Source organism: Heterodontus francisci, chromosome 8 (genome assembly GCF_036365525.1).
Source record: "Heterodontus francisci isolate sHetFra1 chromosome 8, sHetFra1.hap1, whole genome shotgun sequence".
Classification (NCBI taxonomy): Eukaryota; Metazoa; Chordata; class Chondrichthyes; order Heterodontiformes; family Heterodontidae; genus Heterodontus; species Heterodontus francisci.
In genome coordinates this window covers 23,380,527-23,524,705 of record NC_090378.1, presented here as the reverse complement: position 1 = coordinate 23,524,705, position 144,179 = coordinate 23,380,527, and the positions used below count along the sequence as shown (strand labels likewise).

Sequence of the window (144,179 nt, the reverse complement as noted above, 5' to 3'; positions counted from 1 at the left end):
TTTTGGGTTTTTGTGTCTTGAAGGAATGTATATTTGCTGTAAACTATGTAATATTTCTTTAAAGAAATTTGCCTATTTCTTATGCCTATTTGCCATTGCCTATGTACTGTCATACCTTTTAATGTATTTTCCCAATCCACCTCAGCCAATTTGCCCCTCATACCGTCATAATTTCGTTAGTTCAAATTTAACACCCTGGCTTCAGATTGAACTACCTCACTTTCAAACATAATGTAAAATTCTATCATATTATGATCACTCATACCTAAAGGTTCTTTTCCAACAAGATTATCAATTAGCCCTTTCTCACTACATAAAACTAGATCTAAAATAGCCTATTCTCTAGTCGGTTCCTCAACGTACTGCTCTAGAAAACCATCCCTAACACACTCCAGAAACTCGTCCTCCACAGCATTAGTGCTCATTAGGTTTACCCAGTCTATATGCAGATTGAATTCATCCATGATTATTGTATTACCCATGGCACATGCTTCTCTAATCTCCTGATTAATAGCATGCCCCACACTATCACTACTGTTTGGTGGCCTTTCAACAACTCCTGCCAATGTTTGCTGCCCCTGTCTGTTTCTCAGCTCCACCCAAACAGGTTCCACATTTTGTTCTTCCGATCTGAGATCCTCCCTTACTAATATACTGATCCCATCCCTTATTATCAGTGCAACACCTCCTCCTTTTCCTTTTTGCCTGTCCTTCCTAAACGTCGAATATCCTTGAATATTCAGTTCCCAGTCTTGGTCACCATGTAGTCACGTTTCCGTTATGGCAATTAGATCATACACATTTACTTCTATTTGGGCCTTTAAATCATCTACCTTGTTGTGAAAGCTGCATTCAGGTAAAGTGCCCTTACCCTTGTCTTCTTGACATTATTCTACATGCTGAATATAGGGAGTTAGGACGAAAATTAAAAAGTAGGACCTCAAAGGTAATAATTTCAGAATTACTACCAGTGCCACGTGCTAGCGAGAGCAGAAATAGCAGGATATATCAGATGAATGCGTGGCTGGAGAAATGGTGTAGGGGGGAGGGATTCTAATTCCTGGGCCATTGGGACCGGTTCGAGGGAAGGTGGGACCAGTACAAGCTGGATGGGTTGCATCTGGGCAGGACCAGGACCAATTTCTTTGGGGAGCTGTTTGCTATTGATGTCGGGGAGGGTTTAAACCAGAATGGCAGGGGGATGGGAATCTGAGCAGGGAGACAGAGGAGAGGGAAACAAGGATAAAAATGAAAGACAGGTAAGAAGCAAAAGTGAAGGCAGTGAAAACAAGGATGAGAAACAAATGGGGTCATTGTGCAAAATAAAGCTAAGATGATTAACAATGTCAAAAAGACAAGTCTAAAGGCATTGTGTCTTAATGCGCGGAGCAATCGCAATAAGGTAGATGAATTAACAGCGCAAATAGATATAAACGGTTATGATTTAGTAGCGATTACGGAGACATGGCTGTAAGGTGACCAAGGATGGGAACTGAACATCCAGGGGTATTCAGTATTTAGGAAGGACAGGCAAAAAGGGAAAGGAGGAGGGGTAGCGTTGTTAGTAAAGGAGAGAATCAATGCAATAGTGAGGAGGGATATTGGCTCGGAAAATCATGATGTGGAATCTGTATGGATGGAGCTAAGAAACACCAAGGGGCAGAAAACGTTGGTGGGGGTTGTATATAGACCCCCAAACAGTAGTGGAGATGTAAGGGATGGCATTAAACAGGAAATTAGAGACGCATGCAATAAGGGTACAACTATAATCATGGGTGACTTTAATCTACATATAGATAGGTCAAACCAAATTAGCAATAATACTGTGGAGGAGGATTTCCTGGAGTGTGTGCGTGACGGTTTTTTGGACCAATACATTGAGGAACCAACTAGAGAACAGGCTATCCTAGACTGGATATTGTGCAATGAAAAAGAATTCATTAACAATCTTGTGTGGGGTCCCTTGGGGAGGAGCGACCATAACATGATGGAATTCTTCATTAAGATGGAGAGTGAAGTAGTTGAATCTGAAACTAGAGTCTTGAATATAAATAAAGGAAACTATGAAGGTATGAAGCGCATGTTGGGGAACTTTACGAAAAGGGTTGACGGTAGATAGGCAATGGATAATATTTAAAGAATGTGTGCATGAATTACAACAATCATTTATTCCTGTCTGGCACAAAAATAAAACTGGAAATGTGGCTCAACCGTGGTTTACAAAAGAAATTAGGGATAGTATTAGATCCAAAGATGAGGCATATAAAATTTCCAGAAAAAGCGGCAAGTATGAGGATTGGGAGCAGTTTAGAATTCAGCAAAGGAGGACAAAGAAGTTGATTAAGCAGGGGAAAATACAGTATGAGAGTAAACTTGCAGGGAACATAAAAACTGACTGTAAAACCTTCTATAAATATGTGAAGAGGAAATGAAGACAAATGTAGGACCCTTACAGTCAGAAATGGGAGAAATTATAATGGGGAACAAAGAAATGGCAGAACAATTAAACACATACGTTGGTTCTGTCTTCACAAAGGAGGACACAAATAACCGCCCATAAATGTTAGGGAACCAAGGGTCTAATGAGAGGGAGGAAATCAGTATTTGTAAAAAAAATAGTGCTAAGGAAATTAATGGGGTTAAAGGCTGACAAATCCCCAGGGCCTGATAATCTACATCCCAGAGTACTAAAGGAAGAGGCTCTGGAAATAGTGGATGCATTAGTGGTCATCTTCCAAAATTCTATAGACTCTGGAGCTGTTCCAACAGATTGGAGGGCAGCAAATGTAACCCCACTATTTAAAAAAGGAGGGAGAGAAAAATCAGAACTACAGACCAGTGAGCCTTACATCAGTAGTGGGGAAAATGCTAGAATCTATTATAAAGGATGTGATAGCAGAGCACCTGGAAAGCATCTCCGGGATTGGGCAAAGTCAACATGGGTTTACGAAAGGGAAATCATGCTTCACAAATCTGGAGTTTTTTGAGGATATAACTAGTAGAACAGATATGGGAGAACCAGTGGATGTGGTGTATTTGAATTTTGAGAAAGCTTTTGATAAGGTCCCACATAAGAGGTTTGTGTGCAAAATTAAAGCACATGGGTTTGGGGGTAATATACTGGCATGGATTGAGAATTGGTTGACAGACAGGAAACAGACAGTAGGAATAAACAGGTCTGTTTCCGGGTGGCAGGCAGTGACTAGTGGGGTACCGCAGGGATCAGTGCTTGGGCCCCAGCTATTCACAATATATATTAATGACTTGGGTGAGGGAACTAAATGTAATATTTCCAAGTTTGCAGACGACACAAAGCTGGGGGGGAAAGTGAGCTGTGAGAAGGATGCAAAGAGGCTCCAATGTGATTTGGACAAGTTGGGTGAGTGGGCAAATGCATGGCAGATGCAGTATAACATGAATAAATGTGAGGTTATTCACTTTGGTTGTAAAAACAGAAAGGCAAATTATTATCTGAATGGTGATAGATTGGGAAAGGGGGAGGTGCAACGAGACCAGGGTGTCCTTGTACACCAGTCGTTGAAAGCAAGCATTCAGGTGCAGCAAGCAGTTAGGAAGGCGAATGGTATGTTGGCCTTCATTGCAAGAGGATTTGAGTACAGAAGCAAGGATGTCTTACTGCAGTTATACAGGGCCTTGGTGAGACCACATCTGGAGTATTGTGTGCAATTTTGGTCTCCTTATCTGAGGAAGGATGTTCTTGCCATGGAGGGAGTGCAAAGAAGATTTACTAGGCTGATCCCTGGGATGGCAGGATTGATGTATGAGGAGATATTGGGTCAACTAGACCTATATTCACTAGAGTTTAGAAGAATGATAGGGGATCTCATTGAAACCTATAGAATTCTAACAGGACTAGACAGGCTAGATGCAGGGAGGATGTTCCTGATGGCCGGAGAGTCCAGAACCAGAGTTCACAGTCTCAGGATATGGGGTATGCCATTTAGAACCGAGATGAGGAGAAATTTCTTCACTCAGAGGGTGGTGAACCTGTGGAATTCTCTACTGCAGAAGGCAGTGGAGGCCAAATCATTAAATATATTCAAGAAGGAGATAGATATATTTCTTAATGCCAAAGGGTTCAAGGGATATGGGGAAAATTAGACAATCAGCCATGATCTTTTTTGAATGGCGGAGCAGGCTCGAAGGGCCAAATGGCCTACTCCTGCTCCTATTTTCTATGTTTCTATTCTGAGCCTAATTGATACTGTTGACCTCAGGTTGCTGTTTCTTGATTTGTCTACTATTTTGCTTCCGATTCTTTCTCCATAACTTTTTTGTTATAGTTTTGATGTCAGCTGTGGCTCAGTGGTAGCTTGCTCACTTCTGAGTTACAAGGTCGTTGGTTCAAACCTCATTTCAGAGATTTGAGCATATAATCTAGCCTGACACTTCGGTACAGTTCTAATGGAATTCTCTGCTGTCTCTCAGATGAGTTTTTAAACTGAGGTGCCATCGGCCCTCTCAGTTAGATGTAAAAGATCCCACTGTGCTTTTCAAAGAAGAGCAGTGGACCGCTTCTGGTGTCCTGTCCAACATGTATCCCTCAGCGAAAACAGATCCTCTGCTCTTTGCTGTTTCTTGCACCTTGCTCTAAGCAAATTGGTTGCCGCATTTCCTACATTACAAAAGCAACTACACTTTGAAAACTACTTCATTGGCTGTAAGGCGCTTTAGGACATCCTGAAGTTGTGAAAGCTGCATTATAAGTGCAATTCTTTCTTACTTTCTTGTTTGTCTTTCTTTTTATTCCTTTTTTTGTTTCTGGTGGGTGGTGGGTGGCGGGAGGCATATTGTGGTGTGGCAGTGAAAGGTGCCATCAATTGCTGCTGCAGCTGCATTTTTAGTGGAGGTTGCAAGTAAAGTGTGGTTTTCAGTGGTTGTCTTACCATCCTTTCCACCCCTGAAATGTACTTTACCATTCCCCAACTGTCACTGCCATAGCATCTCCTACACATTTTCCTTCACATAACCCTTGTCCCTACCTAACGGTCTCTCTTTTTTTCACGACTTGCATCTTCTCCTGCCTTTGCCCTTATCCTTCCCTCTCTTCTATGTCATTACAGCTTTAATTCTCCATGCACCCTAACTTGCTCCCTCAGGATTGATGCTCAGTCCCTCACTCTGTTTCCTTTTTATCTTCTATCTTAAACATTTTCATCAAATAGGTTTTGGTTGCTTTCAAAATTACCTTTTTTTAAATAAAATTCAATAAGATATATACAAAGACTCTGCTTCTGCCAGTCTCCTTCTCTTACGGATAAACACACAGACAGGTGTCAGCAATTTGAATATTTCCATTTTCTAACAGTCAATAAAATCCAGGTAAGATGTTGTACTTGAAACATGTATTAAAATTAGGATAAGAAAAGACTCTCAGTTTAATACAGTGAAGTTTATAGAACACAAAACAAAAGCTACAATAGACGTGATCAGTATAACTCATATTTTTCACTCTCACATACAATCTGTTATAAATTGTGTTGTGTCCACTACCACCGTACTAAATGGGATAGATTTTGAACAAATCTAGCAACACAAAACTGGGCATCCATGAGACACTGTGGGACATCAGCAGCAGCAGAATTGTACTCAACCACAATCTGTAACCTCATGGCCTGGCATATCCCCCACTCTACCATTACCATCAATCTGGGGGATCAACCCTGGTTCAATGAAGTGTGCAGGAGGCATGCCAGGAGCAGCACCAGGTATACCTCAAAATGAGGTGTCAACCTGGTGAAGCTACTACCCAGGACTACTTGCATGCCAAACAGTGTAAACAACATGCAATAGACAGAGCTAAGTGATCCCATAACCAAAGGATCAGATCTAAGCTCTGCAGTCCTGCCACATCCATTCGTGAATGGTAGTGGACAATTAAACAACTAACTGGAGGAGGTGTCTCCACAAATATCCCCATCCTCAATGTTGGGGGAGCCCAGCACATCGGTACAAAAGATAAGGCTAAAGCACTCGCAACAATCGTCAGCATCACAGATGCCAATCTTCAGCCAATTTGATCCACTCCATGAGATATCAAGAAACGACTAAATGCAAAGGCTATGGATCTGACAACATTCCGGCAATAGTACTGAACACCTGTGCTGCAGAACTTACCGTGCCCCTAGCCAAGCTGATCCAGTACAGCTACAACACTAGCATCTATCTGGCAATGTGGAAAATTGCCCAGGTACATCCTGTACACAAAAAGTAGGACAAATCCAACTCAGCCAATTACCACCCCATCAGTCTACTCTTGATCATTAGCAAAGTGATGGAAGGTGTCATTGACAGTGCTATCAAGCTTAGTAATAACCTGCTCAGTGATGCTCAGTTTGGGTTCCGCCTGGGCCACTCAGCTCCTGTCTTGGTTCAAACATGGACAAGAGAGCTGAACTCAAGAGGAGAGATGACAGTGACTGCCCTTGACATCAAGGCAGCATTTGGCTGAGTATAGCATCAAGGAGCCCTAGCAAAACTGGAGTCAATGGGAATCAGGGGGAAAAACTCTCCGCTGGTTGGTGTCATACCTAGCGCAAAGGAAGATGGTTGTGGTCGTTGGAGGTCAATCATTTCAGTTCCAGGACATCACTGCAGAAGCTCCTCAGCGTAGTGTCCTAGGCCCAACCATCTTCAGCTGCTTCATCAATGACCTTCCTTCAATCATAAGGTCAGAAGTGGGGATGTTCCCTGATGATTGCACAATATTCAGCACCATTTACCACTCCTCAGATACTGAAGCAGTCCATGTAGAAATGCAGCAAGACCTGGACAATAACCAGGCTTGGGCTGATAAGTGCCAAGTAACAATCGTGCCATGTAAGTGCCAGGCAATGACCATCTCAAACAACTGAGAATCTAACCATCTCTCCTTGACATTCAATGCCATTATGATTGCTGAATCCGCCACTATCAACATCTTGAGGGTTACCATTGATCAGAAACGGAACTGGAGTAGCCATATAAATACCATGGCTACAAAAACAGGTCAGAGGCTAGGAATCCTGCGGCGAGTAACTCACCTCCTGACTCCACCTGTCAACAGCCTGTCCACCATCTACCAGGCACAAGTTAGGAGAGTGATGGAATACTCTCCACTTGCCTGGATGGGTGAAGCTCCAACAACACTCAAGAAGCTCAACAGCATCCAGGACATGTTTCTATGTTTCTAGGACTTGATTGGTACACATTTCACAAATATTCACTTCCTCCATCACCGACGCACAGTGCAGCAGTGTGTACCATCTACAAGATGCACTGCAGCAATTCATCAAGGCTCCTTAGACAGCACCTTCCAAACCCACAACCTCTACCACTTAGAAGGACAAGGACAGCAGATGCTTGGGAACATCACCACCTCTGCATGTTCCCCTCCAAGCCACACACCATCCTGACTGGGAACTATATCGCCGTTCCTTCACTGTCACTGGGTCAAAATCCTGGAACTTCCTTCCTAACAGCACTGTGGGTGTATGTACCCCACATGGACTGCAGCAGTTCAAGTAGGCAGGTCACCACCACCTTCTCAAGGGCAATTAGGGATGGGCAATAAATGCTGGCCGAGCCAGCATCCTATGAATTTTAAAAAATTCTGGATCTGGTTTAGAAGGAAATCTGCCATTCTTACCCAGTCTGGTCCATATGTGAATCCAGTTCCACACCCAAGTGTTTGATTCTTAACTACGCTCTGAAATGGCCGAGCTTGCCATTCAGTAGCATTAAGCTGCTACAAAGTCTAACTGCAGCCTACCACTACCTTCTCAGGGCCTGGTCTTGCCAGTGAAGCTCAAATCCAAAGACTTCTTTTACACTTTGCATGAAAACAATGTTAATAACCAAAATGTTCTGGGGAGGGGAGATTTCTGTGTACTTCAGCATTTCCCCATCATAAGCTGAGAGAATATAGGGTATAGGTACAGTTTAAGTTATGCCAAGCTCATGTCCCACTGCATTTCCATTAATAACTATTTATTTTCTTATCTGACATGATATACAATTCACAGCAATGGTAGACCTTCAAAGACAAGATAGTTTGGTTACAGACTAGATATATTCCCTTGTGGGGGGAATGAATGGCATCCAAAGCTACAGATCCTGGATGACTAAAGATATAGAGATTAAAATGAAACAGGAAAAAGAGTCTTATAATAAATATCAGGTTCATAATACAGTAGAGGAGCGAGCTGAATACAGAAAGTACAGAGAGTGAAAAAGAAAATGAGGAGCACGGGCAAAGAGAGTGTAAAAGAATAGATTACCTGTTATATTAAAAAGGAACCCAAAAGTATTTTATAAATATATGAATAGTAAAAGGGTATGCAAAGGAATGATGGGACCAATTGTGGATCAAAAGAAAATATTGTAGACTCAAAAGGCATGGCTGAGGTACTAAATGTATACTTTGCATTTCTCCTCACTAGAGAAGGAAATTCTGCCAATGTCACAGTAAAGGAGGTGCCAGTAAAGAAATTGGACAGGATAAGAATTGATAAAGAGGAGCTACTGAATAGGTTCGCAGCATTCAAAATGGAAAAGTCACCTGGTCCCAGTAGGATGTAGGTTACTGAGGACGTAAGGGTGGAGATCGATGGGGCTCTGACCATAATCTGCCAATCTTCCAATGTGGGAGCAGTGCAAGAGCACTGGAGGATCACAAATATTACGCTGAATTTCAGAGGTGAGGTGAGAGTGACTGCCCTTGACATCAAGGCTGTATTTGACTGAGTGTGACATCAAGGAGCCTTAACAAAATTGAAGTCAATGGGAATTGGAGGAGGGAAAACTCTGCACTGGTTGGAGTCAAACCTAGCACAAAGGAAAATGGTTGTGGTTGATAGGGGCCAATCATCTTAGCCCCAGGACATTGCTGTAGGAGTTCATCAGGACAATGTCATAGGCCCAACCATCTTCAGGTGCTTCATCAATGACCTTCCCTTCAACAGAAGGTCAGAAGTGGGGATATTCATCAATACCATTCGTAACTCCTCAGATATTGACGCAGCCTGTGCTTGAATGCAGCAGGACAACATTCAGGCTTGGGCTGATAAGTGGCAAATAACATTCGCACCACACAAGTGCGAGTGTCATGCTAGGCCCCCATCTGCCAAGAATGAGGCACATTAATTTTGGAATGAACATTGATTTTAAACTGTTACTGGAGCGAAGAAAGGACTTGTTAAACAGATCAGCCGTGGCTGGAAAAGATATTTGCATATTAACAGACGGTGATTGGAAGAAGAAAGGACCATTCCCTGACACATTCAACCCACAATGGACTTTGATCACCAGGGATTGTGTGTAAGAGGAGCATTCCAGAGACTGCTAAGGTGATACAATCCAAGACAAGGTCAGACCAGTTAGTCATATGACTAACCTGCCAGGCAACCTGGGTTTTTCTGAATGGTACAAACAGTTTGAACTGGAGAAATTTTGTTTGCTCCAGAACTGAAAAAATCTCTCCTGTCTGCTCCCATCTCTTTCTCACAAGCCTCTGAATCCACTGAAGACACATGAACCCATAGAGAGAAAAGCCCCCTACAGCCAACAAGGTTTAAGAAGAATATTGGGCCCCAACAAAAATCAAGATCTACCTACAATCAAGGACTTTACAGTGAGCTCGAAGAACCATAACAAAAACTCTTCAGATATTGCCTCAAACTTTTCCACTTTATTTTTCTTCTGCTCTTTTCTGTCTCTACTTGCATGTGTGTATTGCGTATGCATGCTAGTGTGGGTGCGTTGTGAATCCATAGGCATTAACCGAATTAGAGTTTAAGTTTAATCAATTTCAAATTTTCTTCTTTAAAGCTAAGAAAACCTGTTTGTGCTGGTTTCTTTGCCTTACAGTTGGAAAGCGGTAAACAAGATTCACCATGGGGGAGCTAAAAATACGGTGTTTAAAATTAAACCCTCTTATGGTAAGACCAGGTGAAGGCTGAGAGGGACCCCTAGATAGCTTTCTCATCTGGTCGTAACATCGAGACAATGACCATCTCCAACTTGATGTTCAGCAGCATTGCCATCGTTGAATCCCACACCATCAACATCCTCGGGGTTACCATTGACCAGAAACTTAACTTGGCCAACCATATAAATACTGTGGCTACAAGAGCAGGTCAGAGGCTGGAAATTCTGTGGTGAGTAACTCATCTCCTGAATCCCCAAAGCCTGTTCACCACCTACCAGGCACAAGTCAGGAGTGTGATAGAATACTCTCCACTTGCCTGGATGAGTGCAGCTCCAGCAACACTCAAGAAGCTCGACACCATCCAGGACAAAGCAGCCTGCATGACTGACACCTCATTCACCACCTTAAACATTCACTCCCTCCACCACTGGCAGACAAGGAAATATGGCGCATCTACAGATGCACTGCAACAACTCACCAAGGCTCCTTCAACAGCACCTTCCAAACCCAGGACCTCTACCATCAACACGAAGCAGCAGATGCAGGGAACACCACCATCTGCAAGTTCCCCTCCAAGTCACACACTGTCCTAACTTGGAACTATATCCTGACTTCACTGTTGCTAGGTCAAAATCTTGAAACGCCCTTCCTAACTGCTCTGTGAGTGTATCTAGACCACATGGACGGCAGAGGATGAAGAAGGTGGCTTACCACCAGCTTCTCAAGGGTAATTAGGGATGGGTAATAAATGCTGGCCTTGCCAGCAATGCCCACCTCCCATGAAAGAATAAAATAAAGTACCACATATTAGGCTTGTTAGCAAAATTGAAGACCATGGGATTAAGGGGGCAATGGTAGCATGGATACAAAATTGGCTAAGGGACAGAAAACAGAGAATAGTGGTAAACAGTTATTTTTCATATTGAAGGGAAGTACACAGTGGTGAACCCGAGGAGTTGGTATTAGGGCCCCTGCTCTTTTTGATATATCTTAATGACCCAGTCTTGGGTATACAGGGCAGAATTTCAAAGTTATCAGATGACACAAAACTTGGAAATGTAATAAATAGTGAAGATGCTAGTAACAGACTTCAAGAGGACTTAGACAGACTGAGAAAATAGGCAGACAAATAGCAAATGCAATTTAATGCAGCAAAGTGTGAAGTGCTGCATTTTGGTAGGAAGAATGAGGAGAGGCAATATAAACTAAATGGTACAATTTTAAAGGAGGTCAAGAACAGAGAGGCCTGAGGGTATACATACAAAAAATCTTTGAAGGTGGCAGGACAAGTTGAGAAATATGTTACAAAAGCCAATGGCTTTATAAACAGACCCATAGAATACCAAAAGTTATGCTAAATCTTTATAAATCACTGGCTTGGACCCAATTAGAGTATTTTGTCAAATTCTGGGCACCCCACTTTTGGAAGCATATCAAGGCCTTAGAGAGGCAGTAATGCTAACCTCACCATCTCAGAAATTAAGAGACCAACTCTTAAAAAATCAAGAACTTTGGTATAAAAATTATGAGATGCTATCTTTTTTAAACATAAACCAATTAGAAACATAGAAAATAGGAGCAGGAGTAGGCCATTCGGCCCTTCGGGCCTGCTCCGCCATTCAATAAAGATCATGGCTGATCGTCTAATTCAGTACCCTGTTCCCACTTTCTCCCCATATCCCTTGATCCCTTTGGCATTAAGAAATATATTGATCGCCTTCCTGAATATATTTAATGATTTGGCCTCCACTGCCATCTGTGGTAGAGAATGCCACAGGTTCACCACCCTCTGAGTGAAGAAATTTCTCCTCACCTCGGTTCTAAATGGCATACCCCATATCCTGAGATTGTGATCCCTGGTTCTGGACTCACCAGCCATTGGGAACATCCTCCCTGCATCTAGCCTGTCTAGTCCTGTTAGAATTTTATAGGTTTCTATGAGATCACCTCTCATTCTTCTAAACTCTAGTGAATATAGGCTAGTTCACCCAATCTCCCCTCATACATCAATCCTGCCATCCCAGGAATCAGCCTAGTAAATCTTCTTTGCACTCCCTCCAAGGCAAGAACATCCTTCCTCCTGTTCTCAAATCCTCTTGCAATGAAGGCCAACATACCATTCGCCTTCCTAATTGCTTGCTGCACTTGAATGCTTGCTTTCAGTGACTGGTGTACAATGACACCCAGGTCTCGTTGCACCTCCCCCTTTCCCAATCTATCACCATTCAGATAATAATCTGCCTTTCTGTTTTTACAACCAAAGTGAATAACCTCACATTTATTCACTGCATCTGCCATGCATTTGCCCACTCACCCAACTTGTCCAAATCACATTGGAGCCTCTTTACATCCTCCTCACAGCTCACTTCCCCCCCCCACCTCCCCCAGCTTTGTATCATCTGCAAACTTGGAAATGTTACATTTAGTTCCTTCACCCAAGTCACTAATATATATTGTGAATAGCTGGGGCCCAAGCACTGATCCCTGCGGTACCCCACTAGTCACTGCCTGCCACCTGGAAAAAGACCTGTTTATTCCTACTCTCTGTTTCCTGTCTGTCAGCCAATTGTGATGAAATCCATGAATGCAAAGCTTGTTTTTTTCAGACCGTTAACGACCTCAGAGAGATCGTTCGCATGAAAAATACGAAATATGAACCCCAGACCAATTTAATTAATGACATAACAAGATTTCATGTTTTAAGACTTTTATTACAACCACTAAACTAAAACGTATCCCCAATTAATTAAATGGTACTTTGTAAATAGCCGATACCCCAAATTACAAATAAAGGTATTTTTGTTATTTATTCAAACACTTGAAAACCTCACACCACACATATACATTACACAGTCCTTTTTGATGACAAAATTCTTTGCGGTTAAAAGTCCCAAGCTCCTCCCAGTCTCAATGGGTTGGATCTCCCAGACTTTTCAAAAATCAAAATTCTCTGCTCACTTCTGATCTGGACATCATGAATAATGTGATTTCTGATGATCCTGTGGGTCCTTCACTCTTCTGCAAGCTTTGACTCTCAAAATGTTTTCACAGCCTTTCACTGTATATCTTCAGAGAGCAGGCGTTTTCCCGTTCTCTCTCTCTCTCCAGCTGCCACTGCTGGGTGTCTTCTCTTACAGCTTGCCTTGAGGACATGCCCCGATGGGTTCCCTTCTTACAGCCTGTCTTGAGGCCACAACCATTGATTCCTTCTGTTACAGCCTGTTTCCATCAGAAAGTCTGTTGAATTTATCTGGACTGAGAAGTCAATAATTTATTGTTCTCCTCCAAAATGCAGAGAAGGTAAGTCTGGGTTTACGAAGCCACTCGGCCTTTCCATTGTTCCCAGGTGTTAACACCTGCCTGGTTCATTAGCATCTTCCCAATTACTGACTGCTTGTTTTACAACCCAAAAGTCTGCAAGGGCGAAACCTTCAGCTGTTAGTGCTGTAGTGTCTGTTTTTTCAGAAGACAGTCTTTGATCTGTATTCTCTGTTGTCCTGGTAACCTTTCGCAGAGTGGAGGTGAGGACAGCTGACTTTCCAGAGTCCATCATGAACTTTAAAAATTACAATTTTTAAGACAAAATCATTATACAAGGTCCGGCATTCAGAACATAGATCATAACTGCAAAGGGAAACTAGAACTGAAACCGGAACCAGAAATGAAACAGAAACGGAAACCAAAACTGAAGCAGAAGCTGGAAAAACAACTTTAGATTTCCGGGGAACTGACACTGGTGAGAACCAGATAAAAGGAGACAGAGTCCTCCTCAGACCAGGCAGATCAGGCAGACAAAGCAGATCAGGCAGGAGTGGAGCACTGGTAAGCAGAAGAAAATGAAGATTGAATTCAGGAGCTTTTTCAGTTACTTAAAGTAGCCAACAAACCAGACCCGACCATGCAGTGCACAGGTTGTCACTGTAGAGCTCGGATAAAGGGAAGACTGGTAAATCCATGCCATCAAGACTGTCATGAGCAGACCTGAGGAGGTTCTGGAGAAGTGCGCCTTGTGGTGAAGACTGCACTTGTGGAATTTGGTTTGAGAGGGAACTGTTGTCGGAAGAAGAACAGCAGCTAAATCCTTGAAGTAAGGAACTGAAAACCTACCTTAGAAACTTCAGAGTTGTGAAGAACTGTGTGACTGTAATTGTTGCCATTTATGCTGGGTAGATTGCACAGTGAAACTGTGAGACCCATCTCTGTTGTATCTGAGAATTAGGGTGTAATTTGTAATATATATATTGACTGTGATCTTTGTTTAATTTATGTTGATTTTGGTTAGAGTGTTAAAGTAATATTTATAAAAGTGAAATCTTGTCAGTTTGGTTTGGTATCCTAAATTGGGGTCAATCGGTGGATTTGATACTTTTGGTTTGTTGGAGGCCTCCATGGGATTCATAACAAAATTGGGGCCTCACCTGGGATTAGATCGTCCACAATTAGGCATTAAAGCAGGTTCACTGGAATTTTCCAGAGTTTAAACAAACAAGATTTCACATTTACTTTGGCTGTGTACAGTGGAAATCAACTTGGGGACCATCAATGTACAGGAATTTGTTAAGAGGGAAGATTTGACTCTCATTATATTATAACAGTTGAAAAAGGTGGATTTGGTTGTGATATCGGCACATTGTGGGGGTTGGTGTAAGCCCTGGGGCTAGGAAAGCACAGATAATATAAGGATTGGTTCCTCACTTGAAGCTGGAGAAAGAAAAGGATGTTTCTGCTCGTATTCAAATGGAACTAGTCAAAATTGAGTTAGGGAAGATAAGATTGGAAAGAGAAAAAGAGAAATCAAAGACAATTTGAAGTGAGGAAACTTGAATTTGAACTAGAGAGGATAAAACTGGATAGGGAAGAGAAAGAAGAAGAACGAAAACAATAAATGAAAAAATTGGCATTAGAACACGAAGTGAAACTGGAAAGGCTCAAAGCCAGTGGGTGTGCATCAGGGGTGAAAATTGAGGGTGATCCAAATGAATCTCCTCATAACTTTGATTTGGCATGCTTGTGTCATGATCCTGTTGGGTTTTTTTTTCAAGAAATATGCAGTGTACCTTTAAGGCTGTAAGAGATCAGTACTTCTTTAAGGCAGCAAGCTTCAGAAGTTACAGAGTAAAGGTGCATCTTGGTTGCCCTGGATACAACCATTCAGAGACAGAGAACAAGACGTACAACATTGCCGTTTAACTTTGAAACTAGCTGGAAAAAACTGGCGTTGCAGAGACAGTTGAGACACAGACTGTTCTGATGGACAGCTGCATGCCAGCATCTAAAAGGAGATCTCACGGTCAATTTAAACTGAAGGATGCGAATTTAGACTGTTTATTTTTACCTCTCAAAATTCTAAAAGTTAAGCCAGACGGATTCTTTTGAAAGTGGTTGCGAATTGTTGATCTACTGTGGTCATCGTTGGAAAGACAAAGAGTTTGATGCTTCAGATGTTGAACTGAAATACTCAATTCCTATCGTCGGATTCATTGGACCCTGCACGATTGTAAGTGGACTTTGAATCAGAGGACTGTTCATCAGGAAGCGTAAATCTGCAAGGACTTTATTGTTATTTCTAGTTTTCGATATTGGTTTATCTTAGTAGTGTTTAAGATTGTAGTTTTTTCTAATAAACAGTTAATTTGTTAATATCTAAAGATACCTGGTTTGGTTCACCTCATTTGGGTTTACTAGATTGTTTAATTCAGCTGTGGGTTTCTTTGATTTGGAAAGCTTAAAGATATATATTATGTGACCTGTGGGGCGGTGGGACTGAATTGACAGTGATTTGCTCCCACCGCAATCAGAACCATATATTTTGATTGGGGGCTTTGTCTTGAGTGGTTGTGCCACAACTTATAAATTGGGGGCTTGCTTGTGCTCAAATCATATTTTAATTAGGCAGCTCGTGTCTGGGATCAGAATCAGACTAATTTCGAGGGCTCGCATTTGGGATCATATTAATTACTCGTTTCTGGGATAACATATTTAAATTGGGATCTTGCATCTGGCATCACATTAATTTCTCTCCCGTCTGGGATCATATCAATTGGAAACTCAATTGCTGGGATCTAAATCTACGCTAATTACAAAATAATAAAAAGAACCAGGTCTCTTGTATAATAAGGTACAGTCTATACCATTGTAATGGCATTAGCGGTGCAGCAGTGATTTTGGGAAAGCAGAATGTTTCCCTGAGTGACTTGATAACTTTAACTAAGAATAAATTAAAAGAATTGGCAGCAAAATTGGGGTTAGAATTGAAATTAGGTGCCAAAAACGCAGAGGTAATTGACATATTAGCCCAACATCTGGAATTAGAAGAAGAAGGGGAATACGAGGAACAAGAAAGTAGGTCAGAGAGTGATGCAGTGGTATCAGCTAGGATTCAGTTAGAAATGAAAAAACTTGAATTAGAAAAAGAAACAGCAAAAGCAATAAAAAAACTTGAATTGGAAAAAGAGGAAAGGGAGAAAGAGAGAGCATTTCGGAGAAAAGGTGAAAGAGAAGAGAGGGAATTTAAGTTAAAAGAGATGGAGTTAAGATTGGCAGTGGCACGGTGGCACAGTGGTTAGCACTGCAGCCTCACAGCTCCAGCAACCTAGGTTCAGCTCTGGGTACTGCCTGTGTGGAGTCTGCAAGTTCTCCCTGTGACCATGTGGGTTTCCTGTGGGTAGTCCAGTTTCCCCCACATGCCAAAGACTTGTGGGTTGATAGGTAAATTAGCCATTGTAAATTGCCCCTAGTGTAGGTAGGGGAAGGTGGGGATGGGAGAGGGAAATGGAAGTAATGTAGGATTAGTATAAATGGGTGACTGATGGTCAGTGCAGACTCAGTGGGCCGAAGGGCCTGTTTCAGTGCTGTATCTTTCTCTCTATGCCTAAGATAAAGGGGTCATCTTAAATCCAGGGAAAATTTGGGTCAGGAAGAATCTGAATTCAGCTCAGGACCCAACAAAAAGTTGTTTAAATTTATACAGGGTCTTCCTAAGTTCGAGGAAAGAGATATAGAGGCATTTTTCATATCTTTTGAAAAATAGCCAAACAAATGAAATGGCCAAAAGAAAGCTGAACACTGCTTATGCAAAGCAGGTTGGTCGGCAGAGCTCATGAAGTTTAGGCCATGCTTCCTGAAGAGGCTTCTGCAGATTATGACAGGACAAAAAAGGCTATTCTTGTTGTGTGTGAGTTAGTCCCTGAACCTTACTGTCAGAAGTTTAGAAACTTAGAGATTGGCTGGGCAGACATATGTAGAATTTGAGAGGGTGAAGCAAATTACTTTTGACCGTTGGATACGGGCATTAAAGATAGAAACCACATTTGAGAACCTTCGAGAATTGATTCTCTTAGAAGAGTTTAAAAACCCCATTCCTTCAGTAGTGAGAACTCATATAGACAATCTGAAAGTTTTGAAAGCTAGGCAAGCAGCAGAAATTGCTGATGATTTTGAGCTTGTGAATAAGGCAACCTCTTTTGTCCGTCACCCTCATAAACTCGAGAAGGATAGAAAGTGGGAGAGTGAAATGGAAGGCAAGTAGCTGAGGACAATAAGGAACAGCTGGGAATGCCCCAGGATCACCTCCTCAGCTGTGCAGGGAGGGAGAAGAAAGGACAAGAGAGCAATAGTGATAGGGGATTCTATAGTTAGGGGAACAGAAAGGCGTTTCTGTGGTCGCAGACGTGAATCCAGGATGGTATGTTGCCTCCCTGGTGCAAGGGTCATGGATATCACCGAGCGGCATTCTGGAGGGTGGGGGTGCACAGCCAGAGGTCATGGTCCACATTGGTACCAACGATATAGGAAGAAAGAGGGATGAAGTCCTGCAGGCTGAGTTTAGGGAGTTAGGAACATGATTAGCAAGCAGGACCTCAAAGGTAGTAATCTCCGGATTGCTCCCAAGGCCATGTGCTAGTGAGTATAGATATAGGAAAATACACCAGATGAATGTGTGGCTGGAGAGATGGTGCAGGAGGGAGGGCTTCAGATTTCTGGGGCATTGGAACCAGTTCTGGGGAAGGTGGGACCTGCACAAGCTGGACGGTCTGCACCTTGCAGGAAAGTTTGCTAGTGCTGTTGGGGATGGTTTAAACTAGCTTGGCAGGGGATGGGAACCTGAGCCTTAGAGAGGACAATTTCAGGGCAGAGAACAGGAGGCAGAAAATTAATGAGTGACTCTGAAAGACAGAAGAAGCAAAGGTTAATAAGTGTGCAGCACAGGAATTTGGCAGTGTTAAAGGGTATAGTAAATAAAGCCGATGAGCTGAGGGCATAGATAGACACATGGCAACACAATATCGTTGCTAAAACGGAAACTTGGCTTAAGGTGGGGCAAGAATGGCAACGCAACATCCCTGGATATAGGGTTTTCAGGCGGGAGAGAGAGGGAGATAAAAAAGGAGGGGTGTAGCATTATTAGTTAAGGAATCAACAACACCTTTGAGGAGGGATGATATGCGAAATGAATCATCAAATGAGGCCAGATGGGTGGAGCTCAGAAATAAAAAAGGGACAGCCACACTACTAGGAGTGTACTATAGACCCCCAAATAGTGAGAGGGAGGTAGAAGAACATCATCTCCATCTCATCTTTGGCCTCCTTGTCTCGAGAGACAATGGGTAAGCGCCTGGAGGTGGTCAGTGGTTTGTGAAGCAGCGCCTGGAGTGGCTATAAAGGCCAATTCTAGAGTGGCAGACTCTTCCACAGGTGCTGCAGATAAAATTGGTTGACAGGGCTGTTATGCAGTTGGCTCTCTCCTTGCGCTTCTGACTTTTTTCCTGCTAAGTCTCTTCGACTCGCAACGCTTTAGCCCCGCCTTTATGGTTGCCCGCCAGCTCCAGCGATCGCTGGCAACTGACTCCCACGACTTGTGATCAACGTCACAGGACTTCATGTCGCGTTTGCAGACGTCTTTAAAGTGGAGACAAGGATGGCCGGTGGGTCTGATACCAGTGACGAGCTCGCTGTACAATGTGTCCTTGGGGATCCTGCCATCTTCCATGCGGCTCACATGGCCAAGCCATCTCAGGCGCCGGTGATTTAGTAGGGTGTATATGCTGGGGATGTTGGCCGCCTCGAGGACTTCTGTGTTGGAGATACGGTCCTGTCACCTGATTCCAAGTATTCTCCGGAGGCAGCGAAGATGGAATGAATTGAGACATCGCTCTTGGCTGACATACGTTGTCCAGGCCTCGCTGCCATAGAGCAAGGTACTGAGGACACAGGCTTGATACACTCGGACTTTTGTGTTCCGTGTCAGTGCGCCATTTTCCCACACTCTCTTGGCCAGTCTGGACATAACAGTGGAAGCCTTTCCCATGCGCTTGTTGATTTCTGCATTGAGAGACAGTTTACTGGTGATAGTTGAGCCTAGGTATGTGAACTCTTGAACCACTTCCAGAGTGTGGTCGCCGATATTTATGGATGGGGCATTCGTGACGTCCTGTCCCATGATGTTCGTTTTCTTGAGGCTGATGGTTAGGCCAAATTCGGTGCAGGCAACCGCAAACCTGTCGATGAGTCTCTGCAGACACTCTTCAGTGTGAGATGTTAATGCAGCATCATCAGCAAAGAGGAGTTCCCTGATGAGGACTTTCCGTACTTTGGTCTTCGCTCTTAGACGGGCAAGGTTGAGCAACCTGCCACCTGATCTTATGTGGAGGAAAATTCCTTCTTCTGAAGACTTGAATGCATGAGAGAGCAGCAGGGAGAAGAAGATCCCAAACAGTGTAGGTGCGAGAACACAGCTCTGTTTCATGCCACTCAGGATAGGAAAGGGGTCTGATGAGGCGCCGCTATGCTGAATTGTGCCTTTCATATTGTCATGGAATGAGGTGATGCTACTTAGTAGCTTTGATGGGCATCCAATCTTTTCTAGTAGTCTGAAGAGACCACGTCTGCTGACAAGGTCAAAGGCTTTGGTGAGATCAATGAAAGCAACGTGGCTTTGCCTTGAACAGTAATGCCATAACACTTGGTACCTAAATTTAGTGCAAAGGGAGTAGAAATGTACTTTGTCTCATTTGAGAAAATTGCCGTGAGCCTGGAGTTACCTAAATCATCTTGGCCAATACTCCTACTGAGTGTTTTTGCAGGGAAAGCTTTGGAGATATATTCTTCCCTTTCAGATGAACACTCACAAGACTATGACAGAGTAACTGAAGCATCCCATGTCAGACGCAGCAAGACCTGGACAACATCCAAGCTTGGGCTGATAAGTGGCAAATAAAACTCGCAACACACAAGTGCCAGACAATGACCATCTCAAACAAGAGAGAATCCAACCATTTCCCCTTGACATTCAATGGCATTACTATCGCTGAATCCTCCATCAACAATAAATGCTGGTCTAGCCAGTGACACCCACATCCCCCGAACAAATGAGAAGTGAGTTGGTACCAGAGGCCTACAGACAAAAATTTAGGAATTTAAAAAAGGAACAGGGCCAGACATTTTTTGAATTTGCTAGAGTGAAGGAAATGGTGTTTGATAGGTGATATAGATCAATGAAGATTGCACAAGATTTTGAGTACCTTAGGGAAGTAATTATGATGAAAGAATTCAAAAAGAGTGCCCCTTCAGGAATACGGTCTCACCTGGAAAAACATAAAATAAGGGATGCCGCAGTAATGTCAGATGATTAAGAATTAATGCACAAAAGTGATAGTTACAAGCCCCAGTTAGGAAACTTTCTGAGAACTTGGAGAGATAGGAAGTTTCATAATGCAAAGAGATCTGGTTCCATTGAGAAAAATGGCAAAGGTAAAAACACAGACATTCCTCAGGTTAATAAAAGAGAAGGCCAAGAGGAAAAGTTTGGTTCGAGGGGATTGACATTGCATTTCTGTCATAAGGAAGGAGCTGGGAAGGCTGATTATTGGAAGTGGAAAAACAAGCCCGTCCCAAGTGTAGAGTTGAAGGGTGTTTCCACAGGAGATTATGTTCTAGCGGGTGACGTTCATGTCAAGCAAGTAGTTTCTCCCAAGTTCACTTATAGAATCAGATTGCAGAGAACTATAGAAGTTTTCTGTTGGAGGGTGAGGTATTCCCCACTGCCATCTAGTGAAGCAGGAAAGTTGATTGTCATCCTTAGAGATACAGGGGTGGCATAGTTCTTGATGTTGGCAGGTGATATGAATTTTTACCCCGGTAGTTCGCTGAATGTGAAGATGTCAATCCAAGGGATAGATAGAACCTATTTATCCATTCCTTTATATAGGGTTAATTTAAAATGTGACTTAAGTCACTGGTCCTGTTACCGTTGGGGTGGTTCCTAGTTTGCCCATTGAGAGGTTAGATTTTCTGCCAGGAAATGACTTGGCAGGGGATAAGGTAGTGGCGTCTCCAGTAGTTTCAGAAAAGCCAGTTGAGGTTGCTGGAACCGAGGCCTTACAGGAAGAATTTCCCGGAATATTCTCAGACTGTGTTGTGACTCGATCCTAGGCTCATAGGGTTAAACAAGATGAGATGGATTCAGTTGTTGTAGAGGACAATTCAGGTGTTTGGTTGGCTAAGACCTTTTTCAAGGATATAGATGGAGATGTTGGTGATAAAGGCTCCAAGTAGAGAACTTAAAAAAGTGACCACTGCCTCCAGACTGAGGTTTTAACCACCAGAAATCTAAAACACCTCAACATTTAAAAAGCATTTAGATGAGCACTAGAAATGTCATAGCATACAAGGCTACGGGCCAAGTTCTGGAAAATGGGATTAGTTAGGTGCTTGATGGCCAGCACAGACATGATGGGCCGAATGGCCTGTTTCTGTGCTGTATAACTCTATGACTCTATGGATGACATGAGTGGTTCTTTCGTCTCCTGATGATTCATAGCACATGTGATGCATCTTGATATCATCTCTTCAATACCTTTTGATATACCCGGTCACCATACTGAATGTCTTGCCCTGGCACTACTCTTTGTAACACCCGATGACCTTGGTGCAATCTCTCCAAGATGTCTAATCTCAAGTCTCTTGGGATAACTAATCTCTCATCATAGATCGGTAAATCATCAACTGTGCTTAGATGACCCCTCTGTTTGTAATATTGTCTTAGAACAGGGTGATGAGGCTTGTACACTGGCCATCCATTCAAGCAATATTCCCTGATTTTTGCACATACTTCATCTGTTTTCTGCACATTCCTGATCTCACTCAGTTTGTGAGCTGTAGCAGGTAAAGTTGATATCGTCGTCAAAGCAAAAACTTCCACTTCTTCGAGAGGCAAAATATCTCCTTTCTCTGGTCCTGCTGTTGAAATACGTGATTGAAGTATCTGCTGCGATCTGCTGTTTTCCTGGAATGTATTCAGTTTTCGCATCAAATCTCATCAATCTTAACCTACATCTCTGTACTCCTGGAGGTAATTTTGCAAACTCCTTTGAGTTTAATAGAGTAACCAACAGTTTATGATCTAATTCGATTTTGAATTGAACTCGTAGGACATAATCTGAAAATTTTTCACATGCCCAAGTTGCTGTCAAAGCTTCCTTTTCTATTACTGTGTATCTCTGCTCAGTTTCTGAAATAGGTTTGAAACAGGACTGCTCCCAATTCCGTAGATGACGCATCCGAAGCTATGTTGGTGAATAGCTCTGGTTCGTAATGGGCTAACACTTCCGTTGATATTAACATTCTTTTGATTTTCCCGAATGATTCTTGCTGGGCTTCTTTCCGACACCAAACATTGTCATTTTTCAACAACTGACGTAATGGCTCATTGATCATGGCTAAATTGGGTAAAAATTTTCCGACTTGATTCACCATTCCCATAAATCTGTGAAGCTCTGTCACATTTTCAGGCTCTGGGAATTCAGAACAGATGCAGCAGAGATGGAGAAACTGGGAGAATGGGATGGAGTCCTTACAGAAAACAGGGTATGAGGAAGTGTAGTCAAGTTAGCCGTAGGAGTCAGTGGGCTTATGATGAATATTAGTGGATCTGATACATCTGTTCTGATGTTGCAACCTTCTACAATAGTGCTTCTGTCATGTCTTCCTTTTTCCTCAACCGAGGATTCCCCCCCACTGTGGTTGACAGGGTCCTCAACCGGGGAGCGGAGGTAGAGCGGACCCGGAGGGGCAGAGCTGCTTTCACTGCTTCAGTGTTCCAACTGAAACTGAGAAAAATCTGAAAAAAGTGACGTCACAGGAAAACTGGTAGGGAATCTGCACTAAATTTGAAAAATTAATTTGAAAAATTTGAAAAACTAATTAACTAAAGAAAAGTAGAGATGGCAGGGCAGGCGATGTGCCATAGCTGCATGATGTGGGAGCTGGTAGATCTCATTGCAAGCCACAGCGACCACATCTGCAGCAAGTGCTTGCAGCTCGAAGAACTTCGGCTCAGAGTTGATGGGCTGGAGTCCGAGCTTCAGATACTGCGGCACATCAGGGAGGGGGAGAGGTTCCTGGACACTGTGCTTAAGGCAGTCACACCCTGTAGATTAAGTATCTCAAATTCGGCCAGTGGTCAGGGACAGGAGGGTGTGACTGCAAGTGAGGCAGGTAGAGGGATCCTGAATTCAGCAATGGAGGAGCCTCAGCTCTTGACCTTGTCTAACAGGTACGAGGTACTTGCTCCCTGTGTGGATGAGGAAAAGAGCTGGATGGAGGATGAGCAAACTGACCACTGCACTGTGGTACAGGAGGCCATTCAAGCGGGGGGAGCAAAAAGAAAAGTGGTAGTGGTAGGGGATTCCAAAATTAGGGGTACTGATAGCATCCACTGTAAGCAGGACCGAGAGTCCCGCATGGTATGTTGCCTACCCGGTGCCAGGGTAAGGGACATCTCTAACCGGCTTGAAAGGATATTGGAGAGGGAGGGGGAGGATCCAGTTGTTGTGGTCCACGTTGGGACAAACAACATAGGCAAGACTAGGCAAGAGGACCTGTTTGGGGATTATCAGGAACTAGGAACAAAATTAAAAAACAGGCCCTCAAGGGTTTTAATCTCTGGATTATTACCCAAACGACGTGCAAATTGGCATAGGGATAAGAAAATTAGGGAAGTAAGCACGTGGCTAAAGGAATGGTGTGGGAAAGACGGGTTCCACTTCATGGGGCACTGGCATCAGTATTGGGACAGGAGGGAACTGTACCGTTGGGACGGGCTCCACCTGAACCGATCTGGGACCAGTGTCTTAGCGGAGAGGATAAATAGGGTGGTCACAAGGACTTTAAACTAGTAAATGGGAGGGGGGGGAGGGGTTGCTAGGGGAAGGCCTCGGGGGAAGTCATTACAGTTTCAAAAACAAGTAACAGGGCAGACAGTAAAGAAACAGTCAGGAACCCTACTTCATGAACTGCAGGTAATGGCACAACTACAAGAAGTATACTGGTTAAACCAGAAGAAAGAAATAATAAACAGGTGAGTCCCTCAGTGCTGAGGGACAGGTTAGGTGGTATAGTCCAAATAAGAGTTCTCTACACAAATGCACAGAGTGTAAGGAATAAACTAGATGAGCTGCAGGCGCAAATTCAAATGGAAGATTATGATGTGGTGGCCATTGCGGAGACGAGGCTACAGGATGGTTGGGACTGGGAACTAAATATACCTGGTTATAAAGTTTAGAGGAGGGACAGGGAAAATGGCAGAGAGGGTGCAGTAGCCTTACTGATTAGAAATAATATCACCTCCTTGGTGAGGGAGGATATAATGAGGGGAAAGCATCCAGTGGAGACCTTATGGGTGGAATTGAGGAACAGAAGAGATCTAAAACTGTAATAGGTGTTGTGTATAGACCCCCTGGTAGCAGTTCTAAGGTGTTAGATTGTTCTTCTTTGGCCTCCTTATCTCGAGAGACAATGGGTAAGCGCCTGGAGGTGGTCAGTGGTGTGTGGAGCAGCGCCTGGAGTGGCTATAAAGGCCAATTCTAGAGTGACAGGCTCTTCCACAGGTGCTGCAGAAAAATTTGTTTGTCGGGGCTGTTACACAGTTGGCTCTCCCCTTGCGCCTCTGTCTTTTTTCATGCCAACTGCTAAGTCTCTTCGACTCGCCACACTTTAGCCCCGTCTTTATGGCTGCCCGCCAGCTCTGGCGAACGCTGGCAACTGACTCCCATGACTTGTGATCAATGTCACATGATGTAATGTCTCATTTGCAGACGTCTTTAAAGTGGAGACATGGACGGCCAGTGGGTCTGATACCAGTGGCGAGCTCTCTGTACAATGTGTCTTTGGGCATACTGCCATCTTCCATGCGGCTCACATGGCCAAGTCATCTCAAGTGCCGCTGACTCAGTAGTGTGTATAAGCTGGGGATGTTGGCCGCCTCGAGGACTTCTGTGTTGGAGATACGGTCCTGCCACCTGATGCCAAGTATTCTCCAAAGGCAGCGAAGATGGAATGAATTGTATAAATTAGATTGTATAAATGCACAAATTAGGCAAGTGTGTAACAAAGGCAGAGTAGTATTAATGGGGGGTTTTAACTTACACATAGATTGGGAGAGGCAGTGAATTTCTGGAATGTGTTCGGGATTGTTTCCTACAGCAATATGTCCCAGATGTAATAAGGGGACAGGCAATATTAGATTTCATTATGAGTAATGAGCCAAATTTAATTAGTAGCCTAACTGTGCGTGAACATTTATCAAATAGTGATCACAACATGATCGAATTCAAGGTCGCGTTTGAAAGTGAAAAGCACGAAGCATCTACTAGAATTTTAGACTTGGGTCAGGCTCACTTTAACGGGATGAGACAGAGACTGTCCACAGTAAACTGGGAAGATCTGTTAATGGGTCAAACGACTGAAAAACAGTGGAAAATATTTAACGAAATACAGAGCGAGTATATACCTCTGAGAGGAAAAAGCTCCACTTCACAGAAAAAACAGTCATGGATAACTAAAGAGATTAGGGATAGCATAAAACTAAAAGAAAGGCTTACAAAAATGCAAAATGCAGCACAGATCCGGCTGAATGGGATAGATACAAAAAACAGCAAAGGGTCACAAGCTTATAAGAGCTACTAAAAGGGATTATGAAAGGAAACTTGCAAGGGACATCAAAATCAATGAGAAGAAATGTTAATAGTTACATAAAGGGAAAGCGGATGGTCAAGAGCAATGTAGGCCCACTAAAAGCTGAAACTGGAGATATTGTCATTGATAATGGGGAAATGGCAGACATGTTGAACAATTACTTTGCATCAGTATTTACAGCTGAAAAGGAGGATAACTTGCCAGAAGTCCCGAAAAAATTAACAGCCAATGGGGAACAGGGACTTAATACATTAAGGTAAGTAAAACATCAGTAACAAGGAAATTAATGGAACTAAAGAGTGAGAAATCCCCAGGACTTGACGGTTTCCATCCGAGGGTGTTAAAGGACATAGGGGAGCACATTGTAGATGCCCTAACTATAGTCTTTCAGAGCTCCCTAGATTCAGGAGTGATCCCACTGGATTGGAAAGTTGCACATGTCACTCCACATTTTAAGAAGGATGAAAGGGGGAACCAAGGAAATTACAGACCAGTTAGCCTGACATCTGTGGTGGGGAAGTTGCTGGAGTCTATAATCAAGGATAGGGTGACTGAACACCTAGAAAAAATTCAGTTAATCAGGGATAGCCAGCATGGATTCACGACGGGAAGTTTATGCCTGACAAATCTCATTGAATTTTTTGAAGAGGTGACTAAGGTAGTGGACAGGGGAATGTCTATGGATGTTATTTATACGGACTTCCAGAAGGCATTTGATAAAGCCCCACATTAACAGCCCCGACTGTTAACTAAGGTCGAAGCCCATGGAGTTGAGGGCAAGTTATTGACATGGTCAGGAAGTTGGTTGAGTGGTAGGCAACAGAGAGTGGGGATAATGGGTAAGTACTGTACTTGGCAGGATGCGACTAGTGGTGTCCCACAGGGATCTGTGTTGGGGCCTCAATTATTCACATTATTCATTAACAACTTGGATGATGGCATAGTAAGTCACATATCCAAATTTGCTGATGATACAAAGTTAGGCGGCATTGTAGACAGTCTAGATGATAGCATAAAATTGCACGGAGATATTGACAGACTAGGACAAAACTGTGGCAGATGGATTTCAAAGTGGGTAAGTGTGAGGTTATCCATTTTGGACCAAAAAAAGATACAGCAGGACACTTTCTAAATGGGAAGAGGTTTAGTACAGTGGATGTCCAAAGAGACTTGGGGGTTCAGGTGCATAGATCTTTAAAATGCCACGAGCAAATGCAGAAAATAATCAAAAAGGCTAATGGAATGCTAACCTATATATCTAGAGGATTGGAGTATAAAGACACAGAGGTTATGCTGCAGCTGTACAAAACCCTGGTTAGACCCCACTTGGAGTACTGTGTGCAGTTCTGGGCACCACACCTCAGGAAGGATATATTGGCCTGAAAGAGAGTGCAATGTAGGTTTACAAGAATGATACCTGGATGACAGGGGTTAAGTTATGAGGAGAGATTACACAAATTAGGCCTGTTTTTGCTAGAATTTAGAAGGTTAAGGGGTTATCTGATCAAAGTCTTTAAGATATTAATAGAAAAAGACAGGCTAGATAAAGATAAACTATTTCCACTGGCTGCAGATTCTAAAACTAGGGGGCATAGTCTAAAAATTAGGGCCAGACCATTCAGTAGAGATATTAGGAAGCACTTCTTCATGCAAAGGGTGGGAGAGGTTTGGAACTGTCTCCCACAAACAGCATTTGAAGCTAGAACGTTGTTAATTTTAAATCTGAGATAGATAGATTTTTGTTAAGCAAAGATATTAAGGGATATGGGCCAAAGGCAGGTATATGGACTTAGGCCGCGGATCAGCCATGATCTCATTGAATGGTGGGACAAGCTCGAGGGGCTGAATGGCCTACTCCTGTTCCTATCTTCCTATGTTCCTAATTGTCTGACCCATTTCCCAAACTTCTGCCCTCACCTTTCCCTTCCCTCCCAAAACCGCGACAGGGTTCCCCTTGTCCTCACTTTCCACCTCACCAGCCTCCACATCCAAAGGAGCATCCTCCTCCATTTCCGCCACCTCCAGCATGATGCCACCACCAAACACATCTTCCCTTTCCCTGTCAGCATTCCAAAGGGATCGTTCCCTCTGCGACACCCTGGTCCACTCCTCCATCACCCCCGACACCTCATTCCCTTACCATGGCATCTTCCCATGCAATTGCAGGAGGTGTAATACCTGCCTTTTACTTCCTCTCTCCTCACCATCCAAGGCCCCAAACACTCCTTCCAGCTGGAGCAGCGATTTTCTTGTACTTCTTTCAATTTAGTATACTGTATTCGCTGCTCATAAATCAGCCGCCTTTACATTGCGGAGACCAAACGGAGACTGGGTGACTCACTTTGTGGAACACCTCCACTTGGTCCGAAAGAATTAGAATTAGAATTAGAACATTACAGCGCAGTACAGGCCCTTCGGCCCTCGATGTTGCGCCGACCTGTGAAACCATCTGACCTACACTATTCCATTTTCATCCATATGTCTATCCAATGACCACTTAAATGCCCTTAAAGTTGGCGAGTCTACTACTGTTGCAGGCAGGGCGTTCCACGCCCCTACTACTCTCTGTGTAAAGAAACTACCTCTGACATCTGTCCGATATCTTTCACCCCTCAACTGAAAGCTATGTCCCCTCGTGTTTGCCATCATCATCCGAGGAAAAAGATTCTCACTATCCACCCTATCTAACCCTCTGATTATCTTGTATGTCTCTATTAAGTCACCTCTCCTCCTCCTTCTCTCAAACGAAAACAACCCCAAGTCCCTCAGCCTTTCCTCGTAAGACCTTCCCTCCATACCAGGCAACATCCTAGTAAATCTCCTCTGCACCCTTTCCAAAGCTTCCACATCCTTCCTATAATGCGGTGACCAGAACTGCACGCAATACTCAAGGTGTGGCCTCACCAGAGTTTTGTACAGCTGCATCATGACCTCGTGGCTCCGAAACTCGATCCCCCTACTAATAAAAGCTAACACACCATATGCCTTCTTAACAGCCCTATTAACCTGGGTAGCAACTTTCAGGGATTTATGTACCTGGACACCAAGATCTCTCTGCTCATCTACACTACCAAGAATCTTCCCATTAGCCCAGTACTCTGCATTCCTGTTACTCCTTCCAAAGTGAATCACCTCACACTTTTCCGCATTAAACTCCATTTGCCATCTCTCAGCCCAGCTCTGCAGCCTATCTATGTCCCTCTGTACCCTACAACACCCTTCGAAACTATCCACAACTCCACCGACCTTCGTGTCATCCGCAAATTTACTAACCCACCCTTCTACACCCTCTTCCAGGTCATTTATAAAAATGACAAACAGCAGTGGCCCCAAAACAGAACCTTGCGGTACACCACTAGTAACTATACTCCAGGATGAACATTTGCCATCAACCACCACCCTCTGTCTTCTTTCAGCTAGCCAATTTCTGATCCAAAGCTCTAAATCACCTTCAACCCCATACTTCCGTATTTTCTGCAATAGCCTACCGTGGGGAACCTTATCAAAAGCCTTACTGAAATCCATATACACCACATCCACGGCTTTACCCTCATCCACCTGTTTGGTCACCTTCTCGAAAAACTCAATAAGGTTTGTGAGGCACGATCTACCTTTCACAAAACCGTGCTATCGCAAATGAACTTATTCTTTTCAAGATGATTATAAATCCTATCTCTTATAACCTTTTCCAACATTTTACCCACAACCGAAGTAAGGCTCACAGGTCTATAATTACCAGGGCTGTCTCTACTCCCCTTCTTGAACAAGGGGACAACATTTGCTATCCTCCAGTCTTCCGGCACTACTCCTGTCGACAATGACGACATAAAGACCAACAACAACGGCTCTGCAATCTCCTCCCTGGCTTCCTAGAGAATCCTAGGATAAATCCCATCTGGCCCAGGGGACTTATCTATTTTCACACTTTCCAAAATTGCTAACACCTCCTCCTTGTGAATCTCAATCCCATCTAGCCTAGTAGGCTGTATCTCAGTAATCTCCTCGACAACATTTTCTTTCTCTACTGTAAATACTGACGAAAAATATTCATTTAACGCTTCCCCTATCTCCTCTGATTCCACACACAACTTCCCACTACTATCCTTGATTGGCCCTAATCTAACTCTAATCATTCTTTTATTCCTGATATACCTATAGAAAGCCTTAGGGTTTTCTTTGATCCTATCCACCAATGACTTCTCGTGTCCTCTCCTTGCTCTTCTTAGCCCTCCCTTTAGATCCATCCTGGCCAGCTTGTAACTCTCAAGCGCCCTAACTGAGCCTTCACGTCTCATCCTAACATAAGCCGCCTTCTTCCTCTTGACAAGCGCTTCAACTTCTTTCGTAAACCACGGCTCCCTCGCTCGACAACTTCCTCCCTGCCTGACAGGTACATACTTATCAAGGACACGCATTAGCTGCTCCTTGAATAAGCTCCACATTTCGTTTGTGCCCATCCCCTGCAGTTTCCTTCCCCATCCTACACATCCTAAATCTTGCCTAATCGCATCATAATTTCCTTTCCCCCAGCTATAATTCTTGCCCTGCGGTATATACCTGTCCCTGCCCATCGCTAAGGTAAACCTAACCGAATTGTGATCACTATCGCCAAAGTGCTCACCTACATCTAAATCTAACACCTGGCCGGGTTCATTACCCAGTACCAAATCCAATGTGGCATCGCCCCTGGTTGGCCTGTCAACATACTGTGTCAGAAAACCCTCCTGCACACACTGGACAAAAACAGACCCATCTAAAGTACTCGAACTATAGCATTTCCAGTCAATATTTGGAAAGTTGAAGTCCCCCATAACCACTACCCTGTTACTCTCGCTCCTGTCGAGAATCATCTTCGCTATCCTTTCCTCTACATCTCTGGAACTATTCGGAGGTCTATAGAAAACTCCCAACAGGGTGACCTCTCCTCTCCTGTTTCTAACCTCGGCCCATACTACCTCAGTAGACGAGTCCTCAAACGTCCTTTCTGCCGCTGTAATACTTTCCTTGATTAACAATGCCACACCCCCCCCTCTTTTACCCTCTTCTCTGTTCTTACTGAAACATCTAAATCCCGGAACCTGCAACATCCATTCCTGCCCCTGCTCTACCCATGTCTCCGAAATGGCCACAACATCAGGATCCCAGGTACCAACCCATGCTGCAAGCTCACCCACCTTATTCCGGATGCTCCTGGCGTTGAAGTAGACACACTTTAAACCAAGTTCTTGCTTGCCAGTGCCCTCTTGCGTCCCTGTAACCTTATCCCCTACCTCACTACTCTCAACAGCCTGTACACTGGAACTACAGTTTAGGTTCCCATTCCTCTGCTGATTTAGTTTAAACCCCCCGAAGAGCACTAACAAATCTCCCCCCCAGGATATTGGTACCCCTCTGGTTCAGGTGAAGACCATCCTGTTTGTAGAGGTCCCACCTACCCCAGAAAGAGCCCCAATTATCCAGGAAACCAAAACCTTCCCTCCTACACCATCCCTGCAGCCACGTGTTCAACTCCTCTCTCTCCCTATTCCTCTCTTCGCTAGCACGTGGCACGGGCAACAACCCAGAGATAACAACTCTGGTTGTTCTCGCTCTAAGCTTCCACCCTAGCTCCCTGAATTTCTGCCTTAAATCCCCATCTCTCTTCCTACCTATGTCGTTGGTGCCTATGTGGACCACGACTTGGGGCTGCTCCCCCTCCCCCTTAAGGATCCCAAAAACACGATCCGAGACATCACGTACCCTGGCACCTGGGAGGCAACACACCAACCGTGAGTCTCTCTCGTTCCCACAGAACCTCCTATCTGTTCCCCTAACTATGGAGTCCCCAATGACTAATGCTCTGCTCCTCTTCCCCTTTCCCTTCTGAGCAACAGGGACAGACTCTGTGCCAGAGACCTGCACCCCATTGCTTACCCCGGTAAGTCGTCCCCCGCAACAGTATCCAAAACGGTATACCTGTTGTTGAGGGAAACGGCCACAGGGGATCCCTGCACTGCCTGCTGGTTCCCTCTCCTTCCCCTGACGGTAACCCATCTACCTACTTCTTTTACCTGAGGTGTGACTACCTCCCTGTAACTCCTCTCAATAACCCCCTCCGCCTCCCGAATGATCCGAAGTTCATCCAGCTCCAGCTCCAGTTCCCTAACGCGGTTCTCGAGGAGCTGGAGTTGGGTGCACTTCCCGCAGATGCAGTCAGCAGGGACACTCTTGGCGACCCTTACCTCCCACATTCTGCAGGAGGAACATACAACTGCCTTAACCTCCATTCCCACTATTCTAGATTCCCAACAAGTCTACTGAAAAACCAGAAAAAAAAGTCAAAACTTGTTCGCTTAGCAATCTGACGGACTGAACTTTTTAAATAAAAAGCTTACCTTATCAACACACCAGAGTCCTTTTTTTTTTGGTTAGAGGAGGAGGGTGGGTGGGAGACACTACACGTGTAGTGTCTCGGGTACTGCCACTGCCCAAATAAATAGTTTCCCCTTACGAAGCAGTCCCCTGGTCCTCCGAAACAAAAGGGCATTAACTTGTAACTTACACTGAAATTGACCGCTCAACTGTAAGTTCGCTCCGCAGCTCCTTCTGTCAAAGCTGCTCCTCGCAAAAAGAAAATGATTTTAAAACTGCCCAAATAAATAGTTTTCCCTTACCCAGCAGTCCCCTGGTCCTCCGAAACAAAAGGGGATTAACTTGTAACTTACACTGAAATTGACCGCTCAGCTGTAAGTTCGCTCCGCACCTCCTTCTGTCAAAGCTGCTCCTCGCAAAAAGGAAAGCATGACCCCGAGCTTACGTTTGCTTGCCATTTCAACACATCACCCTGCTCTCATGCCCACATTTCTGTCCTTGGTCTGCTACAGTGTTCCAGTGAATATCAATGCAAGCTCGAGAGCAGCAGCATCTCATCTTTTGATTCGGCATTGTACAGCCTTGTGGACTCAACATTGAGTTCAACAATTTCAAAGCAAAACTGGCCTTATTTTTTTAATTTCTTTTTTTTAAATTATTTTATTTTTTAACCATGTGCCTGTTTTTCATGTTGTGCTTTTGGACAGAGCTGCTCATTATTCTGCCATCAATACTCTCTCTGGACTAATGCTTTGTCTTTCACAACCATTAACGTGCTCTTTGCCTTTGTCCCATGACATCTTTGTTAATTAATCTCTCCTGCCCTCTGCCCTATCACACACCTTCCCCTTTGTTCATTTCCCCACCCACCCCCCGCTTCACTTGCTTAAAACCGGGGGTAGGCGGTGGCGTAGTGGTATTATCACTGGACTAGTGACCCAGGTATTTCTATGGGGACATGGGTTCGAATCCCACAACAGCAGAAGGTGGAATTTGAATTTAATTAATAAATCTGGAATTAAAAGCTAGTCTAATGATGGCCATGAAACCATTGTCGATTGTTGTAAAAACCCATCTGGTTCACTAATGTCCTTTAGGGAAGGAAATCTGCTGTCCTTACCTGGTCTGGCCTACATGTGACTCCAGGCCCACAGCAATGTGGTTAACTCTTACATGCCCTCTGAAATGGCCTAGCAAGCCACTCAGTTGTACCTTACTGCTACGAAGTTAATAAAAAAGAATGAAACCGGACAGACCACCCGGCATCAACCTAAGCACCGGAAACGACAACGGCAAACCCAGCCCTGTCGACCCTGCAAAGTCCTCCTTACTAACATCTGGGGGCTTGTGCCAAAGTTGGGAGAGCTGTCCCACAGACTAGTCAAGCAACAGCTTGACATAGTCATACTCATGGAATCATACCTTACAGACAATGTCCCAGACACTGCAATCACTATCCCCGGTTATGTCCTGTCCCACTGGCAGGACAGACCCAGCAGAGGTGGTGGCACAGTGGTATACAGTAGGGAAGGAGTTGCCCTGGGAGTCCTCAACATCGACTCCGGACCCCATGAAGTCTCATGGCATCAGGTCAAACATGGGCAAGGTAACCTCCTACTGATTACCACCTACCGCCCTTCCTCAGTACTCCACCATGCTGAACACCACTTGGAGGAAGCACTGAGGGTGGCAAGGGCACAAAATGTACTCTGGGTGGGGGACTTCAACGTCCATCACCAAGAGTGGCTCGGTAGCACCACTACTGACCGAGATGGCCGAGTCCTAAAGGACATAGCTGATAGACTGGGTCTGCGGCAGGTGGTGGGGGAACCAACACGAGGGAAAAACAGACTTGACCTCGTCCTCACCAATCTGCCTGCTGCAGATGCTTCTGTCCATGACTGTATTGGTAGGAGTGACCACCGCACAGTCCTTGTGGAGACGAAGTCCCACCTTCACATTGAGGATACCGTCCATCGTGTTGTGTGGCACTATCACCGTGCTAAATGGGATAGATTTCGAACAGATTTGGCAATGCAAAACTGGGCATCCATGAGGCGCTGTGGGCCATCAGCAGCAGCAGAATTGTACTCAACCACAATCATCTGAGCTCCAGGACATCACTGCAGGAGTTCCTCAGGGTAGTGTCCTAGGCCCAACCATCTTCAGCTGCTTCATCAATGACCTTCCTTCAATCATAAGGTCAGAAGTGGGGATGTTCGCGGATGATTGCACAATGTTCAGCACCATTCGTGACTCCTCAGATGCTGAAGCAGTCCGTGTAGAAATGCAGCAAGACCTGGACAATATCCAGGCTTGGCTGATAAGTGGCAAGTAACATTTGCGCCACACAAGTGCCAGGCAATGACCATCTCCAACAAGAGAGAATCTAACCATCTCCGCTTGACGTTCAACAGCATTACCATCGCTGAATCCCCCACTATCAACATCCTAGGGGTTACCATTGACCAGAAACTGAACTGGAGTAGCCATATAAATACCGTGGCTACAAGAGCAGGTCAGAGGCTAGGAATCCTGAGGCGAGTAACTCACCTCCTGACTCCCCAAAGCCTGTCCACCATCTACAAGGCACAAGTCAGGAGTGTGATGGAATACTCTCCACTTGCCTGGATGGGTGCAGCTCCAACAACACTCAAGAAGCTCGACACCATCCAGGACAAAGCAGCCCGCTTGATTGGCACCCCATCTACAAACATTCACTACCTCCACCACCGATGCACAGTGGCAGCAGTGTGTACCATCCACAAGATGCACTGCAGCAATGCACCAAGGCTCCTTAGACAGCACCTTCCAAACCCGCGACATCTACCACCTGGAAGGACAAAGGCAGCAAATACATGGGAACACCACCACCTGCAAGTTCCCCTCCAAGTAACACACCATCCTGACTTGGAACTATATCGCCGTTCCTTCACTGTCACTGGGTCAAAATCCTGGAACTCCCTACTATACCTACCCCAAATGGACTGCAGCGGTTCAAGAAGGCAGCTCACCACCACCTTCTCAAGGGCAATTAGGGATGGGCAATAAATGCTGGCCTGACCAGCGTCGCCCACATCCCATGAATGAATTAAAAAAAACTTTTCCTACCTTTTCCAGTTCTGATGAAAGGTTACAAACCTGAAATTCAGCTTCTCATTCCACAGATGCTGCCTGACCTGCTGAGTATTTCCAGTACTTTCTCTTTTATTGCATATAGTTTTTTACCTCTTGGTTTGAGAGTGTTCTTTTTCAACCATGGTTCTGTCTCTGATCGTACTGAAACTGCTGCTCCTGTGTCCAGTTTAAAATTAATCTTTCAGGTCAATGACCCTTCTTCAGAACTGGCAGATATAAGAAACGTAGAAGACTTTAAGCAAGGAAGCTCGGGTCATGCTTTCGGACTGAGCAGAGGTCACCCAGTCTGCGTTTGTTCTCCCCAATGTCGAGGGGACCACATTGTGAGCAGCGAATACAGTATACTACATTGAAAAAAGTACAAGTAAATCGCTGCTTCACCTGAAAAGAGTGTTTGGGGCCTTGGATAGTGAGGAGAGAGGAGGTAAATGGGCAGGTGAAGGCGATTGCAGCGGAAGGTGCCGTAGGAAGGGGACGAGGTGGTGGGGTAATGGAGGAATGGACCAGGGTGTCGTGGAGGAAATGATCCCTTCGGAATGCTGATGGGAAGGGAGGGAAAGATGTCTTTGGTAGTGGCATCATGCTGGAGGTGGCAGAAATGGCGGAGGATGATCCTTTGGATATGGAGGCTGATGAGGTGGAAAGTGAGGACAAGGGGAACCCTGTCGCGGTTCTGGAAGGGAGGGGAAGGGGTGAGGGTAGAGGTGTGGGAAATGGGCCTGACACGGTTGAGGGCCCTGTCAACCACTGTGGTGGGGGGGGGGGGATCCTCGGTTGAGGAAAAAGGAAGACATATCAGAAGCGCTGTCATGGAAGGTAGCATCATCAGAGCAGGTGCGTCGGAGGCGGAGAAACTGGGAGAATGGAATAAAGTCCTTACAGGAGGCAGGGTGTGAAGAAGTGTAGTCACAGCTATTCTGTGACCTTGTCCTATCAACACCTTCTCTTTTGTTATCTCTTGCTCCACCCCCGCTTTACTGGCTTAAAATCTTTTACATTTCTTAAATCTGCCAGTTCTGAAGAAGGGTCACTGAACTGAAACGTTAACTCTGCTTCTCTCTCCACAGATGCTGCCTGACCTGCTGAGTATTTCCAGCGTTTCTTGTTTTTATTTCAGATTTCCAGCATCCACAGTATTTTGCTTTTATATTAAAATTAATCTTGTTTTCTTCCACAGTTGCCATCCAGCAACTGTCGCTTATTCCCTGGATTTCCCCCAAGAAAGGAATTTCTACACATTGGATATTATGTACTTCATTAACTTTTTTGTTCTCTCGGGATATTCCTTTAATTGTATTCTGCGCTGTTTTTTTACTGCGACACGGACTGAAAGTGTCCCTTTTTTTTGCATGAAAAACACTCCGCTTCTCTGGCCGGTGTTATGAAAGCGCTTCAATTTTTTTTTTAATTTTGAGGACTTGAGTTTTAAAACTGAAAAGGATTCCATTGATGCATGACTTTGTGTTTGTTTTTTAAAAAAGAGGTCATCAGAAGGTCTTTTGGACTTGGTTTGTAAATAACCCTTACCTGTCTTTGGATAAGTACCCAGCAGGGGCTTTTTGACCTGGGAAAGATCTTTACCAAGAAGTGACAGGTCAAGATTTAAAAGGGTCAGGAGGCTTGACTCTTGAAATATTGTTTTGGTTTCACTTTGGATAGTCAGTTGGGTTGTGGACAGTGTTTTGAAAGGAGTTAAAAAATCAACCTGCCAGGACAAAGCCCCAACCCAGCCTTTTCCATCTCTTTGAAAAACCTGCCAGCTTTTCCACCACTTTGTGAAGCTCTGAGAAGCAAGTATAAGCAATAGAGAAATTGTTGCTGCATTCCCTCTGAAAGGCCTGCCATAAACCCCTATTGCCGCATCCCTCCTGGAAAACCTGCCAAACTGATCTTCAATGTCGCCTGAAAAGAACTGTTCTAGGAAGATCCCAGTGACAGCTGTCTACGTGTATTTGGGGTGCCAGAATAAAGGAACAACTCATCTTTCCATATCTTCTCTTTTCTCGTCAAGAATTAGCAAGTATTTGGTCCAAGTATTCTTTTTTGCCATTTTTTTGCAACAGAGCTCTAAAAAGAAAATCTCTTTATTTTTCGGTTAACCAGTGTGTGCGTGTGTGTTTGTTGTGGGGCTCAGGTAAAAAGGGAACTTTCATACTTCAATCTGTGTGTTAATGCTTTGCTTCGTTACTGGTTAAGTCTTATTTTATAATAAACAAAATTATCAGTTTATTATAAGAAACCTGGTTGGTGTATTTTATTCTGGGATGAAGAGTAGAGTATATGGTTGACCACAATGATATCTGGGTAAACATTTAAATATATGTTGTGACCTGTAGAGAGGTGGAACTAGAAAAGACAGTGCATTCCTCCCACCTCGGTTGTAACACTGGGCAGTTTTCCTTCTTGTGCCTCTCTCGGCTACACCTATTGCAATTGGTTGCTGCTACCTCTAGATGCTCTTCCCACCTTTCTTGACTTTTACCACCATTTTTCCCTTTTGTTTTCTTAACAAATTCAATTGGTGTCTGCTACTCTCGAGATTGGCCTCTCCCTGTCCCCTTGAACATGAAAATGTTAACCCTTCTAACCTCTGCTTGTTTGCTCAACTGAATTGCTTTCGTTAATGTGAGATCATCCCTTGACTGTAGATGATCTGAAAGAGCGTCATCTAATACCCTGACCACAATCCTGTCTCTAAACTTGCAATCCTCCACAAGTTTGTACAAGTCATTGATAAATGAATCAGTGCTCTCCCCTTTCTGCTGGGTATGCTTATTAAATGTGGTGTGCTCCACGATGACATTTTTCCTTACATTAAAGTAAGTCGAGTGCCTTAATCCCATTGCATACAATAAATAGCATATTGACTTGCTCCTTATCTGGCTTCTGCGCGAGACCTGATGGAGTATGCTACCTTGCAAACCGCCGGACCCACTTCGGCCACGCCTCGGTTTGGTTCAGTCCAGCTACTTTTTCAAAGTTCTCTGGGAGAGGCAAAGATTTCTCCATCTTTTTTAATTTTCCGCTGCCACCATATAATCTGATAACTATTATATATAAGAGTCTGATGGTTAAAATAACAGGAGTTCATGGAACACGTCTTGCGTCTAAGGATTCCTCTGCAACTCTACAAGAGTTTCAGTACAGAGTAAATTACATCACTTTCTGTGATGGTGCACACAGTTTATTTACATAAACTGTCCAGTAACAACCCAATGTCTACTCTATTACGTCATATTACAGTTTTCTCTACAAGTAGTACAATTGGTTGCCCCACTTAGAGATACTTAATCAGGCAATCAGTGAGAAGTAGCAAACAGATGAAAGGCAGACCCTCACAAATAAAAGTGGGCTTATGCGTTTCTTTACTGGCTCAAGTGGAAAGAGTTGTGGGGTCAACTCTCACTCCAGAGACAGGGCAGTTCTCTGAGTGTCCTGTCCAAAATTTATTCCTCAACTGACATGACTAAAACAGATTATTAATCCCATGGCTGTTTGTGGGACCTTGCTGAGCACAAATTGGCTGCTGCGTTTCTATTACAACAATGACTATATTCAGCTTTGCAGTGCTTTCATAGTTAAAGGTGCATGCTTTCTTTCTGTACAGCTGTGGTTCAATTGGTAGCATGCTCACCTCTGAGTCAAAAGGTTGTTTGTTCAAGTCCTACTCCAGAGAATTGAACATGAAAATCTAGGCTGCCACTCCAGTACAGTACTGAGGGAGTGCTGCACTGTCAGAGATGCCTTTTCTCAGATGAGATGTAAAAGTGAGGCCCCATCTGCTCTCTCAGGTATAAAAGATCCCATGGTTCTATATTGAAGATCAGGGGAGTTATCCTGGGTGTGCCAGCCAATATTTATCCCTCAACCAAGGTTGTTAAAATCTGGTCATTATCAAATTTCTGTTTGTGAGAGCTTACTGTGCTCAAATTGGCAGATGAAGTTCAATGCAGAGAATTGTGAAGTAATTCATTTTGGTAGGAAGAACATGGAGAGACAATATAGAATAAAGGGTACTATTCTAAAGGGGTTGCAGGAGCAGAGAGACCTAGGTGTATATGTGCATAAGTCATCGAAGGTGGCAGGATAGGTTGAGAGAGCGCAGTTAATAAAGCATACAGTATCAATAATTTCAGAGCATGACGGGCCCCCCATTTACTTTTATTTTTAGTTATTTTTTTCTTTTTCCTTTTTAAAATTTTTTTTGTTTATTTTATTTTATTTCATCTTAGTTTGTTCAGTATGCTTACCCACTGTTTTTTTTCATGTTTGTACTTGCAGCTCTGCAATTTTCAGTCCGTTAAGACCCTATCTGTACTAATGCTTTGTCTTTCAACACACCGTTAACATATTGTTTGCCTTTGCTCCATGACCTTCTGGTCAGCTATTCTGTGACCTTGTCCTATCTACACCTTCTCTCGCCCCACCCCCGCTTTACTTGCTTATAACCTTTTACATTTCTAATATTTGCCAGTTCTGAAGAGTCACTGACTTGAAACGTTAACTCTGCTTCTCTCTCCACAGATGCTGCCAGACCTGCTGACTATTTCCAGCATTTCATGTTTTTATACAGTATCCTGGGCTTTATTAATTGGGGCATGGAGTACAAGAGCAAGAAAGTTATGTTGAACTTATATAAGACACTAGTTCGGTCTCAGTTGGAGTACTGTGGCCAGTTCTGGGCGCCACACTTTAGGAAAGACATGAGGGCATTGGAGAGAGTACAGAAAAGATTCAGGAGAATGGTTCCAGGGATAAGGAATTTCAGTTATGAAGGTAGATTGGAGAAGTGGATTTCAGCAAAGTCTTTGACAAGGTCCCACATGGGAGGCTTATCAAGAAAGCAAATGCACATGGGATACAGGGTAACTTAATAAGGTGGATTCAAAATTGGCGTAGCTGTAGGAGACAGAGAGTGATGACAGACGGCTGTTTTAGACTGGAAGCCAGTGTCCAATGGCGTACCACAGGGATCTGTGCTGGGTCCCCTATTGTTTGTCATTTATATAAACGACATAGATGACTATGTAGGGGGTAGGATCAGTAAGTTTGTGGATGACACAAAGATTGGCCGAGTGGTTAACAGTGAGGTTGAGTGTCTTGGGTTACAGGAAGATATAGACGGGATGGTCAAATGGGCAGAAAAGTGGCAGATGGAATTTAACCCTGAAAAGTGTGAGGTGATACACTTTGGAAGGAGTAATGTGACACGGAGTATTCAATGAATGGCCTGACACTGGGAAGGTCCGAGGAACAAACGGAACTTGGTGTGTTTGTCCATAGATCTCTGAAGGCAGAAGGCCAGGTTAATAGGGTGGTGAAAAAGGCATATGGGACACTTGCCTTTATCAATCGAGGCATAGATTACAAAAGCAGGGAGGTCATGTTGGAGTTGTACGGAACTTTGGTAAGGCCACAGCTGGAGTACTGTGTGCAATTCTGGTCACCACATTATAGGAAGGATGTGATTGCATTGGAGGGGGTGCAGAGGCGATTCACCAGGATGTTGCCTGGGATGGAACATTTAAGCTATGAAGAGAGGTTGGATAGGCTTGGGTTGTTTTCGCTGGAGCAGAGAAGACTGAGGGGTGACCTGATTGAGGTGTACAAGATTATGAGGGGCATGGACAGGGTGGATAGGGAGCAGCTGTTCCCCTTAGTTGAAGGGTCAGTTACGAGGGGTCACAAGTTTAAGTTGAGGGGCAAGAGGTTTAAGGGGGATTTGAGGAAGAACTTTTTTACCCAGAGGGTGGTGACGGTCTGGAATGCACTGCCTGGGAGGGTGGTAGAGGCGGGTTGCCTCACATCCTTTAAAAAGTACCTGGATGAGCACTTGGCACATCATAACATTCAAGGCTATGGGCCAAGTGCTGGCAAATGGGATTAGGTAGACAGGTCAGGTGTCCTTAATGCATTGGTGCAGACTCGATGGGCCGAAGAGCCTCTTCTGCACTGTATGATTCTGTGAAGTTAGGATTGTTTTCCTTGGAGAAGAGAAGGCTGAGAGGTGATTTGATAGAGGTATTCAAATTCATGAGGGGTCTGGACAGAGTAGATAGAGAGGAACTGCTCCCACTTGTGAAAGGATCAGAAATGAGAGGGCACAGATTTTTTTAAAGTATTTGGTAGGAGAAGCAAAAGTGACATGAGGAAAAACTTTTTCATGCAGCGAGTGGTTAAGATCTGGAATGCACTGCCTGAGAACATGGTGGAGGCAGGTTCAATTGAAGCATTCAAAAGGGAATTAGACAATTATATGAAAAGGAAGAACGTGCAGGGTTATGGGGACAAGGTAGGGGAATGGAACTGAGGGAATTGCTCAGAGAGCCAGTGCAGACACGATGGGCCGAACGGCCTCCTTCTGCACTGTGACAATTCTGTGATTTTCTACATTGCAATAGTGAAAGTACTTCGTTAGATGTAAAGCACTTTGGACGACCAGTAATCGCGAAAGGCGCGATATAGATCCAAGTTTTTTTTTCCATAATCGTTACAATCTAATTTAAAACATGTAGAAGCGTTCCTTATGCCGACTCAAAACTCATTTTGATAAATCGCAGTTGAAAAAAAAAGACATTTTCACAGCAAGTATAAAACTTACAGTTGGCCACCAAAAAAAAAAGTGTCGGCGAACTGCGCTCGATTGGTCGCATTCCAGCGGCAGCTGCCATGGAACTGCGCCTTTAACAAGAGACTGGTCAGAATTGCTGGAGGAACAAATGACAGCTTCAAACAAAACCAGGGGAGAAGGAGGGAGAGAGAGCGAGGGGCAAATGATGCGAGAACCACACAAGGTGCGGGCGGTGATCTGTGTGGGTTGGAGTTAGGCGGTTGCGAAGTGTTGCAGGACGTGAGTGAGAGAGAGGGACGCGGTGGAGTGGATGCGCTCCATTACCATGGCGAGAGGGCTGCTTTCCTGGGCCTCGCTGAGGAAGATCTGCGGCAGCCACTACTACATCCAGGTAGGTTAGGCCGGCTGTATGAACACACCTCCCTATAGATGTTTGCATTGGGTTTAAACGGAAGGGAAAGTCTAATAAGAGGGAAAAGAAATAACGAAAACACCTACCGGCCGTTTGGATTTAAAAATCGGGGAACGGTCAGCGCCGGGGCAGACGGCGGTCACGTGACACTGCCTCCCTCTCCTGCCGGAGGGACGAGGGCGGCTCGTGCTCCCCCCGGAGCCCCCGCAGGACATGAATGAATGAATGAATGAGTGGATGGATGGATGAATGAATGAATGACCGTGGCGCAGCGCGAGACTGGCCCACTGCACAATAGATTTGCTATGCACACTAGTGTGTGTACATATAAAACATTTTATATGTGTGCGCACCCCGAGTATGATCATGTCCGAAATGCTGCTCATCTGTGACATTCATGTTTTAAATTGTTAACCCCCACATCCCATGCATCCTCTTTGTTTATTTTGGGTTTATAACCAGGCTTTCTCCCCACTCCCCTCACCAACATTGATTTTTTTTCCCCCGTAAAAATGTGCGCAATCAGGCAAAACGGTGGTAGTAAAACAAACGGGGATCATTCTTCCGCGGTGGAACCCTCCAAATGCTTTAACCGGGTCTGGATTGTGTTGAAAATACTAACGTTTACGATGGTTAGATTGCAGCACAAACCATTTTATGGGGGAATAGATGATCGATGTGAAATCGGATCAATTGAAGTGGTTATTTTTGCTGGAAGATTTGTGTTCGATCCCATTGGACAATACATTTCGTTTTTTACTTTTGTTTGGTTATTTGTTTGAACTGAGTGAGTGCCAAATTATTTAAAAGTACGATGGTTTCACCGAAAAGGGGTTTAAATCATTACGCCAGAGTTGTGTAAATCCTGAAGGGATGACGCATTTGTACCGATGAAATGTTCACTGAAAATACTGGGCTTAATCCAAATCTCATTTGGCTTGTCGCGAATTTAATTTGCTACCCATTGGTTTTACTGAAATATTCAGACAAGGCACTGATATTAGTGATAAGTTTACTTCTTGATTGTGGAATGATGGTAATCTACACCAGTCTTGCCTTAACATGAGAACAGCTGTAATTAACTTAATAGCAGAGAATAGGGATTGAACCTGGGACCTTGTTCGTCGATTTTCACAATCCCAGTTGTTATGTGAGCTGTTGCGTAAACTCAGACTTAGTTGGTTAAGGTATGGAGTCAGAGATACCAAGGAGGTTCCAGGTTTGATCCCCAGCCAGGGCTGTGGTTGCGATGCTAGAAGCAGCCTAAATGGCCCTCGGGATCGATTCCTTCACTTAGATTCCTGTTGCTGACGGAATTCTTCTTTTCCCTAATTGCAAATGTGCAGATATTGAATGAGTCACACAGCATAGAAACAGGCCCTTTGGCCCATCGTGTCTGTGCCGGACATCAAGCACTCATCTATTTGAACCCATTTTCCAGCACTTGGCCCATAGCCTTGTATGCTATGGAGTTTCAAGTGCTCATCTAAATACTTCTTAAATGTTATGAGGGTTCCTGCCTCTATCACCCCTTCAGGCAGTGTGTTCCAGATTCCAACCACCCTCTAGGTGAAAATTTTTTCCTCAAATCCCCTCTAAACCTCCTGCCCTTTACCTTAAATCTATGCAGCCTGGTTATTGGCACCTCTGCTAAGGGAAGAAGTTTCTTCTTATCTATGCCCCTCATAATTTTGTATACCTCAATCAGATCTCTCCTCAGCATTCTCTGCTCTAAGGAAAACAACCCTAGCCTATTCAGTCTCTCTCTTCATAGCTGAAATGCTCCAGCCCAGGCAACATCCTGGTGAATCTCCTCTGCACCCTCTCCAGTGCAGTCACATCCTTCCTATAGTGTGGTGCACAGAACTGTACACAGTACTCCAGCTGTGGCCTAAATAGCATTTTATATAGCTCCATCATTATCCTCCCTGCTCTTATATTCTATGCCTCGGCTAATAAAGGCAAGTGTCCCATATGCCTTCCTAACCACCTTATCTACCTGTGCTCCTGCCTTCAGTGATCTATGGACAAGTACACCAAGGTCCCTCTGACACTCTGTACTTCCTAGGGTCCTACCATCCATTGTATATTCCCTTGCCTTGTTAGGCCTCCCAAAATGCATCACCTCACACTTCTCAGGATTAAATTCCATTTGCCACTGCTCTGCCCATCTTACCAGCCCATCTATATCGTCCTGTAATCTTTCCTCCTCGCTATTTACGACACCATCAATTTTCGTGTCATCTGTGAACTTACTGATCATACCTCCTATATTCACGTCAAAATCATTAATGCACGTTACAAATAGTAAGGGTCCCAGCACTGATCCCTGTGATACACCACTGGCCACAGGCTCCCACTCGCAAAAACAACCCTCGACCATCACCATCATCGCTCAGTCCGCAAGCAGGACCCTGAGCTTCCGGTTGCTTGCCATTTCAACACTCCCCCCTGCTCTTATGCTCACATCTCTGTCCTGGGATTGCTGCAGTGTTCCAGTGAACATCAACGCAAGCTCGAGGAACAGCATCTCATCTACCAATTAGGCACACTACAGCCTGCCGGACTGAACATTGAGTTCAATAATTTCAGAGCATGACAGCCCCCCACTTTACTTTCATTTTTAGTCATTTTTAGTTATTTTTTCTTCCCTTTTTTTTTGCATTCCTTTTTACATTTTTTACAATCTTTTTTTGCATTTATTTCATTTCATCTTAGTTTGTTCAGTTTGCTTACCCACTGTTTTTTTCAGGTTGTTTTTCTTCAGGTTTGCACTTGCTGATGTTCAATATTCAGTATATTCACACCTAATCTGTACTAATGCTTTGTCTTTCAACACACCATTAACATATTGTTTGCCTTTGCTCCGTGACCTTTTGGTCAGCTATGTGGCCTGGTCCAATCTGCACCTTCTCCTTTGTTATCTCTTGCCCAACCCCCACCTCACTTGTTTATAATCTGTGACTTTTCTAATATTTGTCAGTTCCGAAGAAGGGTCACTGACCCGAAACGTTAACTCTGCTTCTCTTTCCACAGATGCTGCCAGACCTGCTGAGTGAATCCAGCATTTCTTGTTTTTGCCTCGACCATCACCCTCTGCTCCTTCCACTGAGCCAATTTTGGATCCAATTTGCCAAATTGCCCTGGATCCCATGGGCTCTTACCACCTTAACCAATCTCCCATGCAGGACCTTATCAAAAGCCTTACTGACATCCATGTAGACTACATCAACTGCTTTACCCTCATCGACACATCTAGTCACGTCCTTGAAAAATTCAATCAAGTTAGTTAGACACGATCTCCCCCTGACAAAGCCATGCTGACTATCCCTGATTAATCCCTGCCTCTCCAAGTGGAGATTAATCCTGTCCAATTTTTCCAGTAGCTTCCCTACCACTGATGTTAGACACACCAGCCTATAATTACCTAGTTTATCCCTGGTACCACATTCGCTGTCCTCTGGTACCTCTCCTGTGGCCAGAGAGGATTTGAAAATTTGTGTCAGAGCCCCTGCTATTTCCTCCTTTGCCTCACCAAGCAGCCTGGGATACATCTCATCTGGGCTTGGGGATTTATCCACTTTTAAGCCTGCTAAAACAGCTAATCCTTTTCAATGTTAATTTGTTCAAGCATATCACAATCCCCCTCATCTGTGGTGATTCCACTCCCACCTGAGGGTGAATAGATTGGTGACCTTCACAGTTAGGCTGTTACTTAAATAGTACGCACTTGGTGTAAGGTGCTGATACCAATGCAATTATTACAGCAGAGGAGAAGGGGAGCAGAGAAAATTGATAGAAACATGAATTAAAAAACCTTTTGTAGAAATATTTTAATGGATTTTTTCAGTGCTTCTTTTTGAATATTAGCTTATCTCATATGACGTTGCTAATGTAGAAAACTTTATAAAATTTGTCGCTTCATATAATTGTTTGCTTATATCCCACCTTACTTTTTGTTTGCTTTCCTCTTGGCCTCCCTCATTTTTCCTTTCTCTTTGCATTGCACAATTTTTTCATTGTTCCTCTGTATCTCTCTCAGACAAAAAGATAATGAGAGAATTGTAAGTATTTTTGTAAGAGGAGGCTTGGACTGATAAGTGGCAAGTAACATTCGTGCCCCACAAGTGCCAGGCAATGACCATCTCCGACAAAAAAGAATTTAACCATCTCCCCTTGACATTCAATGGCATTACCATCACTGAATCCCCCACTATCAACAACCTAGGGGTTACCATTGACCAGAAACTGAACTGGAGTCGTCTTCTTCTTTGGCCTCCTTATCTCGAGAGACAATGGGTCTCGGAGGTGGTCAGTGGTGTGTGAAGTAGCGCCTGGAGTGGCTATAAAGGCCAATTCTACAGTGACAGGCTCTTCCACAGGTGCTGCAGAGAAATTTGTTTGTCGGGGCTGTTACACAGTTGGCTCTCCCCTTGCGCCTCTGTCTTTTTTCCTGCCAACTGCTAAGTCTCTTCGACTCGCCACACTTTAGCCCCGCCTTTATGGCTGCCCGCCAGCTCTGGCGAACGCTGGCAACTGACACCCACGACTTGTGATCATTGTCACAGGATTTCATGTCGTGTTTGCAGACGTTTTTAAAGCGGAGACATGGGCGGCCGGTGGGTCTGATACCAGTGGCGAGCTCGCTGTACAATGTGTCTTTGGGGATCCTGCCATCTTCCATGCGGCTCACATGGCCAAGCCATCTCAAGCGCCGCTGACTCAGTAGTGTGTATCAGCTGGGGATGTTGGCCGCCTCGAGGACTTCTGTGTTGGAGATACGGTCCTGCCACCTGATGCCAAGTATTCTCCGGAGGCAGCGAAGATGGAATGAATTGAGACATCGCTCTTGGCTGACATACGTTGTCCAGGCCTCGCTGCCATAGAGCAAGGTACTGAGGACACAGGCTTGATACACTTGAACTTTTGTGTTCCGTGTCAGTGCGCCATTTTCCCACACTCTCTTGGCCAGTCTGGACATAACAGTGGAAGCCTTACCCATGCGCTTGTTGATTTCTGCATCTAGAGACAGGTTACTGGTGATAGTTGAGCCTAGGTAGGTGAACTCTTGAACCACTTCCAGAGCGTGGTTGCCAATATTGATGGATGGAGCATTTCTGGCGTCCTGCCCCATGATGTTCGTTTTCTTGAGGCTGATGGTTAGGCCAAATTCGTTGCAGGCAGCTGCAAACCTGTCGATGAGACTCTGCAGGCACTCTTCAGTGTGAGATGTTAAAGCAGCATCGTCAGCAAAGAGGAGTTCCCTGATGAGGACTTTCCATACTTTGGACTTCGCTCTTCGATGGGCAAGGTTGAACAACCTGCCCCCTGATCTTGTGTGGAGGAAAATTCCTTCTTCAGAAGACTTGAACGCATGTGAAAGCAGCAGGGAGAAGAAAATCCCAAAAAGTGTGGGTGCGAGAACACAGCCCTGATTCATGCCACTCAGGATAGGAAAGGGGTCTGATGAGGAGCCGCCATGTTGAATTGTGCCTTTCATATTGTCATGGAATGAGGTGATGATACTTAGTAGCTTTGGTGGACATCCAATATTTTCTAGTAGTCTGAAGAGACCACGTCTGCTGACGAGGTCAAAGGCTTTGGTGAGATCAATGAAAGCAACGTAGAGGGGCATCTGTTGTTTGCGGCATTTCTCCTGTATCTGATGGAGGGAGAACAGCATGTCAACGGTCGATCTCTCTGCACGAAAGCCACACTGTGCCTCAGGTAGACGCGCTCGGCCAGCTTCTGGAGCCTGTTTAGAGCGACTCGAGCAAAGACTTTCCCCACTATGCTGAGCAGGGAGATTCCACGGTAGTTGTTGCAGTCACCGCGGTCACCTTTTGTTTTTATAGAAGGTGATGATATTGGCATCGCGCATGTCCTGAGGTACTGCTCCCTCGTCCCAGCACAGGCATAGCAGTTCATGTAGTGCTGAGAGTATAGCAGGCTTGGCACTCTTGATTATTTCAGGGGTAATGCTGTCCTTCCCAGGGGCTTTTCCGCTGGCTAGAGAATCAATGGCATCACTGAGTTCCGATTTTGTTGGCTGTATGTCCAGCTCATCCATGACTGGTAGAGGCTGGGCTGCATTGAGGGCAGTCTCAGTGACAACATTCTTCCTGGAGTACAGTTCTAGGTGGTGCTGAACCCAGCAGTCCATTTGTTTGCGTTGGTCAGTGATTATGTCCCCTGATTTAGATTTGAGGGGGGCGATCTTCTTGATGGTTGGCCCAAGAGCTCTCTTAATGCCATCATACATTCCTCTGATGTTTCCAGTGTCAGAGGCCAGCTGAATATGACTGCATAGGTGTTGCCAGTAGTCGTTTGCGCAGCGCCTGGCTGTTCTTTGTGCAGTGCTTCTGGCTGCTTTAAGTGCTACGGATGTTAACTCGCTGGGGGCTTTCTTGTAGTTGAACAGTGCAATGCGCTTAGCGGCTATGACAGGTTCCAGCTCTTCATTATGAGATTGAAACCAGTCTGCATTTCTCTTCGCACGTTTGCCGTAGGTGGTCAAAGCTGACTCGTAGATGGCGTCTCTGATGTGGGCCCACTTGGTCTCAGCATCCCCTGTGAGAGTGTTTTTGAAGGGCTGTTACAAGTGAATTTAGAAATTTTTGTTACAGCTGTGGATGAGAAATTCTGCTCGTGTTGATGCGCGGGTGGCCCTTCTGCTTGGCATGATGCAACTTCTTTGGTCTGAGTCCAACCTTGCTGCACACCAGGGAGTGGTCGGTGTCGCAGTCTGCACTGTGGAAGCTGCGTGTGATTTGAACACTGTTTAAGGAGGCTCGCCTTGTGATGATGAGGTCTAGCTGGTGCCAACGACGCGATCTTGGGTGCCTCCAAGAAACCTGGTGACAGGGTTTAGTGTGAAAGAACGAGTTGGTGATGCAGAGGTTATGATAGGTACACAACTCAAGCAGTCTCTGCCCGTTCTCATTCATCCTTCCAACGCCATAGCGCCCAAGGCAGGAGGGCCATGAGTCATGGTTGGCCCCAACCCTGGCATTAAAGTCCCCCAGCAGGAATAGGTGTTCGGTGTTGGGGATGCTGATAATGATGTTATGGAGTTCCTCGTAGAACTGATCTTTAGCTTCAGGTGGGGAGCAGAGTGTTGGAGCATAAATGCTGAGTAGGTGTACTGGACCAGAGGTGGTGAGCAGTCGGATGGACAGTATGCGTTCCGAGCCTTGAGGGAGGCTCTATCATGCTGAGCAAAGAGTTTCTGATGGCAAAGCCCACTCCATGCTGTCTTGGTTCTTCAGGATCCCAGCCCTGCCAGAAGAAGGTGTAGTCTTGCTCTGCTTGGGATCCACTCGTGGGGAGGCGTGTCTCCTGAAGCGCTGCAATGTCTACATTGAGTCTACTGAGCTCGTTGTTCATGATGGCGGTCTTCTGAGAATCGTTGATTTGTGTAAGGTCTTCCGACAGGCCAGGACACACAGTTCTGACGTTCCAGCTTGCAAAGCAAAGGACTGGTACCTTCTTTCATTTTTTCATGTTGTTTGGTGCGGTGTTGCAGTCCACCTTTCGGGCAATAACCCTGAGCTCCAAGCACCCATTGAAGCAGGTAGACTGTGGCGGGACAGAACCTTATTGACTGGGGGCTGCCCGGTTTGAGGCGGGCGCAGCTGTCCAGTGAGGTGCGATGACCTCTCCCACCAACAAAGGCAACCCATGGCGCCCAGTTTCTACGCCAATTTAGCTGGACTTATAACCCGTAACTGCAGCCTTCCGTGTTGTTTCAGTCGCTGTGAGGCACCTATGGAGTGACCTCTCCATGGCGCATGCCTGGGCGAATTTATGGAGATTGAGAGTTGCCCAATCGTCAAAACCCCCCTCTCGGCCTTTCTGGTGGGGTCCAAAGGAGTGCAGAGCATGACGTTTGGCACCGGTATGGCTGCAGGAACTGCCGGAAACATGCCAAAGGTGACACATGACCGCCTACGGGGTTGCACTTAGGATTTTCTGTTAGGGTTTACTCCCTTAGCCTTGGTCACTCCCAAGATGCCCACAAGGCAGTGGGGTTGTTAGGGCCCCTACACAGGTGTTGGATGATGCCGGTGGGAGGAGGGGGATCTGGGAAGGGGGTGGGGGGGGTGTAGGGGGAAGATGGTGCGGTGCGGGGGTGGGGGGGGAGGTGAGCTGAGAGAGTGGAGCAGGAAAGGGGGTGCAGGTAAAAAGCCATTTTCTCAGTTCCCACCATCGACTGGAAATCTCATCCGCGTCCTTCGGGAGGTGAGCGACATCCTCATGCGCCGGTACCAGCATTGCCGACAGTGCGCTGTAGTAGCCATATAAATACCATGGCTACAAGAGCAGGTCAGAGTCTAGGAATCCTGTGGCGAGTAACTCGCCTCCTGATTTCCCCAAAGCCGGTCCACCATCTGCAAGTCAGGAGTGTGATGGAATATTCCCCACTTGCCTGGATGGGTGCAGTTCCAACAACACTCAAGAAGTTTGACGCCATCCAGGACAAAGCAGCCTGCTTGATTGACACCCTATTCACAAACATTGACTCCCTCCACCACTGACGCACAGTGGCAGCAGTGTGTACCATCTACAAGATGCACTGCAGCAACTCACCTAGGCTCCTTCAACAGCACCTTCCAAACCTGCAACCTCTACCAACGAGAAGGACAAGGGTAGCAAATGCATGGGAACACCACCACCTGCAAGTTCCCCTCCAAGTCACACAGCATCCTGACTTGGAACTATATCGCCGTTCGTTCACTGTCGCTGGGTCAAAATCCTGGAACTCCCTTCCTAACAGCGCTGTGGGTGTACCTACCTCACATGGACTGCAGCGGTTCAAGAAGACAGCTCACCACCACCTTCTCAAGGGCATAGGGATGGGCAATAAATGCTGGCCTTGCCAGTGACGCCCACATCATGAATGAATTTTTAAAAAATGGGTGGAGGGGGCAGGTGAGGGGGATTTCGGGAGACGGTTGACATTGTGGGGGGGAGGGAGGGAGGGGGGTTTGCATTTCAGGATGATCCTGGAGTAGTGAGCCCTTTTGGCAATGGAAACCAAGCACTTGTGCTTGCTGTGGTCCAGTTAGATCTTATGAAACTATCACAACTTGATTCTGAGCTTGAATAGAATAAATTGAATGTTTTCTTTTATAATATCTTGGTTTATAAAATGTCAGCTTGGAGGAGGGAAAAAATCAGGCAGAATTTATGTTCTTGAGCATAATTCAGTTGTGACTCCTGCTGGAAAGACTCTGTGTGGATGTAACGTTAAGATCAGGCTTGACAATGATGCCACCTGGGCAAAGTGCCTGAAGAAGGCAACAGCCTGAGGAACTGTATCTGAGAAGACATGGAGAGAACTGAAGGGAAGAAAAATTAGAATGTTTCTGAGCTGGCACTTAAATAATTAACAGCTTGCATCTAACAATCTTTGCTTGAACTTTATCACACATCTGCTTCCACCAAGACCCTCAACTTTCACATCTGTAACTTCGCCTGATTCCACCCCTACCTCAGCACATCCATTCCTTTGTTACCTCCAGACTTGACGATTTCAACACTCTCCTGACCAATCTCCCTTCTTCCATCGTTCATAAACATGAGCTCATTCAAAACTCTGCCTGTATCCTAGCTCATACCGATTCATCCATCATCCGTGTGTTTGCTGACCTACTTTAGCTCCTGTTCTAGCAACACATCAATTTTAAAATTCTCATCCTTGTTTGCAAATACCTCAGTGGCCTGGCCTCTCCCAATACCTAATCTTCTCCAACCCCATGACATCTGTGTTCCTCCAATTCTGGCCTCTTGAGCATCCCTGATTTTAATCGCTCCTCCGTTATTGGCGACCATGCTTTCAGCTACCTAGGTCCAAGCTCTGGAATCCCTTCCTAATTTTTTTTTATTCGGGGGATGTGGGTGTCACTGGCTATGCCAGCATTTATTGCCCATCCTTAATTGCCCTTCAGAAGGTGGTGGTGACCTGCCTTCTTGACCTGCAGTCCTTAGGAAGGCAGTTCCAGGATTTTGAGCCAGCGACAGTGAAGGAATGGCGATTATGGTTCCATGTCAGGATGCTGTGTGACTTGGAGGGGAACTTGCAGTTGGAGGTGTTCCCGTGCATCTGCTGTCCTTGTCCTTCTAGGTGGTAGAGGTTGCAGGTGTGGAAGGTGCTGTTGAAGGAGATGTGGTGAGTTACTGTAGTGTATCTTGTAGATGGTACACACTGCTGCCACTATGCGTCAGTGATGGAGGGAGTGAATATTGAAGGTGATGGATGGGGTGCCAATCAAGCGGGCTGCTTTGTTCTGGATGGTGTCAAGCTTCTTGAGTGGTTTTGGATCTGCACCCATCCAGGAAGTGAAGAATATTCCATCACACCTCTGACTTGTGCCTTGTAGACGGTAAACAGACATTGGGGAGTCAGGAGGTAAGTTTTTTGCTGCAGAATTCCCAACCTCTGATCTGCTATTGTAGCCACAGTATTTATGTGGCTAGTCTGGTTCAGTTTCTGGTCAGTGGTGACCCCCAGGATTTTGATAGTGGGGGATTCTGCGTTGGTAATGCCAGAAATCCCTCTCTGCCTCCCTACCTCTGTCCTTTTTAAGATGCTCCTTAAAACCCACCTCTTTGATAAAGCTTTTGGTCATCTGTCCTAATATCTCCTTATGTTGCTTTTCTGTCACGTTGTGTTTGATAGGACCTCTGTGAAGTTCCTTGGGACGTTTTACGGTGTCAAAGGTGCTATTTTTACTACTGCTCATGACAAAGCCTCCAATCAAAATATATGATTCTGATTGCGGTGGGAGTAACAAACTGTTAATTCAGTGCAGTTGCTCCACAGGTCGCATCATATTTCTTTAAGCTTACCAAATCGAAGAAAGCAGCAGCCGAATTGTAACAATCCAGTAACCCCTGAATGAGGTGAACCAAACCAGGTATCTTTAGATATCAACAAATTAACTATTTATGAAAACAAAGAAAAATCTTAAATACTAAGATAAGATAAACCAATATCTAAAGACCTTATGACTTATTTAAAAAATCTTAACTCCCGCATTTGCATATATATACTCAAACTAACATAAGAAATAGGAACAGGAGTAGGCCATTCAGCCCCTCAAGCCTGCCCCGCCATTCAGTAAGATCATGGCTGATCTGTCCCAGGCCTCAACTCCTCTTTCGGGCCTGCTTCGCCTAACCCTCGACTCCCCGAGATTTCAAAAATCTATCCACCTCCTCCTTAAATACATTTAGTGACCTAGCCTCCACAACTCTGAGGCAGAGAATTCCAGAGACTCACTACCCTCTGAGAGAAGAAATTCCTTCGCATCTCAGTTTTAAATGTGTGCCCCCTTATTCTGTAATTATGTCCCCTAGTTTGAGATTTCCCCCACTAGTGGAAACATCTTCTCAACATCTACCCTGTCAAGCCCCCTTAGAATCTTATATGTTTCAATGAGATCACCTCTCATTCTTCTAAACTCCAATGAATAAAGGCCTAACCTGTTTAGCCGTTCTTGATAAAACAACCCCTTCGCCCCAGGAATCAGCCTAGTGAACTTTTTCTGAACTGCCTCCAATGCTAGTCTCTCTTTCCTTAAATAAGGGGACCAAAACTGTACATAGTACTCCAGGTGTGGCCTCACCAACACCCTGTACAGTTGTAACAAGACTTCCCTATTTTAAAACTCTAACCCCCTAGCAATAAAGACCAAAATTCCATTTGCCTTCCTAATTACTTGCTGCACCTGCATGCTAACCTTGTGTTTCATGCACAAGAACACCCAGATCCCTCCGCACTGCTGTATTTTGTAGTCTTTCTCCATCTAAATAATCTGTCTTTTTGTTCTTCCTATCAGAGTGGATTACCTCACACTTTCCCACATTGAACGCCATCTGCCAAGTTTTTGCCCACTCGCTTAACCTATCTATATCCCTTTGCACATTCTTTGTGTCCTCATCACAACATGCCTTCCCACCTATTTTTGTATCGTCAGCAAATTTAGATACACTACACTCTGTCCCTTCCTCTAAGTCATTAATATAGATAGTAAATAGTTGAGGCCCTAGGACCAATCCTTGTGGCACCCCACTAGTTACGGCTTTCCAACCTGAAAAAGACCCATTGATCCCGACTCTCTCTATTCTGTGTGTTAGCCAATCCTCAATCCATGCCAACACATTACCCCCAATACCCTGAGCTCTTATTTTGTGTCGTAACTTTTTATGTGGCACCTTATCAAACGCTTTCTGAAAATCCAAATACACTACATCTACTGGTTCCCCTTTATCCACTCTGCTTGTTATATCCTCAAAGAACTGTAACAAATTTGTCAAACATGATTTCCCTTTCATAAAACCATGTTGACTCTATTTGATTGCATTATGTTTTTCTAAATGGCCTGCTATTTCTTCCTTAATAATGGACTCTAGCATTTTCTCAATGACTGATAAGCTAACTGGTCTGTAGTTTCCTGCGTTCTGTCTCCCTCCTTTCTTGAATAGGGGTGTCACATTAGCAGTTTTCCTATCTGCTGATACCCTACCGGAATCCAGTGAGTTTTGGTATATTATGACCAATGCCTCCACTATCTCTGCAGCCTCTTCTTTTAAAACCCTTGGATGCAGGCCATAAGGTCCTGGCAACGTGTCTGCCTTTAGTCCCATCAATTTGTCCAGCACCTTTTCCCTCATGATAGGGATTGTTACAAGTTCCTCCTTGTTCATCTATTATTGTTGGGATGTTTATAGTGTCCTCCACTGTGAAGACAGATGCAGAATATTGGTTTAAATTATCTGCCATTGGTTTTTCATTAGCTGCCGGAAAAAATAGAAAAAACAATAGTCTTTGCAGATTACACTTCCGGCACAGTGGCGCAGTGGTTAGCACTGCAGCCTCACAGCTGCAGGGACCCAGGTTCGATTCTGGGTACTGCCTGTGCGGAGTTTGCAAGTTCTCCCTGTGTCTGCGTGGGTTTTCGCCGGGTGCTCCGGTTTCCTCCCACAGCCGAAGACTTGCAGGTGATAGGTAAAATGGCCATTGTAAATTGCCCCTAGTGTAGGTAGATGGTAGGGAATATGGGTGGTTGTTGGGCAGCACAGACTCTGGGCCGAAGGGCCTGTTTCAGTGCTGTATCTCTAAATAAATTTTTTTTAAACTGTCTTCTAATACAACACAGTCAAAATTCACTTGCAGTCTTCCAAGGCGTGAAGAATCCCAAGGTCCTTCCAGAGATAGGAATTCAGCAGATCAGTTCAGCAGTTGTAGTATTAAACTTTTTTTCCCAGCGATGAACACAGCAGATCAATAATTTGGTATGAAAGAATAAAAACCATTTTTTTTCTTGAAGGGATTAATTTGGCTTGAAGCTTTTTAGAAATTTGAGAGAGAAACTACACAGGGTTTAAATTGACTTAGAGAGCTTTCCTATTTCCTTCACAAGCTGGAACAGTCTGTCAACTGAACAAACCAGTTTTTTGCCAGCTAGTTTCAAAGTTAGAACAGATGCATTGTAGCTCTGTTTTCTCTCACTCTTTATGGTTATTGCCTGGCAACCAGAATGCACTTTGGCTCAGTGACTCCGAGCTTGCTGCCTTAAGAAGTACTGATCTTTTACAGCCTTAAAGGTGCACTGCAATATTTCCCGAGGAGAGAAAAAAAACACAAAATCGTAAAGTTGTTGTCAATCATGTAACTGAATTTCTAGTCTCATAAAGGAAAAGGCAATAATAATGTGAATAAACCTTTGTGGTCGGAATTGTACTATATGTATTTTGGTACACAAACACTTGATGTGTTCCTGTACATTTCCTCTATGTACAATATCTGGATGTGTAAACCATTTCTTTAGCACTGGTATGCAAATATTCACGTGCAATTTTAAAGCCTCAGTATATTCTGATATTTCAGCAATTGGGTATGTAGCTGTCAGATCGAGTGGGTGGTATGAAATTCCTCTAAGCCCTTTTAGTCATGAATTTTTATTTCGCTCCATCCTTGTCTGCTACTAAATCTATTGGGTGCAGATAATAGCAACTTTGCTTTGCTTTTACTGAATGTTGATATGGAAAGTAAATATTACTTTTTGTTTTAATTATTTGAGTGTGAAAAGAGAATCTGTGATCGATTGTTCCTGCCTTATACCCTTCACTGGCTTTGCTGCATAATTGATATGATTTGATTATAGTGGCAGAGTGTCAAAACTACAGTAAGTTTCTTTTAAATGTAAAGCAAGTTTAACGGACTATGCCCAAAGTGTAGGACGCCATCAACATTGAAAAGAGTCAAAAAGAACACTTGGTAAATTGGGAAGTGATGCTAAGCTTTGGTTTTAAAAGCCTGAAAATTGTAAGAACGACTGCTGAAACAGGAAAACCTGTTTTAAGGTCTTAATGTGTTATCGTATGAGATGGGATGATGAGGTTTTATTTCAATATAGTGGAGATGGTGTATTGGAATTTAAAAGGGACAAGAAAGGAAACGTTGAGAGGAGCATTGACTGTAGTCGCAGTAAAATAGAGAACTAAGAGAAATGTTAATATGGAGAAATAGCTTAGAGAGAGTGATTAACTTTGTCACCAAGCTGTTTATTGTATCTTGGCCAGGAATATAAGAAATCTGCCTCAATCCTTCATAATGATTTTTTTTAAAAATTACACTCAAAGAGTAAGGGAGGGATATTATTGCTGGGGAATGGAACTCTGTATTTTAGGCATCCACTGGGAGCTTCAGGCATTCTCTGGTGAGATATAGCACAGCTGCATGCAAGATAAAGTTCCGCATACTCCCTCTGAGTGCAAATTCAGAAGAGCGCCCACTGTGCTGGTGTGATATTTCATTTAGCCCCCGTTATTCTGCAGCCATAAGTGAGATTGCCAATTAATACTAAATTAGGAAGCATTCTATCTGCTTGGGTATTCATTCTTTGTTGAGAAATCTTGAGTTACTTTCTGGCCAGCTCACAAGCTTTTGTGAGTCTTTCTCGAAACTTTGACATATAATCTAAAAGCGTAGTTTCCTCTTCCTGGGCTAAAAATCTTTCTATACTGAGTTTAAGGGAGCCCTCTAACCTCATTCCCATAGACCACTTCAAATTGACTGATCCCATTGGACTCATTTGGTGTGTCCCTGGTGACAAATAATAAAAATGATATCCCTTTATCCTAATCATGAGGATACTCCAAACAATAAGCCTTGATCCTACTTTTTAGGGTTTGGTGATACCTTTCCAAAGCACCTTGTGACTGCGAGTGATAAACGAATGATTTCAGCTGTTACACTTCCAAATTGCACATGACCTCTTGAAACACCCCTGACATGAAATTTGACCCCTGGTCTGACTAAATTTCTTTTGGCAATCCATATCTAATGAAAATCTGTATTGACCCCTCAATGACAACTTTGGCTGTGAACGTTCTCAAAGGTATTGCCTCTGGACGCCTAGTGGCCAAATCAATGATGGTTGGGAGAAACTTGTGACCTGACTTAGTTGTGGGTAAGCTTCTGACACAATCCACAAAAACCTACTAAACGGTTCACCCAAAGCAGGTATTGGATCAGTGGAATAAAAGCAAAATACAGCAGATGCTGGAAATCTGAAATAAAAACAAGAAATGCTGGAAATACTCAGCAAGTCTGGCAGCATCTGTGGAGAGAGAAGCAGAGTTAATGTTTTAGGTCAGTGACCCTTCATCTGCCCCTGGGATCTCATGGGCAATTCTCAATTTTTACTACAGTATGCTAGGGGAACAACAACCTGATGAACTCTTCAGTCCTCATTAGTAGGCCTCTGGGGAGGTCTCCACTTTTTCATTAGACTGTCATTCTTAGTATAATATCACTCGGGGACCTTTTCAGCTTCTGCCTCAGCATATGCTGTTTAAGACAAACGTCTTAAATCTGGATCTGCCTGTTGTGATCATCCCCAACCAAATCCTTGAAAAGTGTTTCAACCAACCAAACACCCGAATTGTCCTCCACAACAACTGAATCCTCATCTTGTTTAATCTTATGAGCCTGGGATCTTGTCACTAAACAAACTGTCTATATTGTGGGAAATTCCTCCTGCAAAAATTCTGTCAGCTACCTCCGTGGGCTTTTCGGAAACTGCTGGAGATGACCTTATCCCCAACTAAATCATTCCCTAGGAACAAATCCACCCCTTCAATATGCAAGTCCAGGACGATTCCCCACTGTTACCAGATCGGTGAATAATCACATTGTAACTTAACCTTTTCGAATGGAATGGATAATTAACCCCCGCACAATGACTTTCACATTCATAGCACCACTTGCGGGAAAATAAGATCTACGTCCTTTACTACCATTAAAGACTCAGCTGCCCCATATCTCTAAGCAGCACAGTTGGCTTGCCTGCCTTTTCTGACAAATATGGGGACATCTTAGCCCTGAATACAAAACTTCTATAGCCTTCAGGGACCATTATTAGCACACGGGAGCACATTTCTGCTCACTATCCAACGTCACCAAAGCCACTGGCTTGTCAACAGTGCCACCTATTGGGGCACCCTTTTCAGGACAGTTTTTCAGTAAACCTACTACAGCTACCGATTTGCCTTTCAACTTCCAGCATTCTGATCTTATATGCCCTCTTTTGTTACAAAAAAAAAGTTCACCTTTTTGATTCCAAGAACCATAGAAAAATTATAGCACAGAAGGAGGCCATTCAGCCCGTCCTGCCTGTGCCAGCCGCAAACTAGCCGCCCAATCTAATTCTACTTTCCAGCACCTGGTCCATAGCCTTGTAGTTAAAGCACTTCAGGTGCATGTCCAAGTACCTTTTAAAAGAATTGAGGCTTTCTGCCTCCACCACCATTCCTGGCAGTGCATTCCAGACATCCAGCACCCTCTGGGTGAAAAAGCTTTTACTCATGTTCCCTCTAATCCTACCAATCACCTTAAATCTGTGCCCCTGGTAATTGACCTAGGGGAAACAGGTCCCTCCTGTCTACTCTATCTAGGCCCCTCATAATCTTGTATATCTCAATTAAGTTACCCCTCTGCCTCCTCTGTTCTAAGGAAAACAACTCTAGCCTATCCAATCTTTCCTCATAGCTGCAACTTTCAAGCCCTAGCAACATTCTTGTAAATCTCCTCTGCACACTCTCCTGAGCAACTATGTCCTTCCTGTAATGTGGCGACCAGAACTGTAGGCAATACTTCAACTGTGGCCGAACCAGCGTTTTATACAGTTCCAGCATTACATCCCTGCCTTTGTATTCTATACCTCGGCCAAATAAAGGAAAGCATTCCAGATGCGTTCTTCACCACCTTTATCTACCTGTCCTGCCACCTACAGGGACCTGTGAACATGCACTCCAAGCTGTCTCACTTCTTCTCTCCCTCTCAATATCCTCCCGTTTATTGTGTATTCCCTTGCTTTATTTGCCCTCCCCAAGTACATTACCTCACACTTCTTTGGATTGAATTCCATTTGCCAATTTTCCACCCACTCAACCAAATCATTGATATAATTCTGGAGTCTACAGCTATCCTCTTCATTATCAACTACATGGCCAATTTTTGTGTCATCAGCAAATTTCTCAATAATGCCTCCCACATTTAAGTCCAAATCATTAATATATACCACAAACTGCAAGGGACCCAACACTAGGCCCTATGGAATGCCACAACTTTCCATTCGCAAAAACATCTGTTGACTACTACCCTTAGCTTCCTGGCTCTGAGCCAATTTTGGATCCAACCTGCCACATTCCCCTATATCCCATGTGCTTTCATTTTACTGACCAGTCTGCCATGTGGAACCTTGTCAAATGCCTTACTAAAATCCATGTAGACCACACTCACTGCACTACTCTCATCAAATCCTCCTTGTTAATTTCTCAAAGAATTTAATTAAGTTAGTAAGACATGCCCTTCCCTTAACAAATCCATGTTGACTATCCCTGATCAGACCCTGCCTTTCTAAGTGGCAGTTTATCCTGCCCCTCAGAATAGATTCTAATATTTTACCCACCACCGAGGTCAGACTGACCGGCCTATAATTATTTGGCCTATCCCTTGCACTCTTTTTAAACAATGGTATAACATTCGCAGACCTCTAATCGTCTGGTATCTCTGCTGTATCTAGTGAGGATTTGAAAATGATCCTCAGCGCATCTGCTATTTCCTCTCTGGCTTCCTTTTAACAACCTGGGATGCAATCTATCCGGCCCTGGCAATTTATCCACTTTCAAGGATGTCAGACCCTCTAGTACTTCCTCTCTCATTATGCTAATTGTACCTAATATTTCACGCTCCTCTTTTATTACAATGTCTGCATCATCCCTCTCCTTTGTGAGGACAGAGGCAAAAAACTCATTAAGAACCCTGCCCTCATCATCTGCATCCACGTGTAAGTTCCTTTTGTACATCTCTGATAGGCCCTACCCTTTCCTTAATTATCCTCTTGTTCTTAATGTACTGTTAAAACATCTTTGAGTTTTCCTTGATTTTTACCTGCCAATATTTTTTCATGTCCTCTCTTTGCTTTTCTAATTTCCTTTTTTTACTTCACCCCTGCAGTTTCGATACTCCTTTTGGCTTTCTAAAGTATTTTTTTTATGGTCGTCAAAACCTTTCTTTTTCTGCTTCAACATGCCCTGTAAGCCTCCAGATAGCCAAGGGGCTCTAGATTTGGCTGTACCATCTTTGTGCAGACATGCCTACACTGTGCCTGTAGTATCTCGCTTTTGAATGTCTCCCACTGGTTTGCCATTGATTTTCCTTCCAGTAGCTGTCCAGTCCACTTTCACCAGATCGCCTCTCAGATTTGTAAAATTTGCCTTCCCCCCCCAATTTAGAACTTTAAGTCCTGTCTTACCTTTGTCCTTTTCCATGATTATGCTAAAACTACTTCATCTACTTGCCCAGATTCATTACCAAAGATTACATCTAGAATTGCACCCTCTCTCATTGGACTTGTTACGTGCTGGCTAAAAAAGAACTGTTTAACACAGTTCAAGAATTTTGTGCCCTCTGTCGTATCCCTGTTGGTATTAGGGTAGTTGAAATCCCCAACTATTATTTCCCTGTAGATTTTGCACTCAAATTTGCCTACATATTTGTTCCTCTATCTCCCTCTCACTATTTGGGGGTCTATTGTACACTCCTAGTCGTGTGGCTGCCCCATTTTTATTTCTGAGCTCCACCCGTATGGTGTCATTTGATGAGTTATTTAGTATATCATCCCTCGTCACAGCTGTTATTGATTCCTTAACCAATAATGCTACAGCCCCTCCTTTTTTTATCACCCCCGCCCCCCTCTCTATCCTGCCTGAAAACTCTATCATTTATAGTTTCCAAACTGGGCCCTGTGACTACAGCTTTTGTGGGTCAATTCGTATACAACTGCCATTTCTGTGGCATTCCTTATTTTACCAACTTTATGTTCTTCCAGGTGGGACCTTATTCCTGAAGGAATACTATTCTTAAATTCCTCCAGCAGGATTACTTGCTTAAAGTTTTCAAAGTCTTGCTCAATCTTCATCAACTGATGCCAACAGTTAAATATCTCTTCCTTCTCACTAGCAAATTCCATAGATGTCTGGCTCCATCTCTCAAATTCCTGAATTTTTGCCTGTAAGCCTCTGGTACCAATTGGTTGACATTGAGAATTGCAGTTTTAACTGCTTCATAATCACTTGACTGTTCCTCTGTAAGTGTTGAATATACCTCTAAACGCTTTTCCCACTAATAATAATTTGTAATAAAATTATTCAACTTTCTTTCAACCATTGCAACATTGTAGTAATTTTTGCAAAAAAGCACAAGTACATTTCAACTCCTTCCTCACTGAATTTAGGCATTAAGCGAATATTCCTTGCCAGATTGAAACCAGGAATTAAATTGGATTCATCTTCAAACCTTCCTGTCACTCCTTGATCGCGAAATCTAATCTTTTCCATTCTCACTTCGTGTTCTAATGTCAGTTTTCGCAATGCTTGTTCTTTCTTGCTCTTTCGAATTCCATTTTTCTTATCAGATTGTAATTGTCTCTTTCTCTCCCTTTCCTGTCTCTCTCTCTCTTTTTTCCCCTCTCTTTCATTTTCTCTTTCCAGTCTCAGCTTCTCCAACTCTATTTTGGCTAGCTCCACCTGAACACTAACGGAAACATCCTCTTCTTTTACCAGCTTCAAGCAAGGAACAAATCCTTGGATTATCTCTGCTTTCCTAGCCCCTGGGCTTATACTAATCACATGTGCTGCTATCGCGACCAAATCTACCTTTCTCAACTGCTGCAATATACTTCGAGTCAAATCTTATGTCTTAACAAATTCTTGTATATGAATGGTACTCATTAATTTCCCACTGAGCCCACCCAAAGTAAATGTGAAATTTTGTTTATTTAAAACTCTGGAGTACTTTAGTGAACCTGTTTTACAGCCCCTGAGTTCATATCCCTGATGAGCCCCCAATTTGTTTCAATGTCAGTGAGACAGTTAATATTAAAAATGAGATATGAAGCCCCCAGACCAATTTAAAGAATTACATGACGCAATTTCACGTTTTAAGGCTTGTATTATAACAAGGAAACTAAAAGAAATTCCCATTAACTAAACAGTACTTGATACCCCAAATTACAAAGAAAGGTAATCCCTTTACTTATTAAAACACTTGAAAACCTCACACCACACTTAAATGCTACACAGTCCTCTTTGGTGACAAAATCTTTTGTGGTTAAAAGTCCCAAACTCTTCCCAGTTGCAATGCGTTGGATCTCCAGACCTCATCAAAATCAGTGTCCCCTGTCCCCTTCACTCACTTCTCTGAGCACTTCTGACCTGGATGTCTGTGAATAAGGTGATCCCTGGTGATCCTGTTAGTCTTTTCTTCTCTGCAAAATTCACCTTTCAAAATAGGCTCAAGTCTTCACAGACTTTTGCTATATCAGTCTTCTCTGAGAGCAGGTGTTCCCTCTCCCTTGAGGCTGCCACCACTGGCTGTCATCCTTTCTCACAGCCTGTCTGCCTTCAGAAAATCTGTTAAATTTATCTGGAACCAAAAGTCAGCAGCTTATTGTCCTTTTCCAATATGCAAAGTCCAGAAGTCTGGCTTCCAGAGACCCACCTGGGCCTTCCATTGCTACCAGGTGTTAGCAGCTGCCATGCACATTTGCATCCTCAGAATCACTGACTTCTTGTTTACGATTCGATCTGGGAGGGCAAAACCCCATTGTTCTTCAAGTGTTATCCCCGTACAATCTCTGTTTTTCAAAAGAAGTCTTTGAACTGTTTTCTTTGTTGTTCTGGTAACCAAGATTTCTGTCTTGTCCTTCAGCAGAGTGGATGAGATCACCTGACTTCTCGGACTCCATCTTAAACTTTTAAAATCATGTTTTCAAAACATAATCATGTTACAAAGTCCAGTGTTTATAACAATAAGCACTCCTAAGTACCTTTGTAAAATTTTCATCCTTGTTTTCAAATCTTTCAAATCCCTCCATGGCCTCTACCCCTCCTTATCTCTGTAATCTCATCCAGCCCTACAACCCTCTGAAATTTCTGCACTATTCTAACTCTGGCCTCTTGAGCATCCCCAATTTTAATCACTCCACCATTGGCGGCCCTGTCTTTAGCTCCCAAGCCTCTGGGCTCTGCAATTTCCCCTCTAAAACTCATGCCTCGTTACCTCTCCTCCTTTATGACACTCGTTAAAACCAACCTCTTTGACCAAACTTTTGGTCATCTGTCCACTATCGTCTTATGTAGCTAGGTGTCAGATGTCATTTGGCAATGCTCTTGTGAAGTGCCTTTGGATGTTTTACTTCATTAAAGGTGTTCTATAAATACAAGTTGTCATTATTGTGTTGAGTCTGTATACTGTCACTATTTCATGGTGCACTGAGTGTTGCTTGTCTGCACAGAGTGTGAAGAAGGGAGTTTAGTGAATGACAGAATTTTAAGGGTTAACTTTTTATAAAGTCTAGTTTTTGTTCACATTTTGCAGTTAACTAAAATTACTGTTTAAGTTCAGAGGCAAGTTAAGTTTCTTAGTTTTGAACAGGGATATACAAGCTCTCTGAGAGTAGCTGCAGCTAGATTAAACTAGTTTCTGTGCTCCAGCAAAGCTGACTCATCATTGTTTCTCAGAGAATAAATTCAGGGGTCTCTAAGTGCTGCTTGTCTGCACCGAATGCTACTCGAGTGCACAGAGTGTGAAGAAGGGAGTTCAGTGAAGAGGGGAACTATAAATTCATTAAGAAAAATAAATTTAATTGAATTAACACAATATAGATTGCAGGACAGGTGATGTGTTGCAGCTGCAGTATGTGGGAGCTCCTGGATGCCATGGCAACCACGTCTGCAGCAAGTGTCTGCAGTTTGAGGAGCTTTGCCTCAGAGTAGATGAGTTGCAGACCGAGCTGCAGGTATTGCGATACATCAGGGAAGGAGAAAGCTACCTGGGCACTTTGTTCTAGAAGGCAATCACATCTCTTAGGATAGGGTTGTCTGATTTGGTCAGTGTTCAGGAACAGGTGGGTCAGGCGCTAAGGAGATTGACGCGGTGGAGTGGAGCAACCTTGAAATTGTCCTTGAAATTCAGTCCTTGAAATTGAGCAATAAGTTCGAGGTTCTTGCAGCTTGTTTGGACAAGAGTAGGGCTGTAGTGTGGATGAGCAGATTGAGTATGACAATGTGGTATAGGAAGGGGTTCAAGCAAGGGGAGCAAAAAGGAATGTAGTGGTAGTAGGGCACAGTATAGTGAGGGGATTGACCCTGTTCTCTGTAGCAAAGAGCGAGAATCCAGAAGGTTGCGTTGCCTGCCCGGTGCCAAGATTTGGGACATCTGCTCAGGGCTGGAGGAGGATGATTCAGTCGTCGTGGTCCATGTAGGTACCAACGACATGGGCAGGGCAAGGAAAGAGATTCTGCATAGTCAGTATGTGGTGCTAGGTACCAAATTAAGAAGCAGAACCTCAAAGGTGATCTCTGGATTATTACCTGAGCCATGTGCAAATTGGAGTAGGCCAAATAAGATTATAGAAATGAATATGTAGCTCAAAGACTGGTGTGGTAGAAGTGGGTTCTGGTTTGTGGGGTACTGTGAAAAGTGGGGGCTGTACCGTTGGGAAGGTGTACACATGAGCCATGCTGGGACCAGTGTTCCAGTGAGCTGTGTAACTGGGAAAGTAGAGATAGCTTTAAACTAAATAGTGCAGGCAAGGGAACAAATTTGTTAAATCAAAGAGTAGAGACAAGGCAAGCGAGAAAGGTATTAATGTGCGAAATGATAAACAGACCGTGACAGGAAGGGATAGTGAGTACCAATCTAAGATTAAATCAGCCGACAATGCTAGAAATTGCAAAAGTAATAAAAGGGCAAAATTCAAGACTTTGTATCTTAATGTACGTAGCATTCAAAACAAAACAGATGAAATGATAGCGCAAATAGAAATAAATAAGTACAATCTGATAGCCATTACAGAGACATGGCTGCAGGATGATGTATATTGACACCTGAATATTAAAGGATACATGACATTTAGGAAGGACAAGAAGCTAGGAAAAGGTAGAGGGGTGGCTCTGTTAATTAATGATGGTATTCGTACAATAGAGAGGGATGATCTAAGTTCAGAAATTCAATAGAAGCAGTTTGGGTAGAGATGAGAAATGATAAAGGGAAGAAGTCACTTGTGGGAGTGGTGTACTGGCCTCCTAACAGTAACCACACGGTAGGACGGGGTATAAAGGAAGAAATAATGGGTGCTTGTCAGAAAGGTACAGCGATAATCATGGGGGATTTTAATCTACATATAGACTGGAAAAATCAGATTAGTAAAGTTAGCCCAGATGAGGAGTTCATAGAATGTTTCCGAGATCTTTTCTGAACAGCATTTTCTGGAGCCAACCAGCGAGCAGGCTATGTTAGACCTGGTATTGTGCAACGAGAGGATTAATTGATTACCTCATAGTTAAGGCACCCCTAGGCAGCAGCGATCATAATATGATTGAATTTTACATTCAGTTTGAGGGACGAGTCGGTCTAAAACTAGTATTGCAAACTTAAATAAACAAAATAAAAATATTATGAGGGCATGAAAGCAGAGCTAGCTAAAGTGAACTGGCAAAGTAGATTAAGGGATAGGTCAATAGAGATGCAGTGGCAGACATTTAAGGGGATATTTCAGAATATACAGGATGCATTCCAACAAGAGAGAAAAATTCCAAGAGGAGGACCCATCATCCTTGGTTAACTAAAAAAGTTAATGATAGTATCAAACTTGAAAAAGTGTATAATTGTGCAAAGATGGGTGGCAGGTCAGAAGATTTGACAGAATATGAAAAACAGCAAAGAATGACTAAAAGATTGATAAGGAAGATAAAATTAGAGTACGAGAGACCGCTAGCTAGAAATATAAAGACAGATAGTAAGAGTTTCTATCGATATTTTAAAAAGAAACGATTTAACAAAGTGAGTGTTGGTCCTATAGGAAGTGAGTCTGGGGAATTAATAATGGATAATTTTTTAAAAATTCATTCATGTGATGTGGGCGATGCTGGCCATGCCAGCATTTGTTGCCCATCCCTAATTGCCCTTGAGAAGGTGGTAGTGAGCTGCCTTCTTGAACTGCTGCAGTCCATTTGGGGTAGGTATACCCACAGTGCTGTTAGGAAGGGAGTTCCAGGATTTTGACCCAGCGACAGTGAAGGAACGGCGATATAGTTCCAAGTCAGGATGCTGTGTGACTTGGAGGAGAACTTGCAGATGGTGGTGTTCCCATGTATCTGCTGCCCTTGTCCTTCTAGTTGGTAGAGGTCACGGGTTTGGAAGGTGCTGTCTAAGGAGCCTTGGTGCATTGCTGCAGTGCATCTTGTAGATGGTACACACTGCTGCCACTGTGCGTCGGTGGTGGAGGGAGTGAATGTTTGTAGATGGGGTGCCAATCAAGCAGGCTGCTTTGTCCTGGATGGTGTCGAGCTTCTTGAGTGTTGTTGGAGCTGCACCCATCCAGGCAAGTGGAGAGTATTCCATCACACTCCCGACGTGCCTTGTAGATGGTGGAGGCTTTGGGGAGTCAGGAGGTGAGTTACTCGCCTCAGGATTCCTAGCCTCTGACCTGCACTTGTAGCCACGGTATTTATATGGCTACTCCAGTTCAGGTTCTGGTCAATGGTAGCCCCTAGGATGTTGATAGTGGGGGATTCAGCAATGGTAATGCTGTTGAATGTCGAGGGGAGATGGTTAGATTCTCTCTTGTTGGAGATGGTCATTGCCTGGCACTTGTGTGGCGCAAATGTTACTTGGCACTTATCAGCCCAAGCCTGGATATTGTCCAAGTCTTGCTGCATTTCTACACGGACTGCTTCAGTATCTGAGGAGTCACAAATGGTGCTGAATATTGTGCAATCATCAGCGAACATCCTCACTTCTGACCTTATGATTGAAGGAAGGTCATTGATGAAGCAGCTGAAGATGGTTGGGCCCAGGACACTACCCTGAGGAACTATTGCAGTGTTGTCCTGGAGCTCAGATGATTGACCTCCAACAACCACAATCATCTTCCTTTGCGCTAGATATGATTCCAGCCAGCGGAGGGTTTTCCCCTGATTCCTATTGACCTCAGTTTTGCTAGGGCTCCTTGATGCCATACTTGGTCAAATACTGCATTGATGTCAAGGGCAGTCACTCTCGCCTCACCTCTGGAGTTCAGCTCTTTTGTCCATGTTTGAACCAAGGCTGTAATGATGTCAGGAGCTGAGTGGCCCTGGCGGAACCCAAACTGAGCGACACCGAGCAGGTTATTGCTAAGCAAGTGCTGCTTGATGGCACTGTTGATGACACCTTCCATCACTTTACTGATGGTTGAGAGTAGGCTGATGGGGCAATAATTGGCCGGGTTGGACCTGTCCTGCTTTTGGTGTACAGGACATACCTGGGCAATTTTCCGCATTGCAGGGTAGATGCCAGTGTTGTAGCTGTACTGGAACAGCTTGGCTAGGGGCTCGGCAAGTTCTGGAGCACAGGTCTTCAGTACTATTTCCGGAATATTGTCAGGGCCCATAGCCTTTGCAGTATCCAGTGCCTTCAGTCGTTTCTTGATATCACGTGGAGTGAATCGAATTGACTGAAGTCTGGCATCTGTGATGCTGGGGACTTCAGGAGGAGGCCGAGATGGATCATCAACTCGGCACTTCTGGCTGAAGATTGTTGCAAATGCTTCAGCCTTATCTTTCGCACTGACGTACTGGGCTCCCCCATCATTGAGGATGGGGATATTTGTGGAGCCGCCTCCTCCAGTTAGTTGTTTAATTGTCCACCACCATTCACGGCTGGATGTGGCAGGACTGCAGAGCTTTGATCTGATCCGTTGGTTATGGGATCGCTTAGCTCTGTCAATCGCATGCTGCTTATGCAGTTTGGCACGCAGATAGTCGTGTGTTGTAGCTTCACCAGTTTGACACCTCATTTTGAGGTATGCCTGGTGCTGCTCCTGGCATGCCCTGCTGCACTCTTCATTGAACCAGGGTTGGTCTCTTGGCTTGATGGTAATGGTAGAGTGGGGGATATGCCGGGCCATGAGGTTACAGATTGTGGTTAAGTAGAATTCTGCTGCTGCTGATGGCCCACAGCGACTCATGGATGCCCAGTTTTGCATTGCTAGATCTGTTCAAAATCTATCCCATTTAGCATGGTGATAGTGCCGCACAACACAACAGACGGTATCCTCAATGTGAAGGCAGGACCTCGTCTCCACAAGGACTGGGCGGTGATCACTCCTACCAATACAGTCATGGACAGATGCATCTGCAGCAGGCAGATTGGTGAGGACGAGGTCAAGTATATTTTCCCTTGTGTTGGTTCCCCCATCACCTGCCGCAGACCCAGTCTAGCAGATATGTCCTTTAGAACTCTGCCAGCTTGGTCAGTAGTGGTGCTACCGAGCCACTCTTGGTGATGGACATTGAAGTCCCCCACCCAGAGTACATTTTGTGCCCTTGCCACCCTCAATGCTTCCTCCAAGTGGTGTTCAACATGGTGAAGTAGTGTGTCATCAGCTGAGGGAGGGCGGTAGGTGGTTACCTTGCCTATGTTTGACCCGATGCCATGAGACTTCATGGGGTCCGGAGTCGATGTTGAGGACTCCCAGGGCAACTCCCTCCCTACTGTATACCACTGTGCCGCCATCTCTGCTGGGTCTGTCCTGCCGGTGGGGATAGTGATTGCAGTGTCTGGGGCATTGTCTATAAGTTATGATTCCGTGAGTATGACTATGTCAGGCTGTTGCTTAACTAGTCTATGGGGCAGCTGTCCCAACTTTGGCACAAGCCCCCAGATGTTAGTAAGGAGGACTTTGCAGGGTCGATAGGGCTGGGTTTGCTGTTGTCGTTTCTGGTGCCTAGGTCGATGCTGGGTGGTCTGTCCGGTTTCATTCCTTTTTATTGACTTCGTAGTGGTTAGGTACAACTGAGTGGCTTACTAGGCCATTTCAGAGGGCATGTAAGAGTTAACCACATTGCTGTGGGTCTGGAGTCACATGTAGGCCAGACCAGGTAAGGACAGCAGATTTCCTTCCCCAAAGGACATTAGTGAACCAGATGGATTTTTACAACAATTGACAATGGTTTCATGGCCTTCATTAGACTAGCTTTTAATTCCAGATTTATGAATTGAATTCAAATTCCACCTTCTGCGGTGGGATTTGAACCCATGTCCCCATAGAAATACCCTGGGTTACTAGTCCAGTGATGATACCACTACGCCACCGCCTACCCTGAATAATAATACGGAGATGGCAGATGAATTGAACAGGTATTTTGCTCGGTCTTCAGTATTGAGGATACAAGTAACATCCCAGAAATAGCTGTAAATCAGAAAATGGAAGGGAGGGAGGAGCTCCAGAAAATTACAATCACCAGGGAAGTGGTACTGAGCAATTTTTTGGTGTCGTGGGCTGACAGGTCCCGGGGTCCTGATGGACTTAATAGAACAGAATCATAGAAAGTTTAAGGCACAGAAAGAGGCCACTTGGCCCATCTGTGCCGGCTGAAAAATGATTCACCCATTCTAATCCCACCTTCCAGCATTTGGTCGTAGCCCTGCAGATTACAGCACTTGAGGTGCATATTCAGGCTCCTTTTGAATGAGTTGAGGGTTTCTGCCTCAACTACCCTTTCAGGCAGTGAGTTCCAGACCCCCGCCACCCTCTGGGAGAAAACATTTTTCTTCTTCTCCCCTCTAATTTTTCTACCAATCACTTTAAATCTCTGCCCCCTAGTAACTGACCTCTCTGCTAAGGTGAATAGACCCTTCTCCTCTACTCTATCCAGACCTCTCAAAATTTTGTACATTTCAATCAGATCTCCCCTCAGCCTTCTCTGTTCCAAGGAGAACAACCCCAGCCTATCCAATCTTTCCTCACAGTTGCATTTTTCTAGTCCTGGCAACATCCTCGTAAATCTCCTCTGTACCCTGTCCAGTGCAATTACATCCTTTCTGTAATGAGGTCACAGTACTGAAGTTGTGGCCTAACCAATGAGTTATACAGTTCCAGCATAACGTCCCTGCTCTTTTTATTGTGTACCTTGGCTAATAAAAGAAAGGATTCCAGATCAAAAACAAGAAATGCTGGAATCACTCAGCAGGTCTGGCAGCATCTGTGGAAAGAGAAGCCGAGTTAACATTTCGGGTCAGTGACCCTTCTTCGGAAGGCTTATTAAAGGATTCCAGATGCCTTCTTAACCACCTTATCGACCTGTCCTGCTACCTTCGGAGATCAGTGAACATTCACTCCAAGATCCCTCACTTCCTGTACGCTTCTCCGTATTTTCCCATTAATCATGTGTATTCCTTTGCGTTGTTTGACCTCCCCAAATGCATCACCTCACACTTCTCTGGGTTGAATTCCATTTGCCACTTTTCTGCCCATCAGACCAGACCATCAATATCTTACTGCAGGCTACAGCTATCCTCCTCGGGTCTTAAAAGAAGTGGCTCGTGAGATAGCTGATGCGTTGATTTTAATTTTCCAAGATTCGGGAAAGGTTCCATTAAATTGGAAAATAGCAGACAAAACTCCTTTATTCAAAAAGGGAGGGAGACAGAAAGCAGGAAACTACAGACCAGTGAGCTTAACATCAATCATAGGAAAATGTTAGGTGGTATTAAAGAAGTTATAGCAGGGCACTTAGAAAAATTCAAGGTAACCATGCAGAGTCAACGTGGTTTTGTGAAAGGGAAATCATGTTTAACCAATTTATCAGAGTTCTTTGAAGAAGTAACATGTGCTGTGGACAAAGTGGAACTGGAGTGGATGTACTGTACTTCGATTTCCAGAAGGCATTTGATACTGTGTCACATCAAAGGTTATTATGGAAAATAAAAGCTCATGATGTAGGGGGTAACATATTGGCATGAATAGAAGATTGGCTAGCTGACAGGAAATAGAGAGAAGGCATAAATGGGTCATTTTTCTAATTGGCCAAATGTAACAAGTGGTGTGCCACAAGGATCAGTGTTGGGGTCTCAACTTTTTACAATTTATATCAATCACTTGGATGATGGGACCAAAGGTATGGTTGCTAAATTTGTTGATGACTCAAAGATAGGTAGGAAAGTAAGTGGTGAAGAGGACATAAGGAGGCTAGAACGGATATAGATAGGTTAAGTGAGTGGCCAAAGATCTGGCAAATGGAGTATAATGTGGGAAAATGTGAAATTGTCCATTTTGGCAGGAAGAATAAAAAAGAAGCATATTATCTAAAGGGTGAGAGATTGCAGAGCTCTAAGATGCAGGGGGATCTGGATGTCCTTGTGCATGAATCGCATAAGGTTAGCATGCAGGTAAAGCAAGATGTTCGGAAAGCTATTGGAATGTTATTGTTTATTGCGAGGCGCATTGAATACAAAAGTAGGGAGGTCATACTTCAGTTTTACAGGGCATTGGAGCAACCACATCTGGAGTACTGTGTACAGTATTGGTCTCCTTATTGAAGGAAGGATGTAAATGTGTTGGAAGCCGTTCAGAGAAGGTTTACTAGACTAATACCTGGAATGGGTGGGTTGTCTTTTGAGCAAAGTTTGGACAGGCTAGGCTTGTATCTGCTGGAGTTCAGAAGAGTAGGAGGTGACTTAATTGAAACTTAAGATCCTGAGGGGTCTTGACAGGGTGGTTGTGGAAAGGATGTTTCCTCTTGTGGGAGAATCTCGAACTAGGGGTCACTGTTTAAAAAAAAAAAATAAAGGTCAGCCATTGTCCTCAAAAGGCAGTGGAAGCAGAGACTTTGAATATTTTTAAGGCAGAGGTAGATAGATTCTTGATCAGCAAGGGGTTGAAAGGTTATCTGGGGTGGGTGGGAATGTGGAGTTGAGGTTACAATCAGGTCAGCCATGATCTTGTTGAATGGTGAAGTAGGCTTGAGAGGCTGAGTGGCCTACTCTGCTCCTAATTCGTTTGTTTGTTTATATTCTTCAGCTAATTCGCTTTCCCCAGTTTCATCACTTTGCACGTATAGAATCAAAAAATGATACAGCACCAGAAGAAAGCTATTTGGCCCACTGTGCCTGTGCTATAACAGCACATGTGGTTTATGTCCATCTAAATGGCAGATGTCATCTTAGTTAATTACTTCACTTTCTCTCTTTTTCACACAGTATATTTCTCATTGACAGAAATACTGTTGGTTTTTTTCTAAATAAATGTAATCACAAATGTGAATGAGTTTAGTTAGGTGACATTTTCTGTATCATGATTCAAGAATTTCATCCCGGGAGAGAGACAGACCAGAAAGTTGCCACATTGTCCGGTCAGTTTGATTTCAGCTGGACCACAACAGGGCGCTGCCATAACAGTGTTCACTGAGCTAGAGGAAGCATCAGTTAGGTAGTTGGTAGGTTTTTAGAAACCTTGGCTGGAAATGTGTATGTGTAGGTGTTGGGCCAAGATCTGATTAGAATCGACTACGATTTTCCCCCAGATTGAACACCTCACTCATCCTTGTTAAAGTTGAAACAAAAATAATGGCCATCTGAGTAAGGTTCTGAATGGTGACTGGCATCCATGGACCTGTACCCAAGCAAAGAGACTCTGATGTTCAGAGAACAAAGAGGATTGGTGGGGAGGTTTATAAATGCAGGTTTAGTTCAAATTTTATTACAGGTCTTTTACCATGATAGATTTTAAGGAACAATAATTTGATTTGGCACATAACACTAAATATTGCCTCTCCTAATCCTGTGATTTTTGCTTTGGACGGTGTCTAAAGCAGTCCAACAGAAATTTTATATTGAAGCATAAAATTAATTGTTTAAAATTAGAGAGTACTTTTTTACTGTTTCCTGAGTGATTAATTCAGCTAAGTCTCATTACGGCACAGAAGATGGCCATTCGGCTCATCGAGTCCCTGCTGACTCTCTGCAGAGACCCTCTTCATGATCTCGTTGCAGCAGAACATCATGAAGTAGTGAAGATTTTGCACAAAATACTTGCTTCAAGTAAGTAAAAAGTACTGCAGACACTGAGTTTGAAACAAAAACAAAAGATGCTGGAAACATGCAGCAATCAGTCAGCAAGTCTGGAGAGGACAGGCAAGTTTAAATTTCAGCTACAGACTGTTCAGAAGTAAAAAATCAGAGATAAAGAGGCGTAATAGTACAATTATGAAAAATAAAAGCGGCAATATAGTTAGCAAACAACAGAAGAAGACAGAGAGGAATCGTGTGGAATGATCCAGCATTTTCTGCTTTTGCAACAGAAAAGTTATTTTAAGTACAATTATTGGAGCAAGAGGAAGTCTGAAAGACACCACTTGATGTACAAATATCTTCCCTAATGCCTTCAATGTAGTTAAAGCAAATATATAGTTCCTTAATTATAGAAGGTGTTGGTTAGGTCATGGTCTATTGTAGGCATCCCATTTTAGGAAGGATATTAAGGTCATGGAAAGGGTACAGTACAGATTCAGTCAAATGATACCAGGAATGAGATGCAAAAGCAAAATACTGCAGATGCTGGAAATCTGAAAGAAAAACAGAAAATGCTGGAAATACTCAGCAGGTCAGGCAGCATGTGGAGAGAAAAACAGAGTTAAGGTTTCAGGTTGTGACTTTTCATCAGCACTTCTGATGAAAGGTCACAACCTGGAACGTTAACTCTATTTTTCTCTCCACAGATGTTGCCTGACCAGGAACGAGATGTTTTAGTTATGATAGAATGTTTGAAAATTGGAACCTTTTCCATTAAAATAGCTGTGGTTGAGAGGAATTCAGAAGGTTTTCAAAATTCTGAAAGGTTTTTAAAGGGTATATGGTAAAACATTATTTACAATGGTTAATAGATTGCTAGCAAGAGGACACAGATTTGAGATCATAACCATAAGAATCAAGTGGAAGTCAGAAGAATTGTTTTCACATACAAAGTTATTAGATCAAGGATATCTTTATTGAGACAAAAATTGCAATATATGATTTGAAATTGATAAATACTGGAAAAGGAAAAATGTAAAATGATACAGGGTAGGGAAATGGGATTGCAGCATAGAAGGTGGTGGTAGGCCAGTGAGTGCACTTCAAAAGTACATTATTGGCTGTAAATTGCTTTGGGGCATCCTGAGATGCCTGTGAAAATTGCTATATAAATGCATGTCTTTTTTTTGATCCAGTTATGATATATGTCCAATTCTGGAAGTTATGTGACTTAGAGGTGATGTTCCAATGCACCTGCTGCCCTTGTTCTTCTAGGCGGTGGGGGAATGCAGATTTGGGAGATGTTGAAAAATTCTTGGTGAATTGGTGCAGCACCTCCTGCAAATAGTACACACTACAGCCATGGAGGAGTGGATGTTTAAGTGTGTAAATGGGAATTTCTTTATGGAAAGTTTTTTGGCTGGGTAAATCAAAGCTGAAATAGAGAAAATATGGACAGACGCCTTAATGTTTTCTTTACACAACTCTATGTGGAATTACGTTTTTGGCACTAATATACTCTTGAGTACTATTTTGCATTTTAATTGTTTGTTTGGTTATGACCTGGTAAATCACAATGTAATGCCTAGAGGATAATACATTGGGGAGCAACATATCACAAAATATAGTAATGTGGTTACATAATTAATCCGTAGCATAGGCGTCACCATATTGTTTGTTTGTGTTTGTTGTTTTTTGTATTTTCCTCGCGATATGTGTGCTTGTAACATTTATGAATGCACAGATTTTTGTAGACTTACGAATGTGAATGTTTGGAAAACCATTGAAATAGTCATCAAGATATTAAATTTCTCTCTATTCTATTTCCCTTGGTTGAGAAATCTAGGACGAGGGAACATAGTCTAAAATTTAGAGCCAGATCTTTAAGGAGCGAAGTTAGGAAATGCTTCTACATTGCAAGTTCAGTGGTAGAAGTTTGGAACTCCCGCAGAAATGGTAGTTGATGTTGGATCGTTTGTTAATTTTAAATCTGAGATTGATACATTTTTATTAACCAAAGGTGTTGAGGGGTACAGGACACAAGGTGGACATATGGAGTTAGGTCATAGATCAGCCATGATTTCATTGAATGGCGGACCTGGCTCAAGGGGCTCAATGGCCTACTCCTGATCGTCCATTCGAATGCGCTGGGCCACTTTGTATAATTTGATCACAGTGCTAAATTAACAGTATGCTTATTTTACTATCCCATCAGTGTTCAGTAGATCAGTGATGAGTCATATGGTAGGGATGCTTGTTCTCCCTATCAACCCCTTTTGGAAGTGAATGATTCTGGTATTAACTACTAATCATTGATTTGGAGCGTGTATTAACACTCAGTTTATTTGTTTTTCATTTTATTTCATTTCATCAACGTCTAACATTTGAATGTAATTTTCAAAAACTTGAGAGAAACTCCATTTGTGCCTGGAGTACCTAAAAGTGTTTTATGCACTTAAGACTGCTAGTGTTTGTTCGAGTTGTGGCCACAGTATCAGTGATTTTAGTACTGGAACTCGTAACATTACTTCGGACCTGGCCAATATCAATCAGCAGTGCTGTTGCCTTTGCTTTGGATTTGATTGTAGCAGTAATGAGGACAAATCTGAAAATGGTGAATGGCTGCACACAGTTCTCAGTTTTTACATTTGCTATCCGAAATGGAATGACACTGGTGAGAAGAAGGAAATTATATTATTATACACTAGGCCTAGATTGCTTTTTTGATTTTCCTTCTGTATTGCTTACCTAACAATGTCTATACCTTAAAAAATCATTTGGCTGTGAAGTGCTTTGGGGTGTCTTGAGTACATAAAAAGTTGCTTTTGTCTTCCTCTAATCAGTCTCTCATGTTTTTGTTTGCCGTTTTCCCTTTCCACTATTAATGTGGACAACATCTGGGAAAATTCCAAATGAGATCAGACCTTTCCATGACAGCATAAGAGACCGTCTTTACCCTTGCCATTCCTCAGTGGTATGTACCAATGGTGAAATACAGGAAGTCACTTGTACAATGCTGATACTTCATGGGAAAGGGGAGACCCAGCAAGTTAGTATGAAAAATGGCTTCATGCTTTACATTTAAGGAATATATTTAACCAGATTGGATCAAATTTGTTTACAAGTAAACAGTACAGAAAATCTTGTGACTCCAGCTGCTGATGCTAGATTAGATTAGATTAGAGATACAGCACTGAAACAGGCCCTTCGGCCCACTGAGTCTGTGCCGAACATCAACCACCCATTTATACTAATCCTGCACTAATCCCATATTCCTACCAAACATCCCCACCTGTCCCTATATTTCCCTACCACCTACCTATACTAGTGACAATTTATAATGGCCAATTTACTATCAACCTGCAAGTCTTTTGGCTTGTGGGAGGAAACCGGAGCACCCGGAGAAAACCCACGCAGACACAGGGAGAACTTGCAAACTCCACACAGGCAGTACCCGGAATCGAACCCGGGTCCCTGGAGCTGTGAGGCTGCGGTGCTAACCACTGCGCCACTGTGCCGCCCTTTGCGCCACTGTAGTAGCAGTTCTTTGACAATGTGAAAAAGCTCCTAAAACGATTGACAGTTTGCAGTCTGCCTTGGAAATATAGGTATGCAAATTTTGTTTCTAAGACTGAGACTTCAAGGCTTGCCCTTGGACACAGTTAAAATTACAAGAAGTTTCCCCCCCCCCCACCGGCCCCCCCAATGAGGAAAATCATTTTGTGATTATTGAATTATGCACCTGAAAGTTTCAAATAGCACCAGCCAAGTTCAAATACGATCTCTGCATTGCCCTGATTTGTATTACCCGACATTCTCCTTTTTAACGCAGATAGATTTTTATAAGGTGGGTTCAGATGAAGGGCCTAGACCTGAAACATTAAGCCTATATTTCTTCCTCTGCAAATGCTGACTGACCTGTTGAGTGTTTCCAACAATTTTTCTTTATTTTTTGAGGATGAATAGAGGCTGAGTAAGAACTGGGAAAAGAAGAATAGAGGAGGTGACAGAAGGTGCAGCTCAAGTGGGTTTTGACCAGGCTTTTAAAGGTGAAGGAAGATGTAGTAAGATGGAGTAGCTGGAATGTAGGATTGTGATCTTTGAAGGCTGTGCCATCATAGAGTCATAGTCATAGAGTTACACAGCACAGAAACAGGCCCTTCGGCCCAATGCGTCTGCGCCGACCATCATGCACCCATCCAATCTAATCCCATTTTCCCGCACTTGGCCCATAGCCTTGTATGCTATGGCGTTTCAAGTGCTCATCTAAATACTTCTGAAATGTTGTGAGGGTTCCTGTCTCTACCACCTCTTCAGGCAGTGTGTTCCAGATTCCAACCACCCTCTGCGTGAAAATTTTTTTCCCAACTCCCCTCTAAACCTCCTGCTCCTTACCTTAAATCTATGCCCCCCAGTTATTGACCTCTCCGCTAAGGGAAAAAGTTTCTTTCTTTCTATCCCATCAATGCCCCTCATAATTTTGTATACCACAATCAGGTCCCCACTCAGCCTTCTCTGCTCTAAGGAAAACAACCCCAGCCTTTTCAATCTCTCTTCATAGCTGAAATGCTCCAGCCCAGGCAACATCCTGGTGAATCTGCTCTGCATCCTCTCCAGTGCAATCGCATCCTTCCTATAATGTGGTGACCAGAACTGTACACAGTACTCCAGCTGTGGCCTAACCAGTGTTTTATACAGCTCCATCATAACCTCCCTGCTCTTATATTCTGTGCCTTGGCTAATAAGGGCAAGTATCCCATATGCCTTCCTAACCACCTTATCTACCTGTGCTGCTGCCTTCAGTGATCTATGGACAAGTACACCAAGGTCCCTCTGGCTCTCTCTACTTCCTAGGGTCTTACCATCCATTGTATATTCCCTTGCCTTGTTCGTTCTCCCAAAGTGCATCACCTCACACTTCTCAGGATTAAATTCCATCTGCCACTGCTCTGCCCATCTTACCAGCCCAACTATATCGTCCTGTCATCTAAGGCTTTCCTCCTCGCTATTTACGACACCACCAATTTTCGTGTCATCCGTGAACTTACTGATCATACCTCCTATATTCACGTCTAAATCATTAATGTACGCTGCAAACAGCAAGGGTCCCAGCACCGATCCCTGTGCTACACTACTGGTCACAGGCCTCCATTTGCAAAAACAACCCTCAACCATCACCCTCTGCCTCCTTCCACTAAGCCAATTTTGTATCCAATTTGCCAAATTGCCTTGAATCCCATGGGCTCTTACCTTCTTAAGGTCCCGCATGGGAGATTGGTTATCAAAAGCCTTACTGAAGTCCATGTAGACTACATCAACTGCTTTACCCTCATCTACACATCTAGTCACCTCCTCAAAAAATTCAATCAAGTTAGTTAGACACGATCTCCCCTTGATAAAGCCATGCTGATTATCCTTGATTAATCCCTGCATCTCCAAGTGGAGATTAATCCTGTCCCTCAGAATTTTTTCCAATGGTTTCCTTACCCACTGATGTTAGACTTACTGGCCTGTAATTGCCTGGTTTTTCTCTGCTACCCTTGAATAATACCACATTTGCTGTCCTCCAGTCCTCTGGTACCTCTCCTGTGGCCAGAGAGGATTTGAAAATTTGTGTCAAAGCCCCTGCTATCTCCTCACATAGCCTGGGATACATCTCATCTGGGCCTGGGGATTTATCCACCTTTTAAGCCTGCTAAAACAGCTAATACCTCCTCCCTTTCAATGCTAATTTGTTCAAGTATATCACAGTCCCCCTCCTTGATCTCTACACCTACATCGTCCTTCTCCATAGTGAACACAGATGAAAAGTAATCATTTAAAACCTCACCTATGTCCTCTGGCTCCACACACACATTGCCACTTTGGTCCTTTAATGGGCCCTCCTCTTTCCCTGGTTATCCTCGCCTTAATATACTTATAAAACGCCTTGGGATTTTCCTTTATCTTGTCTGCCAGTGTTTCCTCTTGCACCCTCTTTGCTCTCCTATTTACTTTTTTAAGTACCTCCCTACACTTCCTATACTCCTCTAGAGTCTCCGCTCTTTTCAGCGCTCTGAATCTGCCATAAGCCTCCTTTTTTTTCCTTATGCAATCTTCTATATCCCTTGACATCCAGGGTTCCCTGGACTTGTTGGTCTTAGCCTTCACCTTTACGGGAACATGTTGGACCTGAACACTCACTATTTCCTTGATGATGAGTCATTCAGAAATGATCAAAGAGGAGGGATCAGAGTTGTGATGAAAGGTCACAGAGCTGAAACATTAACTCTGTTTCTTTCTCCAGAGATGCTGCCAGACCTGCTGAGTATTTCTTGCATTTTCTGTTTTTATCTTTGACCAAGCTTTCGGTTGTCTGCCCTCATCCTATTATGTGGCTCATGTCAAATTGTGCTTGATAACACTCTTGTGAACTGTCTTGATACATTTTACTACTTTTTAGAGATGCTATATAAATGCAAGATGTTGTTGTTTTACACACAGTAGGCTTGTGGAACCAGAAGATGCCATTGAGATGGTTTCAGTGATTCGACATATAATTGGATATGTTTCTGGGAAGAGAAGAAATTGAGGGAAATGTCAAAATCTATTATATTTGTTGAGCCCAATGGCCTTTTCCTTGCCAATCTTGTGTTGCTGATTTGTGAAGGAGCAGCACCAATGAAATCTGTTGATTAGGCGGCTGAGACAATCTCCCTCTTAACTGAGGATAATTAATGAAAGGTGAATTGTGGAAACTGAAATTGTTTTTCTTTTGCTATCTGTTGGAATGTGTTGAAATATGCTTGAGTGGTGCTTACTTTGCCTTCGAGCATGTTGACAAAGCCTGGTACAGAATTCAGTTTTAATAAAAGAATTTCAATTATAATATCTCAGGAGATTGAGTGATTTAGTGTCCATGGTTGGCTAGATTGTACATGATCTGCAGGAGGAATAGACTTATTCGATTCAATGGCCTTCTCGCATTCCATGCTTTATGCTCTCCTGCTGGAGGATACAGTTTTGCTTTTCACAACACATGAATGACTTTATTACCAACTGTAACCATGTTGAAACTGGTCAGTCAATGTGGTTTTGAAAATAGAAATCACCAGATCACAGGAACTTTGCTCTGAAAGCTGTAACCGATGTTTTGCTTCAGCTTCACTTGCATTGTCACTTGAACCCCAAGAATGTTCTGCAGCTTCATAATAGCACGAATCACCCATTTGTCATTCTGTGTGCAGTATTTAATTAAGAACAAAATGTCAATGTGGGTTTTCCCAAATGCTGTGCAGATCATGGCAATGGTTACAGTAAAACTTGAAAGTGATCTTTAACAGCAGTTCTGAGATTTTAATTATGCAGTTTAATCAGATTGCAGCTGGTGGCATAATAGTGGAAGCTAATGGAATGTGTATAATTAGGGTAAGAAAAAGGAATGAAGCCACGAAATGTCCCCCTGCACTCAATGCTAGATATGGGATTAAGGTGTGAGTTCATGCTGTTTTTTTTTTCTCTGTTACAAATTTCTTTTTATTTTCTGTAGAATTTTTCAAGTGACTTTTTGCATTCAAGAGAGAGATCAATTAGCTTTTATTCAGCCTAGTTTTATATCTAATCATTCCATAGCATTGTGTAGTACTTTTTCGCAACTACTACAGTGCTGTCAGCTGTGACTCAATGTAGCACTCTTGGCCCCTCACTCAGAAGGTTGTGGGTTCAAGCCGTTCCTCAAGACTTGAGTCCGTAATCCAGGCTCGCATTTCACTGCTTCGCTGTTGGAGGTGCCATCTTTCGGATGAGACATTAAACAGAGGTCCGATCTACCCTCTCAAATGGACGTAAAAGATTCCATGGCACTATTTATAGAACAGCAGGGGAGTTTTACTGGTGAAATGGGCATTACTTATCCCTCAAGCAACACCACTGGTCATTTATCTCGTAGCCATTAGTTGGACAGCTGTGTGCAAATTTGCTGCAGCATTTCTCAACATCACAACAGTGACGACGCTACAAAAATACGTCATTTGCCTGTAAAGTAGTTTTGGATGTGCTGACGTTATGACTGATGCAGTGTAAACTCTTCTGTCTTCCCCTCTTTTTCTTCCAAAGACATTCACGCTTTTTCCTCTCGCGCGCGCACACACACGTCAAGTGTGCCAGCACTCCATTTAATAGGCTAATGTGTAGGATGGGCACTCAGTCAATATAACAGAGATACCAGCACCAGTGTATCCCAGAATGAGTCAGTGCTCAGTGACTTGAGAATATTCAAGATGGTGTAAATTAAATAAAACAAAGGCAAAATCAAGTAAAGATGCGACATTTATGAAGAGTCAATCTTGAGTAGTGGTCAAAGTGAAAGATATCAACAATCAAAGTTTGGAAGTTGCACTTCAATTGGATTTGTTAGATTTTTTAAACCAGGTTAAGAGTTGTTTTGCTGCTTTCTTCAACAAAAGTGCACTCCACCAAGGCCTGAATAATGCAGACAAAAAGATATGAACGTCAATCACTGGTGAAATTCCAAGCCTGATCAGCATTACAGCACATCTGGAATACGTATATATAATACTGTGCAGGATCAGGAAATATAGTATAGTGTGACATGGCAAGATTTTTGTTTTCAAACAGAAGCTCTGTATCATGCCCTTTCACAAAGGCTTCTTCACAGTACACAATCTTTGATTTGGAACTAACCTAATTTTTAAAAAAAGTGAATTTGCAAAGGGTAAAATTTACTATTTTCACATTGAATTTATTGCCTGCAGCAGTTTCCCTATATTTGAATTGAGCTGTCTGATTGCAACTGCCCTATTCAAGTCATGATTTAATCATCATATTACTTGGAACTGGGCATTACTTTGTAACTTATTTTATGGGATTTGTGTGTGCTGGAGTGGTTTCAGAATATAAAGAATACATCTTGATGGAGGTTTATTTTACATGATTTATTTCAGCATTGGGAACTCTTGTTCTTCCCTGCTTTTTAACCCCCATTAAGTCTTTAGCTTAGTTGGTGCTTTGAAAACTATTTTTACATTGGCTATCATGGCTGTAGTTTTAAATTTGTGGGCTCCTACAGGTTTATGCTATTTTTCCAGGGTTTCTGCAGCACTTGAGTGGCAGAGTCCCAATGGAAATTCACCCCCTAAGCATTTGCCCACAACTAGCATTAATGGTTTCTAGTTACTTGGTTTATCCTTCATTCCCTTCTTGAAGGTTGTTACATCAGCTCCTCTTTGAATTTCAACAGTGTGGGATGCAAGCCAACAGGACCTGGTGACATATCTACTTTTTCAGAAACATGTACTTTTCTACAAAGAAAGGTGGGGTTAAGAGAAGATAAGAGATAAAAATCTTTTTAAAATTATTTATTGTTGATGATGTAAAACATTTAATTAAAATTTGAAGGAATGAGATTCCACTCTTGAAAGTTAATTTTAAGTGCCAGAGAGGTTGTTTGACATTAGTTAATATTTTATCACGCTGTTAAAAATCCCCTTACACTAATGGACATGCCTAAACATTTTCTAGGGAGTGTAATGCGTATCTCGTGGTTAAGACCCCAACTTCACATGTTCCAAGTGTTCCAGTGCTGAGTTTCTCAGCCTGATAAAGGTAGAGTGAAGCTTCTGGAGGTGCAGGGAAACTCAGACAGCAAATTCCTCATTTCTACATTTAACTGTGCATGTGCAGTCACTGGAAGTTGCTGACTGATTTACTCTTTAATAATTTTTACCACAATCCAGACTGTTAAGTTCCCAATCCTGCCCGAACCTGAACCACATCTGTTATAGCTGCTGCATCATATCCCTCCATAGTCTTTAACTATCCAGTCTTGTTTTGACTGCTTTGTGCTTTCAAAATCCAGGGGTTTTTTTTTGGAACACACCTTTTATTCTTTTCTGGAATTTTCACTTAGTTTTTCACTATCCCTTCTACAACAGTTTTTTAAAAGATAGCACAACCTCATAGCCGATTTCATTTTCTCTGCTTTGTATTTTCCCACTGTTCATTTCAGCTAATCCTTCTGCTTTTATTATAACAGTTTTAATAATCTAGCTCTCTGTCTAGTTTCACATCGAGGCTTTGTTCAACCCCCAATTATTTAGATGTTCCTGCTTTGCTTATTTTCCTCTCTCTGGTGCTTTTTCAGGTCTCCTGAAAAGCCACACCCTCAAACACGGGTATAATCTATATTGTTCAGTTAATGGTGATTTGTTGCTTTTTTTTTAAACAAATGAGACTTTTTTAATAAATGAGACACATCATTATTAACTTTTTATTGTAAAAATTAAATGCCAGTAAGTACTGTACCCATAAATTGCAATTCCTAAATGCCTCCCATTTCTTCACCAAGCTTTGTGTTCTCACTAGAGAGGGAAAAGAATGTCTGAGCCACTTATATTATACAGATATTTTTCAAAAAATTACAGCTTTTACTAATACAAATGAGTTTCTGACATTTATTTAATATGTTTGACTGAATTGTCAAGAGACTGTTATTGGACCATAAACAATTTAAATTAAGTGCTATGCTTCGACTGTGTCATTTAAAACCGCTTAGTTCCCAATGATTTATATTGCTCAAATAAGAAGCAATTGGTTTCTTCACAATAAAAAGCTGCATTACAACTTGTAAACTATTCAGTTTCCACATTCTTATATTTTTAAAAAAACATTTTTTTTCTGTTTCCATGACATGGGTGAGATCATTAATACCAGCTATGTCAAGAATTGTGGGCACTCATTGAAGTTCTTTTAAATTGCAACATAGCTCATTCAAGCACTCTGCTGTGCCTCCGCTCCGTGCCCCCCCCCCCCCCCCCCCACCTCCTCACCACTATTTTAAACATACAATTGCATCTGTGATTTTTTTTTTCTCTCTCATTATACCATAAATCTTTTTTGCTGGCATTTAAGCAGCAAAATATGGTCAATGTGCCAGCACAAAGCACGAGTAAGCTTCCCACCACACGTTCAGGCAAGATGACTGTCAGTTAGACTTTTCAGCATTATCTGGAGCTGAGTGGGAAGATTCATGGTTCCAATGACGTATCTCCAGTCCCGGTCCCATTAATAAACCAAGCCAGATGGTCATCATTTTCCAAGAGTACTATGGACCTGTCTTCAGTTACTGGGATACTGAATCTGTGCTTGTTAAAGATTTGACAAAATAACAAGTGTTCTTTTTATGTTTAGCACATAAGGTTTATGATTGATATTTCACAGAAAGTGTCTGAACAAGGTCAGGGCATCTTGTCTTGCAGGTGGCTGAACTTTATTATCCTCACCATGGTTTGCATCTGCTCTTCAAACTATCATCTGATTTTCCTCTGTGTACATGTTACTGAGAATGCGGCAAAGAACAAAAATCCCATGTCTGTCTTGTGGTTCAAAAATGTAACCGTCATGGACTCCCAGGCGCGAGCCATTTTTCAGAGGTGAAGTAATTCAGACTGACCCAATATAAGAGATTGACAGATAAAATTGACGGGTTCAATTCTGGGTACTGCCTGTGTGGAGTTTGCAAGTTCTCCCTGTGTCTGCGTGGGTTTTCTCCGGGTGCTCCGGTTTCCTCCCACAAGCCAAAAGACTTGCAGGTTGGTAGGTAAATTGGCCATTATAAATTGTCCCTAGTATAGGTAGGTGGTAGGGAAATAGAGGGACAGGTGGGGATGTGGTAGGAATATGGGATTAGTGGAGGATTAGTATAAATGGGTGGTTGATGGTCGGCACAGACTCGGTGGGCCGAAGGGCCTGTTTCAGTGCTGTATCTCTAATCTAATCTAATCTAATCTAAGTAACACAAAAAACAGTTGAATCAGGTTCTTTAGCACAGAGCATGGTTCTGTAATAAACAAGACTGACTCCAGCCTTTTCCAAGTTTTAAAGTGTGATTCTTTCCAACATCTGGGAACCAGAAACAACATAAAGATGCAACACCCATCCAGCCAAGATCCTAAAGCAGCCAACCCAGTGCATGAGGTACTGCTGGCTGACTAGCTGATATTATTGTATAAAGAAAAAGTATGAATTTTCCTCTTCTCTTGATACAGTTGAATGTTGTGTACCATGTGAGGCTAGTGTAATCCCTTCCCAGGAAGTGTTTTCAGCCTAGAAGGTGTAGCTACAGTTTGTCATCACTGGATGAGTAGCTATGTGACATGGTAGTTCCAGGTTGTCATTTCAACATTCAATAAATGTCAGCAAGCACATCCCTAGCAAGAAAGAGCCAATGTAGACACAAGGTCAGGTACTGGTTCTTCGCTGATTAAAGCAGCTAGAAAATATGATCTCTTTTTAAATCCCACCTGCTGACATTTAGCATCAGCAGTCAGTGAACACCAGCTCCTGACACCTGTTTGAACTCAGAAGCTTGGTAAAGAGCTTTACATAGAATTACAACACAGAAACTTAGTAATGTTTTTGCCTAACCAGTCTGTGTTGCTGTTTGTTCTCCACATGAGAGACAGTCCCAATCCCATTTGCCTGTTATGATTCCTTATCACTACCCACTGTCATTTAATCATAGGATTGCATAGGATATAGGGCACAGAACCAGACCATTCGTTCCAACCAGTCCATGCTGGCATTTATGCTCCACTCGAGACTCCTCCCACCTTCCTCGTCTCAATCCATCAGCGTAACCATCTATTTCCTTCTCCCTCATGCTTGTTTAGTCTCCCCTTAAGTAGAGTCATAGAGTTAGACAACATAGAAACAGGTCCAGCATGTCCGTGCCAGCCATCAAGCCTATCTATTCTAATCCCATTTTCCAGCACTTGGCCCGTAGCCTTGTATTCTATGGCGTTTCAAGTGTTCATCTAAATACTTCTTAAATGTTGTGAGGGTTCCTGCCTCTACCATCTCTTCAGGCAGTGTGTTCCAGATTCCAACCACCCTCTGGGTGAAAAAGATTTCCTCAAATACCCTCTAAACCTCCTGCTCCTTACCTTAAATCTATGTCCCCTGGTTATTGATACCTCTGCTAAGGGAAAAAGTTTCTTCCTATCTATGCCCCTCATAATTTTGTATACCTCAATCATGTGCCCCCTCAGCCTTCTCTGCTCTAAGGAAAACAACCCTAGCCTATCCAGTCTCTCTTCATAGCTGAAATGCTCCAGCGCAGACAACATCCTGGTGAATCTCCTCTGCACCCTCTCCAGTGCAATCACATCCTTCCTATAGTGTGGTGACCAGAACTGTACACAGTGCTCCAGCTGTGGCCTAACTAACATTTTATACAGCTCCATCATAACCTCCCTGCTCTTATATTCTATGCCTCGGTTAATAAAGGCAAGTATCCCATATGCCTTCCTAACCACCTTATCTACCTGTGGTGCTGCCTTCAGTTATCTATGGACAAGTGCACCAATGTCCCTCTGACTCTCTGTACTTCCTATGGTCCTCCCATCCACCTGCATCCATACTATTCAGTTCAACCACTCCCTGTGGTAGCAAGTTTCACATTTTCACCACTCTTGAGTAAAGAGGTCTCTTCTGAATTTCCCATTGGATCTCTTGGTGATTGTTGTATATTGATGGCCTCTCGATATGTTCTTCTCCGCAAATGGAAACATTCTTTCTGTATCCACGCTATTAAAATTTTTCAGAATTTTAAAGACCTCTATTAGGTCACCCCTGAGCATTCTTTTTTCCAAGAGAAAAGAGACCCAGCCTGTTCATCTTTTCATAAATATGTATACCCTTGTATTTCTGGTATCATCCTTGTAAATCTTTTCTGCACCCTCTCCAGTGCCTCTATATCCTTTCTATACTATAGTGACCAGAACTGCACACAGTACTCTAAATGTGGTCTAACCAAGGTTCGATGCAGATTCAGCATACCTTCCCTACTTTTCAATTATATCCCTCTAGAAATAAACCCTAATGCTTGACTAGCTTTTTTTATATGGCCTTGCTAACCAGTGGTGCAACTTTTAATGATTGGTGTATTTGTTCCTCTACCCCACCTAGACTCGCACCTTCCAAGTAATAAGTGACCTCCCTATTCGTCCTACCAAAATGTACTCTTTGGCCTCCTTATCTCGAGAGACAATGGGTAAGCGCCTGGAGGTGGTCAGTGATGTGTGGAGCAGTGCCTGGAGTGGCTATAAAGGCCAATTCTAGAGTGACAGGCTCTTCCACAGGTGCTGCAGAAAAATTTGTTTGTCGGGGCTGTTACACAGTTGGCTCTCCCCTTGCACTTCTGTCTTTTTTCCTGCCAACTGCTAAGTCTCTTCGACTCGCCACACTTTAGCCCCGCCTTTATGGCTGCCCGCCAGCTCTGGCGAACGCTGGCAACTGACTCCCACGACTTGTGATCAATGTCACAGGACTTCATGTCTCGTTTGCAGACGTCTTTAAAGCGGAGACATGGACGGCCGGTGGGTCTGATACCAGTGGCGAGCTCGCTGCACAATGTGTCTTTGGGGATTCTGCCATCTTCCATGCGGCTCACATGGCCAAGCCATCTCAAGCGCCGCTGACTCAGTAGTGTGTATAAGCTGGGGATGTTGGCCGCCTCGAGGACTTCTGTGTTGGAGATACGGTCCTGCCACCTGATGCCAAGTATTCTCCGGAGGCAGCGAAGATGGAATGAATTGAGACGTCACTCTTGGCTGACATATGTTGTCCAGGCCTCGCTGCCATAGAGCAAGGTACTGAGGACGCAGGCTTGATACACTCGGACTTTTGTGTTCCGTGTCAGTGCGCCATTTTCCCACACTCTCTTGGCCAGTCTGGACATAGCAGTGGAAGCCTTTCCCATGCGCTTGTTGATTTCTGCATCGAGAAACAGGTTACTGGTGATAGTTGAGCCTAGGTAGGTGAACTCTTGAACCACTTCCAGAGCGTGGTCGCCAATATTGATGGATGGAGCATTTCTGACGTCCTGCCCCATGATGTTCGTTTTCTTGAGGCTGATGTTTAGGCCAAATTCATTGCAGGCAGCCGCAAACCTGTCGATGAGACTCTGCAGGCACTCTTCAGTGTGAGATGTTAAAGCAGCATCGTCAGCAAAGAGGAGTTCCCTGATGAGGACTTCCCGTACTTTGGACTTCGCTCTTAGACGGGCAAGGTTGAACAACCTGCCCCTGATCTTGTGTGGAGGAAAATTCCTTCAGAAGACTTGAACGCATGTGAAAGCAGCAGGGAGAAGAAAATCCCAAAGAGTGTGGGTGCGAGAACACAGCCCTGTTTCACGCCACTCAGGATTGGAAAGGGGTCTGATGAGGTGCCACCATGCTGAATTGTGCTTTTCATATTGTCATGGAATGAGGTGATGATACTTAGTAGCTTTGGTGGGCATCCAATCTTTTCTAGTAGTCTGAAGAGACCACGTCTGCTGACGAGGTCAAAGGCTTTGGTGAGATCAATGAAAGCAATGTAGAGGAGCATCTGTTGTTCACGGCATTTCTGCTGTATCTGACGAAGGGAGAACAGCATGTCAACGGTCGATCTCTCTGCACGAAAGTCACACTGTGCCTCAGGGTAGACGCGCTCGGCCAGCTTCTGGAGCCTGTTTAGAGCGACTCGAGCAAAGACTTTCCCCACTATGCTGATCAGGGAGATTCCACAGTAGTTGTTGCAGTCACCGCGGTCACCTTTGTTTTTATAGAGGGTGATGATATTGGCATCGCGCATGTCCTGAGGTACTGCTGCCTCGTCCCAGCACAGGCATAGCAGTTCATGTAGTGCTGAGAGTATAGCAGGCTTGGCACTCTTGATTATTTCAGGGGTAATGCTGTCCTTCCCAGGGGCTTTTCCGCTGGCCAGAGAATCAATGGCATCACTGAGTTCCGATTTTGTTGGCTGTATGTCCAGCTCATCCATGACTGGTAGAGGCTGGGCTGCATTGATCAAATTTATCTGTGTTGAACCTCATTTGCTGATTATTTTCTCATTCTGCAAGTTTATTAATGTCCTCCTCAGTATTAACTATCCACCCCAATTTGGTGTCATCCACAAATTTAGAAATTGTGTTTTTGATTCCAAAGTCCAAATTGTTAATGTAACTTGGTGGACAGTGGTTCTGGCACTGATCTCTGTGGAACACCACTTTCCAGCTTCTGCCACTGTGAATAACTCCCTTTCAGTCCCACTCTCTGCTTTCTGTCTTGAAGCTAGCTAGCAATCCATTCTGCCACTTGTCCCTTGACTCCACATTCTCTCACCTTATTCATTGGTCTATTATGGGGCAACTTATCGAAGGCCTTTTGCAAATCCAGCCTTATGGAAAATAGCCAACTTATAAACACTATTTGTCCCCCAGAATAAAGCACACCAAACCAGGTTTCTTTAAACAACAACATTAACTATTTATTAATAAACTAAGTCTTAAACAATAATGAGATAACGCTATGTGAAAAGTTTCTTTTAAAACTTCTTATTCTTCCGAACCCTCAAGCACACAACATACATTCAAAAAAACTGGTTAACTGGGGGAAAAGCATGTTTTGGTTTACATCTGTTTCTTGGGAATAAAAAGGAAAAAATAAATGATTAAGTTTATCCTGTTCTGGTAGGATATTTCCGGTATGGTGAGGTGTCCCAGAGTTGAATTAGTGCATGCCACTCAAAGTCTCTCCAGGCGAGGTTGATGAACAGTCTGTGATGGGTATGCTTTCAAGACAATTTGTCTGCAGCAGGCATCATGCAGGTCTTTCAGCAAAGGATGTAGCAACAGGTCTGCTTGTTCTGAAGTAACAGTCCAGCAATTGAAGCTTTCTTGAGCTTTCAGGAGCTCCCAAAACACGAGGCAACAGGAATCACTCTTGAGGCAGGGATTTTTCAGAGACTGGAGGCAATAGGAATCTGCTACCTTTAAAATGCAGGGCTTCCTCTCTGCAAAGCAGTCTTCTTCCACAAAGGGTAGCGCTCCTTTTTTCCTGGGTCTTTTCTCTCTCCAAGGGTCTTTTCCTCTCTTCAGGCAGACCACAGCCACACCTCAAATGTAGGATTTCTTTTCAAGAGATGCAAGGTTTCCTTTTCAGGGAGAGGTCTTTTTCCGCTGGTCTGCAAGCAGGTCCCAGCCAGATTTCATTGCTTGCTGCCTGTCCAGCTCACTTTCGCAATGCAAAAATGAAACTGAAATGTTAACAATCAAGTCATGTGACCTGTCATTCCCCTGCTGAGTTGCTTGGAAACAAGTGTCTTCTAGTCTGTCCCACTCAGTGCAAACACCAAGTTTCAGCATTCAGTTTTCACAGAAAAATCCTTTTTTCTCAGTTTTTTAAAAACACATTGAATTCTAAGTTTTCAATTACCTCAACATGTTCTGTTTCCCTTCTTTAAAGTATTATGTTAGCTATCTGCCAGTCCTCTGACACTGGACCTTTTTTCTAACGAATTAGTGAATATGTGTTGTAATGTCTCTGCTATCTCTTCCCTAGATTCTTTTTAAAATGTGTGGATGCAATCCATTCAGACCAGGAGTTTTATCTGCTTTTGAGTTTGATTTAATTTATTTAATAAATCCCCTTTTTATTTTAAATGCACTTGTTTCATTACGCATCTCTTCATCCAATGAATATCCGCCTGTTCTATTTTCCTGGTAAATACTGAATCAAAGTAATTGAAGTAATTTAATATTTCTGCCATCTCTCTATCGTTATATGTGATATTCTCCTGTCTACCCATTAATGGCCCTATTCCCATCCCAGACCTTTTTTATTGATGTCCCTGTAAAACATTTTTGTTTTATGCTACTTGATAATTTAGTTTCTTAGTTCCTCTTTGCCTTCCTAATTTTATTTTTGCACTCTCTCCTGATTTCTTCGTGCTTTCTCTTACCATGCACTCCTCTGTTCTTTATGTACTTTAATTTATGCCTCTTGCCCTCAATTGTTCGCTTATGCCTTTATTCATCCATGGAGTCTCATCAGTGTTCGCTTGCTAATTCTGGTAATGCACAAATGGAATATTTAAAAACTCTCCAGTGTGCTACTGTGGCCATGCAGAACAGACCATGGAACATATAACGACCCAATGCCCGATTCACAAATAACTGTGATGGCTTTTCAAAATGAACCTGTTTTAAAATAGTTTGGGGGTGTATAATGTGTTCTGAAGTAAATAATTGGGGGAAAAAATTGCTATTTTTTGTACTCACAGGCCCGCTTACCATGTGTACGAGTCAAGTACCTCTTCTTTTCATGGCTCGCAGTGTTTGTTGGGAGTTGGGTGGTGTATGTCCAGTACTCCACTCATACAGAATTGTGTCGGGCCCATGACTGCAAGAAGATCATTGTAAGTATTTATATTTCTGTTCTAGTTATTCAGCTATCTATGTTCAAATGCATTAAATTTATTAAATCAAGAGGGTAACTTCATATTTTATGCTTTATTATGGTTTTATCAACCTGTATATTTCAAATGCTAAATGAAAGATTTGTATAATATAACATCTTGGTTCTGAAATGTAAAGATTGGATGGCAACAATTTTTGAAAAGAGCTGTGTATGCAGATTGCAGTGGTCCTGTCTCTGCCTTTCATCACTAAAATACAAACCAGGTTCACACAGATTTAATGTGCATCCAGTCTTCCAGGTTAACAACCGCATGGCCCCTGTCTGCCTTTGTTACTTGTTCAGGTTTTATCATCACGGTGCTCATATGTGTGAATCATGCCCTTATTGTTGATGACTCAGTTCCTGTGTATACATGGGCCCCACATGTATCCACATTTTAACATGAACAGAAGATATACTTTGAACAGCAGAAATCTCATGAAAATTGGACACAGATTATGTTTACTATTCTAAGCAGGGTGCTGTGCTTCTCTTGGAATCAGTCCAGAGGAGACTATTGAGCATAGCTGCATCGTGTTATTGCCTGAAACTGAAGACTTGCTTTCCTGGCTTCCCAGTGTTGCTGCACAAAGACAGTCTATTCTCTGGCCAACAACACAATCATTGAAGACTGCACAGCAGCTTTGAAGTAGAGCATCACCTCCATTTCTGCAAAGAAACTATGAACTTTGTGCATTTGTATATTTTGGTTGCTACTGAAGTCTCTGCAGCAGTTTAAATGCATTGCTGTGTTGTGTGGTCATACTTACAACCAGCAGGCTTTACAATAATGTTGTGGTAGATTCTTGTATCATTCTGAGGCCTTTATTTTCTTCCAAATGGCAACAGGCACCAGGTTTCCGCTTCACCTCCAACACATCCACATCAGAACTCTCATGTGAAAGTGCGACTTCCGTGAAATATGAACAGCTGTTTAGAAGGTTGTTTTTAACTACACTGATCCAAAGCAGTACAATGGAGACCATAGTTCAGTCTCACTATGGAAGAAATATGTGAGAGTAATCTGAGTCCTCAGCATTTTGGGAGCTCCAAGAAAACCCTCCAGAGATTTCAAACATGAATTGTAAATCCCTTTCCGTTATGTAAATGTAATCTTGAATAGTTCCCATTTCCAGCTCCAGTATCCTCTTGTGTTAACATTATAGCATCGGATGTTACAATATTTTTTGATCAAGATTTTCCCACAAATGCAGATTTCTTTTCTCCTTGCTGGTTCACAACAGCCTGGTTCTCCTCCAAATTTGGACATATTTGCCAGCAATTCAGGTAAGTTTGCTTTATTTTCTTTACCTATTGCATTACATGTTATTTTTTTGAAGTTATGGAGCAAAAATGTTGACTTATTGGAAAACCTATTAATAGATGGGAATGTTTGCAATATTTTCTATGTTTCTGCCACTTTGCAATTTGCTAAACAACTTGCTCTACATGTTCTGCATGAAGTATCCATTTACGTATGTCAATTAGATTATTAAAATGTGAACAGAAGTAATGTCCCTGAATTTATTTTTTTAACTAAAAGGATATATATTTATGCATGTGTTCTGTCTCTATCCAAAGGTTAATCGGCATGATACCTCCACAGCATGGGGACCATCTGGACAATAAGGAAGCACATTGTCTGCTTGACATTTGGATTTGGGGCATAAATCAGCATGCATTTTCTGTGCACAATGGCATACATTTTAGAACTTGCCAGCAAAATGTAGCAGTCAATGTACATATATAGCTGCAAAACAGGCTGGCATCAACCAGATATATTACACAGGAGGCACTGCTGTCGAATATAGCCAACAGCAAGAACGGAGAGCCATGAGTTGCACGGTTGGTGGTGTACCCTTCTGAAACATGTCCTGAAGTCATTCATATCTCTTAGGTGCCAAACCATATGATTCCTTCTGAGAGGGTCCATCAACCAAAACTGTTTATTGAGAGTGGAGGATACAAAGTTGTTAACATTGGGCACAGGACCATCCTAGGAAGTGGAAAGTTCTTAAAGAGCATCATAAATCGCCCTTCTCTAAGTTCCAAATCTATAGCAAGGGACCACGTTCACAACAAACAGGTGCTTATTCACTTTACCCAAACTACCATTCATTATGTCCAAAGGGGGGGCTATATTTCTGCAATTATTCTCTCTATTCCCATATACTACATGGGAGGCACTGCAGTTTAAGCTGGTTTACAATAGGACAGAGAGTAATTCGAAGTTGAAAGCCTCCACTCAGTTCATCATTCAAGCATAAAGTGGGGAAAATTGTAGCAATCTGGACATAATGGTACGCTTGGGAAAAGGAAATGCTTGTCAGCCGCTAACCATGTGGGTATTTAAGTCCGGAACATCAGATCTCCAGCATGCGATACGAGGAAGGATGAGAAATTCTCTTCATTTAACACCATTGATGACCCAAACAAGGGCTGTGCACCTCGGGGTGTGTATCAGTATTTTAAATCTATACGTCAGAGCCAACATATTAGTTGAGTCCCGAACACTTATCTTGTCCTGTTGGCTCTTAAAACGGGCAGGTGCGCCCCGAAGAGGCATGAAAAAGATTTGAAATTTAGACTGTGCTTCCGCCTAAATTAATTATGTTTGTGGGGCCCCGAGGAGAGGGAGCAGTGCCTGTTGTGCCCTCCGAAGGGGACTTCGATATTCATTCTGTTGCTGAGTGGAAGCAATTCAGATTCCGGGAGCTACTGCCAGGTCTGTGGCAGTTCCTGGGGTCCGACAAGGCCAGTGACACGAGGCAGGCAAATTGGGCTAGGTTTCCGGGCACCGCCTCCTCTACTGTCATTCAGCATGTGGGGAATGGGCAGCTGGTGACTTTCCCTGCCTTAGTGCCCAAAAATCAAACGATCTTAATCTGGAACATACTCAACAATGGAACATCCACAACCCTCTGAGGTAGAAAATTCCAAATATTCACAAGGCTCTGAATAAAGACAATTATCCTCAACTCAGTCCTAACTGATGATCCATTATCCTGAGACGATTACCCCTATTTCTAGACCTATCAGCCAAGGGAAATAGCCTCTCCTCATCTACCCGGTCAAGTTCATTACTGAAATGCATCAAAGCAGTGCCACAGTGCGTGCTTCAATGGATCATATAAACAAAGCCTTGGAACGTGAATGTGCTTAACGCCACATCCCCACCCTGATCTGGATTTTCCTTATCCCGGCCCCAGGGGTATGGGGATAGGGCAAGAAAGTGGAGTTGATGTCGAAGTTCAGACATGATATTATTGAATGGTAGAGCAGGCTTGAGGGGCTGTCTGATCATCATCTTCTCCTATTTGATACATTCTTATTTGTTCGTCCCACGAGAACAGCAGTTGCAGATAGGTGGCTGTCCGCACAGCCTACCTTTTTTCCCCCCCCACCGCCCTCCACCAGTTGCAGTGTCCACTTCGACACTGGCTGAATTGTCTACCGCAAGGCAAACAGCAGCTTCTGCAGCCGAATCCCACATATTGGCCACTGGTGGCATTTGTTGCTCACCCTGGCAGACATTCACAGGATAAGAAGGTAACTTCCAGTGAGCCACTTGGTGCAAGCCATACATCAAACAGGCCTTGGATGAGGTTTAAAAAAAAATGCAACTGGGCAGCCAGTAGGTGTAGAAATTATTTCAGACAATTCGAGAAATACTACAACAAGGACAATTTTGACATTGTTTACTTTTATTTTGTAGATGTTACACAAGCAATAGATATTGCCATATGTTTTATTGAATTACAATTTTCTTTTTAAAGTTTACACTGAAGATGAACAATGTTTCTAGTGTTGGTGTTAAAGAATTGTGACATATTATGAAAGCATTGACATGTGAAACATGCAATATTAGCCCAGACTATGTGGTATTAATGACGGGGAAACTGTCAGTACTCGCCATCATTACTTCTCAAACTGATAACTTCTGGAGTCTACAGCGTTATAAAAGTGGTTCTATATTTTTTTTAAGTACTTTTTTGAGGACTCATTTATATTGTGGAGATGGATTCATTGGAAGGCTGAAGATTTTATAAATGCTGGACTTTGTTCTGTTGTTGACAGGTCACTGAAAGGACACTCAGATGTTGTTTGAAAATTACCTTTGCTGGAAATCATGTACTTTTAAGCTCAATAAAGAACAGAAACCTTGGTGACCTGGGGAAGTTGTTTAGAGAAGCCACATGTCAAGATTTATGGAGGTCAAGAGGTTGACTTTCTGTTTGTGGTTTCGCTTCTGAGATATTAGGCTGAATTTTACACCACCCTGAAGAGCGGGATGGTGGCCGGTGAGCGGTGTGGGGGCGGAGGGGTGACGTAAAATGGAGTGGGAGGCTCCGGGGGCCCTTCCGGAATCACTCCCACCTCCACTGCAACTTTACGCAGGGCTGTGGTGGCAAAAAACAGCCTACCTGCCCAAGGCCAATCAAGGCCCTTAAGTGGCTACTTAACGGCCAATTAAGGGCCTTCGCCCACCTCCATGGGGATTTTACCCGTGGCCGGTCAGGCGACCGAGGACTGAACGAAGCCATCTGACAAAACCAGGTAGCTGTCGACCGACCCAGGGTGGTGCCTCATAATCGGGCACCCTGTGCCCAATAGAGGGCCACCCCTGCTACCCCAACCACCCCCATCACCCAACACGCCACCCTTGCCTCACTGGGGCCCGACCGATTACTCCCAGCGAGGCAACCAAAACTTACCTTTGCTCCAGGATCCCTGACATTTTTTCTTGATGCTGGCCTATAGTCCCAGCAGTGCCCACTGCTCCCAGTGGTGTTGCTGGGACTGAGAACTGCCGGCCCGCTGATTAGCCGGCAGCTTTATTAGGCGGGCATTCCTACCTCAAGCGGGTGGAAGTCCCATCTCACACCAGTTGAAGCCCGGCGACCTGCAAAATACAGGTTAGATCCCCAGGCGAGGCAGAAGTTGGTTCGCCACCAACTTGTCAGTCGATGGCCGGCTCCCGTCCACCTCGGGTAAAATCTCGACCATTGTTTTGGTTCAGTTGGGGTGTGAAGTGTTTTGAAGAAGACTGTTGGTGTTTTGCCTATCAAGGAGAAGCAAACCCCACAGCTCATCTTTCCTGCACCTCTCTAAGGAACCCTGAGGGGTCCAGTGTGTCAACTCATCTCTTTCCTCCTGTTGCAGAGAAACCATGTGTATCAAATGTGTGGGAACTAAAACCCCTAACGCTATATTTATACTAAAATGCTGGAAAAACCTGTCAGTTAAAACCTCGATGCCACCTGAACAAATTGCTCCAGAAATGGATCCCAGTGACCCGTCACCAAATACTTGGACACCAGAACAAAAGGGACAGCTGACATCCTTCCATGTATTTTTTTCAAAAATTAACAAGTATTGGCCAAGGTATTTTTTTTTTTGATAGCAGACCTCTGCAGAGAGAATTTCTGTATTTTTTTCAGTGTGTGGGGATTTTCAAAAGGGAACTTTCATATTTCAATCTGTGTGTTAATGCTTTGCTTCATTACTGGATAAGTCTTGTTTGATAAACTGATAATTTTTTTGTTTATTAAGAAACCTGGTTGGTGTATTTTATTCTGGGATAAAGAGTAGAGTATATAATTGAACGAATCGATAACAGGGTACACATTTTTAAAATATATGCTGTGAGCTATGGAGAAGTGGGACAAGAAAATATAGTGCACTCCTCCCACCTCGCTCGTAACATATAATTGGGGGTTCTGTGTGGAATTGACGTGCAATTGTAAGTTGGGTAATAATAATTGAAAAGAGGAAAAGTAAAAGAACCAGGTTTCTTTGGCGTTAGAGTAAAGTTTACATGACCGGAATGCCTTTGTCAGTTACTACGACCTTTCTGGGGAAGGAGGATGTATCCCTCAGTGATTTGAGAAACTTAACCAATGCTAGGCTAAAGGATTTGGCAGAACTGTTGGCATTTAAGTTAAAACCAGGAGCTAGAAAAGCAGACATAATTGAGGTAATAGAACACCATTTGAAATTGGAAGACGAAACAGGCAAACCAGATGGTAGTACAGTTGAATTAGTAAAATTTAGTTGCAGAACAGGCAGCTGTTAGGAAGGGAGTTCCAAGATTTTGACCCAGCAACAGTGAAGGAACGGTGATATAGTTTCAAGTCAGGATGGTGTGTGGCTTGGAGGGGAACTTGCAAATGGTGACGTTCCCATGCATGTGCTGCCCTTGTCCTCCTAGGTGGTAGAGGTTGCGGGTTTGAAAGGTGCTGTCTAAGGAGCCTTGGTACATTGCTGCAGTGCATCTTGTAGATAGTACTCACTGCTGCCACTGTGCATTGGTGGTGGAGGGAGTGAATGTTTGTGGATGGGGTGCCAATCAAGCGGGCTGCTTTGTCCTGGATGGTGTCGAGCTTCTTGAGTGTTGTTGGAGCTGCACCCATCTAGGCAAGTGGAGAGTATTCCATCACACTCCTGACTTGTGCCTTGTAGATGGTGGACAGGCTTTGGAGAGTCAGGAGGTGAGTTACGCGCCACAGGATTCCTAGCCTCTGATCTACTTTTGTAGCAATGGTATTTTTATGGCTGCTGCAGTTCAGTTTCTGGTCAATGGTAATGCCCAGGATGTTGATAGTGGGGGATTCAGCGATCGTAATGGCAGTGAACATCAAGGGGAGATGGTTAGATACTGTCTTGTTGGAGATGGTCATTGCCTGGCACTTGTGTGGTGCGAATGTTACTTGCCACTTATCAGCCCAAGTCTGGATATTGTCCCGATCTTGCTGCATTTCTACACAGACGGCTTCAGTATCTGAGGAGTCGCGAATGGTGCTGAACATTGTGCCATCATCAGTGAACATCCTCACTTCTGACTTTATGATTGAAGGACGGTTATTGATGACGCAGCTGATGATGCTGATAAATCGGCTGATTTTAGTGATAAATCTGGCCAAAAGTGAATTTGCAAAAGCAAGAACCTACCTCTGGCATATAGTAGGGCATAGGACACTACCCTGAGGAACTTCTGCAGTGATATCCTGGAGCTGAGATGATTGACCTCTAACAACCACAGCCATCTTCCTTTGCGCAAGGAATGACTCCAACCAGCAGAGAGCTTTCCCCCTCATTCCCATTGACCCCAGTTTTACAAGACGCTATGCTTTAATATTTACATGCAGAACAACGAGAAGACCTAACAAGGCTACTCACAGCATTTAAAAGAGTCTGTAGGGACAAGCCAGGATATACAACCTTAGCCACACGTGATGTGAATGTAAGGGAATCTGTTCCTATAAAACAGCATCCTTTATCGCGTAGGTCCAGAGGAACCGTCCTAGGTAAAAGCAGAAATCCAATACATGTTGGAAAACCACCTAATTGAACCCAGTCAAAGCAGCTGGCATTCCCCAGTAGTGTTAATTCCTATACCTGATGGGTCAACTAGATTCTGCATAGATCTCAGAAAAGTTAATGCAATAACAAAGACAGACTCTTACCCAATTCCTCGCTTGGAAGACTGTATTGACAGAGTGGGGAGTGCCACATTGCTTAGAAAAATAGATTTGTTAAAGAGATACTGGCAGGTTCCTTTAACACCTCGAGCCAAGGAAATATTGGCCTTTGTCACACCAGATGGTCTTTGCCAATGCCGGGTGGTGCCATTTGGGTTAAAAAAAAATGCCCCATCCACCTTTTAGAGACGAATGAATCAAGTGGTAGCCAGTGTTCCTAACTGTGTGGTTTACCTTGATGATGTGCTGGTTTACAGTGACACTTGGAAGGACCACTTGGAACAACTAGAAGCTCTGTTTAGAAAATTACAATCGGCTGATTTAGTGATAAATCTGGCCAAAAGTGAATTTGCAAAAGCAAGAACCTACCTCTGGCATATAGTAGGGCAAGGACAAGTATTGCCTAGAACCGCAAAAGTTCAAGCAGAGGTGGAGTTCCGTACCCCAAAGACGAAGCGAAAAATCATGAGGTTTTTGGGGATGTGTGGTTTCGACTGCAGGTTTGTACCAAATTTTAATACTGTAGCTGCTCCACTGATGGATTCACTTCAAAAAAAAAAAAGAAAACCAAGCTATTGTGGTCAGGGGAGTGTCGAGCATCCTTTGGGAACCTGAAAGCCATTTTGATTAATGAACCAGTGTTGGCTGCTCCAAATTTCACGAAGCCCTTCAAGGTAGCAGTTGATGCTAGTGGCCTGGGGGTCAAGACAATGAATCAGGCATAGAAAGGCCAGTGGGGTACTTTTCCCAAAACGTCAAATCGGCAACAAAAAAGAACCCTCGACTTTAGCTCTTAAGCATTTTGAGGTCTGTGACTGCCATGAATACAGAGAGAGACTGGTGTATACTGATCATAACCCCCTAACCTTTGTGGAAAAATTTATAAACCAGAATGCCAGATTATTCCGATGCAGTTTACTATTGTATCCTTATCACTTACATTATTTTTTCCCGCTATGGGGATAATCTTTAATTGCCGATGCTTTATCTGGGATATAACTATGCTTTGAATTATCTGAGTGCAGAGATGATACAAAGCAGAACTGTATTAGCTGCATGTAAATGTTTTAATTGTTTTTTCATCTTCTGTTTTTTCACTATGATGAAATGCATTTAAAAGTGGTGTTTCATTCTTCCAAGGTGCTTCTAAATTTTTAAAGTTTTTTTGTTTGCGGACTCGTATTTAAATTGTGGAGATGGATTCATTGGAAGGCTGAAAATTTTATAAATGCTGGACTTTGTTCTGTTATTGACAGCTCACTGAAAATACACAGATGTTGTCTAAAAACAACCTATGCTGGAAATCATGCGCTTTAAGCTCAATAAACAACAGAACGTTTGGTGACCTGGGGAAGATATTTACAGAGAAGCCACATGTCAAGATTTATGGAGATTAAGAGGTTGATTTTCTGTGGTTTCGCTTCTGAGATATTGGCCAGAATATTTCGCCACCCCAGCGAGGTGGGGGGTGGCGTAAAATTGAGCTGGAGGCTTCGGGAGGCCTTCCCGACCCACTCCCGCCTCCACCCCACTTTACGTGGGCTGGGTGGGGGAGGGCGCAAGGAACAGCCTGCCCGCCCCAGGCCAATCAAAGCCCTTAAGTGGCCACTTAACGTCTACTTAGGGCCTTCACTCACCTCCATGGGCATTTTACCTGTGACAAGCAGGCGTCCGGGAGACATGTAAGGCCGCCCAGTGAAACCTGGCGGCCTGTCAGCAGACTGGTTGGTTGGTTGTGGGGGGGGGGGGGGGGGGGAGACAAACAGCTCCCGTCCGCCCGACGTAAAATCTAGCCCATTGTTTTGGTTCAGTTAGGGTGTAAACTGTTTTGAAGACAATTGGCATTTTGCTTGCCCAGGAGAAAGAAACCCCCAGCTCATCTTTCCTGCACCTCTCTAAGAAACTCTGAGAAGTTCAGTGTACCAACTCATCTCTTTCCTCCTGTCGTAGAGAAACCATGCTTCTTAAATATGTGGGAACTAAAACCCCTAATGCTGCATTTCTGCTGAGATGTTGGAAAAACCTGCCCGACAAATCCTCAATGTCGCCTGAACAAATTGCTCCAGAAAAGGATCCCAGTGGCCCATCACTGTATACCCGGATGTCAGAACAAAAGGGACATCTGACATCCTTCCATATCTTTTATTTTCTTCAAGAATTAGCACGTATTTGACCAAAGTGTTTTTTTTTCTTTTTTTTGGTAACAGACCTCTGCAGAGAGAATTTCTGTTTTTTTTAGTGTGTGGGGGGAATTGAAAAAGGAAACTTTCATATTTCAATCTGTGTATTAATGCTTTGCTTCATTACTGGTTAAGTCTTGTTTGATAAACTGATTTTGTTTATTAAAGAAACCTGGTTGGTGGTTTTTATTCTGGGATAAAAAGTAGAGTATGTAATTGACCAAATCAGTAATTGGGTAAACATTTTTAAAATATATGCTGTGACCTCCGGAGAAGTAGGGCTAGAAAATACAGTGCACTCCTCCCACCTCGGTCATAGCAGGAGTTAAATGTGGAAATCCAGAAGTTGTCAGCAATTCTACACTTCTGCACAGGATGCACTGATGCGATTCCACAGAATGTAATTAATTACTAATCATTGAACTGACGAGAACTTCCACTCGTACACACAGTTTCGCTGTAAAAATCCTTGAACAAATTGCACCTTGTTGAATGAGGTGTATCTGTTTTAAATGGTGTACTAAGTTCATAATTACTGCTGAACAGCCTCACTTGCCTTGAAAGAATAATTTTATATTTGTTGAATGTCAAATTTCTCCATTATGCTAAGAAATGCAACATTTTAATTTTTTTTTTAGTTTGTTTCCCATTTTAGCTTCTACCTTAATCCTATATGTAAGTGCAATAAAAGATTGGGACAGTCTGTAAAATTTAAAAAATGAAAAGAGAAGGAATTCTGTGGTTTATATTGCCAACATTGCTGCCTGTGAGAATATGTGAGAGTACGTCAACGTAATTAATTGGCTAGTTACTCTGCTTAATATCGCTATTGCTGGATGCCTGGAGATCCCTTTGACTTGACATCAGATTCAATCTGACGTAGGGAAAAGGCATGTCCGCACCATGGAGATCGCTAGATCTTTGTGAGCAGCTTTCTTTGAGGTCAGTGACGAGCTCCATTGCTTTGCTGCTGACTGCAAATCCAGCCCATTGTTATGGTTCGACTGTTTTCATTCTCCCCCATTGCATAACACGCAGGCTATTATTTCGTTGCAGATACATTGTCTCTTATGTTGAGTTGTGCATAAAGGAAATCTGTTACAGAGCCAGACATCACACGTGTTGCACTGGAATGTGTCACTGTTGAACATATTTACAACTGTTTGAATTTTGCTTTTTTTTTACTGCTTTCAATAAAACATTTTAGTGGCAGTTGTAATCTTTTCACTTTCTGTTACTCTTATTGCAGATTGGAGAATGTGTGTCAAGGGACAGTGCAGCACTGTTCAAAGGGGAGCCAGCCATGTCTTGTACATCAGGAATCGAGAATGAGTAGTTTCTAGCCTAGCAGACATGTCACATAAAATTGATTATGCTCGGGGTTAAACTAGATTTGTGAAGAGGAGGTAGGTTCAGCAGAGTGTTGCATTTCCAATAAGAAAAGACACTTGAAAAATAAATGGAGAAATGTACTTAGAAATATAACAGCAACATAAATCTGTTCTAACTGCAAAATTATGTGAAAACAAAATACTGCAGATGCTGGAAATCTATAATAAAAATAGAAATAGAAAAATCAAAATAGAAATTATGTACTGTTTTGCCTTTGGAAGGTTACAGTTGATGCAAGCAGAATTTGTGAATATTAATTAACACCAAGCTAGCACATGACCTGGATAATTGACCTACAAACTGTAACAGCATATTAGATATGGAGGTTGTGCCAGAATACTGTAATGTAACATCCCTTCACAAAAAAGGAGAAGGATAAGGACCCGTCAAACACTGGTAGTCAGTTAAGCTTCTAGAGGCTATAACACAGATTAAAATGAATGTCCAAAAGAGATGTGGGTTAATTAAGGACTGTCAGTGTGGATTGTAAAAGGCAAATTGTATCTGACAAATTTGTGTCTTGAGATAATAAGGTGCATGCGGATTTGTACAGGTTATACATCACTGGTTTCCTCTAGAACTTGGGGTACCAGGCCACAGTGTTGTTCTTGTCTTGCAGTAAACTATACATATCCACACTAACCATTTGCTAGGCAGCTTCCTGTTACTTCATTGAATCATAAAATGCAACAAGCAACAGTTGTGGGCAAATATAAATAAAAAGTTAATGTTGCATCATTACACTACAAAAGATATATCTCCAGTGTGCTTCCATTTTGCCAAAAGCTTGTTCAGTTGCCATTTGCACACTCAACACCTTTAATTGCTGCAGTAGGGTAAGTCAGTAGTTGTTGGCAATTGGTTTTAGAAGTCGCATATGCTGTGGGTATGCAGCATCTCCGTGTAAGTTAATTGGCACCTCTATGTGTTATTTGTCCACACAGCACTTGAATTAAACTACATTCCAACTGAATTTACAGTGTGCAATGGATAGTTTGCTGGCACATCTGCAATATGAACTTTTCTTTACCATCCAACATAAATATCCCAAAAGCGGCACTTTTCAGGGCACTACCTGCAAATTATTGAGTACGAATCCTTCCAATTTTAAATAATCTTGTAGCATCATTATGTGATGCTGTTGTTAGATTATTGTTTCTATTTATTGCACTAGGTATTTGTCTTGGAAGTCAAGTTTTCTTTTTAAAACCAGTGACTATTTAGGCTAACTTACTACATGACAGTTTAAGCTGTGATTGCAGCATTGTAATAATTAATCAGCATGCTTTGAACAAAGGAATGCACATTATGGAGAGCACAGCAGAACTCTCAAAATCTTCTCATCCTATACCCACTGGAACAGTAAGATAAAATGTAGTATTTGTACGAGATCAATGTATTTGGAAGTTCAGCATCTAGTCCATTTTTATTGCTTGCCGCCAAGTTTTTTTTTAAATAAGTCCTGCTGTGAATCTAACGGTACTGTAAATCGTGGCTGTTGCCAATGTTTCTTACAAGACAACAACATAGCTTGTTGGCAATGGGTTTTTTTTAGTTCTCTGCTTCACTAGGACAGGAATCTATTCCAAATATAAACTTTCTGGCTTGCTGTGATTTATCCTCTTGCTAGTCATGTCAGTATTATTCTTGATCCTGAGGAAAAGATGCACAATTTCATCCATTCCACACCACCAGCTTTTATGAAATATATACAGTAAATGGAATTTCAAGGACCCTGTTCTGTTTGTTATTCATCGTTTTCCAAAGGCAGTATCCGAAGCATATTCCCTGCTGAACTTCCATTATCACTCTTTTTAAGTTGCAAGATTCACAGCATGTCTGTGTGTGCTCCTGAGTCACATAACATCACAGACATCATGGCATGGCGTTAGAATGTTATGAGATAAAAAGCCTCAGTATAAATTGTTTCTCCATATTCACATCAAACTTCAGTAACTTGCACTCCACTTGCTTCAGTTAGTGCAGATTTATAAACATTAAATAGCCTGACATCAAGTGCAGTAAATCCCTAAGTGCTGGGTCAGTTCCGAATTTAGCTGGTGTAAAATGGATGATGAAGTGGGCTTAACTGACTTTTTTTTCCATTATATTCAAGGTGTCAGCCTGGGCTCAGTGGTTGTGTTATAAGTCAGAAGGTCATGGGTTCAAATTCAACTCCAAAACATGAGCACAAAATCTGGGCTAACACTCCAGTACAGTACTGGTGGAGTGTGTAAAAGGTCCAATGGTACTATTTCGAAATATAGTGAATTCTTGCCAGTGTCCTGACCAATATTTAACCAATATTATTAAAACAGACTTATCAGTCATTCATCAAATTGCTCTTTGTAGGACATTGCTGTGTGCAAATTGCCACATTTCCCAACATTACAACAGTGACTTAATGGCTTTAAGCTGTTTTAAGACATCCTGAATGTAAATACTTGCCTCTCTTTCAACGCCATCATTCAGTAACAGATGTGTGCCCTTGGCAAACATACCTTATGGCTTTGTTTTTTCGAAAGGCAATATGCAGATTTCCTGGTGCAGCCTTGTTAGTAAGTTGGTAAATTGGAGAGAAGAACTATTGCCCCATTAATTTTATAATATGATAAGGAATTGCTTAATTGATCAGGATTGATAAAGATGCAATAGAAAGGATTGATGTAGCAGTAGGAGGAGGTTTAACCAATATGAACAGAACTTATTAACAAGGGTAATAAATGATTAATATAAAATAAAAACACAAAATGCTGGAAATACCTGGCAGCATCTGTGGAGAGAGAAGCAGAGTTAACGTTTCAGGTCAGTGACCCTTTATCAGAACTTCAATTTCCAGCATCTGCAGTATTTTTTTATTGTAATAAATCATTCATTGGTAACTGCAAGAGAACATCAGGACAAGATGAGCAGGTGGTTGGGGAGTTGTTTAAGCAGACAAGGAATACAGAACATCAGAATATACTAATCATAGATCAGAAATGAGAGATATTTGAACAGCCGATGAAAAGAGCACGATAGGCCAGTAAGGAACTGGAGTGTGTTGAAGGCTTGGGGTTCCATGGGTGAATAGGGCAAGAACTTGCATTTATACCTTTTGTGACCTCTGGACATCCCAAAGCGCTTCACAGCCAATTCAGTACTTTCTGAAGTGTAGTTATGATCTGTGGAGCGGATGATCAGAGAAAAGGTAAATTGGGGGTAGTTGGCAACTTTAAAAGGAAACTGATTTAATATTTGTTACGGAGGAAGATGAGAGTTAGAGATAGCAGTAGTGGCAGGGGAAGGAACATGATGTTCCCTCAAGTGGAGATAAAAACATGGTGAGAGGGGGAAGTCAATAGTAGCATCATTATAGACAGAATGGGTTGGTGGAGTGAGTGGCATGTTCTTCTTGAATTTCTTGTATTCTTATCAAATGGACCAGTGCAATACTTGAACACTCATTGGGCATAAACATGCAGGTATTTTCATATTTTTGGCTTTGAGGAGTGCACCTGTGAGCATCTTAATTGGGGGCTCCGGTCGCCTTTTGTGGTTATGGTACTGGACTAGTAATCCAGAGGCCTGGACTAATGATTCAGGGACTTGAGTTCAGATCCGGCCATGGCGGTTGGGGAATTTAAATTTAATTAATGAAATTTTTAAAAATCAAATAAAACTAGTATCAATACTGGTGACCATGAAACTTCTGGGTTGTTGCAAAAACCCATCTTGTTCACTAATGTCCTTCAGGGAAGGAAATCTGTTGTCCTTACCCAGTCTGGCCTATATGTAACTTCAGACTCTCAGCAATATGGTCAACTCTAAACAGCCCTCTGAAATGGCCTAGCAAGCCACTCAGTTGTACCAAACTGCTATGCAAAGTCATTGTTGGTACCTTTAGCACAGGACTGCAGTGGTTCAAGAAGATGGCTCACCTTTACTTTCTCAATTAGGAATAGGCAATAAATGCTGATCTCGCCAGCAGCACCTACATCCTGTGAACAAATTTTTTTTTAAATGTATATATTTGTATATTTATCAAACTCAGGGTACCCCTTCAATTGCATGTAAATTTAAATCTGGAGAATACTCTTCAGGTAATGTTTCTGAAAGGAACTTACAATCTTGTGCTATTTCTCTTCTAGTGTGATAAATACAAGAAGGGAATTATAGATGGAGCAGCATGTGGCAGCCTGTGTGATAAAGATACCCTTTATTTTGGCAAGTGCCTCTCTAATAAACCTAATAACCAGGTAAGAACATTGCTAGGAAGTTGTCTTCTGAATCATTAAAGCCTACACTCGAGCATGTCGTTCTAATGTTTTCAGGTAATGTATTCCAAATATTTTTTGGAGCAGTAAGATGTTTTATGGTGCACTGGGCTGCATTGCTGGTTACCATGTTCCAGTGCATTGTAGGGGGTGATGGTTTCAGTTTCATTATGGTTGTGAAGAATTGCCCTTCATAAAATGGTTTTTGAACTTCATGGTCCGTCATTTTTTTTCACTGTTATGTACATAGTTTCCTGCAGCTTACATGCGCAACAAAATTACATCAAACAAAAAAATGTCAGTGCTTTTGCCACGGCCCCTGTGCTAAATGGGATAGATTTCAAACCAATCAAGCAGCTCAAAATTGGGCATCCATGAGGCACTGTGGGCCATCAATAACAGCAGAATTGTGTTCAACCACAAGCTGTAACCTCATGGCCCAGCATACCCACACTCCACCATTACCATCAAGCTGGGGGATCAGCCCTAATTGCATGAAGCATGCAGGAAAGCATGCCAGGAGCAGCACCAGGCATACCTAAAAATGAGGTGTCACCCCGTGAAGCTACAACACAGGACTAAATTCATGCCAAACAGTGGAAGCAGCATGCAATACACAGTGCTAAGCAATCCCACAAACAATGAATCAGATCTAAGCTCTGCAGTCCTGCCACATCCAGTCATGAATGCTGGTGGACAATTCAACAACTAACTAGAGGAGAAGTCTCCAGAAATATCCCCATCCTCAGTGATGTCATTTGCACTGATGTGCTGGGCTCCCCTAAGGCTGAAGCATTTGCAACAATCTTCAGTCAGAAGTGCCAAGTGGATGATCCATCTCAGCCTCCTCCTGAGGTCCTCAGCATCACAGATACCAATCTTCAGCCAACTCAATTCACTACACATAATATCAAGAAACAGCTGAAGGCACTGGATACTGCAAAGGCTATAGGCTCTGACAACATTCTGGCAATAGTACTGAAGACGTGCTCCAGAATTGGCTGCTCCCCTAGCCAAGCTGTTCCAGTAGAACTACAACACAAGCATCTACCCGGCAATGTGGAAAATCGGTGAAGTATGTGTCCTGTACACAAAAAGGACAAATCCAACCCAACCAATTACTTCTCCATCGGTCTACTCTTAATCATAAGCAAATGATGGAAGGAGTCGTCGACAGTGCTATCAAGCGGCACTTCTCAACAATAACCTGCTCACTCATGCTCCGTTTGTGTTCCACCAGGGCCACTCGGCTCCTGACCTCATTGCAGCCTTGGTCCAAATGTGGACAAAAGAGCTGAACACGAGGTGAAGTGAGAGTGACTGCCCTTGATATCAAGGCTGCATTTGACCAAGTGTGGCATCAAGGAGCCCCAGCAAAACTGGAGTCAATAGGAATTGGGGAAAACTCTCCACTGGTTAGAGTCATACTTAGCAAAATGGAAGATGGTTGTGGTTGTTGGAGGTAAATCATCTCAGCCCCACGACATCACTGCAGGAATTCCTCAGGGTAGTGTCCTCGGCCCAAACATCTTCAGCTGCTTCATCAATAACCTTCCGTCCATCATAAGGTCAGAAGTGGGGATGTTCGCTGATTGCACTGTTAAGTACCATTCGGGACAACTCCTGCTGAAGCAGTCCACGTCTATGTGCAGCAAGACCTGGACAACAATCCGGCTTGGGCTAAAAGTGGCAAGTAACATTTGTGCCTCATAAGTGCCAGGCAATGACCATCTCTAACAAGAGAGAATCCAACCATCTCCCCTTGATGTTCAATGGCATTACGATCGCTGAATCCCTCACTATCGACGTCCTGGGGCTTACCATTGACCAGAAACTGAACTGAACTGGAGCAGCCACATAAATGCTTTGGCTACAAGAGCAGGTCAGAGGCTGTGAATTTTGCTGCGAGTAACTCACCCCCTGTCTCCCCAATGCCTGTCCACAAGGCACAAGTCAGGAGTGTGATGGAATACTTGCCTGGATAAGTACAGCTCCAACACAACTCAGGAAGCTCGACACTACCCGGGACAAAGCAGCCTGCTTGATTGGAACTCCATCCACCACCTTCAACATTCACTCCTTTCACCACCGACCCACAGTGGCAGCAGTGTGTACCATCTACAAGATGCACTACAGTAACTCACCAAGGCTCCTTCAACAGCACCTTCTAGACCCGTGACCTCTACCACCTAGAAGGACAAGGGCAGCAAATGCATGGCAACACCACCATCTGCAAGTTCCCCTCCAAGCCACTCACCATCCTGACTTGGAACTATATCGCCATTCCTTCACTGTCGCTGGGTCAAAATCCTGGAACTCCCTTCCTAACTGCACTGTGGGTATACCTACACTAGATGGACTGCAGATCTATGAATAATTGTTGTTTAAACATGTATCTTTGCCTATCATATATATCCACTTTGTTCTTCTACCACCTTGCATTAGAACGTTGTTAATCAGTGTCAGAGTAACACGTTTCTTTGTGAATCACATTAACGTGTTTTCTTCTATACAAGAAAATTAGAATCTAATCACAAGAACGGCTCAACACAGTATTGGATTTGGCCATTGGTGTCACTTAGTGATTTCTCACCAGTTCTCACCTCTTCTACTTCATTTTCTCTTTCTGCTCAAAATTTTAAGGTATTTACTGTGGCCCTATTCTATGGGTGTTGAGCAGCCTTCCAATATGTTGCCCAAATGACCGTTATTCAAGCACAAACTTTGACAAGTATGGGTGGGCTATTTGCTCACTGATGGCATTATCCTGCCAGACCCTATACGCGTGAGCACTTCCAGCAGGCTTGTAGAAAGCTATTGAGTGGTTACCCTGGTTAGCTTTACTCCTCCTCAACACAGGGGTACTGAGTGCAGTTACAGTGACCCTATCACTACTGTCATGCAGGCCCCCACCTGCCAGGAATGAGGCACACATTATTTTGCCACATGAACATTAAAACTTAAAATTGCTGCTGGGAAGAAAATAAAGTTTATTACAAGGGGTGGCCAAGCCCCTGACTGGAAAGACATTTGCATAGTAACAGACAGTACTTGGAATGGACAAAGGGGCCACTCCCTGCTCCAATTTAATCCACAATGGACTTTTGAGTACCAGATGTTAAAGGTGGAGAGGCTAACATTCCAGGTTAACTGCTAAGATGGCCGAATACACAAACCGACGTGGTCAGACCAGTTTAGTCACATGACTGTTGGAGTTTTTTGAATTTGAACTTGCCACAGAGATTTTCAACTCCGAAAGCTGTTTGTTCCAGGATTGAGAACCCTTTTCTCCTGTCTGCTGTCATCTCGCTCTCACCAGCTTTGTAAACCATTGAAGACATGTGAACCCGAAGAGAGAACAGTTTCCTACAGTGAACAAGGTTTAAGAAGAATACTGGGCCCCAATGAAAAGCAAAACTACCTACAGTCAAGGACTACAGCAAGTTCAAAGCGCAGTTTTAAAAAAAAAACCCTCTTCAGAGATTGCCTCAAACCTCAATATTATTTTTCTTTTCTGTCCCTATTTGCATGTGCGTATCGCGTATGCATGATAGCATGGGGTGTGGTGTGTATCCATAGGCATTAACCAAATTAGAGTTTAAGTTTTAATAAAGTTTCACTTTCCTTCTTTGTGCTCATTTCTTTGCCTTATAATTGGAAAGTGGTGAACGAGGATTCACCAAGGGGAGCTCAAAACTGTGTGTGTTTAAAACTTTAAACCCTGTTACAATAAAACCAGATGAAGACAGTAAAAGACCGCTAGACACCTTTCTCACTTGGTCGTAACACTACCCTGGCTATGATCAGCGAACTCCGCACAGACCAAGGATTAATTTGGTACCTTCTTGGGTTGACATGGCTTAGCTATTCATTGGAGTTCAGGTGGGAGTTTTGGAATCACCACAAAGCAGAGGTTCTACTTATGCTATGAGTACTCTCGGATGCACACTGGCAGTCACTGATTTTGAAGCTCCCATGAGCTCTTCATTCACTCCTCTAGCCAATGGTCCTTTTGAAATGCATTTATTCTGAATTAGATAGAATTTACAGCATAGTGACATTACTGCAGGATGACATATGTTGGGACCTGAAAATTGAAGGGTACGTGACATTTAGGAAGGACAGGAAGCTAGGAAAAGGTGGAGGGGTGGCTCTGTTAATTAATGATGGTATTAGTGCATAGAGAGGGATGACTTAAGATCAGGAAACCAGAATGTAGGAGTTTGGGTAGAGATGAGAAATCATAAAGGCAAGAAGGAGTGGTGTACAGACCCCCTAACAGTAACCACACGGTAGGATGGGGTATAACGGAAGAAATAATGGGAGCTTATCAGAAAGGTATGGCGATAATCATGGGGGACTTTAATCTAAAAAGAGATTGGGAAAAAAATCAGATGGGCAAAGGTAGCCCAGATGAGGGGTTCATGGAATGTTTTTGGGATCGTTTCTTGGAACAGCATGTTCTGGAGCCAACCAGAGAGTAGACTATACTGATATTGTGCAATGAGATAGGATTAATGAATGACCTCATAGTGAAGGCATCCCTAGGTAACAGCGACCATAATATGATTGATTCTACATTTAGTTTGAGGGAGAGAAGAGTGGGTCCAAGACTAGTATTTTAGACTTAAATAAGGGCAATTATGATTACACGAAAGCAGAACTAGCTAAAGTGAACTGGCAAACTAGGTTGAGTGATAGGCCAATAGAGATGCAGTGGCAGACATTTAAGGGAATATTTCAGAATACACAGAATAAATATGTTCCAACAAGCAAGAAAAATTCCAAGGGGAGGACCCACCATCCGTGGTTAACTAAAAAAAAAAGCTAAAGATAGTATCAAACCTAAAGAAAAAGCATATAATTACACAAAGATGGGTGGCAAGTCAGAAAATTGGACAGAATATAAAAAACAGCAAAGAATGACTAAAAGATTAATAAGGAGAGAAAAGTTAAAGTACAAGAGAAAGCTATCTAGAAAAATAACGACATATTAAAAGTTTTTATAGATATTTTAAAAAGAGTTAACAAAGTGAGCGTTGTTCCTATAGAAAGTGAGTATGGGGAGATAATGAGATGGCAGATGAATTGAACAGGTCTTCACTATAGAGGATACAAGTAACATCCTAGAAATATCTAAGTCAGGAAATGGAAGGGAGGGAGGAACTCAAAAAAATTACAATCACCAGAGAAGTGGAACTGAGCAAATTGTTGGAGCTGTGGGCTGATAAGTCCCCGGGTCCTGATGGACTTCATCCTAGGGTCTTAAAAGAAGTGGCTAGTGAAATAGTTGATGCATTGGTTTTAATTTTCCAAAATTCCCTAGATTCTGCGAAGGTTCCATTAGATTGGAAAATAGCGGATGTAATTCCTATATTCAGAAAGGGAGACAGAAAGCAGGAAACTGCAGGCCAGTTGGCTTAATATCTGTCATAGGGAAGATGTTAGAAGCTACTATTAAGGACGTACTAGCAGGGTTCGTAGAAAAATTCAAGGTAATCGGGTAAGTCAACATGGTTTTGTGAAAGGGAAATCATATTTAACCAATTTATTGGAGTTCTTTGAGGAAGTAACATGTGCTGTGGATAAAGGGAACTGGTGGATGTACTGTACTTATCAAATGCCTTCTGGAAATCTAAGGTGCCACATCAAAGATTATTGCGAAAAATAAAAGCTAATGGTGTAGGGGGTAACATATTGGCATGGATAGAAAATTGGCGAGCAGGCAGGAAAGAGAGTAGGCATAAATGGATCATTTTCTGGTTGGCAAGATGTAACAAGTGGTGTGCCACAGGGATCAGTGCTGGGGCCTCAATTTTTTACAACTTATGTAAATGACTTGGATGAAGGGACCGAAGGTATGGTTGCTAAATTTGCTGATGACACAAAGATAGGAAAGTAAGTTGTGAAGAGGACATTAGGAGACTCTAAAGGGATATAGATAGGTTAAGTGAGTGGGCAAAGATCTGGCAAATAGAGTATAATGTGGGAAAATGTGGCATTGTCCATTTTGGCAGGAAGAATAAAAAAGAAGCATATTATCGAAATGGAAAGAAATTGCAGAGCGCTGAGATGCAGAGGGATCTGGGTATCCTAGTGCATGAATCGCATACGGTTAGTATGCAGGTACAGCAAGTAATTAGGAAAGCTAACAGAATGTTATCATTTATTGCGAGGGGAATTCAGTACAAAAGTAGGGAGGTTATGCCTCCGTTATACAGGGCATTGGAAAGACCACATCTGGAGTACTGTGTACAATATTGGACTCTTTATTTAAGGAAGGATGTAGATGCATTGGAAGCAGTTCAGAGAAGGTTTACTGGACTAATACCTGGAATGGGCGGGTTGACTTATGAGGAAAGGTTGGACAGGCTAGGCTTGTATCTGCTGTAGTTTAGAAGAGTAAGAGGCAACGTGATTGAAACATACAAGATGCTGAGGGGTCTTGACAGGCTGGATGTGGAAAGGATGTTTCCTCTTGTGGAAGAATCTAGAACTAGGGGTCACAGTTTTAAAAATAATGCCCATTTAAGACAGATGTTAAGAAATTTTTTTCTGAGGATCATGAGTCTCAGGAACTCTTCCTCAAAAGGGATTGGAAGCAGTCTTCAAATATTTTTAAGGCAGAGGTAGATAGATTCTTGATAAGCAAGGGGCTTTTTCCAAATGGCAGGCAGTGACTAGTAGGGTACCGCAGGGATCGGTGCTAGGACCCCAGCTATTCACAATATATATTAATGATTTAGCTGAGCGAACTAAATGTAATATCTCCAAATTTGCAGATGACACAAAACTGGGTGGGAGGGTGAGTTGTGAGGAGGATGCAGAGAGGCTTCAGGGTGATTTGGACAAGTTGAGTGAGTAGGCAAATGCATGGCAGTTGCAGTATAATGTGGATAAATGTGAGGTTATCCACTTTGGTAGCAAAAACAGGAAGGCAGATTATTATCTGGCTATAAACAGAGGGGAATATGCAACGAGACCTGGGTGTTCTCGTACACCAGTCGCTGAAGGTAAGCATGCAGGTGCAACAGGTGGTGAAAAAGGCAAATGTTATTTTTTTTTTTACTCATTCTTGGGATGTGGGCGACGCTGGCCAGGCCAGCATTTATTGCCCATCCCTAATTGCCCTTGAGAAGGTGGTGGTGAGCTGCCTTCTTGAACTGCTACAGTCCATTTGGGGTAGATATACCCATAGTGCTGTTGGGAAGGGAGTTCCAGGATTTTGACCCAGCGACAGTGAAGGAACGGCGACATAGTTCCAAGTCAGGATGGTGTGTGACTTGGAGGGGAACTTGCAGGTGGTGGTGTTCCCATGCATTTGCTACCCTTGTCCTTCTAGTTGGTAGAGGTCACGGGTTTGGAAGGTGCTGTCTACGGAGCCTTCGTGCATTGCTCCAGTGCATCCTGTAGATGGTACACACTGCTGCCACTGTGCGTCAGTGGTGGAGGGAGTGAATGTTTGTAAATGGGGTGCGAATCAAGCAGGCTGCTTTGTCCTGGATGGTGTCGAGCTTCTTGAGTGTTGTTGGAGCTGCACCCATCCAGGCAAGTGGAGAGTATTCCATCACACTCCTGATTTGTGCCTTGTAGATGGTGGACAGGCTTTGGGGAGTCAGGAGGTGAGTTACTCGCCTCAGGATTCCTAGCCTCTGACCTGCTCTTGTAGCCACGGTATTTATATGGCTACTCCAGTTCAGTTTCTGGTCAATGGTGACCCCTAGGATGTTGATAGTGGGGGATTCAGCGATGGTAATGCTGTTGAATGTCAAGGGGAGATGGTTAGATTCTGTCTTGTTGGAGATGGTCATTGCCTGGCACTTGTGCGGCACGAATGTTACTTGCCACTTATCAGCCCAAGCCTGGATATTGTCCAGGTCTTGCTGCATTTCTACACGGACTGCTTCAGTATCTGAGGAGTCACGAATGGTGCTGAACATTGTGCAATCATCCGCGAACATCCCCACTTCTGACCTTATGATTGAAGGAAGGTCATTGATGAAGCAGCTGAAGATGATTGGGCCGAGGACACTACCCTGAGGAATTCCTGCAGTGATGTCCTGGAGCTCAGATGATTGACCTGCAACAACCACAACCATCTTCCTTTGCGCTAGGTATGACACCAGCCAGCAGAGGGTTTTCCCCCTGATTCCCATTGACCTCAGTTTTGCTCGGGCTCCTTGATGCCATACTCGGTCAAATGCTGCATTGCTGTCAATGGCATTCACTCTCACCTCACCTCTTGAGTTCAGCTCTTTTGTCCATGTTTGAACCAAGGCTGTAATGAGGTCAGGAGCTGAGCGGCCCTGGCGGAACCCAAACTGAGCGTCACTGAGTAGGTTATTGCTAAGCAAGTGCCCCGTTATAGCACTGTTGATGACACCTTCCATCACTTTACTGATGATTGAGAGTAGGCTGATGGGACGATAATTGGCCGGGTTGGATTTGTCCTACTTTTTGTGTACAGGACATACCTGGGCAATTTTCCACATTGCAGGGTAGATGCCAGTGTTGTCGCTGTACTGGAACAGCTTGGCTAGGGGCGCAGCAAGTTCTGGAGCACAGGTCTTCAGTACTATTGCCGGAATATTGTCAGGGCCCATAGCTTTTGCAGTATCCAGTGCCTTCATTCGTTTCTTGATATCACGTGGAGTGAATCGAATTGACTGAAGTCTGGCATCTGTGATGCTGGGGACTTCAGGAGGAGGCCGAGATGGATCATTAACTCGGCACTTCTGGCTGAAGATTGTTGCAAATGCTTCAGCCTTATCTTTCGCACTGACGTGCTGGGCTCCCCCATCATTGAGGATGGGGATATTTGTGGAGCCACCTCCTCCAGTTAGTTGTTTAATTGTCCACCACCATTCACGACTGGATGTGGCAGGACTGCAGAGCTTCGATCTAATCCATTGGTTATGGGATCGCTTAGCTCTGTCTATCGCATGCTGCTTATGCAGTTTGGCATGCAAGTAGTCCTGGGTTGTAGCTTCACCAGGTTGACACCTCATTTTGAAGTATGCCTGGTGCTGCTCCTGGCATGCCCTCCTGCACTCTTCATTGAACCAGCGTTGGTCTCCTAGCTTGATGGTAATGATAGAGTGGGGGATATGCCGGGCCATGAGGTTACAGATTGTGGTTGAGTACAATTCTGCTGCTGCTGATAGCCCACAGCACCTCATGGATGCCCAGTTTTGCATTGCTAAATCTGTTCGAAATCTATCCCATTTAGCACGGTGACAGTGCCACACAACACGATGGACGGTATCCTCAATGTGAAGGCGGGACTTCGTCTTCACAAGGATTATACGGTGGTCACTCCTACCAATACAGTCATGGACAGAAGCATCTGCAGCAGGCAGATTGGTGAGGATGAGGTCAAGTATGTTTTTCCCTCGTGTTGGTTCCCCCACCACCTGCCGCGGACTCAGTCTAGCAGCTATGTCCTTTAGGACTCTGCCAGCTCGGTCAGTAGTGGTGTTACCGAGCCACTCTTGATGATGGACATTGAAGTCCCCCACCCAGAGTACATTTTGTGCCCTTGCCACCCTCAGTGCTTCCTCCAAGTGGTGTTCAACATGGTGAAGTAGTGTGTCATCAGCTGAGGGAGGGCGGTAGGTGGTCATCAGTAGGAGGTTACCTTGCCCATGTTTGACCCGATGCCATGAGACTTCATGGGGTCCGGAGTCGATGTTGAGGACGCCCAGGGCAACTCCCTCCCTACTGTATACCACTGTGCCACCACCTCTGCTGGGTCTGTCCTGCCGGTGGGACAGGACATACCTAAGGATAGTGATTGCAGTGTCTGGGACATTGTCTGTCAGGTATGATTCCGTGAGTATGACTATATCAGGCTGTTGCTTGACTAGTCTGTGGGACAGCTCTTCCAACTTTGGCACAAGCCCCCAGATGTTAGTAAGGAGGACTTTGCAGGGTCGACAGGGCTGGGTTTGCCGTTGTCGTTTCCGGTGCAGAGGTCAATGACGGGTGGTCCGTCCGGTTTCATTCCTTATTATTAACTTCATCGCGGTTAGGTACAACTGAGTGGCTTGCTAGGCCATTTCAGAGGGCATGTAAGAGTTAACCACATTGCTGTGGATCTGGAGTCACATGTAGGGCAGACCAGGTAAGGACAGCAGATTTCCTTCCCTAAAGGACATTAGTGAACCAGATGGGTTTTTACAACAATCGACAATGGTTTCGTGGCCATCATTAGACTAGCTTTTAATTCCAGATTTATTAATTAAATTCAAATTCCACCTTCTGCTGTGGTGGGATTTGAACCCATGTCCCCATAGAAATACCCTGGGTCTCTGGGTTACTAGTCCAGTGATAATACCACTACGCCACCGCCTACCCTATGTTGGCCTTCATAGCGAGAGGATTTGAGTACAGGAGCAGGGATGTCTTGCTGCAATTATACAGGACCTTGATGAGGCCACACCTGGAATAATGTGTGCAGTTTTGGTCTCCTTATCTGAGGAAGGATGTTCTTGCTATCGAGGGAGTGCAGCGAAGGTTTACCAGACTGATTCCTGGGATGGCGGGACTGACGTATGAGAAGAGATTGAGTCGGTTAGGATTATATTCGCTGGAGTTCAGAAGAGTGAGGGGGGATCTCATAGAAACCTATAAAATTCTAACAGGACTTGACAGGGTAGATGCAGGAAGGATGTTCCCGATGGTGGGGGAGACCGGAACCAGGGGTCATAGTCTAAGAATACGGGGTAAACCTTTCAGGACTGAGATGAGGAGAAATTTCTTCACCCAGAGAGTGGTGAGCCTGTGGAATTCGCTACCACAGAAAGCAGTTGAGGCCAAAACATTGTATGTTTTCAAGAAGGAGTTAGATATCGCTCTTGCATCTAAAGGGATCAAAGGATATGGGGAGAAAGCGGGAACAGGTTACTGAGTTGGATGATCAGCCATGATCATAATGAATGGCGGAGCAGACACGAAGGGCCGAATGGCCTCCTCCTCCTATTTTCTATGTTTCTGTGTTATCGGATAGGCGGGCATGTGGATTTATCAGTTGAGCCATGAAGTTATTGAATGGCGGAGCTGGCTCGAGTGGCTGAGTGACCTGCTGCTCCTAATTCATCTGTTCGTATTCGGCCCAATTGATCTAATACATTGTATATGGTCCACACTCTCCCCTTACTTCACCTAACTATATCTGCATATCCTCTATTCCTTTCTTCTTCATGTACTTATCTAGCTGTCCTTTGAATACATCTATGCTGTTTGCCTCAGCAACTTCCCGGGGGCATGTGGTAGCAAGTTCCACATTAAACTACTCTCGGATAAAGAGGGTTCTTCTAAATTCCTCATTGGACTGTAAGTGTGTTTCTCTTGGTTTTTCTGGAGCTGAGAGCCAATACTGTGGGTTCTTTGTACTTCATTTTTTAAAAAATGATGTAATGCTCTGATTCACATCTGAACTCTTGCCTAAAATTGTGCCACATTCTGACTCAACTCACAATTCTTCCTGGTTTACATTAGATATGTTTAATTTTTAATGTAAGTTTTATATTTCCAAAAGGAGCATTAGCTGGTCAATTCAAAGGTTTAAAATGTCGTGATACCAACGGGGCATTTTGTTGATGTTGAAATTTGTTTTTGTGACAGAGGAATTATTCTCTCACACAACACAGGGTTAGATGTATGCCACAGCGCCATCTGGTGGCCTGTTCCATCCTTTGCTACTTCTGGTTCTTTGTTTGAACGAAGGTGTGATTTGGATCCTGAGAGTTTTCAGCTCCAAGTTTGCAGATCGAAGAGAACATTGACCAAGATTAAGTGAGCTATGCAGAAAAAAGGGATTTTTCAGAAACTAGGATTTTTTTTTTAAATCGTCCTCTTTCATGTCTTTGGGTTTCTCTCTTGTCCAATAAAATAGACTGGAGTTACTCAAAATTGACCTCAGTCCTTGTTTATTCATTCCTGTCTGTGAGTAAATAATTAAGATTGGGGGCTTCCACTATGTAGAGAATTGCAAGTGTAAACCTATGCTCAATTCTATCTGCCCCACCCTGCTCCCCCTACCATCACTTTAAAATATTGACCAACCTCTGACTTTTTTGTTTCTAATTTAGATCATCAACATTTTTCTGTATATTCCTAACCATGCTTGCTGCTGGGGATCTTTTTCTCTTTATTGGCTCAGTAGTATTTCATGCCAACCCCTTTTTTTTTGTTCACCTTTTTAGGTTTGTTTACTCACTTTTGTTTATTGATTTCTGCTTTTTAAACTCACTTGGAGTCCACCTGCATGTAGGGAATGAGATCCAGGTCCGTATAAGGTTCCCCCACCCCTCTTGTTCGTTCATGGCCCAGTAATCTGTTCTTCCTTTGTGTTGATTTGGTAGGTTTTTCTTTTGTTGAAATCATTTGGGTTTTTTTTTTCAGGAAGCTTGTTAAAACATATGGCAAGGGCTAAAGTTTGTACAGTGACCTGCCATTAATTTTTGTCAGTAATCTGGTTCTCAATCTGAAACAGTTCAGATCCGTAATAATTGCTTTATGTATTGCAAGTTTGAAGACAAGATGATGATTGTTTATCATAGTCATACTATGTTGAGGAAGTTGCCAAGCTAAGATGATCAGATCAAGTCCAGCTTCTGCATTGTTCGTGCACATTTTTAAGTGATTAACAACAGATCAGCAAAGAATAAGTTCCCTTGTCTCATTTGCTTAAAGGAAAAAGGAGTGTTACTATTGTTTTTTAAAGTAGTGACATGTGATTTACCATTTGAAGTTGGTTTGGAAAATTTTCAAAGAATGGGAATCAAAAACTGATGTATGATATATTGTTTTCTAATCAGTTTAATTCTTATTCAATATTTAAGTCACCTATAATTTTGGATGAAAAGTAAGTTATAAATGTTTTTCCAGCATTATTAAAATCTTTAAAGCAAAATATTTAGAAACATTAATTTTGAATTATTCCGCAAACAACTTTTCTTCCCTTCTATTTCATAAATGGTATTTTGTTATTTTTAAGGTGTACAGGGGAGCATGGGATGAATCACAGGTAGTCTTAAAATGCAGACTTGAAGAACCTTTCCGCTTTGATTTGGATTCTAACATGGAGCCAAGGAAAGAGATGGTGTTATTTGACAAGCCAACAAAAGGGACATCCATGGAAGAATTTCGAGAAATGGTTTACAATCTCTTAAAAGTAAGCTTTGGTATACATGTTCAAAATTAGCACAAATTTTACTTAAAGAACAGGTTACATAATTGTCTTTTCCTCAGGCAAAGCTTGGTGATCAGACAAACCTCCAGGAGCTACTCAAGTTGGTTGTCACCGTAGCAGATGGAAATAAAGATGGTCATGTCTCCCTTGCAGAAGCAAAATCTACATGGGCATTGCTGCAGCTTAATGAGTTTCTGATCACAGTAATTCTCCAGGACAAGGAGCATACACCAAAACTACTCGGATTCTGTGGAGATCTTTATGTAACAGAAAAAGTTCACTACAATTACCTGTATGGACTCACTATTCCTTGGGTTTTGGAGTTCTTCATTCCTTCTGGTCTGAGGCGTAGTATGGATCAGTGGTTTACTCCCTCCTGGCCCAGAAAAGCTAAGATCTCAATAGGACTCTTAGAATTTGTTGAGGATGTCTTTCATGGAACATTTGGTAACTTCCTTATGTGTGACATGAGTGCAAATAACATTGGCTACAATGTTAAACATGATTTAAAAATGATAGATATGAGAAAGGTTGTACCAGAAGTTAGTTTCAAACAACTAATTGGAGGCCGGCACTGCGAGACTGATGTGGATTGTGTCTATGGTACAGACTGCAGGACAACATGCCATCAAAGCAAAAAGCAGTGCACCACGGAATTGGATCAGCCAAACCTGACCAAAGTCTGCACATTGCTGAAAGACTACCTTTTAAATGGTGCTCCTTCTGACGTGAGAGAGGAACTGGAAAAGCAGCTGTACTCCTGTATAGCTCTCCGAGGTGTAGCAAGTCAAATGGAGATGGAACACTCCTTGATATTAAACAACCTAAAGACATTGCTGTGGAAGAAAATTTCTCATACAAAAGATTCCTAAACACTAATGGAACAAGAAAATTTTTCATGATTGATTAAGCATCATTAGAATTTTTTTTTTCATAAGTTCTAGTTGTTCAGTTTGATCATATAGTACAAAACAGCATCCTTCACAATGTTTCCCTGTTTCTTACTGTTAAAAAAAAAACTAAAACCACTAAAGATTTTATTTTTAGTTTGTGGTTATAAATGTTGCTGCTTTTCTTTAATGGGTTAAAAAAAACACTTACACAGCATGAGAACTTTTTAATGTCTTTTTTTAACTATTGTTTGTAACATGACTATTTATTTTCAGAGAAGAATACTGGTTAATGTTGACACTCCTCTTAGCTTAAATAAAATTACATGTTAAGATGGTAAACTGGAAAAAACATCTGTAAATCAAAAAGGTTGCTTTTCCTTCTATTTTAGAATAGGAAGAATTTTGAAATGCATTAGAATTGCAACTATATAATTAGAATGCAAAATTTGTTTTACAAAAAATTGTAATTGAGCACTTTATATTTGTTCATCCTGTTGGCTGAGTGTACAGTATTTAAAAATCCTATGACAGCTTTTATGCCTCTAAATGGCCATTAAAATTCAGGTTGTTTGTCCAAAAGACATTAAGTAAGGTGCCATCTGAAAGATTACTGCACAAGATAAGAGCCCATGGTATTGACGATAATATATTAGCACAGATAGATGATTGGCTAACTAGCAGAAAGCAAAATTAAGATAAATGGGTCATTTTCTGGTTGGCAAACTGTAACTAGTGAAGTGCCACAGGTATCAGTGTTGGGCCTCAACTATTTACAATCTATGTTAATTACTTGGATGAAGGGACTGATTTGTAGCCAAATTTGCTGACGATACAAAGGTAGGTAGGAAAGCAAGTAGGAGGACAGCGTCTGCAAAGGGATATAGACAGGTTAAGTGAATAGACAAAAATTAGGCAGATGGAGTATAATGTGGGAAAATATGAGATTATCCACTTTGGTTAGACTAGAGAATAAAATATTATTTAAATGGAGAAAAGACTTCAGAATGCTGTGTTGCAGAAGGATATGGATGTCCTCGTACAGGAAACAGAAAAAATTAGAATGCAGGGACCAGAAATAATTAGGAAAGCAACTGAAATGGCCTTTATTGTAAGAGGGATGGAGTATAAAAGTAGGGAAGTCTTACTACAACTGTACAGGTCGTTGGTGAGACCGCACCTAGAATACTGTGTATAGTTCAGGCCTCCTTATTCAAGGGGGGTTATATTTGAATTGAAGGCAGTTCACAGAACATTCACTAGCTTGATTCCTGGGATGAAGCGGTTGTCTTATGAGGAAAGGTTGAGCAGGTTCAGCCTATACTCATTGGAATTTAGAAGAATTCAGAGGTGATCTTTACTGAAACGTATAAAATTTTAAGGGGGCTTGACAGAATAGATGGTGAGAGAATGCTTCCCCTCGTGGGGGAACCTAGAATTGGGTGGCATAGTTTCGGAATAAAGGATCTCCTTTTTAAGACAGATGTGGAAGAATTTCTTTTCTGAGAATTGTGAATCTTTGGAATTCTCTACCCATAGAGCTGTGGAGGGTGAGTCATTGAATATGTTCAAGGCTGAGATACAGATTTTTGAACTATAGGGGAATCCAGGGATGGACAACAGACAGGAAAGTAGAGTTGAGGCCAAGATCAGATCACCCATGATCTTATTAAATGATGGAGCAGGCTCGAGGGGCCAAATGGCCTCCACCTACTCCTATTTCTTATGTTCTTAAAAGCTCATCTTATGCATATAGTAATTTCTAAAATGTCACCCATTGCATGAATACATCTATTATGTGCAATAAACAGATTACCTGGTCATTATCACATTGCTGTTTGTGGGAGCTTGCTGTGTCCTACATTACAACAGTGACTACTCTTCAAAACCACTCCATTGGCTAGTTCTGAGGTCATGAAAGGCACTTAATAAATGCGTCTTTTTCCCCTTTATCCTGCTTCCCTTGAAGTCAGTGAGTCATCCTAAGGTGATGTTACCCCTCTATAATCCTGCTAAAGTACTTCATGTGTGTTTTTATCTTGAACAGTAAATGTCAGCAGTCTATTGAACCATGCAGTTCTCAGTGGAGACATTGGGTAGAGATTAAGAAATAGGGCTTTTTGTTTTATCCCACCCTTGTCTTAGCATCTCAGATTTCTGCCTCAGTTGAGGTCATCAGCCAGCTGAGTATAAACTAGATGTCAATCCTGGATCTTCCTGGTCAGGATAATTCAGTCCCACATCAATGAGTCGTTAGTGGTTGTCACTCTCAGTTCTCATCAACAATTGGGTTACATTATAAAGTTAAATAAAACCGTTTCACCACTACTGGTCTAGACTGTTCCACTGCTATTGATGTCCCTACTGCCCGGTATAACTATCCACACTGGTACATTTTAGTGGTCTACCCTCCTGACTTATCTGGCTTTTTGTGATTTCTCATTGCTGTGACCGTCACGATCAGCCTCACCATCATCCATCAATATCTCTGTGATCTCCACTGCTGTGCTCTTGGTTCACTACCATAGTTTCCGTGACCACCTTGAACTCCCACCACTGTATTTTTTGACCACCTGCGATGTAGACATTTCTTCTGCTGGTTGTAGCATTTTAATTTTCCACAGCTGGATGATTGGTAGAAGTTGTCCCCATTTATTGGCCTAAATCAACCAATGAGGGATTAATCTCTTTCCAATCATCTCGGCCTAGGAAACTTGAACAGCTGAAGCTGGCAGTTGAATGAACTTAAATACACAAATAGAAAACAACTAGCCTTGGACTTTATGAGCTGAATAATGGAAGTTGGCTCCTGGGATCCACAAAGAACAGTACAGCACAGGAACAGGCCATTCGGCCCTCCAAGCCTGCGCCGATCTTGATGCCTGCCGAAACTAACACCTTCTGCACTTCCGGGGCCCATATCCCTCTATTCCCTTCCTATTCATATATTTGTCAAGATGCCTCTTAAACGTCGCTATCGTATCTGCTTCCACCACCTCCCCTAGCAGCAAGTTCCAGGCACTCACCACCCTCTTTTAGAGATACAGCACTGAAACAGGCCCTTCGCCCCACCGAGTCTGTGCCGACCATCAACTACCCATTTATACTAATCCTACACTAATCCCATATTCCTACCACATCCCCACCTGTCCCTATATATTTCCCTACCACCTACCTATACTCGGGGCAATTTATAATGGCCAATTAACCTATCAACCTGCAAGTCTTTGGCATGTGGGAGGAAACCGGAGCACCCGGAGGAAACGCACGCAGACACGGAGAACTTGCAAACTCCGCACAGGCAGTACCCAGAATCGAACCCGGGTCCCTGGAGCTGTGAGGCTGCGGTGCTAACCACTGCACCACTGTGCCGCCCCAGTGTAAAAAAAACTTGCCTCGCACATTCCCTCTAAACTTTGCCCCTCGCACCTTAAACCTATGTCCCCTAGTAACTGACTCTTCCACCCTGGGAAAAAGCTTCTGACTATCCACTCTGTCCATGCCGCTCATAACTTTGTAAACCTCTATCATGTTGCCCCTCCACCTCCGTCGTTCCAGTGAAAACAATCTGAGTTTTTCCAACCTCTCCTCATAGCTAATGCCCTCCTGACCAGGCAACATCCTGGTAAACCTCTTCTGTACCCTCTCCAAAGCCTCCACGTCCTTCTGGTAGTGTGGCGACCAGAATTGCACGCAATATTCTAAGTGTGGCCTAATTAAGGTTCTGTACAGCTGCAACATGACTTGCCAATTTTTATACTCTATGCCCTGACCGATGAAGGCAAGCATGCCGAATGCCTTCTTGACTACCTTATCCACCTGCGTTGCCACTTTCAGTGACCTGTGGACCTGTACGCCCAGATCTCTCTGCCTGTCAATACTCCTAAGGGTTCTGCCATTTACTGTATACCTCCCACCTGCATTAGACCTTCCAAAATGCATTACCTCACATCCATCACAGAAGGGATGTAAAGTCTTTGTCTATGACAAAAAACCTGTGTTGAATAATAAGCAATTCTGTTGGATGTGCCATATATTGGGGACTCGTGCTCCAATATAAACAGTCAAGCTATTCCATAGAGAGCACATTTTATGGGCATGCTGTTGCTACATTTAATATAATTAAGCAGACTCCATACATAAATCCACTAAACACCATATTGCATATCTTTGTTTGTGTGTAATACTTTAATTTTTAATAAAACTGAAATCCATTTTATTCCCAGTATGTGCTGTCAACAAGTTCTGTGGGGTGTTGGGTTTAGTTGACATGTTGTTAGCATCCTTCTATCTATGAAAGATGATGGACACGCAGCAAACAATACATTTAGATGGGGTGTCTTCTCTTGGTGCACTTTTGCTGATGGCTGTGAAGGCCGATCCTTGAGAGGCAGGTTCTGCCACACATGATTTTGTCAAGTGACACTGACTTGTTTTTGGCATTGGCGCCTGTAGTCAAGCTGCTGTAGCCACTGGCCGTTGTGATAGTGCATGCCAGTCCATAGGATGTCGCCATTTCCCTCTTTCGCCAGCTAGCGACTTCCCGGTACAATCGCCGATATTTAGGGCTTTCATGTCACGCTTGCAAGCATCTTTGAAGCAGACCTTTGGGAACCCCACTGGTCATCTGGTCCCGGCTACCTCACCATTTAGAAGGTCTTTGGGTATGCAACTGCCTTCTATCCTGCGGATGTATCCAATCCACCGAAGCTGCCTGTTTAATGCCAACTCACCCGGGTGCTTTCCCTTTGAGAGCACTGCTGCATTTGTGATTTTGTTCTGCCATATAGCCTTGTAAACCATCAGCTTGGTCGTAAGGGTTAATTTGGGGTTATCCTCTGCACGTTTCACGAGTCAGCCAAAGGTGATAGCTGCTTTTCCTAAGTATGTATGGAGATCTGCATCAAGGGACAGATTGTCTGTCACCATGGACCCAAGGTAGCAGAATTTGTGAACCGCTTCCAATGACAAGCCTGTTGTAGATGAACCAGAAAAAATTGGATTGAACATAGCAATGCAGAGATCTCCTGATGGGAACATTGATGTGGTAAGCAAAATGTTTTATTTTGTTTTGATTATATTAAGCTGTCACTTCCATCATAAAATTTAGACAGAAAACATCACAATTACACAAGTCACTGTGACAAGTTTTTGCTTTGAGATCTTTTGGTCAGAATCAGTTTCTTCTGTTTATGTGCAGGTGTTAGTTCATATTTTCAGCATTTACATTTTTTGTCACCTTTAAATTACATGTATGCCTCCTGCTTGACAGTTGTATATTTCCTATGAGTGTATATCTAACTTGTTTCCCCATTTTGTTCCCAGAGCTCCCTTCCACCATGTGCAGTGTTTTTATGAGGATGGACAGATGACTTGAGCTTAGGACACATGCATTACTGCAGTGTAACAAGCAGTATTGATTGTACCTTACAAAAATATTTACACAGAACTAGTGATCTGCTGTGGCATTAAACATTATTATTCTGCAGTCTAGAGGAGGGTTGTGATTTTTAACTGCATTCCCAGTGGAAATACAGGTAATTGTGGCTCAGGTCAATCAGAGACAGTGACTTGTAAATTTTAGGATCCAAGTTATAAGAAAGCAGGATGAAATGCCTGGGTTTCTTAATTTTAATTTCCTGGAGCATTTTTTCAGTACATTACAAATGCCTGCCTCTGGTTTATTATATACTTTTTAAACGGCACAATACATTTGCATTTAGCAGTTTGATCAGTGGGTACCTTCCGGCATTACTCACAATTCAAATGATGAACACCATTACTTTTGAATCTTACAAAGAGCTATCCTTGGCAATCTTTTTTTTCATCTACAGGCTGCCACTTAGCAACACCATCCAAAAACACAATGTCAGGTTCCATGTGTACGTTCATGACACTGCTTTATCTCACCTCTCTTGACCACCCCCTTTCCCCTTCCGCCCCCGCGTATCTCTGATGTGTCACTGCTTGTTTAAAATCCAGTACTGGATGAAAATATTCCCTCCACCTAAATATTGGGAAGACCTAAGCCATTGTCTTTGGTTCCCTACTACAAACTCAGCTCCCTCGTCTGGAACTCAACCAGACTGTCTGTAACCTTGATGTTGTCTTTGACCCCAAGATGAGCTTCTGACCATATTAACACACCATCACAAAGACTGCATTGCCCAAATCTGACCATCTCTGCTGAAACCCTCATCCATGCTTTTGCAAACTCTTCAGCTTATTTCAGTGCTCTTCAGCCAATCTTCCACACAACATAAATTGGTGCTTTCTGCTGCCCTTAATTTATACCAAATCCCTTCCACCCATCACCCCAGTGCTTGATGGCCCCTGATACAGTAAGGCCTCAATTTTAAAATTCTCATCCTTGCTTCCTAATCCTTCTTCTCCCCATCTATAACCTCCTTCAGCCTTACAAGCCTTTAAGATATGTGCCCTCCTCCAATTCTGGCATGTTGCACATCTCTGATTTTAATTGCACCACCATTGGTGCTCACACTTTCAGCTACCCTAGATCAAGCTCTGGAATTTCCTCACTAAACCTCAAGAACCTTCTTAAAATCTACCTCTTTGACCATCTATCCTGATGTATCCTAAAATGAAGCAAAAAACTGCAGATGCTAGAGATCTGATGAAAGGTCACAGAGCTGAAGTGTTAACTGTTTCTTCACAGATGCTGCCAGACCTGCTGTGTATTTCCAGCACCACTTTTATCCTGCTATCTCCTGTGGCTTGATGTCAAATTTAAATCTATGACCTCTGTTTATTGACCCACTCAATAATCTATTCTTTTATGAAAAACTCTAATCAGTCAATGCTTAACCTTCTCCGTACCCTTTCTAAAGGTCTTTATACCTTTCCTGAAGTGCCTAGAATTGTCCACATTACTCCAGGTGAGGCCTAACCAAGTGTTTTAGAATTTTAGGTAAACTACCTTGGATCAAATAGCTTAATTTTTCCACAAGGGAACTATGCACTTTGGAAAATGTTTTACGGGCCAGGTTAGATGCAACATTAGCAAGTATCGTGTGAGTTGCACCATGTGATAACATTGCGGCTCATCTCCCTTAGCAGTGCACCATCTCTTACATCTGTTTCTAATTTTGTCACATCTGCATTCCACTCTCGCTTTCTTTCACGATATGGCTCTTACACTTTGCTCCTTGTCTCTTGGTAGACTTTGGTGTGGTACTAAGGAAATGATGCATTGTTGAAGATGCCATCTTTTGAATGCTAAAGCAATGCCTTGCCTGCTTGCTCAGGTGGATGTGAAAGAACCCAAAACACTACAAAGACTAGTTCTCAGTTAACCCTCCCCCCACCCCAGCCCACCAATATAACAACAAACTCCAGAAAGGCAAGATGCAAATTTATAAAGTTTAGAGATCCCTACATGTGCAGGCGTACTCCTAGAGTTTAGACAGCTGAGATCTCCCCAGCAGAAGTATTTGCTCGCAGGATTATCTGAAGCTGAATTGCACCCCAGTGATCTTTATGCCCAAGTACAATTAAAAGAAAAGGCAGCACTGGCAAGAAGAAACCTACAGTTCACTCTACACCTGGATTATTCTTAAGATGGCATTGTAAACTAGGCAAATGCTCCATCAGCAAAATCAACACACCCTTTTCTTGTGCAGAGGGATTCAAGGCAGCACAAGAATCTCCTGCCTGTCTTAAAATTGAAGTGGATCTCTGCTAGCTGCAACACGGGAGGGAGGGAAAAGACCTCTCACTGTAAGGTTAGTAAAACTCAAATTAAGTGCAGTTTCCTTTCCCTTCATATTTAATCAACACAAACAGAAGCAATTTTGTTCTTTAAATTTATTTGCGCTAAGTTTATATGGATTATCAGATTTATTTTTTTCAACAATGGCTGGAGGCAACCTTTCAACTGTCGTCACTCCGTTCCTGTGCCCTGAGGAAGCTGGCCTTCTTTTGAGCAATACGATCCTTTCTCTGTTCCAATGACAGCTTGGGACGGTTCCACCTACAAAATGAGCAAAATAGTTACTAAGTTTGTCACTATAAATTACACAAACAGAAAATCAACAGCCAGTGCACAACACTGCATTCCATTAACTCAACGAGCTTCAACCAAACAGTACTTACACAGCTTTATCACTGAGTTCAAATGTAAGTGATGACAGTACTTGGTTTTGTTTTTAATTTCATTGCTTTAGGTAGCACTCAAATAGCCTGTACATACAACTTATAGCTCATCTGGATTATGAAATCATGATTTATATTTGAATTTGTTTTAAAACAAAAATCCTGTTATTAATACTCTGCTTCTACCCAGAGTTGGTTACAGCAGTATAAAAGGTGAAGATGACAAGTAATAACTGAAAGGTTTTGATGATCTAGATGAACAAGCTACTAAATAAAATACAGGAAGGAAACTGAAAAGGATAAGTAAGGTTGGAAGAAAATCAGGTGCAAAGTTAACAATGTGAATGACATGCAAACTACTAAAGCTGGCAATGGTTATGTATAAAGCAAAGACAATAGAAAATGCAAGTATTAAAAACAGTAAAATAACAGCATGAATTGATAAAGCACCTTTAATGCAGGAAAAATAAGCCAAGCTGCTACCGCGCCAAAGGAGATGATATTTGGACAGGTGACTAAGTTTGGTCAGAGGTAGGTATAAGAAGCATGCCAAACGAGAGGTGGAGTAGTTTAGGGAGAGAATTTAGGGCTTTAAGGGCCTAGATGGCTTAACTCATAACTAACCCATAGGTTCAGGGACTACAGGAGATTACAAAAGGTGGGAGAATGGTTAAGTCATGAAGGGACTTCAAAAACAACTTTAAATTGGAGATAGTAGAGGACTTAATGCCAAAGTAGCTTACATGTGCATTAAGCTGATGGGTTGATGCGAGTTAGTAACCTGGCAGCAGAGTTTATGGAGGGTGGTAGGCCAGCCAGGCGAGCACTGGAACAATCAAGCTGGGAGGCCTTAAGGATTTGCTGAAGGTTAAAGTAACAGGCATGAACTGAGAGGTAAAGGCCTGCTACCCGACTCGAACCCGACGATACGTGTCGGGTTCAGGTCAGGTCCGGCTTTCGGGCTCGGGTCGGGCCGGACCGGACACACACGTTAAGTGCTCGACTGGTAAGTACTGAAATTAAAAAACTTACCTGAGGTGGGAGTCTGGGACGAAACTGAGTCTGCGCAGTGAGCAAGTGACATCACACATGCGCTGCAGCTTCCTGGAGGTTCCAAGTCTGAAGGTAAGTAAAGGGATGGGCAGGTTGGGCTCGGGCCAGGTTCTTTTTCCCAACCTGAGCAGGCCTTTACTGAGAGGGGCATCATTAAGGAAGTGCAAAGTAGGCAGTCTTGGTGGTGAGGCTTTGGTTTTCACCATATTTAACTGGAGCAAACTATGGCTCATTCAGGATTGGATGTCAAGTAAGACAGTGATGTGTCATTGTATACATGTGAAACCCAACACCATGACTTTGGATGATGTCAATGAGGGGCAGCAAGTAAATAAGGGTGGGTAGGTGCAGAGTGGATACTTGGGGAACTCCAATACTAGAGTGGGAAAAGAAGCCATTGCTGAAGAAATGGTAGCTACAGTGAAATAGGAACAGGATCAGGATGGGTGTTTAGGTGGTGGAACAATGAGCAATGGTACTGCAGATAAAATTATTCTTTTGAAAAGCAGGGAAGAGACGACATACATGGTGCTGACGATGAAGACAGGTGACAGCAGAAGCAACAGCCACCACTGCTGAGAAATTATAAACGCATCTCCTCCTCTGTTCAAAACAAGGGAAATAAATTCATGGCCGTGTTGACCTGTGTTTTTTTCTCTTTTTGGGCGGCACAGTGGCTAGCACTGCAGCCCACAGCTCCAACGACCCGGGTTCGATTCTGGGTACTGCCTGTGTGGAGTTTGCAAGTTCTCCCTGTGACTGCGTGGGTTTCCGCTGGGTGCTCCGGTTCCTCCCACAGCCAAAGACTTGCAGGTTGATAGGTAAATTGACCATTGTAAATTGCCCCTCGCGTAGGTAGGTGGTAGGAGAATTGTGGGGATGTGGTAGGGAATATGGGATTAATGTAGGATTAGTATAAAATGGGTGGGTTGATGGTCGGCACAGACTCGGTGGGCCGAAGGGCCTGTTTCAGTGCTGTATCTCTAAATAAATATGTTGATTTTTATTTATGATCTGCATCTACAGGCTTTTGCCCTCCCTCTCACCTGTGTTCTATTTTCTTGCATCAGCATTTCCCATGACCTTTAATTAAAGCTACTAGTGCATACTTTTAATGTATTTTCTTTGCTTGCCTCACTAACATCTGTCATCTAACCGTTGGCAAGCTATTAACGTCATGTCTGCAACTTCAGAATGTTTCTTCACTCTTTTTAACCGTACTAAAATATTTTATGTTCATTTCTGATGAAAGGTTACACCCATCATCTTAAACTCTCTAAGATATTTCAGGACCTAATGTGTACTTTGTTTAGTCTTTTAAAGTAGATCATTACAAGCAAGCAACACATAGGTTACTCGAGCCTTCTTTCTACCCTTAGTGGGTTCACATTGATGAAATCATGATCTATCTGACACAGCAGTGGCCGAATTTCATTTACTCGTTACGAGCAGTTACAGTTGTGGGGGAAAATTTGTTTAAGTGAACACTAGAGAACAATTTGGCTTCAGCCACCAGTAACTTTTCCACCTTTTAGTAAGCAGCTAGAGCTTTGCAACAGCCAACTGACTGAAGTACAAGAGAGCTGCTGAGGCTCACTGATCTGCATGCAGCAAGAGTCAACACCTTAAGGGTGCCCACAGTCGAAACTGGTACACTAATGTGGTTTTAACCACCAGCAAAACAAGCATATTTTTTTACTTTTTCATTTATAAAATTTGCACTCTTCCAATTACCATGAGAGTTCCTTTTAGCCTAATCTAAAAGAAATCTAACATTTAGCTGCAAGATCACACCTTATCCTAAAATAAGGGTTTTTCTTTGATTCAATTAAGATTAAAGACTGCATTTTATTTGTTAAGGTCATTAGTGAGCACAGTATGTGTGTACAATACCTCTTTTTCTTGACTTCTTTCTTGGGCTTCTTCTCATGAACAGGGTTTTCTCTAATAGCAGCATGAGCTTTCTTGTACAAATCTTCTATCTGTGAAAATAACAAAAAACTTGCACCATGATTAAAGATTTCATTCATGAACACACCTTCAGCTTTCATAAATTATCACTTTCCCAAATCTAATCAGTTTTTAAAATTCACTTAGACTATGGGCATCACAAACAAAGCCAGAGTTTATTATCCAGAGAATGCGGTAATGTGACTTCTTGAATAACTGCAGTTGTATTTCCATTTTATCTTTAATATTTTGTCATATGAAGATATTGTTTTCTTCATTCTCTTCTCTACTCATTGGTTATGAACTTGACCCTCATCAGTTAATTAACTAATGCAGTTGATGTGGTGTATATGGACTTCCAAAGGATGTTTGATACAAGTGATAATAGATTCTTCAGCAAAGTTGAAGCCCATGAAATAAAAAAACAAGTGGCAACATGGATAGGAAGTTGGCTGAGTGATAAGAAACAGTGTAGTGGTGAACGGTTATTTTCCAGACTGAAGGAAGGTTACAGTGGGATTCCCCAGGAATCCTGCTTTTTAAAAAAATCTATATCAATGACTTAGGCTTGGGTGTACAGGGCACAACTTCAAAATTTGTCGATGACACTAAACTTGGAAGTATGGTGAATTGAGAGCTAGATAGTGATAGACTTCAAGTGGACACATAGCAGATGCAATTTAATGCAGAGAAGTGGAAAGTGATACATTTTGTTAGGAAGTACAGGGAGAAGCTATATAAACCAAGGGCTACAATTCCAACAGAGGTACAGGAAAAGAGAGACCTGTGGGTATATGTGCACAAATTGTTGAAGATAGGAGGGCAGGCTGAGAAAGGGGTTAAAAAGATGTACAGATCCAGAGCTTTATAAAGAGAGGACAAAAGCAAGGACGTTCGGATGAACCTTCATAAAACACTGATTTGGCCTCAATTGAAGTACTGCGTTCTAATTCTGGAGCACCGCACTTGAGGTGGTGAAGGCTTTAGAGAGGGTACAGAAAAAAATGAGAATGGTTGCAGGGATTAGGGACTTCAGTTACGTAGATAGGTTAGATAAGCTGGGGTCATTCCCCTTATCGGAGGAGATTGAGATTTGATAAGAGTCATTCAAAATCATGAAATGTCGAGACAAAGTAGAGAACCAGATTTCAAGAGATTGGTTCTTTTATAAAAGATGACAAGAGCAACCTTTTGACACAGTGAGTGGTTACGATCTGGAATACACTGCCTGAGAGGGTGGCGGAGGCAGACTCAATTGTGGCTTTCAAAAGGGAATTCAACAAATACCTGAAGAGAGAAAATTTGCAGGGCTGCAAGGAGTGGGACTAGCTAAATTGCTCTTGCATGGAGCCAGCATGGATATGAATGGCCACCTTCTATACTAAAGCCATTCTATGAAATCTTCTCCAAGTACATTCTATTAAACCATTATAATAGAATATAGTTGACCATCCAACCCACAAAACGACTGCTATAAACTTGAACAATTGAGGGGGGGAAAATAACCAACCCCTTCCTCCCAGTTGCAGCAGTAACAACTTTGCCTCTGCCCTGCCACCCCACCACTTGGCCAGATGAACAATGCGAACTCTGTTCCATCCCCTCTCGATCATGTCAGGTCCAGCCCATTTAATTCTTAATTGAACTGCTTCCCACAAGCTACTACGGTCCAGCCTTCCTCGTAACGTGCAAAAAAGAGCAGAAATGTTGTCAGAAGCTGAACAGGATCATTTGCAACCTTGGCATCCTATCTGACTGAGATCAGCTAGACTACCTACCTCACCTCCATAACAGTGCTGCTGAAAACCTCATCTGTGTCTTTGTTACCTCTCGACTCTATTCCAATGTGCTCCTGAATGGCCTTCCATCTTTCACCCTCCATTAACTTGAAATCATCCAAAACTCTACGGCCCGTATTCTAACTTGCATCAAGTCCTATTCACCCAACATCCCTGTGTTCGCTAATCAACACTGGCTTCTAGTCCAACAACAAATTTCAAAATTCTCATCCTTGTTTTCCCAATCACTGTAGGGCTTTGCCCCTTCCTATCCCTATTAGCTCCTCCAACCTGACAACCGTCCAACATTTTTTGTGCTCCTCCAATTCTAGTCCGTTGCACAGTCTGATTTTAAGTGCTCCACCGTGCCTTCAATTGCTTAGGTCCGAAGCTATGGCATTCCTTCCCTTAAACACCCCCATCTCCTTAAACCTCTCTCTTTGACCAAGCTTTTGGTCACTTATACCAACATCTCTTTATATGCCTCGATGTCAAATTTTACTCTGTTAATGGATGGATTTTAAATAGCTAACAATGTAGAATAATTGAATGTAAACTTTAATTTCCCAAATTCATATGTTTTATAGGATTCTGAACATGTAACTACCACTAAATTTATTTAATCAACCAAACACCTGAAAAGAACCTCAGAACACATTTACCTTTATTTTACCATCTAGTTTTTCCAGATGTAAGAATATTCAGATAAGACCATGTTCTTTACATTTCCCCCACATGCTCCTAATCACGCACCCTGGGTTACAAACACCAATTTCTAGACAGTTCAACTGAGTTTGGTGTGCACTTATTAACCAAAAAAAAGTAAGATTACAATTCTTTACCATGTCAGCTGTGACTCCATGTTTGATGTACTGAGAAAACTGCTTCTTAAAGGAATCCTCGTCCTCATCCATCAGGTAGCGCATATACTCTGCTATATTCACCCCAAAGATGTGTTTACGATGGACTTCAGGATTGAATTCCTTGCTCTCAGAGTCATAACCAGGGAATCGTTTGGTGCTAGGAAATTAAAATGCATCAGTGTATTTAGTATTTCACTTACGTTTTTTGTTTTATGGAAGTTAGCTGCTTTCAGTCCAGTCTTTAAATAAAATTTACATCAAGTGCAAAGAATAATTGAAATGAGCTCGCTCAAAATTATATCATGAAGCAGCTAAAAGAAAGTAAATAACACAAAACTATAGTTATAGAAATACAAGTATGAAATTGAGTTGTGTTATTTTCATATTTATAAAAACAGAGACGCAGACATGATTCAGGTTACTTGCTAATATTGTTTCTATCAACCACTTGGCACGACCGATCCAAGATTTTGTTCCAGTTAGATTGTGCCTCATTTTGAAGGCATAGTCAAGGGCAGGAATTAGCAGTTATGGATACAATCCCCTATATGCAACTATACTTTCACACATCAATTCTAAAAAGACACCGTCAAAAGCCTTGTTTTTTTCCCCCAAGTTTGCACTGTTCAGTACAATTCAACATCAAGCATCACATTACAAAATTAAAGCCTGAAATAATGAAATGTCACCAAAACCAAAATCAGACACATTGCCTGAACATCTCCCATACCTGTGTGGAATAGACAGGCCACCGTCGACTGCACCTTTCAAAGCTCCAAAAACTTTGTTGCCTGTGGTGGTTCTGGCAAGCCCAGAATCCAGGTAGCAGGTGAAAGCACTAGGCTTCCCATCAATGCTTTCCACATTATATTCATCACCAGTCACCTCCACCTGACCCTCATAGGTCTTGTCTAACCCAAATTTGTTCAGCAGCTTTTTAAAAGAAATGAGACAAAAAAAAACTGTTACAGGTCTTATCTCATTAAAAGCAAATCCAAAATAACCAGCATTACTCAATGTTGTCTTGTCCACAATCAGGCTTCAGCATTCATAATTTAGCAACATCTATTTATATATTTTGGATAGCTACATTACAATGTACAAGTTTCATGTGAATCATGTAGTGAAATCTTTTTCATCAAAATCCCTGTAGATAAGGCAAGCAGTGTGAGAAGGGACACAGTGGGTTGGAGCACTGCCCTTTCATCATGAGTACCAGAGGCAAGGTGGGGAGAAGAGATATTTGGTTCAGAGACTGGGGTTAAGACATGTTGATGCAGAGTTGAGGATGCTTCATTCTACATGTACCCCATGTAGTCAATTGGACATGAAAGTGCTTTATGGTGACATTAGTACCTAAAACAAGCTATTCTTCTTCTTTGGCCTCCTTGTCTCTAGAGACAATGGGTAAGTGCCTGGAGGTGGTCAGTGGTTTGTGAAGCAGCGCTGGAGTGGCTATAAAGGCCAATTCTAGAGTGACAGACTCTTCCACAGGTGCTGCAGATAAAATTGGTTGTCAGGGCTGTTACGCAATTGGCTCTCCCCTTGCGCTTCTGTCTTTTTTCCTGCCAACTGCTAACTCTCTTCGACTCGCCACACTTTAGCCCCGCCTTTATGGCTGCCCACCAGCCCTGGCAATCACTGGCAACTGACTCCCACGACTTGTGATCAATGTCACAGGACTTCATGTCGTGTTTGCAGACGTCTTTAAAGCGGAGACATGGACAGCCGGTGGGTCTGATACCAGTGGCGAGCTCGCTATACAATGTGTCCCTGGGGATCCTGCCATCTTCCATGCGGCTCACATGGCCAAGCCATTGCAAGCGCCGCTGGCTCAGTAGGGTGTATAAGCTGGGGATGTTGGCCGCTTCGAGGACTTCTCTGTTGGAGATATGGTCCTGCCACCTGATGCCAAGGATTCTCCGGCGGCAGCGAAGATGGAATGAATTGAGACGTTGCTCTTGGCTGACATACGTTGTCCAGGCCTCGCTGGCGTAGAGCAAGGTACGGAGGACACAGGCTTGATACACTCGGACTTTTGTGTTCCGTGTCAGTGCGCCATTTTCCCACACTCTCTTGGCCAGTCTGGACATAGCAGTGGAAGCCTTTCCCATGCGCTTGTTGATTTCTGCATCGAGAAACAGGTTACTGATGATAGTTGAGCCTAGGTAGGTGAACTCTTGAACCACTTCCAGAGCATGGTCACCGATATTGATGGATGGAGCATTTCTGACATCCTGTCCCATGATGCTAGTTTTCGAGGCTGATGGTTAGGCCAAATTCATTGCAGGCAGCCGCAAATCTGTCGATGAGACTCTGCAGACACTCTTCAGTGTGAGATGTTAATGCAGCATCGTCAGCAAAGAGGAGTTCCCTGATGAGGACTTTCCGTACTTTGGTCTTGGACATGAAAGTGCTTTACGGTGACATTAGTACCTAAAACAAGCTATTATCACACAATATTCATCAAACACATAAAGGAAATTATCTGCAGATGCTTCATTTTGTGTCAAAAGCCCAAATTAACGAAAATTCATGTAGTTTTGATATAAAAGAATGTAACAAGATTACAGCAAAACTTAGATATTGAACTTCAGCACCAGTGAGACATGCCCCAGGAGCAGAGTCTTGATCCTGAATGGGAAAACAGGAGCCCAAGCCTCAACCTTGTAGCCAATTGCATTTCCTCCCACTCATCTTACCTGGTCAAGGCAGAAGCAGACTGTTTTTGCGACAGTGGCTTCCCATTCGACCTTGAGCTGACCTTCTGCTCGCATATACTCTCCATGCTAAAACCCACCTACTTCCACCTCCGTGACGCCATCCAATTCCACACCTCCCTCAACCCATTTGCCACTGAAAACCTTGCATGTGCAAGGACTCAACTATCCCAGTCTCTTCTGGCTGGCTTTCCATTCTCCACCCTCTCTAAAATTCTCTTCACCCAATCCTATGCTCCACGATGTCCAGCTTACCAATCATCCAGTCCTTGCTGACATACTCACACTCCCACTCACCGGCTCCTCAAATTCAGAATATTATTCCTCCTGCTGAAATCCCTTTTCGGGCTTGCCCATCTCCATAACTTCCTACAGCCTTACAACCCCAAAGAGGGATTTATGAATTCTTGCCACCCACCCTTTCCCCAGGTCCAGGGGAAAGTGCGTGTCTCAACCCTCCAAGAACCTCATCCCTGCCTTGGGTTTTGTAGCCCAGATCTAAGAGGCAATCCTGTGCTGGAGCAGAGCCTGGAACCAAGAGGAAGTCGAGCAGTAATTCACACATTGCTCAGGGTTTGGCCTGGTAGACAGTACCATTAGGCTACGTGAAGTTCAATGAGGCTTCTGCAGAATTCATGCTGCACTTGGTGCCCCGAGCACTGCGCCATATTTGAATATGCTGGCTAGGGCCCCCCCCTAGCCTGTGCGTTGATTCGCCCCTGTACAACACCACCCACTCCCGCAAAACCACTGAAGTCTACATTCCTGATTCTGGCCTTTCATGCTTCTCCCTCCATCACTGATGGTTGTTCCTTGAACTGTATTGGCTCCACAGGCCTGAATCCCCTCCCTAACACTCTCAGCCTCTCCCGTCCCTCTTTTCTTTATAGATCCTCTTGGCTGAAGCTTTTGGTCAGCGTCCAAATAGCTCCTCCTACATCTGTGTCTATTTGTGTCTGATTATACTTCTGTGAAGCACCTTGGGATGTCTTTCAACGTTAAAAGCGCTACATAAATACAAATTATTGTCGTTCATGCCAGTGGTGGTTCAGATGATTTCAGGTTGAAAAGGTCAGATCTTGTGACTAAAAGCTCCTGTATATATTTAATTACTGCAATAGAAAGAAGGACTTGCATTTATATAGCGCCTTTCACGATCTCAGGATGTCCCAAAGTGCTTTACATCCAATGAAGTACTTTTCATGTGTAGCCACTGCTGTAATGTAGAAAAATAAGCCAATGCAAAGACCATTGTAAAACTTTACATCCAAAACCTCATTTTGTAATCTATTAAGAATAAAATACATCACCTGTAGCTTACCACATCTAAAAAAGAAATGTGGTTAACAGCCATTAAAATCAAAGTATTAAAAGTTCTACATCTTTCATATAAAGAACCTTAACTAAGGAAATTATCAATCATATACAGCATAAAGGCAGGCCATTCAGCCCATTGTATCCATACCGGCTCTCCACAGAGCAATCCAGTTAGTCCCACTTCCCCACTCAATCCCCATAACCCTGCAAGTTTACTTCCTTCAAGTGCCATCCAATTTCCTTTTGAAATCATTGATCATCTCCGCTTCCACCACCCTCGTGGGTAGCAAGTTCCAAGCCATTATCACTTGCATAAAAAGGTTTCTTACATTCCCCCTGCATCTCTTGCTCAAAACCTTTAATCTATCTCCCCTAGTCCTTGTACCATCAGTTAATGAGAACAGTTTTTCTAACATATCTAAGCCCGACATAATCTTATACACCTCTATCAAATTTCCTCTCAAATCTCCTTTACTCCAGGGAGAACCCCAGCTTTTCCCACCTAACCTTGTAACTAAAATCCCCCATCCCTAGAACCATTCTGGTAAATCACATCTTCTCTGCACCCTCTCAAGGACCCTCACATACTTCCTAAAGTGTTGTGACCAGAACTGGACAAAATACTCTAAGTGGGGCCTCAGCAGAGCTTTGTAAAGGTTCAGCTGCCTTCCCTGCTTTTGTACCCTATGCCTCTATTTATGACATCCAAGATCCCATATGCTAACGACTCTCTCAATATGTCCTGCCACCTTCAAAGATCTATGTACATGCGCCCCAGGTCCCTCTGTTCCTGCACACTCTTTAGAATTGCGCTGTTAAGTCTATATTGCCTCATCCTATCCCTTCTGCCAAAATGCATCACCTCACAATCTGCCACCTGTCTGCCCATTCTGCAAGCCTATCTATATCCTGTTGCAGGCAGTTCGTATCATTCACACTGTTTGCCACTCCTCGAAATTTGGTATCATTAGCAAATTTTGAAATTCTACCCTGTATTCCAAGATCCAAGACACTTATAATAAAAGCAAAATACTGTGGATGCTGGAAACTTGAAATAAAAACAAGAAATGCTGGAACCACTCAGCAGGTCTGGCAGCATCTGTGGAAAGAGAAGCAGAGTTAATGTTTCGGGTCAGTTCCGAAGAAGGGTCACTGACCCGAAACGTTAACTCTGCTTCTCTTTCCACAGATGCTGCCAGACCTGCTGAGTGGTTCCAGCATTTCTTGTTTTTATTATCCAAGACACTTATATCTAGCAACAAAAAAAGCAGTGGTCCTAGCACTGACCCTGGGGAACACCAATGTCAACCATCCTCCAGTCTGAAAAACAATTTTTTTTTTTGAAGAGATATAGCACTGAAACAGGCCCTTCGGCCCACCGAGTCTGTGCCGACCAAGAACCACCCATTTATATTAACCCTACAGTAATCCCATATTCCCTACCACCTACCTACACTAGGGGCAATTTACAATGGCCAATTTACCTGGGCTGCGTTTGCTGACAACGCAATCACTAGGTGGCGCAGTACTTGCACATGCGCAAATGCCGGCTCTTCAACTGAAACGTCAGTGTCTGCGACGTTCAGGCAGCTGCCACGATTAAAGATGGCGCCGCTCAATTTATCACAGGAAATGCTTATGGCTAGATCGTTCTAGCAAACTAACCTTACATTAAGTTGGATGGAAGTCCAGTAATATGCAACTATGTAGTTATAGCATACTAACTGTAATCCTCAGATCCATTTAATATTCCAGTAATCCTTTTAAATACCAAAGGAATTTTATGATTGAAATTCCATTGGAAGATAGTGAATTGGCACCCCGATCGATGGACAGGAAAATCAGGCAGAGTATAATATGTGCTGCCAATTCGTTATTGTGATTCGTTTATATAACTGACCAGGATTGATTTCAGACGAACGCAGCTACTAGCTCCCACTAAAGGCCTGCTCAAGTCATGAAAAAGAACCCGACCGATCCACAACGGACCCGGACCCGAGCCCAACCCGGCCCAAGTCCCTCCAATTTTGCCCCAAGCCTGACCCGACCTCGGCCCCAATTCGACCCGACCCAACCATCCCTTTACTTACCTTCCGACTCGGAACCTCCAGGAAGCTGCAGCACATGCGTAATGACGTCATAGTGACGTCACTCGCTCACTGCGCAGGATCAGTTTCGTCCCAGACTCCCAGCTTAGGCAAGTTTTTAATTACATTACTTACCGGCAGAGTATTTACCGTCTATGTCCGCCACGACCCCGAAAGCCAGACCTGGAAAAGGGGCCCGACCCTGACACGTTGTCGGGTTCCGCTGGGTTCGGGTCGGGTAGTAGGCCTTTAGCTCCTGCCCCACTGGCCGCTCTCCCACTTTCACAACTTGCTTTCTCCCCCTCCTCCCCACCGGCCACTTCCTCTCCTCAGCCGCTCGCTCTAAACCTCGCTGCTCCCCCTCATTCCCCTGCCTGATTGTTCCCCGCTCATCGGAACCCCGCTCTCCGGCTGCTTGCACCCCGCTTCCCCCCACTCCAGCTGTTAGTTGTAGGTCACATCGTTCCCTCCTCTCGGCCATTTGCTCCCACGTTTGATTGGTCTCCATACGCTGCCCGAAGAAGCAAGGGGCGATGGGGTGATGTAGGAGCTAGTGGCCAAGAGGAGGGAGCGGTGCGGCCCAGAGCTATCAGATTGTGGTGTGTGTGTGGGTGGGGGGGGGGGGGGGGGGGGAGGAGAGGGAAAGCAGGGAGCGAGCGGGTTGGCGCAAAGCGAGGAACAAATTGGCGGGGGGGGGGGGAGCAGCAAGATCTGGAGCGAGCAGGCCGGGGGCGGGGGGTGGTTGGGGGGAGGAGCAGCAAGTGGGCTAGGAACGGGTAACTAAGTTGGGGGGAGCAAGTGGTAGGGATCAAGCTCCAGCCTCAAAGTCTCCCATTCAGCTGCTCCCTCCAGCCGCGTGGGGCACTGCATACCCGCTGATGCTTTATTGACCAGGCGCAGATACGCGATGACGTTGGCGCTGTGCGGTGACATCATCCAGCGCATACTCCACTTAGCCCTGGCAAGATGTAGCTGCGTATGTGCTCAGCTTGGCGCACTCTGACGATGTCAGTGGGCCACTGCACTGTCAGGAATCCCTTTGTTCCTAAAAATCCATAAAGACAACATCCACTGCAATGCCTTCATCAAAACATTCAACAAAGTGATTCTTGGCAATGCAGCCGGCGGGTGACGTCATCCGACTGCGCCAACCTGAGCACATGCGCAAAAGGGCTCCTGTTCTCTGCGTGTGCACGGCGCTCCGCATTGCCAGGACCGGTTGGCGCATGCGCAGATGACGTCATCGCATACGCAGGACAGCAAGCGGAGAAGCAGGGAAAGAGTGGGTTTGGGAGTGGGGAGAGAGCGGACGAAGACCTTGATGGCAGCGGGTGTGCTCTCCTTCTCCACACCCCGCCCGATCTCTGGCAATTCCTCCCCCCACCTGATCTCTCCGGCCATTGTGTGCTGCCATGTGTTTACGTTGCTTTGGTGTGATTATTTGAGCAGCGCCATCTTTAGTTCTGGCAGTTGCCTGAACATCGCTGACTGTAATGTTTTAGTTGAACAGGCTGCATTTGCACATGTGCCTGTGTAGCGCCACCTAGTGGTTGCATTGTCAGCAAATGCAGCCAAAATTCAATTAGTCAAGCATGATCTGCCTTTTACAAATCTGTGCTGGATATCCTTAATTATCTCAAACCTCTTCAAATGTTTGTTGATTCTTTTCCCTGATTGATTGTTTCTAAAATATTATCAACACTGATGTTAAACTATTGGTCTTTAGTTACTAGGGCTGTTATCTGCCTTTTTGAGTAAGGGTGTCTCATTTGCCACTCTCCAATCCTCTGGCACCTCCCCCATATCTTGGGAAGATTGGAAGATAATGGAAAATTGTCCTAACAAGTATAACTGACCATCTCAGAAATAATTTGCAACAGCCTTAAAATCATACTAGTAAAAATCCAGGAAGCTTCGCAACTTACCCTGCGGGCAAGAAGCAGACCAGTGCAATAAGACGCAGCATAGTTTGTAAGCCCAACTTTTATGCCATACTTGGGTAATTCATGGCCATAGGCAGCACATACAATTATATCGCCCTCAATTTTAGCATACGCAATCTGTAAAATAAGAAACCATCATTTTGTAGTGCATTTATGTAGAATGGCGTTTGACTTGCACATTGTGAAAAATAGAAATACACAATAATGTAATTGCTTTCTGATAATAACCTTCTTTTAACAGAGAGAGATTATTAATGCAAGTCCTTTACCTGGCATATGATGTCCCGGTTGGTGAATCGTACAATCATCCGATACTTGGGAGTGTTGTACTTGTTCTTATCTTGTACCACCAAGCGTTTTCGTGCAAAGTAATCAGTCTTTCCCTCTGAAAATGGGAGAAAGAACATTTTAGAATACTGTCCCACCACTGAATGTAGGAACTCTGCATATTAAAATACAGCTTTGAAAAGTAGGGGCTAACAGATTCCCCTATTAACTTGCCTCTCCTTCTCCTAAACTTCACTTGGTACCGCTTGAAGTACGCCTTGCTTTTCACAACTTTAACAAATCCCTATGGTTGGAGGAGAAAGAATAAGTTAGTGTTATAAGAACTTAATGTATAAGATAAAGGTATCTAAAAATCTACTTTAGTACTTGCCAAAGTGTCACATATCCAAGCTGTTTCATAAACCCTGTCACTCTTATACTGATGCCAATTTTACTAGATCAAAATTCCATGAAGGATGGATACAAACAATACAAACGTACAGCACCAATGCTCAGGACTCCACTAATTTACATGAACAAAGCCATGTGCACCCTAATAACAATAGGGTTAAAAAGTAATTAACTGTTGTAGCTACAGCAGGTTAAGTCCATTCCACACGTGTCCATTCACCATCTT

The 144,179-nt window shown here is 43.3% G+C and overlaps 2 protein-coding genes across 7 annotated transcripts in view; one reads left to right on the top strand and one right to left on the bottom strand.

Annotated features, from left to right (window-relative positions):
* The first annotated feature begins 42,063 nt into the window (after window positions 1–42,063).
* Window positions 42,064–125,652, top strand: LOC137372695 (divergent protein kinase domain 1A-like). Of its 6 annotated transcripts, none has more exons than XM_068036800.1 (7): window positions 42,064–42,351; window positions 83,019–83,091; window positions 91,883–92,017; window positions 93,273–93,345; window positions 107,242–107,349; window positions 120,368–120,544; window positions 120,622–125,652. In XM_068036800.1, exons 3-7 carry the CDS (start codon window positions 91,959–91,961, stop codon window positions 121,432–121,434), a joined length of 1,230 nt encoding a protein of 409 aa, XP_067892901.1. In that variant the 5' UTR covers window positions 42,064–42,351; window positions 83,019–83,091; window positions 91,883–91,958; the 3' UTR covers window positions 121,435–125,652. The 6 variants fall into 6 exon arrangements, with proteins under 6 accessions (XP_067892901.1, XP_067892896.1, XP_067892900.1 ...); XM_068036794.1 differs by lacking the exon at window positions 42,064–42,351 and adding an exon at window positions 80,424–80,503; XM_068036796.1 differs by lacking the exons at window positions 42,064–42,351; window positions 83,019–83,091 and adding an exon at window positions 93,640–94,144 and having other exon boundaries at window positions 92,007–92,017.
* Window positions 125,653–129,261: 3,609 nt separating this feature from the next.
* The window catches only part of LOC137372696 (large ribosomal subunit protein uL18A), a 17,881-nt gene continuing 2,963 nt past the window's right edge, over window positions 129,262–144,179 (bottom strand). Inside the window, exons 2-8 of the mRNA XM_068036801.1 lie at window positions 143,777–143,846; window positions 143,545–143,660; window positions 143,258–143,392; window positions 135,939–136,141; window positions 135,188–135,365; window positions 132,511–132,599; window positions 129,262–129,442 (exon numbers count right to left, since the gene is read on the bottom strand). Of these exons, the coding sequence (XP_067892902.1) occupies window positions 129,343–129,442; window positions 132,511–132,599; window positions 135,188–135,365; window positions 135,939–136,141; window positions 143,258–143,392; window positions 143,545–143,660; window positions 143,777–143,846 (891 nt within the window). The 3' untranslated portion in view covers window positions 129,262–129,342. The remainder of the gene's footprint in view (window positions 129,443–132,510; window positions 132,600–135,187; window positions 135,366–135,938; window positions 136,142–143,257; window positions 143,393–143,544; window positions 143,661–143,776; window positions 143,847–144,179) is intronic.

Excerpts from the sequence above, each read along its gene's own strand:
- LOC137372695 (XM_068036794.1), top strand. Across the intron at positions 83,092-91,882 it reads GTACTTTTCTACAAAGAAAG|GCCCGCTTACCATGTGTACG; the intron begins GTGGGGTTAAGA and ends TTGTACTCACAG. Across the intron at positions 107,350-120,367 it reads CTAATAAACCTAATAACCAG|GTGTACAGGGGAGCATGGGA; the intron begins GTAAGAACATTG and ends GTTATTTTTAAG.